This window comes from Ictidomys tridecemlineatus, chromosome 3 (assembly GCF_052094955.1).
Source record: "Ictidomys tridecemlineatus isolate mIctTri1 chromosome 3, mIctTri1.hap1, whole genome shotgun sequence".
Lineage (NCBI taxonomy): Eukaryota > Metazoa > Chordata > Mammalia > Rodentia > Sciuridae > Ictidomys > Ictidomys tridecemlineatus.
Window position 1 is genome coordinate 58,598,050 of NC_135479.1, and position 101,809 is coordinate 58,699,858.

Consider the following 101,809-nt stretch of genomic DNA (forward strand, 5'->3'; position numbering starts at 1 on the left):
TATCTGCATATTCATTAGTTCAATTATCTCCGGGGTGTAACCAGAAAGTCCAGAAGGAACTTTGTTACCGCAGCACCCCTGGTGTGGCTCAGTTAAAAACAATGGAGGTGTGGATGAATGACTAATGAGTGAGTAAATGGACAAATGCATCCTTTTCCCTCTATGTTTTTTAAATTAAAAAATGCTAAATGTTCTACCCATCATCCCAGCTTAATAGCACTGACTGGCTATCGAGAGTCAATGTTGCTAGTTGTTTTCCTTATATCTCTTCTGGTGCAGGGAAATCACATGAGCAGGCATCATTGTTGGGTATCGCAGTGGAGACAATAACTCTCATTTTCTCAGGGGTAGGTCCTCCATGAAAAAAAGTGATCTTGCAAGCTTTCTCCTCCCCAAAGTCCTTGCCTCTTGGAGGTCTGGTTTGATTTGACCTTAAAAAAATAAAGAAACATGACACTTATTTATCCTCAGGTATCCTGAAGCAATAACTTTTTACAATTTTCTTTTCCTTTCCTAACACCATGATATTGGATCAGACCCTTGCCTCACATTAAGACTGTGTAAATAACCTCCTTCCCATAAATCAGAAGATTTCAGATAGGAGGGAAGTTTAATAGCCGATCAATACCACACCCGCTTCTCTTAACTCGTCTGAGAAGAACAGTGAAGCCCAGAGCTATAAAGTGACTTTAGTGATGTCAGAATAAGTGGCTCTTGGCCCCCTGGCATGTCTCCGGTTCCACTCTGAGCTGCTTTTAGGTTGCCTGTCCTCCTTGGGGCTCACTCTCTCATCTCTTAAGGCCATTTTATAACCTGTCTATTTCCTATTTTATAAACAGAATAAGGCTTGTTCAAGAATATAGGAAATTGTACATTTTTAAACATCAGATTGGCGGTGGGTCTTGCAAAGCAAAAAGATTACATTTCCTATAAATTTGTTTCCACTCCATCCTGGCCGGCACAGGCCCCTTGTTCATATTTCTTGGCCATACCCACCACCCTGTGGAGCTGCAGGGTACTGCATACAGAGATCCAAGGGATCCTCTCAGCCACTGGGCTCCAGTTTGCTTAAAGATAGTTCCACAAATGGATTTTGATGCACGTTGTTTTCTGTATCTGTGAAAAGAGCTGTGTTAACCTGACTGGAGTAGGGTTATTACTGAGCTAATAAAGAAGATTAAAAAAAAATGCAAGACAAAGGAGAAATTCTGCTAAAATCTGTGATTATTCAGTTCCTCAAAAATACAGAGTAGAGGGAAGGATTTTAGAAAAGCTAATTGAGAACTGTTCTAAGAACTACTAACTAGTTATAAGAGACCCCTGTGGATCCCTGAAACTGCAAATAATATTGAATGATGTATCCACGGATTTTAACAACCTCAGCATACAATGCTTTCTTCCCTTATTGAGTTGAAAACTTTCATCTTTTCGCTGAAAGGAAGCACTTTATGGCTTCTCTCTTTGGCATATCCAACTTGGAAGCAGCACTGCTCTTGTGTTTTGGGTCTTTATTAAGTAAAATAAGAGCAACTTGAATACAAGCATTGTGATAGAGGGAACGTTGGTCCGATAACCAAGATGGCTACTAAGTGACTAACAGGAAGGTAGTATATACAGGGTGGATACGTTGAGCAAAGGGAGAATCTGTGCCCCTAGTAGGGGAGATACCCAGGGCATAAGGCAATGGCAGTTTGTGATGGGGCTGTGAGAAATAAACAGGATGGGGAGTAGATCCTCCGAGGATGAGCCAATTCCTCCACCCCTCCATGAGGGGTCAGTTCTCTCCACCACAGGCAGGCTGTGAATGCTGTGGCTCTAAGCATCCAGGCAATCAGCCAGTCGGTGCAGTGAGAGGTAGGCCAGGAAGCTGTGGGTGATCTTAGCTGGAGCAGGAGAACCATAGACTGACAAGGAGGTGAACGAGATGAGAGGGACCAAAAACGAAAACGTACCTTACACAAATAAGACCTTTACCCCTTTACAAGTTGAGAGCTCATAATTATGAAATATTTGCAGTAGGTCAGAGGGGGGATCATGGGGGAGAGTGAGGAAAGGACTAAATGGATAGAGAAGACTTTGTAAGGAGAGCACTATTTCCAGTCCTGCCCTCTTCCTGTCGAGTCAATTTCATTTGTCAGTGGAGACTGGGGTTTAACCACAAGCAAGAACTGGGGGAAGGCTGGAAATAGATGAGTGCTCAGATTGAGCAGCCTCATCATCCTGTGACTGACACAACAGTCACGGGGGCCTGGCCTTGTTCTAAATATCTCCCCAAAACTCAGGGCAGCACCCAAGAGCTCTTTTCCATTGGAATTCTGAGGCCAGAGCACATACCTATTGCACTTGACACTCCTCCAGCTGCAGGTACAAAATCAGGAACAAATACCGCTAAGCTCGAAGGATGGCTGTAAGGACCGCCAGAGATTTTTAGAAATAGCAGGTATTCTTTGTCTCAAAGCATACCTTCTCTCATTGTTTGGAGGCAGTCACAACTTTTCAGTATCTAAAGAGAAGTAGAAAAATTAGAGATGAACCAGATCTCGAATGCGATTGCTTTTTGGATAATAGGGAGTCTTGGATGCAGAGCTAGCCTAAGAGTTTAGGGAAGGGGGTGCCTGGAATGATTGGTCCAGAGGGATGCAGAGCTTCCTTCGGATGGGGAGATCTAACAGCGAGCCGTCTAGCCCAGAAAACTGAAATCTTAGCCATCCATACAACCAACTCTCCATGGTCAGCAGCTGAGGTTTCACAGGGAGAGGAGTTCGGTTTCAAGATAACAGGGCTGAAGTCTAGGACACCAGACAAGAACTGAAGGGAGAAAGCAGAGCATGAGCCCATATAAATATAATATTTAAATAGGATACTTGTCCCTAGTAAAATATTAGAAGCACAGATGTTTGCAACCATTCCATTTTAATGACCAGCTGTTGTCTGGGCTTCACTAGGATTTGACTTTGGATGCATTATTTATCTTCTCTGAACTTCAGTTGTTTCTTCTTCTTTAAACAGGGACCATGTGTGTTCACCTTGTGAGGTCGTGTATGCCATCTATGTGGTTAGACGTGTAACATGCACCTTGAATGAAACCAGTACAGGTACACAGGCTGTGGTTGGTGGGGGTCGTTATAGCTGCCGCTTGGAGAAATACTGAACTTTCTTAGGCCAAATATCTCCTGAAATTTGTCTGCAGTTTCGGAGCCTTCAGCTCTTTCTATTGGGTTCGAAATTTCTGAGCTGTTTCTCTGCTAAGAATAACTCCCTGGAGATTCTTTATGATTCTATGAGATTACATGCCTATCACTTGTCAGCATTCTCTGTACTTCACTGAGCAATTTCTCCTGCGAGGAAGAAATAAGGTTTTCAGATTCACCTGAACATGAAAAGAAAAGGGACCGGATCCCCAGGGAATCACCTAATTGGCGGCCCAGCCCCCACTGCAAACCCCCACAAAACTGTGGTCCATCTGCTCCAGCATCATCCTGAAACTGCTCCGGCAGGTCCCGTCCTACTTTAGGACACCTTTAGACAGAACATCTGTTTTAAAACAGAGATTATCTATTCTATTCCCAGGAGAAGGCTCCCTGGTTTTGTGATGAATAGGTTCTATTGTGTGTGCTTTTATACAGTACGTAGGAACACAGAGGGCTCCCTAGTTTTTGATGAATTAAATCCATGACATGCTTCGTTGTACATAATTGAGAAATATATAATTATATGTGTAGTTAACAAGCTATATGTCTCCCCAGCAGGGAAAGTTCTTAGAGGAAAAAAAAATGTATTTTCTCTATATTTCTGTATCTACATTGAAGTTTTTAAGTAAATGCTAAGGAAGTGAACGACTCTGTCACTTCCTTGCTGTGGAAATGGATGTCTGTTATACATTATTTTAAAGGGGGCATTTTAATATTTTTAAAAGGAAATAAAGTCATCAGTTTTCTATAACAAAGACAGAAAGATCTGATGTATCATCTTTAAGTGCTTTCTGAACAGGTCGCCAGTACCATACCCGTAAGAAAAATATTGATTAATTTGGATGGAAAAAGTATCTTAAAATCTCTGTAGTATCAGAAAAATAATACCATAAACAAAAATGAAAGATAAACAGCAATTGAACAAAAATCAGAGCAATATAAGAAAGCAGGCTGGTGAATTCTCTTTGTTTGTGAAACATTTGTACAAATCAATATAAAAAGGCGATAAGCAAATAGAATAAAGAGTAAGAAGCAAGAAGCTTACAGAAAAGAAGAAATGTAATGTCCGAGAAACATGAAAATAATCTATCTCACTAAAAATTAGAAAAATGGAAATATGCCAATATACAATTTTCACTCTTCAAACTGGCATTTTAAAATGTTGCTAATACCCCATACAGATTAGAGTGTTAATAAATAAGCACTCTTACACAGATGTGGTAGGATATAAATAAATTTGTGCAATTTCTTGGAGGGAACTATAACCGTATGGTTCAGGGTTTTTAAATACATATGCCCTTTAATCCAGAATTCTGCTGCTCACAATGTTACTTATAGATATATATTTTTAAATACCATCACATATGAAACATACTAGATTCTTCTTGAAAGTGTTTGTAAAAACAATGAGAGACTAAATTTGTTTCTTTTTTCATAGCTCATGTAAAATAAGCTAACGAGTTTAATAAAATCGAACCAGATTGTAGGCATGTCTTATGAAGAAAACTTGGAATTTGCTACATACTATGATCAAAAATTAATACTCTGATATTTTTTAATTAACTATATGGATGAAGAAGGAGTGGCATGTTAATTTCCCTATAAATGAAAACCACATTCCAAATTCTGAAAAATATGCTCTCACTATGACTCTTCATAAATGACAAACTCCTTTTGGTCACAGATGACTGAATTATGTCCCTCCTCCCCACCCTCCCAACCCTCCCACCCCTAAAATTCCAACATTTCATAGTCCTGCCCCTTTGTCCTCATTATACCCTATGTGCAAGTGCCCTCCGTCTCCCTGTCATCCAATTAAAATCCTGTTCTGTTCTTCAGAGAAAAACTCATACGCCACCTCGTCCATGGAAATCTCCCAGCCCTCACAGCACTGGACGGAGAAATTTCTTATTGAATTCATTTAATTTGCAACCGTCTGCCCTTGATTGACTGACAGTGGTTGACAACATTGTCTATGTCATTCTAGAATTCTCCAGAGCACCCAGCACTGCTTTGGACAGAGCGGGTGATGAATAAATGAAAACAAACAAGCAAAAAAAATTCTACTCTTGTCTCCACTGAGAATAGGAGGAAAAGTAATAAGAATGGAGAAATTGATACCAGTGGTTTGGTGGCACAATTGAAGTCTCTGGCAATTCTGGTAACTCACCCCTTCTGAAGAGGTCAGAATCCCCAATATGTAGGCTCAGCCAATTTCCTTGGTGTAAATTTTTTAAAACCATCACATATGAAACATACTAGATTTCAACTTGATTTCAAGTTCCCCAAGTGAAATCACAGAACTCAAAAGAGTTGGGAAGAGAGTTTACAGATCTCTTGAACCAGATGGATCCAGCACAAGGATTTTCATCTCCAAACTGAAATCCATAAATTGCACCATCATTTGAGTGATGAATCTTTATTTTCACACCCAGTAAGGTAACTTTGATGATCCACATTTTACATTTTTGTATTTTGAGATCAGGACATGTTTCTCTAACATATGGAACCTTGGCATATGGAATATTTGAAAATGAAGAAATTTGATAAAATGCCTGAAAGTTGGAAGGTCTCTGATCTCCTCCCTTCCATCCCCTCTGATGTTGATCAGAAAATCTAGGAAGGATTTTCTGACCTTCCCCAGAGGCAAGTCACAAGACCCTCATGGAAGAAGTGTCCTACCTATAACCACAGGAAAGGGACATCTTTATCTCCAAAGACAAAGAGTCTCATGCCCCTTTTGTCTATTTGATACTCTCCATCAAACCTATGGTTAAAAAAAAAAAAAAAACACTCTGGTTTAACTGTGTTTTTGAGTCTTCATTTCCTTATGAAGGTTCTCAAGCGATGTAAAACCCACGTTAAATAAATGTGAGTTCGTTTCCCTTGTTAATCTGTCTTTTGTCCTAGGGGGCCTTAACCAAAAACTTAGACGGGTAGAAGAGGAGAATATTTTTCTTTCCTACGCTATATAAACAGCAGTATTGCTGTCAGATTCTTTCCTTTGCTCTGTGTGCAGCTTCTTCCCATTTCTGGAACTGTTCTGAACCTCTTCAACCTCATCCTGTGGCTAGAAAAGAAACGAGAGACAGAAAGGGCCAGTGGATACCCAAACCTTCAAGTTTTTATTAATGTATAATGCCAGTTAACTATTTGCTAAAGTCTACATTTTGTTCCCTTCCACTTCTCCTGGGTCTGAGGTAGTTAGGAGCAAGCAAGAGAAGCCGGTGGAGGATTTGATACAGAAAGGAGAAAGGTACTTAGAGTGAGCTTGTTAAGTGATAATTTCTCTGTCATTTTCTTTTTGATGCTGAAGTGTGTGCCTAACAGAAAAGGGAACCGGCTTAGAGGCAATTTTTTTCTAACTATAAATTTCTCTCTACTACCTTTTCCAGTAAGTAGATATTCTTAATTCCATCCATGCTACCTACAGTGTCCATTTTCCTATGGTCACATTCATATCTTTTAACCAATTATTATTGCTCATTAAATTCTCAAGGAATGGAGCCCCAGGCTGCCCACCTCATTCTGATTGAGCAGTGGGTACTTAGAATCGATATTTATATTTTGAGAGTTCGCCCTTTTCAGGGATCCATGTTCAAGGCATCTGATAACAATATCTGTACAGGGCCCCAAACTTCTATAATTTTCTTTGAGGATGATCTTGGCATCCAGACTTAATGCTTATGACAGGTCCACATTTTTTTTTTTTTTTTTTTTTGAGTAAACCGATTGAAAAACCGAGAGAGCTTATTGGGAAGGGTCTTTAACCTAGCAGCAGCATTATCAATTTGCGCGCCTATCCACATTTCAGTCTTTGAGGGGGGAAAAAATACAGTTAAAAATGAGGTCAAGCTGGGATTTTTCAAGCTAAGTTAACCGCTTTAAAGGAGGGCATTTGAATCTTTGCCTTTCACTTGTGTGGAAAATGTGCCAGGGGCTAAACTTTGTTGTAAGATTGGCCCCCAACAAGCAAGACAGGAGAGCTGGGCTAGGAAAGTAGTGGGGGGAGGAGGAAGAAAGGGAGAAAAAAAATGTGGCTTCCTGTGGTTTTAGAAGGGTCACATCAGCCTTAGGAAGTAGGGACTTTGGGAGCAACTAAACATATGCAAATGGATGCAACTTTGCAGAGGGAATTTGTTAAGTTACTTCATTAGCACTGAGGCCAAGGGCCATCCAGAGCTAATGCAAAGTAGATCTGAGGGGCTCCTTTTGTTAGCTTCCAGGTCTGCAGGGCAGCGGGAGTGAAGGGGTGAAAAGGCGGACAGAGATGTCCTTGAAAGGAAGCAGAACCTGTAAGCTCTCCCAAGCCCTTTTTGGCTTGAATACCGGCTTTTGTCTCCTAAGGGCCATTGCTCTGCTCCCTGAAAGTCCAGTAATGAAGCACTTGATTAAGACCTCATTAAAAGTTCATTGACATTCATCATGACCAAGCCCTCAGAGCAGCCCAGAAAGATGGAGGAGGATGGGACCAGCAGAGATGCATACAACCGGTGGCTCAATACCCTTTTTGCCACTTCCCAGCTTTGTGTTCTGGGGTCAATGTCTTAACCTCTTGGGTTCCCACTTTTCTCATCTCTCAATAACTTCAATTGAATGCTGTGTGAGAACATGCTTTGAAAGGCTTAGTCATTCTGTCTGTCTCATTCTTACCTGCCAACCCTTTCCATCTTCATCTGGTTGTTACAGGCCCACCTGTCAAGGGCATGTATTTCTTGCATCACTGTGAAGCATCCTGAGACACGAAAGGCCTCTGAGAAACAGGTGATAAGGGAAAGCAAGAGCCTTCAGCTCTGAGAGGTGACCATCCATCAATTCACTGAGCTCCAGAAAAGAGAGAATGCAGGTGATTTGCTTCACTACACCCTTGAGCAGACACTACCCAAAAGACAGTCATAGACACTAGTGATAGGTAGGCTCTTTTTTGTCCAAATGCAAAGCTCCTGCTATCAGAACCAGATCCAAGCACAGCAGCAAATCCAAAAGTGTCCTATAGAACACTCTTTCTTCCAGATCTCTGACTTCCTTCCATTGGGGAAAAGCCATGGCTTTTAATGCTGTATTTTGTTTATAGATTCATAAAGGTTTGCTTCAGATCTTAAAAAGAAATTGAATGAGTCTTTGTTTTCTCTCTTTCCTACCAAGGGGACAGTACTTACATCTCTATCAATACCCAGTGCTTGTGTGACGTTTGGTGGTAGTGATTGTAGTTGTGACTGATGACAATGATTATTTGCTTAGCCAAACTTTAGTCAGCCTCCTGAAACGTCTATTATCTGTGTACTTACTTATAGAATCTGCTTTTAGCAAAGAACCTTGCTAAGTCAATTTAGCAAGGACATTTCACCTTCAATCTGATTGTCCACAATCTCTCATCACCATCACTATCTGATCAGATTTCTCATTCTCCATTGTCTTCCAAAGTAATAGGTGATCACCCTGGCCAGTCTTCATCAAGAATTCTGTTAGTTTGGTTTATCCAGAATCCCCTTATCCCTCATGCTTCCTTTAGAATTTCCTATACACTGACCCCCTTCATGCTCTATAGATTCCCAGTTTGCCCATGCTATACTTGGAATTGAGCCCAATCTCTCTTGACCACTGAAAATTCCTGCCATGGCGGTCCCTATACCTGTCACAATTGTTGTTAAAAGAAACTTCCTGACTGTACTTTAACAAGTGTCATTGAGTGATATATATATATATATATATATATATATATATATATATATATATATATGTTTTTTTAACACTAGAGAACAAAGTATCAGAAATAAATGATGCTGGTATTTTATTTTATTTTATTTATTTTTGTTTGTTTGTTTGCAAACTCCATTTTATTCTCTCTCTGTGCGTGTTTTAATTCACCAATCTGGTACAGGCAGTTAAAACTGGTTATTAATAATCAGAAGCTGCTGGTATAACATAGTTTTCATGAAACATTGTAAAATGGAGAATACACAATAATAATCTCTTTGAAAGCGATGGTTGCAAACGTTCGTGTTTCTAAGAAAATATAATTTTACATATATATGCATTTGAAGCCAGCTATACCTCTTCCATAAATTCAGACAATTGAAGGAGTGTGCAATCATGATACTTATTTAATGGAAAAAGTGAAAATAATTTTAATTATGAACAAATGCTTTTAAATATGGTCCTCTTAGGTTGGATAAAAATAAAGATATTTTTCCCTTACAACCACCTCAGTCAAAAAAAAAAAAAAAAGAGCTGAAAAGTTCATAAGTAGGATTATCATTACCAAGTATATTTAAACCAAATTCTTTAGGTACAAAGATGCTGACATTTTAATAATACTCATTCTTCCTTTCCCAAATTTAGAATGAATAAGATAAATTTTCTCCATGGGTCACAGGTCCAACTTGAAGTCTAAGGGTCTTGCTGGGAACATTTCACCATGGAGAAGTAAGGGAGATAAGGTCCAGAAAGCCTAGTGTCTTTCTACCATTTATCAATTAAGTTTGTCTTTCCTGACCCCTTGGGAGACATGGGAAGGGAGAGGACAGGAATCTTCTTTGAAAGCTGAAGAATCAAAAACAAGGGTCCTAAAAAATATGGGGAATTGAGAGAATGCCCAATTCAGTACCAAGGTACCACTTCCTTGCTAATAGGATCACAGTACTTCAAAATTCTATTTGCTATTATTTTATCTTGATAGCTTTGGATGATAGTCAGAGGTTAGATTGTTCTCATGTGTATAATTTGTCCTATCTTTTTAGGTTGCACTCAAGGCATGTGATGTCATGGTATGTGGTTTAACTCCTGTCTGTCCCACCAGAGCTGCCCTACATCTTCCCCACCTGCTCTCTGTCCCAGTTCGGTTACTTCATGGACCACATCACTGTACTCCATTGACCGATGACTTCTACGTGGGTTTGGCCAATGAGGAACTCAGGAAAATCCCCACAGCCCTTTTTTTCTGCAAAGTCAACAGAAGAGTCCTGGGAAACAATATCACAGCTCGTATCCAGGAAGTGACTTGTCCCCACTTGACCTTTCAAGCCTCGAGTTGGCAACAGGACTGTACTGCCGTTCTGCACCCTTCTCATACCTTTATACCTAATGTCAGTGTAACATCTGTTGCTTGATGGGAAGTTGACAACTGGCTAGCCTAACTTAGCAAAATGAACTGGAAAGTCTTCTATTTTTATCTATGCTCTGGGACGCATTAAATATTACAAGAATTTTCTATTCTTTGAAGGTCAAAGTACTAATCTCTAATGCCCTCTTGGTCTAGTATTTTAAGGATGAGACAGTTCTTTAACAAATGTTTAAAATTTTTCTCATGATGGTTTCTTTATTTAGGTTTCTTCTTCTTCGGTCAAGTGTAGTAACTGATATTTCCTAGAAAAAGCACTCATGTCCTTTATTATTTTTTCATTATTAACATGAAATTGTTTATGGAAAACTCTTTCACCGTTTTTATTCACTTAGAAGTTATCACCAGAATCATAAAAATTTGTATCATATCCCCCCAAAAAAGTATGTTAAAATAAAATGAAAACTAATTATGTTCTTACGCAATCATTCCAAGAGGCACAAGATTTTTTTTGTTATACTTGGCTGCTCAGAAACTATGTACTACTTTCTTATGTTTGGGGACATCTGTCTCATCTTAGTCAGAAATACACTTTCCCAGGCTCTCTTGTAGCTAGGACGGAGATATGTAACCTGAGATTCACCAATTTGATTTCTTTTCAAGAAACTTTGACACTTCGTGTGGCAGAGGTACAGACACCAATGGTAAGCTACTTCTGGTGCAGATGGTGATAATCACATTTAACTTTCAGAAGCTGCACTGGCTTTAAGGGTCAAAGTCAATGCCCAGCTTTAAGAAATAAGCAAAATTTCCTTTGCTCAGTTGTGGTAGTAATAGGATCTCTCTGGAAACTCTTATGGGGTTTAGAACTGGTCGTTGTTCCTGATTCCATCATCTTATTTTCTGCCCATCTTGAAGAATGGGTAGGGTACCTGATTGCTGTAGTCTGAATTGTCGACCTCCCAAAATTCCTGTGCTGAAGTTCTGACCCCCCTCTGTACCTCAGAATGCGACTGTGTTTGGAGATAGACCCTTTAAATAGACAATTGAGGAAAAAATTAGATCTGAAAGGTGGAGTGATACTCCAATCTGACTGGTATCATTTTAAGAGACAAAAAGGCAAGAAGAATATGAAAGGAGGAAAGACCCCTGTGTTTTGCCTTAATTCTCCTGTGGTTGGGTGCAGGACAATTAATACAACAGAGATGAACAGGAAAAATGCATACAGGTTTTATCAATTTCACATCAACTTGGGATCTCTACCAGAGAGTAAAGTCTGAAAAAAATGGTCAAAGCAAAATGTTATATACTTTATAGACAAAGAACAATAAATTTGTGAAGAATGACAGGACAAAGGGAATCTTGGGAGTAGGGCAATAAATTCTAAAAAAATCACTAAGAAATATTGAGCTATGCAAAACTAGTAAAAGATAGTGAGTATATTTACTCAGGTCCATTGCAGGCCTTAATTACCAGTCTCTAGTGGTATTTTCTCTCTGGTACAGGGAAGGTAGCCTGATTATAAGAATTTATGGCTAACTGCATGTAGGAAAAGCCAAGTTAGATGGTCTTTTCTGCAGCTAATTTTTTCAATGCCTCCAACTAGAAAAAAAATCAATATGCCAATCTGTCACAATTGAGTGTGGTACATCCTTAACCCCGTTAGATGTGTGCATATGCAGAAAACGCCAGGTGAGGCCAAAGCAGGAAGGTGCCAACTGCGTGCCAAGGACTGCCAACACCTTGATGTTGGACTTTTGGCCTCCAGAATTGTAAAGAAATAAATGTCTGTTCCTTAAGCCACCTACTCTGTGATATTGTGTAACGGTAGCTTTAGCAAGTTAATACACCGATAATGTCCCCTATATTTATTTCCTGCTTCAATTTGCCAAAATGGGCTTTGTTTGTTTGAAAGTAAGAACGCTGATTCTGCACATTATGTAATTTTAGGAATGCTCTGCACTGGTGATATGGCTAAGTGAGTTCCTACTGGACCATCTCTCCTGCAGGTGACAACTGTACACTATGAGCAAATTTTAGAAAATTGAGACTAAATTACAGATTTAAAAAAATTTTTAAATCAATATTTAAAAAATATTAAATTACTCCAATCACTTAAAGGCACTGGAGAGAGACCAAAAATAAGCCAATTCTGGAAGGGACTTGACTTTTGACAAATGGAAACAAAGAACTAGAAGCGTTTGAGGGGACAAGAACAGAAAAGTGAGAAGGGAAACTTGGAAAGGATGGAGCCCAAGAAGGGAATCCTAAATCCTGAGTACACGGTTGGATCGTTGGATCGAGTTTCTGGCTAATTCCCTAAGCACACATGTGTAGGACAGACTCCAAACAGCTTAGCTAAAGATAACTAAAATGAAATTTGAGTTGCTGCCAAAGAAACATAATTTGCAGCTTGGTCCAATCAAATGAAATGCCTCACAAACCCATATCAGTCCTCTGAAAAAGACCGTTTAAAAAGTTTAGCATCTCTACAATGTAAGATCTCCCCTCCCCCCATGTCCAGGATCTATTTCAAAACTATTTAACAGATGAAAATAGAGAAAAAGAAAAAGACGATGGGACCCATTCTCAAGAGGCAAAAGCAATCAACAGAGAGTTTAAGTTAGGATTTTAAACAATGGCCTTCCTATGCTTTAGGAACTAAATGAAAATATAATCACAATGAATGAGGAGATAGTAATTTTCGGTAGAAAAGAAAAATAATCCCAGTATGAAAATATCCAAACAGGAATTCCAGAACTAAAATATAGAATATAATATGTAATATATTTGAAATGATTATATCAATGTGTACATAAGAATATAGAGGTATATATAGGAGTCTAAAATAAGAAAAGAGAGGTAGTAGCTTCCGTAAAGAAAATGATATTCTCTTTCAGTCTGCTTTTGTTACCCAGAACCCAGGTGACAACATGCTGGCTTATGATCCTCAAAAGGTGATCATATACTTAATGAGATGCTATAGAAGTGGGGAAGGGCTGATAAATACATTGGCAAGATCTGTTGCTGCAGTTGCCTTATTTTATCAAGGTAGAACACTTTTTAAAGTGATCTTACTGTCACCACTACTTTATTTATAAAAAGAACTTTGTAAGTCACAAGGATATAGTTTCAGAATATGTGACAGTCCTGAAAAAAAGGGTTATTCAACAATTTGCCTTGACATATCAAAAGGGAGGAGGGGTGAGAGATCTATTTGAAGATTGTCAGTGTCATTCAAAATATGATTTGATGGTACTATATCACATGTAATTGTTTTCCAGATAAAGTCTTCCAGTTTATGATTTATATTTTATATCATGATTTATTTCAGTACTTGGTTTTCATTCACTTTTTTCTGTAAAAATCCATTGAGTGTAGGATTTTTTTTTAAACCAAACAAATTCCTAGTGTCATTTTGTTTGATTTAGAAGAGGCTGATTTAATTGACAAATCTCATTTCACTTAAATTTTAAACAGAATATGTTAACTGACAAGTCTCAGACAAAAAGAGCAAAACTTTTACTAAACTTTCCTACCTATGGGCTGGGAAGACAGCAGATGGTAGGAAAGACTCAGAAAATAAAGGCTGCTGAAATGGTCTAAAGATACTCCCAAATCAGTGGCTCTGTAACGTCACTCAGAGCCCTAGACACCCATCCATGTGAAGCCAAAGGGGTTTATTGCCTGGGTGAGAATTCTGATATAGACCAGCCACAGGGAGATATTTAGTACTCACTGATCTGGTGCGCTGAGGAAAGGTGACACCCAAGTTCTAACTTGGTCAGTGGAACATCTGAAATCCAAGCCTGCATCCTGAAATTTGGCCTGGCTATCGGGCTGGCTAATATAAATTAAGAGTCTAAGGCCTTCTGGCCCAGGAGTGCTTCAAGGTTTCCCCACATCAGCTTAACAGAACAGAGCACAGAATGCTACTTCAGCCACTGTTCGGCTTCATGATTTTTTAAATCACTTTTCCTTTTTAAAAATATACACATCTGGGGCTGGGGTTGTGGCTCAGAGGTAGCACACTCACCTAGCTAGCATGCACGAGGCACTGGGTTCCATCCTCAGCACCACATAAATGTAAAATACAGATATTGTATCCGCCTAAAACTTAAGAATAAACATTAAAAAAAATATACACATCTTTGCAGGTCAACAATTTTTAAATTGGGATGTGTCCATGATGGATTACATATTTAATGAATAATATATTTATTTTTCTTGAGAAACCTTTATTAAGTGAATGGCACACCAAACGTTAGAGCCATGGAAGCATTAAGGAATCGAGGTAATTCCACTAGTCAGCTTTGTATCACTATGACCAAAATACCTGGCAAGAATAATTAAGAGGAGGGACTGGGGTTGTACCCAGCACTTGTAAGACACTGGGTTCGATCCTCTGCACCACATAAAAATGAATAAAATAAAGGCATTGTGTCCATCTACAACTAAAAATATTTTTAAAAAAGAATAAGAGGAGAAAAAGTTTATTTGGAGCTCATGGTTTTAGAGGTCTGAATCTATGAATGATCTACTGACTCCATTTTTCTGGGCCTCAGGTGTGGGAGAACATCATATCATGGTGGAAAGGTTTGGTGAACAAAAGCTGCTCAGTTCATGACAGCCAGGTAGCAGAGAGAGTCAGAGAGGAGCCAGGGACAAGATATAGTCCAGGTCATACACCCAGTGACATACTCCCTCTAGCCACACCCGCCTTCCCACAATTACCAAGCAATAGCCCATTCAAATGATTAATCTCTCCAATGAATTCATCCAATGATGAACAGCTCTCATAATCTAATCCGTTCACCTCTGGACTTTCTTACCTCGCCTAGCAAGCATGTCAGCTTTTAGGGGAGAATTAAAGATCCAGACCATAATAGTAATGAACTCCCTCTACTTAAGCCAGATCATGCTACTTATTTATTCCTCAGAGTGAATCAGCTTCTCAGCTCACAGTCAACCGAGTTTAGGGACAGGAGCCTTTGCATAGAACAGAGAGGAGAGTCCTACAATTCCTAGCCGGAGTCTTGTCAAAATAAGTCTTCAGTCACCAATGGCCCAAAAGGTTCTCTGTTAATGCCTAGGTACTGTGAATGCAGGTTGAGGGCTCCAGTAGATGGGTAAGGTGCTAGGAGGGTTGCTAGAAGGACAGAGAAAAACAGGAAGTAAGGCACCTACTTAGCATGACCCAAGGCCAGCCCTGAATCCTGTTTCCTTTAGTGGTCTCTCCTTGACAGTCTCACTGAGTACATCTTAAGAACTTGGACTTAGAGCACCTCAAACATCTTCCATATAAAAGGCTGGCTGTCACTTATAAGTTTGCTTTTTGAAAGGGGGACAAAACATTCAATTCAGCATATTAACATCAAGTCCATCATTTTGTTGCTGTCTGGTTTTATTCTATAATGTGTCGATGACATACTTTGCTGCCGTTGACCATAGTTCATAGGATAATGTCCTGTTTGTTGTTTTTTTTTTTATCACCCGTGACTCTTATATTTACATAAATTGGCATAAAGATTACTTTAAATAATGACCTTTTATTTATTTCTTGATCATCACTGTTCTGTTGTGACATAAGAAGAACAAATTTTTATTGTCCCTCATTTCTCCACTAGTCTGCCTAAAGTAGACACTCCATGACTATTTATTGAATAGATTAAAAATGAAGATTGTGAACTTCAGAGATGACTGCGTGTGGTGTGTGTGTGTGTGTGTGTGTGTGTGTGTGTGTGTGTGTGTGTGGTGTGGTGTGGTGTGACTCATGCAGAGTCTCTCTGGGCAGTGAAAGCAGAATCCACGTTTTCTGAGGATCTGGCCAGAATATTTTGCCTGCTAATCATCAACTTTCAAGAGCCTCAACCTGCTGATCTTCCTGGCAAAAGATCAAAACCAGGCCAAGGTGAATAATTCCAGAATCAAATGGAGGAGGAAGTTAGTTCTTTCACAGCGTTGGGTACTCAGGGCCAAGTCCTAGGCTGGGGTCTAGCCTGTGACATAGATGATGAGAGTCAGATTACCAGTCTGATAAGAGGAGGGCAGAAGAAGTCTCCACTCTAGAGAGCCAAATCTCTTGATCTTCTGGGAGATAATACTTTTAATTTTCATCAGCACAAGACGATGTCCCAAACCAGAAGGGGTTTGCCTAATTCATCATGCTCCCAGGCCACACAATGGGACCCCTGACAAGCAGAACATTGGATGGTGAAAGAAATGGACATCGTGAATGCTCATGAATTGCAAATGCTTCTTCATTAAAGGATGCTGTCTTGCTTGGGACCATCTGCTTGATATAACGGGGCCTAGGTCCTCGGGCTAGAAACATCTGCCGCTTTAATAATTTTACCTCTTAATTAAAGCACAACCCAAAGCAAGCCCAACGTAGCCATGACCCCGGACATATCAGAGTTTAGCCATATAGACGGGATAAGGCATCCGCCTTCCTTCGGCTTGAATGGGAACACACAGGTGTACTGTTCACCCAATATATGTGCTCCCTACCGAGATAAAACAAATTTGGGTACATGAATCCTCTTTCCTATTGACTTGATGTACCATTTCAAAGACACTTTGTCTCCCGGTTTAATTGATCTTCCACTGGTATGGCCTCTTGACCAGTTGTCTTTAAGCTGCGCTACCCTGAGGCATCTTGATCAAGTAGTTAATGATCTATAAATAAACACTTTCATGCACTAAGGGAGAAGCTATTTAAAGGAACCCCCACTGCTAATCCTTTTGTACTCAAAGAATTCTTTTGTAATGCAAACAGACATCCTTTAATTGATGCATTTTGTAAGTTCAGATTTTTATATCAGTTTTCACATACATTAGCCAGGAAACAATATGTGGAAATGCTCCAATGCGTATACAGTAAAGCATTACATAAATAGTAGGTGACACCATTATTCCTCAATTGGGGATGCAACCACGTTATTTTGAACTTAGGTCAAATTATAAGCATGCCACAGAGATTCTGAGTATATAGCTACCTCCCCTCCCACCATCCTCCCCAACCCCATCAGCTCTCATTTCTCAAGAGCCTAAATGTTTATATTTCCTTTATTTTGTTTCTCATGTACTTTTTAACTTTCTCCTACTAGGTTCTGCCCTTGAAGAAGTTTCCAAAGTGATTAAGAAACAAGCCTCATCGTTTGCTTATTGTTGATTCATGCAACCAACATCACATATCATTCCCTGCCACTTGGAATACGGCCACATCAGGACAAGCTAGGACCTTGGCAGAGCTTTGCTCAAGGGGAGTCGAGACAAGTCGATACAGAGATACATAGAATATTCAATCCAATGTCAGTATTATCTATAAGCAGATTAAAGCAGAGGTTAAGGATGGAGAAGCTAATTAAATAGGCTGATTCACAGAACACTCTTCTTAGGAAATGGCACAAAGCAGAATAAAACATAGGAGTAAGGAATGGGAATATCCAAGTTCCATGTAAAAGAACAGCAAGCAGAGCAGCCTTGAGGTAGAAGAAGCCTGCTTGGTGTCTTGGGGGCCAAAGGGACAGAACAGAATTCATGAATGCAGGTCGTAGCAACTGAGGTATATAGGAGCCAAATCACAGGCTTGCTTCCTTGAAATCTGATTCCCACCGTGGCAGAGTCAGGAGATGGTGTCTCTATGTGGTCATTAGGTCATTAAGGGATTAATGCCTTTCTTGAGGCAGTGAGAGTGAGAGTTCTCACTCCAGCAGGACTGGATGAGTTACCCGAAGTGTGAGTTATTTGAAAGTGAGGTGGCCCTGTGTTTTGTCTCTTTTGTACATGTCTACTTACCCTTCAGTTTTCTGCCATGAATTGAAACAGCATGAGACCTTTGCTGGTGCCAGGTTCTTGGATTGTCTGGTCCCTAGAACTCTGAGCCAAACTCTTCTGGTCTCAGTTATTTTGTTATAGCAACAGAAAGTGAATTATGACAACCTCGGAAGCATGGTAAGGACTTAGTCACAGGAGGTTTTTGTGTAAGGTTTTTGTGTAAGAGCTCTAATCTCATTCCAAATGCTTTTTTTTTTTTTTTCCATGCTTCAATAGCCTAGGAAAGAGACAACTACTGTATTTTGTTCAACTCTCCTCTGGAGGAAAAGAATGAATGATTATGAAACCCAAGACAGCATTAACAGCCTCATCTTAGAGTGTCATAAGGACCCTAAAGGCCCTGAGAGATCACAGCCCAACATTTTCATAGGATAGTTGTAACTTGAATAAATTCTGGAGTTTTAATGTGGTTCCAGCTCAGGGAAAAGTGCAGCATCCAAGAGTCATTAAAAATTTGAATATTTACGTGAAGAATCATCAAGAGAGAATAAACGTACAATCCCATGTTTAAATCTCTCGCTTCCTCTATTTTCTCACAATCCATCACTGTTTTAAAGTTTCTTTTCTTACCCTTCTCTCAACTTCATCCCCAAAATGTCACAATGGTTTGAACCAGTTAGCTCAACTATTTTCTTTTTTCCAACGTCCCCCACTGATTCCTACCTAGAAGTCACCAGTACTTCTGTGCCCACCTGCCCGTTGTGCCAGTCCAGGATGTCCAAGGGACCCACAGCTCATATCAGACAGCCACCTTTGTGCAGCACTTCCTGGTGGGACAGCTCTGATCTCATTCCAAATGCTTTTTTTCATAAAAATATAGAGAATTTCTGGAATTCTTTCATTCCATCACACAAGTAAGATAAGATTTGTATGGGAGAAAAATAATCTCTTTCTCGGGATTAAAGTGAAATGAATTTACTTCCTCTAAGAATGGGTAGGAAGAGAATTTGATATCTTAGAGAGGGTGTTTGTTTGTCTTGAGATGGGGTGTCACTGTGCTGGCCTCAAACTCCTGGACTTAAGCAATCTCCCCACCTCAGCATCCCGAGTAGCTGGTCCTATAGGTGCATATGACACCACGCTTGGCTAGAGTAAGAAATTTGGGGTACACGATGAAAATGTTAGAACCTGCTCATACTTCACTGATTGCAGTAAACTGGTATAGTCCTTATGAAGGTCAATTTAACGATATTAGTTCAAGTGCTGGATCAACAGTGCAGTAATTCTAAGGTAGTATTTCTTATATATGTTAGATGTAGCAGCACCTAAGATGTGAAATTAAATATGGCAGCAAGATTTGCAGCAGTAAAGAACTCAGTGCAATAGGAGCCATTTTTTATTGAAGTCGAATCAAGTTCTCTTGCACCTGGGCTACTAATTCCAAACAGAGTGCTCTCAACTGAGATGAAGGAATTGGGTCAGTTTTAACTGTCTTCAGATGACAAATAGAGGCTTTGGAAAACTGATCTTTTTTTTTTTTTCCTTTGAAGGCAAAATTTGAGAAAATATAGTTGATTTTCTGTTAACTGCTTTGTAATTCATCCATATCACATAGCTTATCTGTTTGTTACGGGTTTATTTGTAGCTTTGAATAAGAAATTCAGGCATGGCACAAAATTCGAAGGGTATGAAAGGGCTCACATGCAAAGTAAGCATCCCTCCAATTATCCAAGTCCCCTATTGACATTTTTTTTCCAGAAATGTTCTCTGCATTTACAAATGATAGATGTTCAATGATAGACTGTGAAACTGATTTCCCTTTTCTTCACCAAAGAACATAATGATTCAAATATTATATTTAACATAATAGCATATTTTAGTTCCCTTCCCATGTCAATACAGAAAGAGCTTTATTTTCTTTCTCTTAGAGCTAAATAGTGGTGCCATTGTGTGGACAGAGTACAACTTATTTAACTAGTCTTCTATTAATAGACATATATATTGCTTTGACTTATTTGCTGCTGCTAGATTTAATTCCACATCATTTCTCATACATGCTACCTTATCTTGCACAGATCAAATAACTCTTCCTAATTTGGAAATACTGTACCAAGGGGATAGCATTTTTTAATTTTGGTAACTTTAATGAAATGGGCTTTAATAGGAATTACAGCAATTTACACTATTTCAGTGAAGTATGAGCAAGGAACAATATTTTTGTCCTGTTAAAAATTTCTTCACAGAAAGACAAGTTATCTTCTTAATCATACTTAAAGACGGTAAAATTAATTTCACTTTGAATATAGAAAGAGCTAATCATTTTGAAAAATCTACTTAATAAAATATTTACAGTTATAGGGAAGGTAGTAAATTTACTATCTTCTGATGGGGCTTAAGATACATGATCTTAAAATATAACTACAAGACAACAGAATATACCACCCCAACCCATTATTCTCTTTTGGCATATTGCTTATTTTGAGCTGATTCATTTGAGAAACCACAGACAGGAATAATTCTGGAAAAACTCCTCCTGACAAGGAAATTTACATCCAAAAGGAAGAAAAGGTGTCTATAATAGGAAGAACCCAGCTGTGAGACAACTTTTATCCTTAGAGAGACTTTTATTTACAAAACAAGGTCGTTTAAATTCATCATTCACTTCCTCTTCCTAATCTGTAGAAACCACACCCAGGAGCCTCACATATGTATTCTTTTCTTTAGCTTGGGAGTCTAGGTAAGCTTTAATTACCTGGCCCTTCTTTTGAGTCTTACATCTTTGTGAAACTCTTGTGCATATACATGTAATTAAATTTTTTCTCCCATTGATCTGTTTTATGATAATTTAATTCATGACCCAACCAGAAAACATAGAAGAGTGGAGAGAAAGCATTTTTCCTTGTTGTATACTACTTTCTATGGAACCCTCTCGTTCTGAGGTTTTTAAGAGATGACAGACATTAACAGATGGTATTATCATTTTGTAACTGAAACGAGCAGGACTGAAAATTTTTCAGAATATGCCACCCCAACCCATTATTCTCTTTTGGCATATTGTTGAAAACTGTAAGACCACATTTCCCAAAAAAAGCTCAACAAGCCTAAACACAAGACATCAAAACAAAACTCCAAGTCACATATATTATAATCACATTGAGCAAAACCAGTGTTACAGAAAAATCAGCTGGGCTGGACTCAGGTGGAGAGATATGTTACCTAGAGCTACACAGACAGAGTTGGACAGATGGATTTGTAGACAAAAAGATAATATCGTTAACGTACCGAAACTGTGAACTTAGTCCTTTTGAAAAGGAAAATCCACCCTTCAAAATAAAAAATAAAATGAAGACTCTTAAAGACGGAAAGAATTCATCTGTAGCCAACCTACGTGACAAGAAATGTCAAAGGAAAGACTTTGGTCAGGAAACAACAAGGCCATGTGAAAAACAGAGCTATAGAAAGATTTGGAAAAAAAAAAAAAAAAAAAACAGAAATTGTGACTAGGATATTTCTCTATAAAAGATAATGGCTTTTGTTGTCACAAAATGGTGTGGATGTCTCTGGCCACCTTCCTCCCCACTAAAACTATGGACTATGGAGACAACCCATCGGACAACCAAAGGAGGATCCTGACAGGTGGGAAGAGAAAGACTCGAGCTTGGTTGGCAGCCTAGAACTGGAGGAACGGAGTGGAGCCTGGCCCAGGAGACCTCCTACCCTGATCCCTTGGAGAAAGGCCATTTGGGCCCAGCATTTCCCCCTAAATGAAAAGGAAGCCCCAATAACCACATCAGGCCATTCTAGCAGATATAAAAAGGGAACTGATTAGAAACCTCCACCCCCAGCCATCAGCAGCCAGGGGAAGCCATTCTTCCCTGCTATCCTGGAGAACTCTCTTTCCCACCCCAGAGACAGTGCACAACCAGAGAGAAAAACAAATGTGCATAACAAGTTGCCCAGCTCAAGAAGCATCGACCTCCCACCCCAGACCTGAGACTCACCCTGCCCCCCCACCAACCAAGAGACCCCCAATGGCCAGGCATGGTCACAAAAGGGGATTCCCCCCACACACCAAGCACCTGGTCAGGAAGCCTTCTTTGTCTCATGGGTGCCAGGAGACCCTGTCCGGGGAAGCTCCAACCACCCCCTCAAGGGACCTGAGCAGGGACCAGCAGTAGCCATAGCATCAGCTAAACAGAGCAGAGCAAAATAAGCATCACACAGACTGTGGAAATTAAATTGTTACTGGACCCACAGTTCACAGAAATAGGTGGAGACTTAAGTGCTAAACCTTAAGTGTGACTTCCTGTTAAAAAAAAAAATGAAAAATTAGAGTTTTCTAATTTTATGTCCAGGATAATATGGAAAAAAAAAACTTCCTGTTATACCAACAACTAGAAAAATCACATATTAAATGAGAAAAGACAATTGGTACTAAGAAGGAGATAACTCAGAGGCTGGAATTATCTAAGAAAGATTTTCAAGAACCCATAGAAATGTTTCAGTAAGCAATTACAAATGCTTTTGAGTAAAAACAAGAAGAAAATCTCATTAATCAGAAATAGTGGAAAATGAAAAAAATATGGAATTATAGAGCTGAAAAATGTGCAATGACAGAAATAAAAACCCTGCTAATTGTTTCAGTAATGGAGTGGAGATGACAGAGGAGAGAATCATTCAACTTGAAGATGAAACAATAGAATTCACCCAATAAGAACAAGAGAGAGAAAATAGACTTCAAATATATTGAAAATGCGAACAAGAAGAACCTCAGATATCTGTGGAATAGTGCAAAAGTTCCAATATTTGTATCACTGGAATGCTGTAAGGAGAAAACAAAGATTAAAAAAAAAAAACTAAAAAACTCTTTGAAGAAAACAAAATGAATAAAAAATTCCCAGATGAGGAAGGAGATAGAGCAAATTATATTTGTGCATGGGTGAATATGGCATAATGAATCCTACTATTATGTGCAATCATATGGACCATAAATAAGTAAGTAAACAAATAAATTAATAAATAAGAAAATTTCCCAAATTTGACAAAAGGCATAGATTCAAAAAGCTAAGCAAACTACCAATAATATAAAAACAAAATAATCCATGCCAAATTATATTTTAATGAAACTCTCTTTTAAAAAATCAAAGAAAAAATAACGTGAAAACATCCAGAAAGAAAGAAAGCATCAACTACAGGAGAACACCAATTTGAGTTACAGTTGATTTCTCATCTGAAACCACAGGGGGCAGAAGGAAGTAGCCACATTACTCAAATGCTGAAAGAAGAGAGTTATCAGCCACAAATTCTGTATCTGGCAAAATTATCAGCAGTGAAGGGGAAATGAAGACATTCTCAGACAAAGGGAAATTTCAAAAAATTGTCCCTATAGGACCTTCACTTGTAAAATGGCTAAAGGGAATTTTGTAAACAGAAAGGAAATGATTAAAAAAAAATCTTGGATGACCAAAAACAAAGAAAAAACAATAATAAAAAATATGGGTCTATATAATATATTATCCTTCTCATCATGAGTTTTGTGAATCATTTTTTATGACTTGATCAAAAATTATAATATCATCTGATAACTCGAAATTTTTAAATGGTGAAAGGTATAAGGGAAATAGCTGGAAATAAAGTTTGCATATTTCAGTGGTAAAATGTTGACATCAGTAGGTTATAGTAAATCACATATGTACACTCTAATACCCAGAGAGACCCCTCAAAAAAAACTATACAAAGAGATACACTTAAAAAAGTAAAAGAGACAATAATACTATTTGTATTACAATTCAGAAAATCACAGAAGAACATTCTCAACTCTTTCCTTGAGACCAGCTGATATCAAAACTAGACATAAATTATAAGAAGACTATAGTCCAATGTTCCTCATGTACATAAACATAAAATACATAAAATGTTAACTAATCAAGTCCAACAGTACATAGCAAGGATAATACACTATAACCAAGTGGAGTTTATTCCAAGAGTGCAGGATAGGCTTAACGTTTGTAAATCCATCAATATAGTTCTTCAAATTAACAAATGATTTTAAAACAATAACAACAAAACCTCTTAGCCAGGCACGGTGGTACACACCTACAATCCCAGGGACTCCCAAGGCTAAGGCAGCAGAGTCACAAGTTGGTGGCCAAACTCAGCAACTTAGTGAGACCCTATCTCAAAATAAAAAGTAAGGAAAGACTGGGGATGAAGCTCAGTAGTACAGTGTCCCTGGGTTGAAAGAAAGAGAGAGAGAGAGAGAAAGCCAGCCCTTTAGCAAAACAGGAATAGAGGAAATTTTTTCAACCTGATAAAGAATTCCTGGGAAAGACATATAGGGAACTAGTCAACACTACTGTACTTAATGGTGAGAGACTGAATGCTTTCCTACCATGACAAAATAAGCCGAGGATGTATATACTCACCACTTCTATTCAACATTTTACTAGAGGGTCTAGCCATTACAATAAAATCAAAAAAGAAACAAAGGTATCAAGATTTGAAAAGAAATAAAGCAGCATTTATTCATAGATAACACCATGATCTAGTCAGAAAACCTGATGGAATCTAAAATAGAGCTACCATAATTAGCAAAGTGGCAGAATACAAGGTCAATAGGCAAAATTAAGTTATAATTTCATATACTAATGGAAATGCATACAAAATAAAAATTCAAAAATCAATGCTATTTATAATATCATCAAAAATATGAAATACTTAGGGATAGAAATATGTGTAAAAACTCTAAAATAAAAATTCAACACATTATCCAGAAAAAAATAAAAGACCTAGAGAGAGAGATCTTCCTTCATAGATCAGAAGGTTTGATTTTTATCAAGATATCAATTATCCCCGAATTGATCTCTAAGTCCAACTCAATATTAATCGAAATTCCCACAAAGTTTGTAGAACTTGCCAAGCTGATTTTAAATGTCATTTAATTCTAAATGTCACAAAAAACATGGAATAGCCAAAAGAATTTTGAAACAAAAGTACAAAGTTGGGTGGAGATTCCTAGTCTAAATTCAAGACTTATTATAAAGCTGTATTATTCAACTATATATTTTGCCTCAGGATAGACAAGTAGATCAAAATAACAGAATAACAAGACTAAAAACAGATCTGAACATAAATGAACAACTGATTTTTAACAAAGAAAGTTTTGAAGAGATGAGACTCTTTTCAACAAATGGTTCTGGGACAGTGAATATTCATATGCAAAACATACATGGGTTATGTACTTTGATTCATTCCTCATGCCTGAGACAATACCCAGACCAAAATAGATTATAAACCTAAGTGGAAAAATGAGAACTCCAGAAGAAAACACAGGAGAAGTTTTTTGTGACTTTGTACTTGGCAAAGATTTCTTAGATGCAAACAACAAAAAGGTAATCCATACAATTTTTTTTTTCAAATTTGGTAAACTTAATTTTACTAAAATGTAAAACTTTTGTTCTCTCAAATACACTACTACAAAAGTAGGAAGAAAAACCAGAGTGGGTTATGGAGTCACTATCCAATAAAGGTCTTCAATTGGGATATATAAATAAATCTCAAAATTTCATAATAAGAAAAAAAGTTAATTAAGAAATGAGAAAAAATGATCTGAAAAGGCAATTCACTAAAGATATTCTGGTTGCAGATAAGCATATCAACAACAACAAAAGATCTGACGTTATTAGTTAGTCGGGGATGAGAATTAAAATCACAGTGACATAATACCATACAATTATTAGAATGGCTAAAATTAAGACTAACCAAATACTGGCAAGGATATATAGGAACCGAAGCCTTTAGGCATTGCCGACAGCAATACTAAGTGGTACAACTGTTTCTGCAATCAGTGTGACAGTTTCCTAAAATGTCAAGCTTACATCTGCCATAGAATTCAACTATTTTATTCCTAAGTTTTTACCTAAGAGAAAAGGAAATGATGCTTCTGCAAAAACTTGTGTATTAATATTCAAAGCAGCTTTGTGATAGCTCCAAACTAGAAATGACCTTAAAATGCTTATTAACAGACAAGTAAATAAACATGTGATACTCTGACAATAGAATACTACTTGGTAATTAACTGGAAAAATCGACTCATACACTCAAAAAATTTATTTTCAAAAAATACAAAATGTAACAAACAAAATTAATTTCAAAAATATATTTTAACCCCATATATCAGAACTGTTTTCATTTAAACATATTTTTAAAAAACAAAATAATGTACTTAAGCGAATGCAAATTAATTATAACTAAATAAATTTAAATAGTCAACTCCGCAGACAGATGAGCCACTTTTCAGAATGGCTACGTGTGGCTAGTCGCCATGAGGGAAGAGTGCAGATCTAGACCATTTGAGACTGCTCTGAAGTTTCTCTGCCATCTGTATTTATGCACAAAACAGAGGTCAACTAATTCCTTCAAATATTTGTAACCCACCTACGACAGATGACTGAAGCTTCCTTATATAGCAACAAAAAGGGGGGCAGTCATCTCTTTTCTCCTCTCCGTGTCTTAACACTTCATTTTTAGAAAGATATTGCAAGTGGCATTTGGGGAACAGCTGGGTGTGTTCAATTGGTCCTAGTTCTTTGGACCCAACCTCCCTTACCATTGGAAATCTCTAAAGCTCCCTGAGAACAGTCTTTAAGTTTTGTAATTTCAGGTTCCCTCCACTCAGTCTGAAACATATGTTCTAATGTTTTATGCAGGCACCTTACAACCTCAGAGTGACCCTCCTACCTCCCATTCCAAGAAAGTTGTAAGAAAAAACAAAGAAAGAAAAAGAAAAAGAAAGAAAGAAAGAAAGAAAGAAAGAAAGAAAGAAAGAAAGAAAGAAAGAAAAAGAAAGAAAGAAAGAGAAGAAAAACAAGACCTCAACAACATTTCTTCTTGCAAAACCTGTTTTCATTCTCTTCATTACAAACCTCTGGTATGTTCTCCCACACAAAGGGCAGATTATGTAAGAGATTATGGGAAAAAAAGTGCAAGAGGAGAGGAAAAATAAAATTTTACAACAGCAAACTTTTCTTTGGTACAGTGAAAAGTGAGAGTAACTTTCCAAAGAAGTCAAATATCTAGAGACCAATTTAAGACTCGAGGACTAAAATCTGAAATTTGATATTTGCGGTTATGTTTATTTCTTTAGGTTGTATTTGACAAGTAGTTTTAAGATTGACATTGTTGTACACACATTTATTGGAGATCATTATCTCTCCTTTTCCCCCTAAATTAAAAAAAATATATATATAGTTTCTTGTGCCTTGAAGTGGAGAAAAATCATTATCATGGAAACCTAATTTGTTGTTCAGTCATGGAGGCCTGTGAGCCTTGTTTTCTTAGACATTTCCTTCCACAACAAAAATGAGATTCTTTGTCCACTCTCTACCATCCCCCTCCCTACAAGTCTCTTCCTATTCTACTCCCCTGGGGCTCTGGGAAGAACTGCACAGAATGGGCCCTTCTCAGTTCTTACTGATACTAGATGGCAGAAATAGGAATCCTGAACTAGCAAAGGAAAAGGGAGGAAGGAGGAATGATGGAAAACTAAGATATACATTATCTTTTTAATTCAAGTACATTTCTAAACAACTAAACCCACATGCTTCCCTGAGATTCCCTGTTGTTTTCCAGTTAGTGAATCTGGGCTTGTGAGCATACTCACAGGACCTCCATGATATGCTTTGCCTGAACTAAGTCCATGCTGAATCTCACTTGAATGTCCAGAATTCTTCTCCATCCTGCCAATTCCAACTGTTTCCCCCTCTGATTCCCACCACAGGTGATTGGGGACACTGTAATTAATTAACCTTCTGCTTCATAAGAAGCATGGGGACAACTTGATATTCCCCTGCCATTTGAGGAGCAAAAGAACAAGCATCTGACTCACATCTGGACAGAAAAAAAGGGTAAGATGTTATGGTCACAGAGGTGACTATCTAGAGAAAGGTAAAACTGTCCCATGAGCTTTGCAGGAGCCAGACATCAGAAAGGGGCTCTGCCTGAAATGTGATATGCAAGAATAATTTTTGGTTTTTGTTCTAGCAGAAATTTCACTCATTAGGAAAACTGCTGATATGCAAAATGTAAGCGAGCTATTTACATATATGCAGCATATGCTTGGAACAATCTTCTGGGCTCTCAGGTGTATGTATGAATCTGCTCCAAGGTGGAGCCTGTGGTAATAACAGGGGACAGACATATGTAAGTGGTGGGAAAACGAGGGTAAGGGAATAATCCTTTAAAATGAGTCCACTGTGCTGAACCCCACATGCTTTCTGACCTAGAGCTGCCTCCAAGGTCTTCACGGATTTTAATGGCAAGATAAATATGTTCCTAAAAACAGTCTATTAAAAAACAGGAAATAAAAAAGGAAACACCATTGTTGTAATTGTGGAAACAACGATGGGATTAATTTTATGAACACCAAGGACATTTTATCCCTAAGTCAGAGAAATCATTAAGAAGCCACTTTTGTTTTTTTGCTAGACAGGTCTCTGAATGTTCCAACCTTCATGGAACTATGTGAGGCCCAGAATGAGGTTTTCCTTTCAGTCCTTGTGAAGGATCAATCCTGTTCTCTCTGCTCCTCTGCGACTTCATCTGAAACAGCATGGTTAAAAAGACTTTGAGTGTAAGCAAACTTGCATTAAGTTTCCCGCCCCCTTAATGCTTCCCAGTCTGTGAATAACTATGTCTCTTAACTGCATATAAGTGCAGCAGGACCAACAGGCTCCAAAGATGAAAGGAAGAAATTCCGAACACCCTCAGGTGCTTCCTGGTCAATGACCAGCCACTAAAGCCAAGGATGGCACTCTGGGTCCTTCTGCCCTGGGATCTAGAGATAGAAACAGTAATTTGGTTCATTTCAGCCCCCCAAAAAAATATCTTGTACTTAGTGCAAAAGAATAGTTGGGGAAGGAGAAATTAAGAGAATGAATTTTATTCAAAATCTTCAGTTTGTGAGTTTCAAGTCAGGTAAGAAGAACAAGGGAGCAAATGATCCCTCCATGTTATTGGCCAAAGGGAATTTCCTGGCTCAAAATATCTTGAATCCCATAAATTGTAAATAGTGCCTTCTTGAATTATCTCTCAGTTGTGAAAAATCTAAACAGCTATAATTTCAACTGTTCAGACCCATATCACCTATCTGCATAGGTAATGAAAGTTTTTCCAATGCTTCAGGAGCTAAAATAATGAACGAACATTCATCTGCTTTTGGATGAAGAGGATGAACTTAGACGGTGCTACATGTCTCACAATAATACTCCAGATTTTGCTTCTGCTGTTTTTCATAATTTAGCAGAGCAATAGAATTATCCTGGGAAATACCTAATGGAGCCCAGAAGAACAAAAAAGTAGATGGAATCACTCTTCATTCAACACCACAATGGCCAGTTAGGAAATGTTTCTTGGCTGGAATTCGTCTGAAATGTGGACTCACCATATAATTCTCAGAGATTTAGGTTGTAACTAATTAGGAGGATGTCTCAAGGTGATTGCCAGACCCCTTCAACGCTTGAACCTACACACCTGGATAAGATGAATCCACATGTTGAAAATTTTATATTGTAAGTCTGTGATGTGTTAATAAAACTTAGGCATTTAAATTCTTACATTGCTTTTGTCTTCATTTGGAATTTCAAAAATTAAAAAAAAAGAGGACCAGTAAAATCCCCCAAATAATATCTCTTGAAATTCTAAACTTGAATATTTAAATTTTGGAATTCACAAACTACATCATGAGTGATGTAATCTAAAAGGCATTATCAATCATGTGAAATCAATAGATCCCATCCATGGTGAATTGTCTTGCAATTCACAGAAGTCACTTGCAAAGAGGTGCATGTGAAATGTCTCTTACAAAGAAGTGCAGGATGTGAAACTGCCAAATGTATAGAAAATGACTACTTCCACATAGTCATCAATAAACTAAATCGACATTTTTCTTATACTAAAGAGACTGAGCTCATACCACATTTTCAAGTTCAATACACACACACACACACACACACACACACACACACGGACACAGTCCAGCCATCTGAACAGGTTGAACATCAAAGTTAAGAATCAAGATTCATCAGCAATCCTCAGGAGTACTTTCTGTGGATTCCATGGGAAATTTGTAAGAAGGGGCCATATCTAAAAGTTCTTAAAAGAGAATAGAATATGTTCACAAATAAACTTTTTTTAAAGTGACCTAAGGATTTTATTGTTTTTCACATGTGACTAGAGATCCATGACTCTACTAAAACTCTGATTTCTGTTACAATCCCATTTAGAGAAGTGCTGTATCTCCCAGGGAGTGTAGCTTGGTCAAAGTTGGATTCACTATACTCATTGCAGTATTGTAGATAATCAACAAAAGCATGGTGAGTTTAAGCAAAATAAGAAAAATTACATTGAAATACTGCATGACCTCACTCATATGTATAACCTAAAAAAAATTAATAATAATCTCATAGAAATTATCAGAGCCCGGGGAGAGTGGGGAGGGAAAGGAATGAAGAGAGCTTGGTCTACAAGTGCAGCTTAGATGTAAGAATAAGCTCTGGTGCTTTTTTGCACAGTAGGGTGACTATAGTTAGCAACAATGCATCATATATTTTCATAGCTAGGATAGAGGATTTCAAGTGTTCCAGTAAATAAATGGTGAATATTTAAGCTGATAGACATACTAATTTGATCATTATACAATGTATGCATGTACCAAAACATCATTGTTCTCTCATAAATATGTCAAATTGTTATGCTGATAAAGTTGAATTTTAAATATGAAATACTGTTTTTAATCCTTCATAATTATCTTATGATATATTATGATTGTGTTGCCATTTTTTTAAAGATTTTTTTTTTAGTTGTCAATGAATGTTTTATTTTATTTGTTTATATGTGCTGCTGAGGATCAAACCCAGGGCCTCACACATGCCAGGTAAGTGCTCTACCCCCTGAGCCACAGCTCCAGCCCCATTTTAATAAATATTCTTCTGCAACAATTTTATTGGCTTCTTGATATTCCATTTTATAGATGCATCTTCATTTCTTTAAACATTTGCAATTATTTCTGTGTTTCCCTCTTTTAAACAAGTCTGAAATAAATAGTTTTGATTTAACTGAATCTTTCATGTGGTGTTGGTTTTTTCTTTAAAGTAAGATCTAAAGATAGAATTGCTAGTCAGAGGATATTTTCATATGTAATAATTTGGATATCTATGCACAAAATTTATCAATTGATGATCTATACTAATGTTTCTTTTCCAATTTAGTACCCAGAAATGTATCTTATTTTAATCTGTAATTTTTATATGTGTTTAGCAACAAATTATTAGAGATCAGAAGACAAGTTGGCAAAAAATAGTAACAAATTGAATGAAAACTGAAGGGAAAGGCAAAAAATAAAAATAAATAAAAATGCTAATAGATTAGAAAAACATGTGAAAATGGTAAATACAATATTTTTAGTAAAATAAGAGAAACAAACCATTACCCAAGATGAATAAAAAAAATGAGAAAATATAAACACGCAAAAATAGAAATAGGAAACATAGTATGGGGAATTTAGAAAAACTATTAGAAATGCTTGCCTAACTACCTGAAAATAAAATTGAAATTATGAAGAAAAGATAAAATTTCCTAGAAAATAAATTATCACAATAATTTAGGAGTTTGAATACTTAAAGAGGACACAAATTAGGGGACATATATTTAAGAGTACTATCCTTTGGTTGATAGGATAACTATCCAAGAGTGAGGAGTTTTAATTATAGGGTTGTATCAAATCCTCAATAAAAATAAGCAACACCTATATTATTCAATGTCCCCCAATTAATTTATAAATTGACTTTCTCTTTCAAAATGAAAAGTTAATTTTTGCTTTCAAAATAAAAAAGCTTTCCTGTATAATTCTTATAACATTAAAAACTTGTGTAGCTGAGAATTATCAGAAAAATCTGGATTAAAACAAAAACCAAACAAAAAACAAACAAACAACACATAATTTGAGAGCATTGGAAGATACTTGAGAATCCAGCAGTTCCAAGAGAAGAAAACCCGTTGAAAAGACCCCAACACTTCTTCCTGAATGTTCCTTCAAGGAATTTACCAACTAATAAACAGCAGATCAAGAGGTTGGATGGGGCTGTGGTTGTGGCTCAGTGGTAGGGTGCTCACCTAGCATGCGTGAGGCACTGGGTTCGATCCTCAGCACCACATACAAATAAAATGAAGATACAGTGTCTACCTAAAAGTAAAATAAATAAATAAGAGGTTTGAAAAACCTGTCCCAGAAGAATATGCATTTGGAAAAATAGGGCAGAAAAAATAAACAGAGTCTTACAAACCTAAAAGAGTTGGAGAGGCAAAATAAGAGTCAAAGCTACTAGGAAGTTAAGGGTACAAGATCCCAGAGAAAAGAGACATGCAAAGAAGCGATTCCTACCAGGCAGAGCAGCTATTTCTCTCAAGAGCATTCAGTGTTTTGTAAACAATGCACTCCCAGAGTCTGAGAGCAAAGCAGAAAGTAGCTTCGGAAAGTACAGTTTCTAATCAAAACTCCATTTCTGTAAATTCCTAAGATTGAAATATTTCTCAGAAGCGCTCAAGGACGGAAAATAAATGTCATCCGAACAATCCCCTGAGAAAGCACAAGATTTTGCAAGTGAAGAAATGTGTTAACTGTTCATGTCCAAGGTCCTGCTTTGTTTGATAGCGCTCAGAAGGATGAAGTATCTCATTCCTTTTTTAAAAAAAACTGACCGAAACCACAAAAATAAAAGATGTGTTATCTTTTTTTATACTGAAAGAACAGACTTAATGAGACATTTGGGAACAGCTGGAGCAGACATCTGTCTCCTCTTTACCATCTTTACTGCCATAAAATTAACCCATTTGAAGCATAAAATTTGTTGTTTCCTAGCACATTTACCTTTGCAAAAAGATGTGTAACCACCACTAAAGTTGATTTTAATAAAACATTTCCACCACCTCAAGAGGAAATGTCATGCCCTTTAGCTACTACAATCCTATGTCCCTACCCACCTCTTAGCCCTAACCAACCACTAATCTATTTTCTGTCTCTCTGTGGATTTCCTTGTTCTAGACTTTCCTATGAATGGAATCATATAATAAGTAGTTCTTTTTGACCAACTTTTTTTCACTAAGTATCCCATTCTCAAGGTTAATCCTTGCATGTAGCAATACATTGTTGCTTTTCATAGATAACAACAAGGCTATGACAATTGGGTTCATTCATCAGTTAATGGACATTTGGGCTGTTTCCACTTTGGAGCCAAAATGAATGGAGAGCTGCCATAAACATCTGTGTCCAAGTTTTTCTGTGGGCATTTGTGTTTGTTTCTTTTGGTTTACATCTGAGGATATCATATCTATGTTTAATCCTTTAAGGAATTGCCAGAATGTTTTGCAAAGGGGACGCCCCATTTATATATTCCCGTGAGTAATATATAAGAGCTCCCATTCTTCCACAATCTCACTAACATGTGTTCTCATCTGCATTTTGATTTTAACTAGCCTAGTGGGTGTGAAAGGATATCTCATTGTGGATTTGATATGCACTCCCTCTGATGAGTAGTAATGCTGAGCATCTTTTTATGTGCTTACGGGCCATTTGTATATCTTCCTTGGACAAGTGCTTAATCAAGTGGTCTGCCCATTTTTAAATTGGTTTGTCTTTTGATTATTGAGTTGTAAGCATTCATCACACAGTCTATACATAAGTCCCTTATTTGATCTGTAATTTGCAAATATCTTCTTCTATTTGGTAGATTGTCTTTTCACTTTATTCATGGTATCCTCCCCCACCCCCCACCCCATCCCCTTTTATCAATGCACTATAGGTATACATAGTAGTTGGGTTCATTTTGACAAAATCACACATAAATGGACTTTAATTTACTCCATTTCAGTCCCTGACTACCCCCAAACCCAGAATTTCATGGTATCCTTTAAAGCACAATTCTTTTTATTTTGATGAAATCCAATTTATTGATATTTTTCTCTTTTGTTGCTCATGCTTTTAGTGTTACATACAAGGATCCTTTGCCAAATCCAAAGTCAACAAGACTTATCCTTGTTTCCTTCTAAACTTTTTATGTCTTTATTCTTACATTTAGGTCTTTAGTCCATTTTGAATTAATTTTTGCATATGTGTTAGATAAGGGTCAGCTTCATAGTTTTGCATCTGTTGGATTTTGTCAAATACGTTTTCTGAGCCTATTTGAAACAATCATGTGATGTTTTGTTTTTTATTCTGTGAACATGATGTATCACACCTTTACTTTCAATCTATATCTTTGAGTCGTAAATGTGTCTCATATAGACAAAATCTACTTGATTCATGTTTTTTTTCTAAGTCCAGTCTGACAATCTTTGAATTTTGATTGCTTTATTATAATTATATTATAATTATTTAATATTATGGATATATTTGAATTTCAGTCTGTCATATTTTACTTTGCCCTACAATGCATTTCTCTCTTTTTTTTCTTTCTCTTTTCTTCTGACTCTGGCTCTTGACCTGAACACCTCTGCATGATCAGTGCACCAAGAATGTATGATTGATGTCACAATGGAGAGTCTCTGAGGAAAACAGGAAACCACCATTATCTTAAAAGGGGAAAGCTGGAGCAGGATGCTGGGCTCAGCAAAACCAAACTGGTGTAAGCGGATTTGGATGTCCTCTTGACCATCTTTGCCCTCCAAATTTCATTTTAATGCTTTTCCTTAGTACAGCTCCTTCCTTCTAACACCATGGCAGTTTACAATTTCTATGGCATCCCTAGAAGTAACAAAGATGGTCAAAGGAGGGGGTGATTAAACTCTCAGAGATACGGTGTCATCTTCCTGGAATAGTTATAAATATTCTGCTCACATTTCCTTCTTATTTTTGACTTTCAGCATTTTTTTTCTTTTGGTTTAAACTCAGGGGGTCTCAACCACTAAGCCATATCCCCAGCCCTTTTGCGTATTTTATTTAGAGACTGGGTCTCACTGAGTTGCTAGGTGCCTTGTTTTTGCTGAGGCTGGCTTTGAACTTGTGATCCTCCTGCCTCAGCCTCCCAAGAGCTGGGATGACAGGGGTGCACCTCCTTGCCTGGCTATGTTAGGATTTTTACCATGACGTGGTTTTTTGGTTTTTTTTTTTCCTACTTGCATTAACTACATTAGCCTGACCCTTCCTATTTTAAGAAGACATATGAACTACTTTTGCTTACTGGAGGTGGGGAGGATTGATCTGAGAGCTACACTCCTGTTCCTTCCTTCACTGGCCTCTGAATCAAGTCCTGCCTCTTTGGTCCAGTGTCATCTGGTGTGATCATTGGCTATGATCCCCAAGGTTAAAGAAACAGGGCCTTGGCTAGGTCACAATTTTACTTTCTCTCTCTCTCTCTCTCTCTCTCTCTCTCTCTTCCTCTGTTCCTTCTTTATTGCTTTCTTTTGCCATTCAAGGATTATTTTCTGATTAGCATTTTAAACTTTTTAATGGTTAGTGTGGAAAAAAATACTACCTTAATTTCAGTGATATGTAGAAATTAGTGCTATATAGTTCTATTTTCTTTCCCTCGTTTTTTTTTGTGATGTTATTGTTATTATACATAGTGCATCTATTAATGTCATAACCCAGTAATATATTGTTTAATTACTTTTCTATTGGAATTCATTGCTTTAGCCCAAAACAACTTTGCTCCCAAGGCTCCCTTTGTGTTATTATTGATCAATATAGCATAGACCTATTACCTTATATGCGATAGGCTCAATAATACATTACATACATGATATTTTATACACTTGATTTTAAAACCAGTTAAGAAATAAGAAAAATACCAGCGTTCTTTGTGGGTGTGTGTGTATGTGTTTTTTTTTTTTTTTGTGTGTGTGTGTGTGTGTGTGTGTGTGTGTGTGTGTGGTGGGGTATGATGGATTCAAGTTTCCCACTGGGGTCACTGGCTTTCAGCCCAACAAACTTCTCTGATTTTTTGTTTGTTTGTTTGTTTGTAAAATGGGCTTGCCAGAACAAATTTCTCAGTTTTTGTTTATCTGGGAGTGCGTTTGACCTTAGTTTTGAAAGAGCATTACTGGAGAGAGATTCTCGTACACTTGTTTTTTCTTTGTGTGTTTCAAATACACTGTCCAGCTACCTCTTGTCCTTCATCATTTCTTCTAGGAAATCAGCTGTCAATCTCATCGGGTTTCTTTGAAATTGAAGAGTCATTTTTCTCTCAGGGTTCATGAACTTAATGGTGTTTCTCTCTCCCTGTTCTTCAGGAAGAAGACACTATCTATCTCTCTTTATGTATATATAAATTTCCACAGTTTTAAGCACCTACTAGAGGTCTTGGAATGTATCACTCAAGGAGAAAGGGGACTACTGTATCTGTTGCTTGCTTTCTCTTTTTCCTTTTCATTCCCAGTGCATGGGTCATACTTTTCTGTTTCTCTGCATGGCTCATAAGTTTTTTTCTTTCTGCAGGAAACTGGATAGTCATATATAATGCATTCATTCTTGGATAAATCTTGAAGACTCTCATTTTTTGCTCATTTTTTTTCTCCTTGTTCTTCAGTTTATGTGCCATTTCAGTCCATCTATTTTCAAGTTCACTTATTCTTTCTTCTACTAGTTCATGTTTAACATTAAATACATTTGATGGTTTTTTTTTAAAAAAAAATTTAATTATACTTGCAACAACATAATTTGCATTTATTTTTAAATAAATTCTCTTATTTAAATTCTTTGTTCAATGCAACATTTATCATAATTCCTTTACTTCTTTTTCTTTTAGTTTTTGAACATGATTATAATGCCTGCTTGAAAGTCTTTTTCTGATAAATACAACATTATCATAGATAGCACAGGTCACCCTTATTCACAGTTTTGTTTCTTGCAGTTTGCTACTTACAGTCAACTGAACACTGAAAATATTAAATGAAAAATTAAAAAAATAAATAATTAAGTTTCAAATTAGGTGTCATCGTGAACAGTGAAATAAAATTTTGTACTGTCCTGCTCTGTCCCTCCTGGGAAACAAATAATATCTTTGTTCAGTGCATCCATCCTGTATATGCTACCCACATTTTAGTCATTTAGTAACCATTTTGATTGTTAATTCAATTGTCACAGCATCACAGTACCTGGGTTCAAGTAATCCCTATGTACTAATCCAACTACATCACAATGCCTGTGTCATTCACCTTACTTCATCTCAACCTGTAAGCATATCATCTCATATCATTAAAAGAAGAGTAAATATTGTATCATAAGATATTTTGAGAGAGACTAAATTTACATAATTTTTTGTAGTATATTATTATAAGTTCTCTACTTTAAGTTATTGTTGTTAATGTCATAATATGCCAACTTAAAAATTAAACTTTATATATATATATATATATACATATATATATATATGAAAAGATATACTATAAAGAGAATTCTTTATAGTAGGGGTCTTATAATGCATCACCCAGGATAAGAGGGATCTCTTTATCTGCTTCTTCCTACCTCCCAGTGCATGGGTCATTCTATTCTTTTCCTTTGCATGCCTCACAGTTTTTCCTTTTTAATAGGAAACTGAATATTTTACACTATATATATATATATATATATATATATATATATATATATATATGATAGCAACTTTGGGTTTGGGTTTTCCTACTCATGGATTTATTTTTGTTATTTTCCTGTTTGTTTACTAACTGGCTTGATTATTTTAATGAGTCTATTTCCTCCTTACAGACCACTGATAGCATTTCTCAGGCAGAGCTTTGGTATGTTCATAGTCACCCAGGATGATAGTGATTTTTGTAGGGTTCCTTTTCTCTCTTTCCCTGACTACTCATCAGTTATTAAATTCTGCTTATTGCAGAGTTGCTCAACTGTTTTCAACAATGCTGTGGGTAATAAATAGCTCTACCAACAAATCCAACCAAATTCTGACTCCTTTCAAATTATAGTTTCTGCAGTGTATGATTGTAGTTTAGACCCCAGGAGACCTCCTGCTTGTTCGATTTTAATTCAGACCCCAGGAGACAATTTCTATGGCTTGTATTATTCCCTGGTTCTCTCTTGCCAAGCAGCATGCCTAGAGTCAGCCTGTATCTTGGATTTCCTTCCCATTGTCTTTCACCATAACCTCCACTATCCTTGCAGAGTGCCTTAGACCTTGAACTTCTTCCCTCTGTTTAAATGAAGTCAGTTCCTTTGAAAGAGATTAGGAGCTAGCTGTTATGTCACCTATGTTTTTTCACTCAGGCGAAATCTGAGCCAAAGTTTAATGGGGGTGGGGAAAATAGCAAGCTTCTCTCAGGCACCCTGACTCTATTCGCTGCACACTTGGACAGGGGTGGGCGGCTGGTCTGGTTATCAGGTTATCTCTCCTGATTGAAATCCTCACCTCATAAACAGGGCAAGAGTAATCAGTGCTCCCATATCCTTAGTACAATGCACCCAAAGTACAGCCTCCATTCCAAAAATGGGGTTTAGACAGAAAAAGGAAGTGGCCGCCTCTCAAGTGCACTCATGGGGGCTTAGCCTCAGCAATAGGTAGGTAAGGGCAGAATGAAAAATGCTGAGTCCAGCTCCCCCTGGGAAGAAAGCCCTTTGGCTAGGAGCTGGGGATAGGGAGCCCTGGGTCACTGGCTGGAACGGCTGGATGGAGTTTCTATCACACTGAACTGGGAGGGAAGAAGGAGAGTAATCTTGATTCAAATAGCACCAAATTTCACAGGTGTTCTGGCACAGTTGTTTCTGTGTTTGCTGGTTTTATTTATTTTGTTTTGTGTATTTATTTATCTAGGTACCAGGGACTGGACCCAAGGGCACTAAGCCACATCCTCAGCCTTTTATTTATTTTATTTTTGAGTCGCTAAGTTGCTTAGGGTCTTACTAAGTTTCTGAGGCTGAATTTTGAACTTGCAATCAATCCTTCCACCTCTGCCTCCTGAGTGGCTGGGATTATGGGTAAGTACTTGTTGTGCTCAGTGGTATTTGCTATGTAAAATTTTTAAAAATTTTATTTTTATTTTTTAGTTTGTTCTAATTAGTTATGCATGACAGTAGAATGCATTTTGACACATCGGACATAAATGGAGCACAACTTCTCATTCCTCTGGCTGCAGAGTCATACCGGTGGTGTAGTCATACATGTATATAGGATAATAATGTCTGTCTTATTCCACCATCCTTCCCACCCTCACACCCCCTCCCTTCCCCTCACTCCCCTCTGCCCAATCCAAAGTTCTTTCATTCTTCCTACACCAACCCCTTATGAATCAGAGAAAACATTCAGCCTTTGGTTTAGGGGGATTGGCTTATTTCCTTTAGCATGATATTCTCCAGCTCCTGTAATTACCTGTAAATGCCATAATTGCATTCTTTAAGGTGGAGTAATAGTCCAGTGTGAATATGTACTACATTTTCTTTATCCATTCATCTGTTGAAGGGCATCTAGGTTGGTTCCATAGTTTATCTATTGTGATTTGTTGCTATTTGTCCTTAGGAATGTTATCAGAGAATTTAAATAGTCTTTTTCTTTTTTTTTCTCTGTTTTTGTTTAGTTTTGTTTTGTGTGTGTGTGTGTGTGTGTGTGTGTGTGTGTGTATTTAGTAATTTGTTTTTTAAAGTTTCCACCAGTTTCACTGGGCCATGGATGGGTGGGTGTTCATCTGTAATGCAGGATATTCTCTCTGGCCTCTTTTTTTTTCCTCAATTAATTTAGAGCCAGTGGTGAAGGAGAGAACAGCCCTAGATGACCAATCTGGTGCCAGGTTCTGCTCAGGGCAAATATTGCAAATATGTCCTGTAGCTCAGTAAATAGCTGAGAAAACTGGAGAACTTGCTATGATGTGAATACAATTTGAGTGTGTCTCTGGTGCCGCCCTGTTGGGGAGGCAAAGCTTCAAGTGGTACGGCCTGGTGGGAGGTGGTTGTTATTGGGGATGCTACGCTCAGGAGAGATCAATGCTGGTCTGTCTCAAAGACTAAATTAGCTCTAAAGAGAGTAGGTTTTAATACAAGTTCACCTCACACATTTGGCCCTTTCTACACGTGACCGTTTCCCTTTCTGCTTCTCTGCCACGATAGGAAGCAACCAAGGAGGCCCTTACCAGCCCTTCTGGGCCACCTGATCCTGGACTTTCAGCTTCCCAAACTGGAAGCTAAAATACATCTCTTTTCCTTAAAATATGTAGCCTCAGTTATTTTGTTTTCGCAACAGAAAACAGACTAGGAGATGACTACATAATACACACAGAACCATTGCCAGGAGCCTAAGCACCCAACAGCCTGCACTTTGTTATGAAAGCAGGGTTGGGGGCGCGGGAGCAGGTGGCCCTGCCCTCATCCAAGGCAGGATCCAGGATGGAAGCTTGTAGTGTGAGGGGTTGGGGCTGCTAGTGAGAAAGTGGTGGTGTAGGCACCTGGGTGTAGACAGGCCCCTACAGGAAGCCCTTTCCTCTGGGATTCTTGAAGCCTGTTCCAAGAAGTAGCAGGGAGCCATGTCCCAGGGGCTCCCTGAGCAGCCCAGTGGTGTGCCCCCCCTCGGCCAGCCTAAGCCCAGCAGAAAGCGGAGCAGAAGGGTCTTTTGCCTCTGTCACTTTGGATAGATGAGGATAAGAGGAAGATGACAGACAACAGGGGCTCCTCCATATCCTTCGAGGTGAAAATAAAATAACACATCCAAATATATTTATCAAACATTATTTTTGAATGGTGAAAATGGTGATCTATGTTCCAGGACTGGGGGATGCTACAAAATATATGTCAATTAGGCTACTTTTCTAGTATGTTCAGTGGTCCTTGGAAAGAATCCACTGAATATGATGGAACTTGGAGATTCCTGAGCAGAATATTGATATAGAAGCACTGAAGTTTGCCTTTGGATTACTATATAGGGAGGATGCCTTAAGAAAGCCCAGTTGAGTTATTCCCATTTTGGAAGCAGCTTGTATGCTGCAGTTGGATGGTTTAATACCCTTGCAGTGAGACAATGAAGGAAGCAATTAATGTGAAAATTGTGGCTATTACACATCAGCAGGGACTTATGGATAAGATTCTATAAAGAAAAAGTGCCATGAAAAATCTTCTAAACAATTTGATGACTCAACAGAATGTTAAAGTTTTTGAAGAGCTGGGTATCAACACCATGAAACAGCTCACTGGTTCATCAAACTTACTTGGGATGCCAGTAGACGTGGATGTACATATAGCTCTAAAATAAGCCTTCTTGGAAAACGTCTTTAAGACAGCTTTTGACAGAAACAGATGTCTGGTTTTCCAGGCAGAGAAAATATTTGAAGGCACTAAACTTCCTTGAAACTGAAAAAGGAGAGCCATTTGCATCAGTGTTCAGACTTCTAAGGTTACTGTGATTATCAGTGATCTGGCTTCTGCAAAGGTTATTGAATGAGATTCTCTAGAACCTTCAGAATAACCATCTTCTGTCCGTAAAAGACAAGACAGTGAAGTGAGATTATGTTTGGCTTCTTTTGATAGTAGTAGGAAACTAAAATGTAGTAGAGCAACTGATTTTCAAATACTTAACACTTGAAAAGGATCCAGAGCAACTGGTAATGAACTTGGACAGCAGGCTTCTGATGCTCCCTTTATATATCCGCAGTAAGTTCTCTTGTATATTGCCAGAAAAAAGAACTGAAACTAATCATTACCCAGGAAAATTAACAAACAAACAAACAAACAAACAACTGAGGATCCTAATCAGTTGGAAACAGTGGCATTTAGAAAACTTTTTAGGCCAGCTTTAACTTAATGGCCCTGCTGATATTCACTCCTAAGGTGGCCATATCAAAAGCCCTATGTCCTGTACAGAAAATACAGACTATAGTTCCTAGTCTTGTTGTAGTTCTGTGCATATGTGAAAAAGCATTTTAAAGCCAAGAAAGTATCTGACAAACATGTGTGTTATAAAGATGTCACCTCATGCTTTAATTAAGTGTTAGTAAAGAATTGCTGTGGGTAAATTTCATCTCTTTTTGCTACCAAATATAGATTTAATTTTTAGCTTAAAATTTGATGCTGCCTAATGTTGGTGAACTTCATTTATCCATCTTTAAACTTATTTTTATTTTTGCTAAAACAATCTAAAGAAATAATTTGAATGGCCAATTACAAATACTCTTTGACCTTAAAGCTAATTTTTTTTCAACTGCTCCTTTTGATTCCTCCATAATAGTCTAATTCCTTTTCAATCTCTATAGGTGTTTAATTATCAAATACTATTTTTGTGGTTTGAGGAGATAAAGCTTAGGAATGTTTTTTTAAAAAATAAGTATTTTCATGATTCTTTTTTAAAATATAATTTAGCTTTCCTAGAATTTTTAACAATAACAAAAAGCACTTCAGACCTTCAAATGAACTCAAGAGGGGAAAATCAGCTTCAATCTGACTATATTCTTTTGCCTTATATTGTTTTGTCTTTGACATTCTGTATACATTTATCGTTAGGTTATGAATCATTTATGTTCCAGATATTACAGTTTTAAAAGTTTTAATCATCTCTGATGTTTACAATTATTTATGTTCAAATTTTCATTGGGAATCCTGTTTCATACTTAAGCTCAGGACTTTAACCTCTGAATTGAATGTCTTTGAGTCATACATACCAATAGAAATTTCATAGAAAATGTAAATAAGGTTAGAGGATCTAATGTAGAAGCTGATAAGAACATTAATGTAGAAATAGAACTTATTTTTGTCAAAAACGAGATGTACACACGTTGTGATTTATATAGGTTGGCTTCTTGCGTTTATTGGTGTTTTGAAAATAGCTAATGTTCATTTTCTTTCAAAAGTAAGTACCTTAGTGGTTAACGGGTATTTTAGTATGCTTTTAAACATGGATATCATTTTTATGTATCTGTGCAAATAATAAAGGCCCATTTGGAAAAAGGAAAATGATGCATAATGGCATTTAGCATTCTATGTTTAGTTTCTTGGTGATATTTGCCATAACGGATTGTTTGCTACCTCTCAGAAACTAGACCACACTTAGACTAGGCTATAGTAGACAGGTTCCCAGGGGGGTGAAACTGTCTCAGGATGGGAGATCGTATCAGTCATGTCCAAGAGCACTGAGCACAGATAAGTTATTTCTACTCAAGTGTTTTTATTTGAACACTCCTTTGTTCTTGGTGGACCCCAAGAGTTACATGCAGAAAGTCAGGTGTATATATATAAAGTGGAGTTGGTGCAGTTTTTCTGGAGACTAAGCTGGCAATATCTACTAAATTAAAAAAAAATCCTTTTGCCTTGGCAACATCTTTATCAGGAATGTAACACTTGGACATACTTCAAAAATTCACCAATATTCGTTTATAAGGGTGTTCATTGAAACATTTTGATAATAATATAAAACAGGACACAACCAAAGTGCCTATCACTGGGAGCTGGTAAGGAAAGATTTGTGTAGTAAAATATTCTATAGAATTTTAAAAGAATGAGTTGAGGGTTCATTAAAAAAGAAAAAGGTATATGTCAATATAGAATGATTTCCAATTTTTATCAGAAAAGATGTAGAACGGTGTGAGCAGTATGATCATTTTTGTATAATTTTTTAAAGTATTTACATGGATGCATATGTATTGGACATTGTTTTTTTTTTCCTTTAAGAAATGATATTTTATGACCTTTGATATTTTATGGCCTTTGGCAAGACAATATGAGGTAGGAAATAGGCTTCAGATTTTATTCTCTGTAGAATTGTTAGAATGCTATATTCCTATTTGCAAATTACATCTTAAAAGTGCAACAGGGTAACCCAAGTGGGGAGATGTGGAGGACTTTTTTGCTTTAGTTTGAGACAGGATCTTGATCAGTTGCTCAGAGCCTCACTAAATTGCCGAGGCTGGCATTGATCTTTCCATCCTCCTGCATTGGCCCCAGGATTGACTGGGATTACAGGCCTGTGCTCCCTGGGCTACCTGTTAGGACAATAAAAGTTGACCAAAAAAATTGTGAGATTCAGCCCCCAAACCTGGAGCCAGATGATGTGGTTGCCTTTTTCCTATCTCAGCATGGTGTTAGGAGCTCAGTTGGCACTGACTAATGTTTTAATCCAGAAGTCTGGCCCCAGGTGGCCATAATTCAGACCTTTCATGGTATCCTACCTCAACATTAGGGATCTGAGCACAGATATATTGGGCCAGTTCTTTTTACGCCTCTGTGTTCCCCATGCAGGTCATCAGAAAACAGAGCACAGAAAGAGGGCAGAATAAAATGGAATTCAGACCATTTACAGCCTTCATCTCAGCTATAGTTCCCAGCTCTTCAATTAGCAGGCATTTGCACAGACATCTGAAGGCATCACGTGCTTCCCTTAGCCTATAAGACAGCTGTGATCATGGTGCTTAACACCACACTACAACCCCAGACACCATCTCAACCTTGAAGCTCTTTAGCCCACCCTGACGTGTATCTTGTTCCCATATGTAGGCCCCACAAAAACCAAGAGAGATCAGTGAGTTACTCTGATGTTTATTTTAATGCTTCTTAGTCCACACAGTTGGTATAAAATCAGAAAAAGCAGAGCAAAAAAAAAAAATAATAATAAAGGTCTGGAGTCTTAGCATCAGAAGGGCACCGTATATACATCTACAGTTGGTGGCCAATACGAATCATTGCCAGACAGTCCTTGGAGGCATAGAACACTCTAGACCCAGCCAAGCCCTGGGAATTCAAAGTCCCAAAGGTCTAGACATTTGTCCTGATGCTCCGACCGTAAGAAAAAAATGTGGGAGAGATGAAGACTTTTCAGATTTATTAATTATAGTAATGCCAGCAACCTAGCTAGGTACAAAAGCGGTTATAAACCATTTATATTACACAGAATTTTTTCAGGTCTCCATTTCTATTTTATGTCATAAAATTGTTAATTGAATTTCCAGTGAGTCGTTTAGATGATTAGTGATCATAAGGAATGGTAAATCCATAGCACCATTTCACAGGTCTGTTGTCACTGATTTCTCATTTATGCAGGCCACCAAGGTACTCCACCAGCAAGGGCAAGTATTCCAAAGCCACAGGCCGCATTTTGGCCAAGGGTTCCGGTCTGGGGCATTTGGTCTGTGCATGCTTAGAGCTTCACACAGAGGTTTAGGCAGTGAATGTTTCTGTTAAATGCACTGGGACACCCACAATATAAGGGCTTGGGGGCATTTGGGGCTCAAGCCCCACCCTTTGGCTTTCCGTGAGGTGGAGTGGGAGGGAGGTATCTTCTTTCAGATGAAAGGGAAGGGGCCAGATGTGAGTTACTTGATTTCTGGGCAAAACAAAAGATTGAAAACCAACAACAAAAATACTGCGCTCGATTATACGGTTAGGGTGTAAAGTTCCTTAGCTACTTTAAGGTTCAACACGAGGCTGATGGTCAACATAAAAAGCAAACAATACTATGTACATATATGTAAAAAGTGTTATAAATAGGTTTTATAAACCATAGATATTATATACATCTTTGATCAACAGCAATCCCGCCCCCCCTGTCAACTGTTTTCTGTTTGGTTTGGCTTGAGTTTGGGTTCTTTTGGCTAGCTTTTTATTTTATATTTTATTTTATTTTTCCTGTTTTCTGGTTTCCTTCCTCCCTTCCCTGTGTACGCTCAGAGCCTCAGACGGACTGTCAGGGCACATCATTCGCGTTTCCGTAAGATCACGTAGATGACTCCGCTGAGAAGAGCCAGCGGGAAAGCCACCCAGGCCAGGATGTAGGCAAAGCCGTAGGAGTAGTCAGAGTTCAGATGCCACTCGTAGTGCCTCACTGTGTAGATGGCCGCTGCACTCATCACGCACAGCCCTGGGAAAGAGGGACAGGCAGGTGAAGGAGAGTTTATGCTGGGACAACCCCTCTCCACCACCACCCCCCAACCCTGTGCAGGGAGACCATTTCTAACCCTGGAAGGAATCTGCTCCCAGGTTCAGAATCCAGAGGAGACAGCTGGATGAGATGGGAAAGAGCAAAACAGACTTATTCTCTGGTTCTAATCCAGGCTACTGAGGTCATGAAGGTCCTCTGCATATTTTCTATCTCATTTCTTTTTTTCTTTCACCGTTGTCAACTCCCAGGCCACAAGTGAACATGAGGGTTGCAAGAGAAACCTAAATGTCCCTTTCCAAGGGTGAATGGCCTGGAGGTTCCCAGAAATCTGTGAACCACCCGACAGTGGCATGATCTGAAGCCAATGGAAGGGAAATGACATGGTACCATTACTGGTGTCATGGCACGGCAAAGGCATTAATTTTCTTCAGACCTTTGGAGTCTACAGTCTCCTTAGCAGGGTTGCCCCATGAATGTGAGCTGGCTATGGTTACGGGCACTGCTGGGCAGACAAAGAAGAAGAAAAGGAGGTGAGGAGGAAATGAGGAAGGAGAAGACAATACAGGTGAGAAGCCATGTTACAAAGGGAGAAGATGATCAAGGACCAGCTCCATTTCACTTGGTGGCCCCAAGATTGGGCCTGTAGCCCAAACACAGATAAAAGGGCCAGTCAGGCCCTTTTTAAAAGGTAGCTCAGGCCAGCCCTCCTTGGCCTACCAATGCAGTTCTTTGGTATGGGAAGAAAGCCTCCACCTCTGGCCCCGGGCAGCAATCAGGATCAAACCCAGTGGTCCATGCCCACATGACAGGCAGCATCCCTCTGCAGGGAGGGGGTCTGGTGACATCAACGCCCCAGCCTGGAGCCGCACAAAGGCTCAACTGTTTCCTCCTGAAAACAGGGTCTTTGAGAAGCTCTGAGTGACTGTATTATAAATCCAGTATTCGTGTGGAATTCATGTGGTTCCAAAGCTCCCAAGGCCCCAGACCACCTACATCTAACCTCACTGCTATTTGGGCTACCATCTTACTGGACACTGCAACTTTGTTTAAACAAAGTGCAGAAGTGGGACTGTGTCACATTAACCATCCTGATAAGATTGCTGTTCTGCAGTTCAGAGGGGGGAAAAAATGCCCACACAAATTGACCCCCAGAAGGAGAGCCACACAATAGTCTTAAAAACTATTGTGGGATTGGGTCCAGGGCTGCCTGCTATGTACAGAAAGTTCAGGAAATTGCAAAGATGTATGTCAGATGGGTACTATAGCTGGTGGATTGCTAGTCAAGGAAAAGAGCAGTTTTGATTTGTGTTAAGGTCCAAGATCCTCAATTGTTTTGCTCTAATGCTCCCTGGCCCACCTCTACAAAGTGTTCATCCTTGTGTTCAAGAAATGATGAGGGCTGGGGAGGTAGCTCAGTAGTAGAACACTTGCCTCGTATGCACAAGGCCCTGGGTTTGATTCCCAGCACCAGGGGAAAAAAGAAAACATGGAAGTTGTCTCTTGAGTTATATGTGACTTACCTAACAAAAGCAGTTCTATAAGGAGGAAGGTATTAACAGAGAGCAAAAGGGCAAGAAAGTTGCTTATCTTGTGCATAGGGCTTCTGCATGGGGAATTACACCAGCCACTGGCATGAAAAAGTGCCTTGGTAGCCACATGGATTAGCTATGGACCAAAATCACTGACAGAGAAAAATATCAGGTTCTGTCCTTAAACAAGAGGGACAGAGAGAGGCAGGATGCCCAAGTGTAGCAACTAACTAGATGATTCAGTTTTTACCCTTCACCCTAATAGGAAGGAGTGAATCTAAGCTCAATTTCAATAAGCAATAAGCTTAGACACTTTCAAAGCCAATATGAAAATGCACAATTAGCGTTGTTAGGAGGAGATTGATGTTTAAGAGGATCTATTACTACTATTTCAAGGCTCTCTGCCCATTAGCAATAGATGAGTGTTCTGAAACAAAAACGGAATAAAACATGGACTCTGGCTGGGTACCCTCTGTCTGCAACCCTGGGTAATTAATGTCAGACAATAGTCATCCCCTGAGCCATACATTCCTCCTAATAAGTGATGTGACTCCCTGCTTTTCCAGCAACCAGTAGGTGGAGATGTGTCATCAAGGTCCCCAGGGACAAAAGAGGTGTCACAGATGAGCAACCTGTACATTGGCAGTGACTGGGACTCCTTAGGAGGGTCCCCAAGTCTGGGGACACAGGGCAGCTTTATGTGGCAGGACAAAGATCCTATTCAAATAGCATAAAAGTACTGGGCATTCAGCTCACAAGAGTCTCTACCTGTTTATGGCTGGCTGGCTCTGCAACAGCCACTTGAACATTCTCTATTAGGTCCTTTGGAAGAGAAGAAAGGTCTCAAGTCCCTTCAGCACACACAGACTTTGGAAAGAAGCCACCATGGAGATGAATATGGAGAAAACAACTAAGATAATTCTCCATACTTCCTTAGCATTTCCATTGCCCTGGGTCCAGTAAATGTGTAACGAGTGCCTACTGTATGCAGGCACTGTCCTAGATGCTAAGAATATCAAGATAAATGAGGTGAAGCCCTTACTTTAGGGGTATCTGTTCAGAAGACAGATATATCCATACATCCTTATGATATAATTTTAGAAGGAGAGAAATGTGCCAGATGCCCTGAGAGTACAGGTGGGCATGGAGTCCCCACTGTGGCACTGGAGGAGCCTCAGAAGGAGATGGTAATTGAGTTGGCCCTAAAGGATGTATAAGAGGTGGCCAGGTGAAGAGAGGTGGGAAGGGAATTCTAGGCAGAATTCCACTATTTAGCAAGAGTGAGGCTGAGAAGACAGAAACTATCAGCAGATGAGGATAACAGTATCCCATGTGAGGGAGGCTGGAGAGCTCACTGAGGGCCTCAGTGGCATGTTCAGGGAAACCCTGGAGGGAACATTCAGCATAGGAGAAATATGATCAGATGCATGTTTTAGAAAGATGACTCTAGCAGCAATGCAAAAATGGGTGTGGGGCAGGGACAAGGCAGATGGCCAGAAGGTACATTGAGGAAGCTTTTGCATGTTTGCCATGCTGTTCATGAGTAAAGAGCAAAGTACCTAGAGGGGTGCAGTATCTATGGGGGATGATGCAATGGCTTCACTCAGGAGTGGCCTGAATCTGGGTTGAGGGAGAGACAAGAGTTGAGCAGGACCATCCAGTGCATGAGCAAAGGCAGGTGGGAACAAAGGAATATTTTGGAAGCCCAAGGAATACAATTTCAAGGAGCGAATATTCAATATGGAATGTAATGGAGTGACCCTATATTAAAGACTTTACAGTATAAATACTTTACAGTATATTTTGATGACTCCTGCAGAGGCAGCTACAGAAACTAGAGTGAAGTTGACTAAGAAAGATAAGACCACCTGGTATTGGTGTGATGATGCTCTATCACTGAGCCACATCCCAGTCCAAATGCTCAATGTTCTATCAATCTGTCTACAATAAAAGAAACAAAATAGATGGAAAAGGTGAGACTCACTCCAGAGTCAAGTTCTGCCATCTTCTTTGTTTTTCTTAATCATAGTGATTACATATTTAATCTGAGTCAGATTCTGCCATATAAATACAGTTATCCAATCATCAAATTGTTACTCTCCTGTTACTATGTGCCCTGTGTGGTGCTAGTCTGTGGATCTAATTTTCTCTCTAGGTCCTGTATCTTATGTGAATTTCTTGATTTGTTTTTTTTTCACCATCTCATGTAATCCAACCCAACAGAGAAAAGGCAAGGATAATTACTATCTAGGAATAGGTGACTATAGGTTCTGAAAAGAAGAAAAACTACAAATATCACATATAGGATCAGGATACTCCTTCTCTATAAAAAGGGATTTAGAAGAATCTATAGCTTATGAATGGGATTAACTATCTGTGCGAAGATGTCCTAGAAGACCACATGCTATACCCATAGTTCTCAAACCTGGGGGCACATCTGAGTCACTCAGGGAATGGCCACACCCCAGAGCTATTGAATGAAAGTCTCCAAGGATGTGCATTGGTGTTGTTTGTTTGTTTCTTTGTCTTTTTTTTTTTTAAGTACCCCCAGCTGATTCCAATGTGCAGCTCTGATTGAAAAGCACTGAATCGGAAGGAGCTGCCTTTTGGTGTGCCTTCAGAAAGCACACACCTAAGAAATATGGAATCCAGGAAGATAGGTCTTAACTGTGAGGCTTGTGGCTCAGTGCAAACTAGAGAGGTGGTGATGTGGAAAACCAGGGAGACTGCTAACCCCACAAGAGCTGTCATCTAGAAGAGGGCAGAGAGGACTTCTAATCAGAAACCAGCCCCAGAAGCCCACCCACCTGCCACCTGCCTCTCCTGCAAGAGCGAGTGTAGTGTCCATAAAGATCACAGTGGGCCCTTCAAAGGGAAGCTATGCACATAATCCAGTCTCTTGAGAAACTCAGCAGAGTTCCTGGGAGTTTCCACTTAAAATGCCTCAGTGCTCTGAAGAGTCATCTGCCCTGCATGGAATCTACAGATTGTGGTAGGCGTGCTCTTAGATTTTGTCTCCCGTGATCATAAGACTCCTTTTTTTCTTTCCTCCCTCCCTCCCTCATTCCTTTTGTTCTCTTTCTCTCTCCTTATCCTTCTTCTCTTCCCTCCCTGCTGATTGTTTTAGCTTTTCTGACTTCTTCCTTGATTTCAAGCCATCATTCTCCAAGTTTGCACTAGTTCTTAACTCCAGCTATCCTACCCCTAATTTTCTCTCCTGTTACTATTTTCTTTTTTCCTTCCAGTACTGGGGATTGGACTAAGGGGTCTGCCACTGAGCAACATCCCCAGCCTTTTTAAAAAAATTTGAGACACAGTCTAGCTAAGTTGACCTTATAATCCCTCCTACTTCACCCTCCCCCTACTGTATCTGGCTCCAATTACTAACTTCTTAATAGGCCACGAGTTGGGGAACAACCTGACAAGGTTGACTTAGAATTGTCACAGCCTCAAGTAGATTCCCTAACTCTTAGTTCTCAGCTTTGGTGGGAAGACCCTAGAGCCATTTCAAATGCACATTCTAAGCATCCTTGGTTCCTAGGAGGCCAATATTCAGGTCATTTTGACTGGAGTTGGCAAGCAGGCACAGAACCTTCTTCAGATTTAAAAATTATAACTGCTATTTTAGTTTGATATTGCTTGCTTCAGATAACTTCCCACTTAAATGTGGACCACTCAACCGACAAACATAACTGAAAATTAGGTCTTGTGAGAGATAAGCAGCTAGATTGGAAGGGGATAAAGAAGAGACAAATCATGTGCTTTTAAATTCAGAGATATTTATGGCAGAGTTCTGAAACTCTTGCACTGAGTTCAGAGGGGGGAAGCAAAGCCGTGAAGCAAGGGTGGATTAGTAAAGTACTTTGGAAGACTGTAAAATCTCCAGACCTCAGAGTTGTTCAGCTGAACAGAAATACTTTAGCCCGCAGCGCAGTGACATGTGAAGGGTTCTTATCTCTGGACTTTTTGTTCTGGCCTAGCAGGATGTTGCTAAAAAGACACTGTTAGAGGGTTTAAAGTGGAAATATCTCAGTGCAAAGAATAAAGGTGGAAGTTCTGCCTATTCTGAGAAGCACTTCCACAGTAACTTAGTCCTCAGTTCAGTATTTTTTATTTGAAGAGTTCTGCTGGTGCCAGCTCTTATTCATCACAGACGCTTAGAAACTTTGGAATAATAAATGGTGCAGATGAATTGACTTTGCACCAGAAGTCAGTTTTTTAAAAAAAGATAATAAAAAGGCAGCGATTATGCCTTTGATTTTACGTTTCTGATAATTTGGGGTGGAAGAGGTACCTAACTAGAGGGGTATGGGAGGGGTTGTAACACTCGGCAGTCCCTGCAATGAGTGGGGTGACCTTCATGTACCCTTTCTTAGGTTCAGTTTATTCATCAGCGAAACAATAAGCTTCCATAAATTAAATTAAAAATAATAAAATGAAACTTCTGGTTCCTAAGTGTATTTTAATTGATACTGAGCTACAGATGCAATAGGTATGATCATTTCATTTGATATCCAGCTATGTCATCAGTGAGAAAAAAAAAAATGAAACCCTAGAAGGCATTAAACAGTTTTCTATATTATGTCTGGAAACAGACTCTTTGCTTTACATATACCTAGAAATGGTATCACATTGCAAAATTAGCCATTTCACAAAGCTGGTGATACTTGAGGAGTTGGCTTGGTACAATAAAACCAGGGCCAACAACAAAACAGTGTTTGGCTTTAAAATCCTGAGATCCTGAGTATTGAAATGTATTGAAGTGTTTGGTGAAAGGAGGGGGGCTTTTCAGTTTACTTTCTTGGGACTCTCTGGCTTCTAGGAAAGGTCATCGCATTCAACCTCAGGCTGTCTTTCTGTACCACCCTTTATGAGGCCTCACGTCTGCTGGTTAAACCACCAAGCCCATGTGCGCAGTTTCCAACCCTCCAGTCACTACTGAGCACAGGGTGACGAGAGAGCACCACGGGCTTTCTGACCATCAATAAAAACATGAGATGATTCGTCCTTTGCCTACGTAGAAAGTCATAAGTGAGTTAATCTCACAGCACCCAGACCTACTCTGGTAAATATGAAGGTCATGATTTATGAACTGGGACTATAGGATCTACCATGATATCTGCCTCTTTTATTTCTCTCCAATGCCCTGCAGACTCACTCCACTGGCAGTCAGCAGACGGAAAATAAGTCAATTGGAAGCGAGATGCTGGCCAGAATCTAGAGAAAATGTTGGAAGATGCCTCCACCTACAAAAGAAGCTTCTGTATACTGTGAAATAAGTGAATAACCTATTGACGACCATAAAGGGAGGAGAAGAAGGGGCAACTGCTATTTGAAGGTCCCATATTTAAACGATGGCATATTACATAGGGTTGCCCAAATGAAGACATGATAAGATGACAAGAAAAGAAATCAAAGTCTAGTGAAATCTAAGAACTGGAGAATAGAGGGTCAAAATGTGTCTGCATAATTTCATCCCTACTTACAGGTAGAAGACACATACCTGAGAGCTACCTTGCCAGTACTCAGCACATCAGGGCCATTTTCTGCACTGATGCAGAGATGATTTCTTAGAGTCTGATATCATCTACAGAAAGCAGCCCTCGAGACTGGGCTTGGCTCTACTATTACCCTCCCTATTGACCTTGGATGATGTGTCCAGATTGTAGCTTCTGGCTTGGTTGGGGAACTTCCTTCCAGAGCCACTAAGTCTTTTCAGGAGCACCTCAATCCATAGAGAAATGGGGGGTTCCCAAGTTCAAGGATACATATACACATACACAAACACACAAACACACACACACACACACACACACACACTGAACTTTATGATAATGCATTCAATGTTCAGACTCATGAATATCCATCATTCCAGGGCTACATGCTTGGACAGGCCCCGCTTCTACATGGACTTTACAACTTACCAGCAAGAATTTGGAAGACTCCAGTGATGTAAAACCGGCCTCCCTTGGTGAGGGTGAAGAGCTGGCAGAAGAACAGGAACAAGGACAGAACGCTGAAGATGACGGACAGGATCATGGTGGCCTGGACGGATTGCAGCCATTCTGGGGGAAGAAATACTTGGTTAGAAAAGGTGGACATGGCCAGAAAGAGGAGGACCTGCCATGAGGTATGTGACCCTGACTGCTCTTAGCAGAACTCAGACAATTTACTTTTGCACTTTAAAAAGACCTTCTTCATTTCATAGTTTTCTTTGGGAGAATATATATATATATATATATATATATATATATATATATTTTTTTTTTTTTTTTTCTTCTCCTTGTTTAACTTTGGACATTGTAGGGAAGGGCCATAAGAAAACTACAGTCTTGTTACTCGGAGTTAAAATCAATTTAAAACATACTGAATTTCCTTCCAGTGTTTCTGCCAAGTGTGTTACTGAGATATACAGATTATCACTGACTTATAACGACTCAACTTGTACTTTTTCGACATTATAATAGTGCAAAATTGATATACATTCAGTAAAATCTATACTTCTGATTTTGAATTTGGATCTTTTTCCTGGACTGGCAGTACACAGTTTGGTCCCTCCTTCACAATGCTGACAGGGGCCTCGAGCCACAGCTCCAAGTCAACCATCCAATCGTGAGCAGAAACAACCAACCAGTCTACAGTATTGCTAAACTGTGATGTTCTGAAGGTTAGGTATATTAAAAGCATTTTTGATGTATAATATTTTCAGCTCATGATGGGCTTATTGGGACATAACCTCATCATAAGTCAAGAAACATCTGCTTGTACATGTGTTAGAGGGCCTGAGCCCTACCCAATCATGGAATTCTTGCTTTCAGGGATCTTAAAGGGCTTATAGGAACCCCTAAAATGTTTCCCAAAAAGATGAGTTTAAACCACTGTTCACAATATCAGCATCTCCCAGAGAGGTCGTGGGGATGGTTGTTAGAGCCCAAACTAATTTTGTAGAAAGTTGAAAGAAATAATCCTGAAGATGACGGCTAGACTTTATATAGGGACAGAAACCTACTTGCTCGGCACAGCTGCATCTTTTTCTTGGGCAATGTTGATCATGGTTTTTAGCCTCAGCCCAGAGCACTTTGTGCCCAGTCAGATCACCAGATAGGTTCATGGGTTACATATCCTCATCTTTGTTGAACTCCCAACCTTTAATCAAACCTCTAAGCTTCCAGCTGAAATTCAAACAAGAAAATAGGTTCCCCCTGTGGTCTCTCCATTTCACAGTTTGCTGCAAATTAATGTCATTTCAGGAGGGAAGGGAGACAAGGAAATAACCTTAGTTCACAATAGCGGGAAGCTCATGGTATCCACCTAGATGGGCTGCATTAGGTCTTGCCCACCCTGGGTGGGAACTGGGTCAGGCCTTGCTCCTAATGGAAAAGATGATCTGAAGGAGGCAGGGTTTTATCTTCCCAGCTAATTGCAATGGTTTAAAAATGCATCCAGAAGTGCTTAAAACAATATTCAAAGCTAAGTAATCTAGATGGTTTATACAGGTTGTGCATCCCTGACCCCAAAATCCAAAATGCAAAAATGCTCTAAAACACAAGACTCTTTGAGCCAACATGATACCACAAGAGGAAAATTCTACACTGTGAAACTTTGTTTACTTCACAAAATTATTTATTTCATGCACAAACTTATTAAAGATATTATATAAAAATTACCTCAGACTATGTGTAAGATATATAATGAAATACATGAATTTGGTGTTTAGACTAGGGTTCCATTCACTAGATATCTCATTGTATATATGCAAGTACTCCAAAAATCTAAAAAAAAAAAAAAATCCTATCTGAAATAGTTTTGGTCCCATGTACTTCAGATAAGGGATACTAAACCTGTAATTATAATTAAATACAATTAAACCTGTTTTGAGCTCCAGTAGAATTTTAAAGAATTTTAAAGATGCTGATTAGGCTTCACATAAGATTTTTTTTTCCCCCCAGACTCAGACTAGAAGCATTTTAGAGTTAGAAGAAATCTGAGATCAACTAATCCAGCTCCTTTGCACTGAGAGAAATTTCCGGAGATGTTTTTGATGAGCCTAATTGCCACAGCCAAATCTGGGAGGCCCTTGGTTCCAATCTAGTACTCTCTCCCTCCAGTGTAAGAAACATATGCGTTCTCTCTCTCTCTCTCTCTCTCTCTCTCTCTCTCTCTCTCTCTCTCTCTCTCTCTCTCTCTCTCTTCTCTCCCTCTCTCTTCCCTTCTCTCCCTCTGTCTCTTTAGGTCAATTAAGACAAGAAGATGATATCTAATGGGTTGTGAGAGCCATCCTGATTTCATTTTAATGTAGCCTTAATCAAATGTTTATCTTTATCTAGCATCATGGTTCTTCCGGATAAGCACTATGCAGGAAAACTAATGTTGCCATAATATCATTTAAAAAATGTTATCTAGCACTCTGTTAGAAGCAGCTAAAAAGCTCAAAGTAATCTGAAACCCAAATCTGAAACGAAAACAGTGTGATTCACTCTGGCTGGGAAATGTCATGAAGGGCAAGCCTGGTGGAGAGGACAGTCTGGATCTCAGGATTTTTATTTTCCCTTCCCTTTCATCATCAGCATAAGCTATTACTGAGTCTCACAGAGAAAGAAAACTTAAAATCTTTATGTTAAATGTACACTAATAAGAAAAGTACCATAGATTTAATAATGTACCTAAGTCCTTGTTGAAACCTCTTTTGCCAATGCTTTGAACTCTAGTCTTCACCCAATTACAAACAAGTGATCTTTCCCTAAGCTGTTGCCCAGATAAGACTGGAATTAAGGAACCAAGGATGTTTTTATTCAATGAGCTTTTGTTGAATGTCTACTATCTTGGGCCAAGTCCACTGGTTGGCTCTCGGGGTACAAAGAAGGCAGTTTTCAACCATAAGCACAATAAATAAACATATAAATTAACATAGTAACTCCAACTATATCATCAGTTATAATATATGTGAAATAGATTCAACTTACTCATAAGAAAAGCAATATCACTTTGGATTTAAATCATTCTAGTCGTTTTCTGGTCTGAGAGATACACCTAAACAAATGGTAGTTGGCAACAAAACTATTTTAAAAAGAATCCCAGGCAAATGTTATCAAAAAGAAAGCAGATAAAGTAAAGATAACATCTGGAAAAAAGCAGAATTTAAGTTGAAAAAAATAACCAGAGAAATGATTCACAGATTTAGTTTACTTGATCTAAGATTGAAGAAATAATAACATACATACACATATAACAACCAGGCCTAGAAAAAATAGAAAGCAAAAAATTAAATATGAGAAGACATTGAGAAAACTGCAGAGAGGAAGATTTTAGCTCCTCCTTCAGGAAATAAATCAGAAGACTGAAAATAAGGAAGCTTCTGGATTATTCGTATAATAAGATCAGCAATTTCAATCCAATAGATATACAGAAAATTTGTGTCCAAATGACAAAGACTATAAATTATTTTCAAACACACATGGGACAATCTTACAAACTGACTATGTATTAGGCAACAAAAATAGCTCTCCAATCTCAAAAAAAAAAAAGCAGAAATGATTTAGGCACAACATATAACTAAAGGAATTTAGAAAATAAAAACACTAAAACTTGTAAAGATACCAATTTTATCCAATCTAGATGCCATTCTAATCAATATCCCAACTGGAATTTGATGAAGTGATTCAAAACTTCATCTAAAAGTCAATGAGCAATAAGAACCAAGAAAATTTCTGAACCAAGTACAAAAATAACAACTAAAACACAAACAACAACAACAAATGAAAAAAATCACAAAAACATACCCAAGGAGATAGCATGTGACCTACCAGATATCAGACATATCTATGTCGTGTCTATTATTTTGTATGATATATATTGAATATATAAAAAATTAACAAAATTATATCTTCATTGTAAGTAATTATTAAATTAATTCATATATTTTTATTTGTATTATCTGATCAAGTCTGAGCAATTCAAACAATGTAGTATTAGTCATGAAAGAAAACAGAATGGGACAGAATGATGATTGGGGAAGTATACATATAAATTCATTATGCAATAAACATAGCCTACAAATCATTAAGGAAAAAATACTACAGACAGTAAGTGATATTGGTTAGCCATTTGTGAAAATAAAATCGGATCTCTGCCTCATATTTAGAAAGTAAAGTTTTTAATGAAAAATTAAAAAGCCGTAAGATGTGTGATTGGCAAAGGGAAAATATGAATAGACAGGAAACATTAAAAGGTGCTCAACCTCACCAGGAACCAAAAGCAAACAAAACAAACAAACAAAACAAAACAAAACAACAAAAAAAAAACAAATGAAATCTATGAAGAATGTGATACCAATTTTTTATTCATCGGATTGTCAAAATTTTAAAAAAATTGATTATATCAACAGAGTAAATGTGTTATTAAGTACCTACATAGGGATAATAATAATAATAACATAATAATCCTTTTGTAATTAGAAATTTGGCAGGATATATATAAAATTCCCAATGCTTATAGCATAATGAGTCAACACCTTAATCACTACATTAAATACAGAAATGTTCGAATAAGTACATTCACGGTAGTATATCATTCTTATCAGGGAAAATATATTACAGTATATCTCCATGATATGGAATATTTTGCCACACTTAAAAATAAATCATGGTCTGGAAAATGAAGAGCCTTTGAAAAATTACAATATAATCAAAACAGTAAGGTGTATGTACACACAGTATATCGTTATGTCAGTACACACCAAAATCTATATATATGAATACATACATCTGTATACATGCTCATTTCCAAGAAAAAAGAAACAAAGGTATATCAAACTAATATCCCTGAGTCCCCCAGGAACTGCAATTGGAATAAAGAAGAGTTTGGTCAAGAAAACTTTCTAATTGATCTATGTCCTTTGATGTATTTTTAATAGGGAATATATTTTCATACAATATAGTCAGTCCTCCATGTACCTATAGCTCCACATATTAGATAAAAAAATGCAGATTGAAAATATTTGAAAACAAAATTGTGTTTGTACTGAACATAGACATCCATTTGCCATTACTCCCTAAATAATGGAGTGTAAGAACTACTTAATAGTATTTATGTTAGGTATTATAAACAATCTAATGATTATTTAAAGTACACATAGGTTATTTGCAAATACTACCTTGTTTTATATAAGAGGCTTGAGCATCTGAGGCTTTTTGTATGGAAGAATCCGAGAACAAAAACAACTATGAGTAGTATTTGAAAAGTTAAAACCAGGGCTGGGGTTGTAGCTCAGCAGTAGAGCACTTGCCTAGCACGTGCGAGGCCCTGGGTTCGATCCTCAGCACCACATATAAATAAATAAATAAATAAATAAATTAAAGGTATTGTGTCCAATTACAACTAAAAAATAAATTTTAAAAAAGTTAAAACCAATTTAAAAGATGATAAGTTAAAAAAGATGTGCAATCAGTAATAATATTTAGGCTTTCGAATTAAATATTCCTGGGATTCCTGGGCAGGGTTGAATTCCCACATACACAAAGAAAAGGGACTTCTTTCATCGAATGCCATCCATCAGAAGCTTCCAATGAACATCTTAACCTAGGAACATCTTCCCGTGTACTTCAAGTCATTACTAGATTATTTATAATATCTCATACAATTTAAATACTATTAAATAGTTCTTACACTCCATCGTGTAGGGAGTAAGGGCAAATGTATGTCCATGTTCAGTCAGTACAAACATAATTTTGTTTTCAAATATTTTCAATCTGCATTTTTTTTATCAGAACATGTGGGGCTATGGCTACGTGGAAGACTGACTGTATTGTACGGGCAGCAAAGGAAAACAGAGCCAAGCCCATTCCATCCCTGAAGGCTAGCTCAAGACTCAAGAGCTCTGTTGTCATTGTTCAAAGGGAAGCCTGCAAGGCCCTGAGGAGATTCCTAAGCTCAAATGACATTGCTCCCCAGCCAGAATCATTCTTCAGAACTGGAATGGACAGATGACCAGGGAGGTGGTAATGGAGAGCAGATATCACACACTCCGGAAAGGACAGGTGTTTGATCCCATCTGAGAAGAGGATGTGTAAAGCCAGACTCTACCCAGAAGACGTGTGCATGTACTGTGGTTAGAAAAGCGCAGGGAACAGCTCTGTTGCCTGGTTCTGCTGACCACCAGCTTAACTTGCCACTTACCTATTTTTGATCTTGATTCCTTTTCACCAACTTGAGGTACTAACATACAAACATTCAGAGGGTTGTTGTGATTATCAAACAAAAGAGTTGCTATAAGATTTCTCTTAAAGGATAGAGCAGGGCTAGGAGTGTAGCTCAGTAACAGAGTGCTTGTCTAGCTTGCATGAGACCCTGGCTTCCATGCTATCCTTCCATCTTCATCCCCATCATTGCAAAAAAAGAAAAAAAATATGTGCAAAATAGCTCCATTAAGGCCAATACTGAAGGGTAGTGTAAATAAGCATTTATGAATCATTAGGAAGTTCAGTTTCTGGCACATCTCCATCTGGGGAAGATGTGCCAAGCAATGTCATAATAGGGACACAGTATTTCACTTAAGCCAGATTATTAGTGCACCTACCAGAACTCTAATAAGTGTTTTGATACAACTTTGATAGCAATTCATATATACTCTCCAGATATCAGTACAGATGAGCAAACTCTCTGTAAAGAGTCAGTTGGCAAACATTTCAGATTTTGGAGGTCACAGGATTTCTGTAGCAACTTTGCAACTCTGCCGGCCTTTGTAGGACAAAATCAGCCATAGCCAGTATGTAAATCAAAGGGCATGGCCCATTCATCCAAAAAAAACCTTATTTACAAAATCAAGTAGTGGGCTACATTTGGACTGCAGGCTATAGTTTGCCAACCTGTGCTACAGCAAGACAACTCAGATATACAGAAAATGGTTGTTAGAGTTGAGAGAAATTAGATGTAAGGGAGAAAGTTGTTAATTGTGAATCCCTTTTACATAGTCAAACCCAATATAACGCCAGTCTCAAGGAGCAAACCCATGGATTTCTACACAAGCTCTTGTGCTGGGATACTCTATCCCACACAAAATGCAAGTCTGCAATTATTTAACATAGTCCATGTCGAGCACCTGCTGTCATTCTCTAGGCCTCACTCAGTGTGACAGGAATTTGTGGAACTGACAGTGCAGTATTCTAAGCCAATCTCCAACCTCGGTGTTGAGCACTAGAATTAAAAAGCCCTGCAGATCCCTGCAGACCTAGTGTTCCAAAGAGAGCATCAGGTACAGGGGCTGCTGGCAGCATTCTGATGCAGGCTGTGGCTGGACACTCACCAGCTGATAAGGGGAAGCCCGAGTTGCACAGTGACCAAAGTTCCCTTCAAGGTCAGATTCTTGCCACAGGAGCAGTTGAGCAATGAAGGAAATACACGTGCCCCCTCAGCTGTATTCTTAACTCGGGCCTACAATCTAGTGGGCCAAGGGCTCAGAAAACGTGAATTGTTCATCTGCACCTTACGTCATCAGCATGGTCAGCAGCCCTTTCTTACACCTGCTCCATCTCTACTCCCACTTCAGGAAACTCACAAAACTTTGTCTGACTCAAGAGAACAGGCTGTAGTGAAAGTGAAAGGAAGGATGATTGCAAGACACAGCATAAACTGGGAGGCCACGAGAAAGAGGTGTGAATCACAAAAGCAAACATGAATAACTCCCCTTTGTATAGTGCTGCACTGTTTTAAAATGCACATGAACCACCCCCAAGACCAAGACCCCTACCCCCAAACCTCCCAACCTACTACCATCACCAAAATCACCATTTTCCCTATTTCTCAGGATGAACATCATTCTAGAAATAGATGAGTTTCCAAGAGGCCCCCACCCTAAACAATGTGACCTTTGCCTTTACAGCTTACCCACCAGCTTGGCATGCCTGGAACCCAGTGTGGGTCCTGCCCCAGCGTTCAACAGACCAGCTGGTAACTATGAAATGGGGCTCAGCTCTCAGGCTTATCTTTGCCTGTGAGCCATGAAGAAATCAAATCAAATGGAAAAGCTACCCCTTGTTCCCAGAGCTCACAAAGACAATGAAGATCGCATGAGAGGCTCTTTCAACAGGTAATTATGAGCAGCGCATTAGCTACAATGGACATATATGGCTGGTGACTAATAAACACAAACCACTCAGTAGCTGAAAAGAAGCTTCATGTCAAGGTATTCCGGTTCAACTTGATACAGATTGAACATCGCTAATCTGAAAATCCAAAATGCTCCAAAATCTGAAACTTTTTGACTATCAACATGATACCACAAGTGGAAAATTCTACACCTGGCCAAATTTGACAGATTGCAGTCGCCATGCAGGTGCACTGAAAATATTAAATAAAATTACTTTTAGGCTATGTATATAAGATGAATATGAAACATAAATGAATTTCATGTTTAGAATTGAATACCTACTATCCTAAAGATATCTCATTGTGTACAAATATTCTAAAATCTGAAGGAAAAAAAATCAAAATCTGAAACACTTCTGGTCCTAAGCATCAACCTGTACAATTATTCAATTAAATGCACTCCTAATTAAGAGGCTCGGTGGCACACAAACTAGTTTCTTAGTCTAGTTTAGTGATTTGATACCCACATTCCTGTTCTGCTAACTAGTTCTTAGACTTGAAAAGGGAGTAACATGTAGCCCTGTGGTAGCAGAGTTTATCAGAGAATAGAAAGCTAAACTATAGAATCAGGAAAATCTGGGTAGGTTGTGCTTCTCAAACAATTGCTCTTAGAAGACTTATCCCATTAGTTGATATAAAAAGGGGGTTATCAGGTACATGATCAAATATATTAACCTTTCTTTGGACATTCACAGTGTACAATGTTTATTAAAGGTTATGAGAAGTCTTGCCATTAAAAAAAAATAAAATAAAAAATAAAGCCTGCTGGTGTGCAAGCCTATAATCTCAGCAACTCGGGAGGCTGAGGTAGGAGGATCACAAGTTCTAGCCCACGCTAGCAATTTAGCAAGACTCTGCCTCAAAATAAAAAGTAAAATAGGGCTGGGGATGTAGCTCATTGATAGAGTGTCCCTGGGTTAAGCCAGGGTACTATGGGGTGGGCAGGTGAGAGGATGGGGAGGACCCACGTAACTTTTGAAATTTCCTGTTTTCATGTTTATTTTACATGATTCACTGGGGAACCATTTCTCTTTAAAAACAGCCCAAGTACAAACACAGAATTTGGCCACAGTAGTGAACTACAGAGGGAAAGGGCACCTGTAAGTGCCTAATTGTGAGCTGCACAAGTGGAGAATGGAGAGGAGATACTTGGGTTGCTGTGAAGATCTTTGGGGTTTGAAAGAAATTCTCTGTATGAAAAAAAAAAATCAGAGACACCCCCCTGCCCCCGCTGCCCCGCCCAAGGCATACAGAAAGGCGGAGCATCCTGGAAATCTAGAGTGAAAAACGAGACAATCCCTACTGCAGTCACAGGAAGCCACCAGCTCTTCCCTAAGCCCAAAGCCCTTGCCTCCTGAAATTCTACCCAATTTCCAAGGCCCTGGTAGAAGAGCAACCAGTGATGTGGGAGGAACACCTTGAGAAGATGGCCTGCGATTGATTCTACCCAATTTCCAATTTCCCTGTTGGATCTTCCTATGCCACAATTGTATCCCAAATATGCACAGGGGCCCTGAAACAGTGCAAGAAAGGGCCCCTGACTCCAACTCCTACCTCAACTCCCACTCTACTAAGGAAACAAAGTATCTGCCTCAGGATATGCAGCTTGTTAGAGGTAGACCTACTTCATAACACAGGGCTCCTGATGTTTTCCACAACAGCACACGGTGAGTACCAGGCAGCTCAATGATATGCTTGAAATATACTGAATTAAATGATCCAACGGGCTTTTGTTAGATTTCTAATCCACAAAATGTGGAGCAAAAGGAGAGAGTATTGTGTGGCACAGGGAGAGAGGGGCCCCTCAGCTCTCCCTTCACAGGCTGTTGAACCAAACCAGTGACCAGACCTCAGAAGAGCAAGAAGAGGTCCGTACTTGCTACCTAGAGACCACATTTTATGCAGCGGGGATTCCAGCAGCATCTGACTAGCACCAGAGAAGACACTGAAAGAGGAAAGGAGGTATCAACAGAAGAGAAGTTAAAACTGTAGTCTAAATATTTAAGGGCTATTACACGGAGGACGAACCGCAGTCATCCTGGGCTGATCCAGCGGCCACTACAGAGGTTCAATCTCCTTGAGGATGAATAAATGAGACTTGGTAAACCCCAGTCTAGAATGTCAGGCCTCATGAAGACAACCAGTAGTGACTGGGCCAGTCGAGGAGGAGGCAGGCTTGGTCTAATGAGGGAGTTTCTTAACTGACAACATTTCAAAGCATCCCTCCCACATCACTCGTTGCTCCTCCTCAGTCTCTGCTTCTTCTCAGATGCCCCATTCCCCAGTCCCCCAGACTCATCTCCAGACCCTGCGTCCTTCCTTCTACTCCCTTCTGATCTGCTCCCCAAATAATGTCATCTAGCACAATGACATCAAATATTCTTTCATAGAGACTAACCACTCCCAAATATGAATCCCAGGCCAGACCTCCCCTCCCCACCAAGCTACAGATGTCTCAATCCAAGAGATTCTTTGCTGACAACTCCGATTGCCCAAACCTGAATACTGATTTCTATCTCCTCCTGAAACATTCTGCTCCTATCTCTTCTAGCTCAGTCCAAGACCCCCATTTCATACCTAGTTTCTCAGGTCCCAAACCTAAAAGTCATGACTAGTCACCTATCCTTAACCCCCTACATCTAACCTAGCAGCAAAACCTGTCATCAGCCCTGTCTCCTCCTCTCTACCTAGCAGGCCAAGCCACCACCTGCTTCCTGGGGTTCTTAACAAAGATTAAATATCTTTCCCTTAGAAGAATGCCTGGCACCTATGTGAGTATCATCATCTTCACCATCATCACCATCACCGTCATCAGTATCTCATTATCATCATCATTCCCAGCCTAGATCATTATCACGGGCTCATCAGTCCCCCGTTTCCATTTCTGCTTCTCCCCCCAAATTGTTTTTTTGATAAAACAACTGAAGTGAGCTTTTAAAACATAAATCAAATCTTGCTACTCTTTTGCTTCAAGTCTTTCAATAGTGTCCCAATGATCCTCCTCAATAAGACTGGAAGGTTCTAGATGTTCAGCCCAGTTCCCCTCTCCTGCCTCACCTCACCACCTTCCTCCAGCTACTGCACTCAGCCATACCAAACTCTTTCCTGCCACACAGCTCTTTCTATTTACGTGACTGGTCCTTCCCTGACAATCCACATCTAAATCTCTATGAAAGGAAGAGGCCTTCTGTGATTGGCTCCTTCCTCCCCAGAGATGACTCTCTATTTCACTCCACAGAGTATTTTCCACTTTCTATGAACATTTACTGATTATGTATTGCCTCTGTCCTCCAACTAACAGTGAGCGCCACAGAGCAGGGTCCTGGTCTTTCTCGTTCACCTCTGTATACCCAATTTATGGAACACAGTCTAGTACAAAAGATTAGCTTGATATATTTGAAGAATAAATGAGTGAATCTCATTGTTATCTCCTCAGAAATGAAAAGGGCTCTCTTGAAAAGCAGAAGGGTCCATATCCACCTTGTAGGGTGGACAAGTGGTAGGCATATTGCAGACAGCTGTCCTGCTCCAGTGGGTAAAAACCTAAAAATGCTGGGTCATTTGTTGTATGACAGAAGGCCTCATTCTAAAACCAAGATCTACCACCTTAGGCCACATCACTGCCAGTCCTTCCCTGTTCCTGAAACATAAAAAAAAAAAGTTCTAGTAAAATCCCAGGGATGTGACTGAAGTTTTTTTTTTGTTTTGATTTGGTTTTTGAGACAGGAATCTCACTATGTTGCTGAAGCTGGTCTCAAATTCTTCCTGACTCAAGCGATCCTCTCACCTCAAACTCATCACTGAAGTTTTGCAAAGCAAAGAATAACTATGAACTTGGGATTTTAACTCAAACACAGGCTCCAATAAGCATTCCACATTACTCCTAGATATTAGCATCCAAGAGAAAAATGAAGGGTTAAGATAACAGTATTTTAACACCACATCCCATATCTTATACTGCCCTTTCCCCTATAGGGCACACATCCCAGGACAGGGCCCTGTAAAATCAAGAACCATTCCTTGAGTAGAAATTATGGGTTGGCCCAGGGAGCCACAAAGATTTTAAATTGCAAAACATGAAGCCATAAATGCAGAGGGCCTCCTGTGTTTTCTAAAATCTGACCCAAAGCTGAGCCACAGATGAGGAAATGGTCTGGCATCCTTGCCAAAAGGACAGTGTCACCAAATGGAAAAGCAAGATACAGTCTGGGATCACTCTGAAGATGGAGACCAAGGAGAACAACAATGCTTCATACTGGGGGCTGCTGAGGCTTGTAGGATATTTTTTTCAATCCAAAGCATTGATCCAATGCTACCCACAATCTATTCAATGTCATGGATTTGTTGTTGGTGGTTAGGATGGAAAGAATAAATAAGTAATGGTTGTCTTCTCAGCTTGAGGCCCCCATCTCAGTACATACTTGGTAATGGAGCAGACCTGCCTATCGTCATTGGAAAATGAGGACTGCCTTTATAAACTGGAAGGGTAAAGGATGCTTTGAGGACAGATTCAAGAAGGGCCCAGTTATTCCCCTCATGCTTTGGACCTTGTCTTTAAAACTGAAAATGATTCCATATAAAGTTTGCAAGACAAGAGAGGCCTTCATAAATGAGCATAGGGCACAGCAGCCTGGTTTGATGAAAGACTACTTCTGCCTGGGCCCTGTCTCCGTGTGGTTCTCTGAATCTGATAAAGACCATGCCAAGGGACAGGGCAAGGCCAGCCTATGCACTTCTATCTCTCAGGTACCCAATTAGCCCATGACCTGATTCCAGTAATCTGCCCCACTCTGCTACATACCAGGTCCATGCAGGTAAAATAAAGCATGGAAGAAAGCTTATGTGGACTTGGAATTAATATTTAAATAAACTGGAGAATCAAAACAAAAAAGCATCAGATTATTTAATAGCAAGCTGATGTTTTGTCTATAGGCTCTGTGTCAGTAGATTTTAAACTTGCCCACAGAGACTTGGGGATGAGGATTGACACATCCTGTACTCAAACCAGAGCTTCCCAGATCTTATCAGTTTAAAAGCCTTGCAGCCTAGAAACTGGTATCTTCAACCTTTGCCCCTGTTGGCTTGTGTGGATGCTACAGCCCCCACCCATTGGGCCCTGTCTGCCTTTATCCAAGGTTCCATATGTTAAGGCACGCAGAATTTTTTTTTTATTACCTAGTAGTAATTTTCTAACATAAAATCCTGTTTGTAGCTATTTACCAATTGTCATCAATGAGGGAAATGTGAAAGGAGCAAAGTCACAGAACACAGCGGAAGAGACCCCATCATCTGGGATCATCGTATGATGATACATTGGTGCGATTCTATTTTGTAGGATTTCTGAAATATCCTGCCTTATGAATGTTGCTGGACTATTGCTACAGGTGGGGATAAAACAGGTCACTGAGAATTTAAAACAGTTCTAAATGTAATCAGAAAAATTGGAAATGCATCCACAGGCATCAAACTCCTTACTAGTGTCTGGAAGGACCTTCAAGACAACCTGCGATTCTACCCCTTTACTCTGTTCCCAGGACTCTGGCCTGCCTACCGCTCCTCTTCACCTAAGCCCAGCTCCTCCTCTCCCTGGTGATCTTGCACTTGATGGTCGGTCTCCCTATATGGAACCTCCCCCCAGATGTTCATAGAGCTGAGTCCCAGGCATTTATTTCAAGGAGTCATTCTTCAAAGATCCCTCCCTCCCCGCTGCAATCCCTCTTTAAAACATCACTTTATCTTGTTCTCTTTATAACTCCTGGAACTACTCCCAAAATGTCCATGTTTATTGACTGATTTGCCCACTGCCCTGTTAGCTCTTATTCATGCTGTGTCCTTGGTGTCTACAATAGCATCTGCCACATAATAGATGTGTAATGAATAGTTCTGAGGGAAAGAACAGAAAGAAAGGAGGGAGGGAAAGAGAAGATGATGATGAGATGTGAGAGGAGATTTAGGAGAAGCCAGAAGAGATGCACCAGGTGGAATCCTATGGGCCATGTTAAAGATTGCATCTGGAGAGAAAGACCAATGAAAGACCTCTGAAAGTCTTTTTTTTTTTTTAATTTCAGGAATACTATGATTAGATTTGTATTTTTAAACACATCACCCTGGCTTCAATATGAAAAATGAATCACAAAGAAACAAGAAAGGCTCAAGCCAGCTACTCCAAAGGCTGCCTCAGTGGCTCTCACAAATGAGACAAGAGACATCATTAAGCATAACAAGACTTTGCTCATGACTAGGAAGGTGGGAGACAAATAGAGAGAAGCTAAGATCCCATAGTTTTCAATATGGGTCAGTACAAGATTGGCATTGGTGTTGACAGAGCCCAGGATACATTAGCAATAGAATATCTGGAGAATGGTAAAATAATTCGGTCCTGCCCTGAAACTCAGAGGACCTGGGTGTGCTATTGTAAAAGAATATAAATGGGTATGTTGGGTGTGGTCAAGCCTCAAGGAGATTCATTTTAAGACAAGATTACAGGGAGGTACTTGCTTTTAAGTTTCTACAAATTGAGAAGCTATGCTCCCCACAAGGCTAAATTCTCAGGCTCCCTTCTAAATAAGTGTAGGTATGGTCATGTGACTAAATTTCAGTAAAAAGATAGAAACGAATGTGTGTGGTCTATCTAGAGCATTCCATTAAAAGGGAAAAGAATATATTCTGTCTTTCCTCCTTTGTCCACATTAATTCTAAGATCATGGATAAGATGGCTGGTACTCTAGCTGCCTTTTGGTCCATGAGAATAAGAACCAAGCACTCCCCACCATCACCCAAATGGCAAATAAAGTAGCTAAAGAGTACCTGGGTGTCTAACAAGTTCATGAAATCATCCTCGCTCTCTCAGGCTGCCTACTTTCAGACTTCATTTAAAAGAGAGAGAAATAAGTTCCATTGAAGCCACAGCCATTTGAAGATGTATCATCCTAAGCAGACAATTCTAATCCTAACCAGAACACTAGTCAACCAGTCTACCATATCCCATGCATTGCTTGTACTGCAAGGGAATATCCTCCCCCTTGCTGGTATTTACTTAAATCCTGCCCATCCTTTGGAGGGTGGATCAAATTCCACCTCCCACTGGAGATTTCCCTACCACTTCCTCCCCTGAACTCTGGTGCCGTCTGCCTGCCCCCACTTCTTATGCATCTGACCTTTGTGTCTTCACAGTGAGTGATTCAACTCTCCAAACTTATCCCCTGACACCTCATTGAGGCTTCATATCATCAAAGGCATGGTCCCCATGGTGTCCTCCTTCCTGCATGTATTCCTGAGACTTGCAAGGCTTTCAAATGAATATGCCTTCTGGGGAGTTTGGGGATTTTTGTTTGTTTGTTTATTTGGTTGTTTTTTGTTTACCTCTGCCTATAGGCCTTACAGGTAGAGAGACAGAAAGTAAATAAATAAATTTTAAAAAGAAGAAGAAGACTACCACATCCACAGGAAGAGTGGAAGGCAGTTAGTAAGAAACTCAGAAGCAGTTAGTAAGAAATTTAGAACTACTCCCATTTAAAGAGAGAGCTTGGGGGAAAGATCTGATACATCTCCATCAAATTCTATAGCACAAATGTTAGATTGCCTCAAAACACCAGGGGGCTCCTCCATTCAAAGCAAAGAGAGTCCCTTCATTAAAAAAAAAAAAAAAGCCACACAGGAAGATCACTTGATCCCAGAAGTTCAAGGCCAGCCTGGGCAATATAGCAACATCCCTGACTTTAAAAAAAAAAAAAAGAAGAAGAAGAAGAAGAAAAAGAAAAGAAAGAAAGAAAAGGAAGAAGAAGAAGTCATGTAAACCAAAGTATTTTCTCATTGCACATTTGCAACACAATCTTTGCAAATCAATATCAACAATTACTTTGAATCACTTAATAAGGTATGTTTCAAATAATCTAAAAACAAACACAAACAAGGTAAGTGATTTGTAATAGTAGCAGTTCACTGTCTGATGCTTTTAAAATTCTGTATTTTCCCACCTTATTCTTCTCAAAGCTAAACCCAATCAAAAAAGCAAAGGGGCCTCCCAGGATTCACTATGCACTGCTAAAGTTGTAATACAGGCCGGCACATCAGGAAGATGTCAGCAGAGATAATTACTATTGGAGAAGTTTAAACGGAAACTTCTAATTTAGAATTAGCCCAAGTGGAAACAAGCCCAGCTTGCTTAGGGGCATGTCCAGATTTCCTCAAAATGTCCTTATTGTGAGAACCAAGAAAGCAAATGTGGAGGATAATGGACATTCTCGGGTGTACGTGGAAAGGCACTGAGTGGATATGGAACTAACACTCAGGACTTACTTCACAGTCATTGTAAGTGAATCCAAGATGTTGGCACACAAGGAACAAGTTAAGAGATAAGAAATTTCCTGTTTTAACTAATGACAGTGCCTCTTTGAGATCTTCTAGCACCATGTGACAGCTATTTACAACTTCGGCAGGCACTTAAAGCAGGTCAGCCACAGGCTACACTGCAGTATCGCGCTCCTTCCTGCAGACAGTTTGCAGCACAATTTAGCAGTTCCTGGGCCTCCTCTTTCTGCTGAAACTCAGCCGGGCTTTAACACGCCTGCCAAAAGTTCCCCCTTCCGGGCCTAAGAGTACAGGATTCCATGCCAACCCCACGTGGCTGGATGCCACTTGGGGACAGCGCCTGTGGACACAGAGACCAGAGCCTCAGAAAGCCTGTGGCTCAGTTGCCACTTGTGGCCACTAGGTGTCAATAACGAGTAAGAAGACTCCTGTCCTGAGTTGTCAGGGAACTTGGGCCAGACCCTGAACTGGAAGAAACCGGATGCTGTGGCTTTAGGGACAAGCAGCACTATCATCACATTCTTAGGCATTCATGAATTCAGGCATTCATTTTCTTATTAGCCAACCTACCATGCAAACTCACCATACAACCTCTAGGATGGCTTTAATTCCATGTTTCTCACACACTCAGAGAAAAGACATACTGCTCACTTCAATGGGACTAGGGTCTTTTACCCTGTCCCCTCCCCCAGGAAGGTGGAAACATAAAGTACAGTTTTCAACTCTTTGTCTACCCTCCCCATGTAAGGTTTTAAAGGAGTATGTCAGCAGCATCTATTTATATCGAGGATCAAGGCACTTGGTTTATAACATGTTTCGGGACTACTGGGTACAGAGTCCATGGGAGGGAAAGTCTAGCAAAGAAATCAGATGGTGCAAAGCTAGTACCAAGTGCCATTTCACTGCCTGCTTTATTGAGCTGGATCTAAACTGATTTCTCTTATCAGATGCAGCAACTTCAACATAAATATTGGATCTATGAGTAGTTGCTACAGCATTTAAAATTGTACTTTATTGGCCTTTCAAACCCAGGAAAGTTCTGTTCTATGTATAACTACTTGCTTCTCCAGGATGAGGACGCTTCCTTTGGAACTCAAGACTATGTCAAACCAGGCCCACCAGTGTTTCAAAACCAACTACTATAACCTTACCCAGCAACCAAACAACACATTTTATTCGCCTCTGCCTCTGTGTATCTCGAAACACAAGATTCCTATTAAGCATTCACCCTGCTCTGAGTTCTTGGGAAATCTAGTGGGTGCTTCCCCAATAACTGTCCTCTTAACTTGATCCTAAGGAAGCCTGGCTTCAAATAACTCATAGGCAAAGATGCTGTGCTCAAGAGGAGAAATGCAATCTTCTGGATAAAGGACTGTCAGGCTCAGCTTTGGGTTTTGCAGACAGCTTCAAGTCCCTAGCTTGCAACAAAGGAAACACTCCAAGGTTTTGATACTAGGTGGCACCATGGAGGCCCAAGACCTCGGAAGTCACTTTGTAATGAGGGAACCCAAAGCGGGTCCAGTCATCCTCAGGACAGCCTGCTGTCACTCCAGCAGAAGAGGCAAGGCATTTCTGAATACAGACAGTCACCAAACCAAAGACACCCTTTAAATCACGTTCCCAGTGGAATCTGCTAAAGGTCTGGCTATGACACCACCTTTATTGCTTACCTGTATCCCAATTTCTTGACTCACAAATAGCATTACACTAAATGATCAGGAGGAAACTCAAGGGCATTTCTCTAGGCAGAGAGAATCCCAATGGTACCCAGGATCTTAGTTTCCTGAGTGAGGCGACTGCCCCTTTCCTTCCACTTTGGATTCATGGCTGGATCACATTCCACCCACCCCAGCAATCACTTTTTAGCTGATGTTTTTCAAGAACAGGTGTTTCCAGGTCTAAATTGAGAAACAGACGCCAAAGGACAAGCTTGTGGAGCAAAAAGCCAGTCTCACCATTAGCTGACGAGGAGAAACAGTGCTGGATATTTCCTGAAGAAGATGTGCTACAGTTCTGCCAGAGATCTGTCGCATGTCCATTGCCCACGATCCATTGCTAGAAAGAATCAAACATCCTGAATCAAAGGAGGTAATGAGGAGTAAACGGAATGACAGGAAGCAGTCCGAGGGACGGCAAAGAGCAGCCCTATCCATCTGGCTGCCTGGCCTGTTGCTGCCCTCCCCAGTATTATACTGGTCAAGTTCACAGTTATGATCAGAAAATAAGAGGGGTGACAGTCTAGTACAGACATCATGCACTTTTCAAATAGAAAAGTAACACACACACACATACACACACAAAAATTTATGTGCAGAGGTGAGTAGTACAGAAGAAGGAGCTATGATGTCGTCCCAACACAACTTCATTCAACCATCTTTACCTTCTTCATGTCCTGGGTATCATTCCCCAAATGATTCCACCCCCTCTCTAAGCCTGTTTCTTACAATTCCTATCAATTTGACAAGACTATCATCACACATAATTAAGGTCTTATAAAGATGCCTGTAAGTGATAAATCAATTCACAAATTTCTAACATAATTATTTCTCAAAAGGCTTAGAAAATCATGGGTACAGCTTGCCTTACATTAAGACGTTAAAGTCACAGGCATGTAACTACCCGAGTTGCTGCTCATCTTCACAGGCAAGTGAAAAAGTATTAAAATCTAATATGTCTGATGGTTTTGTAACAAGTTATTCTGCTGATCTGTTCACATCAGTGGAAGCTTGACAAACATCCATAAAGCAGATGTGGAACTTGCAAACATTTTCCCGAAAAGCCAATTTTAACCTTCTAACTTCAAGTGGTGTTTTATAAAGTAAGCCACCCATCTGACCTACGGTTAGGATAAAAATTTTTCTTAAATGCTCCACTTACTTCCTCTAGAAGGTTGCATCAAGAAAAAAAATTGCTAAACAGTCTTATCAAATGAAGCCTGCTGGACAGTGGATGGGCCTTGAAATTATTTTGTTATAAATAGAAGCCTAAGCGGCTAACCTAGTCCAGCGATTGCTTGTTTTCTACCCCAGAATCTGCTCGGGTTTTCTCAAAACAACTGAAAGGAGGCAGACTGCCAGAAACGAAAAGAAAAAGAGGGGGGAAAAATCGCTCTGGGACATCTGAGACTTCTAGTTGTCTGCAAAAACCAACCCCCCTCTGAACCGGGAGGGGTCCTGGCTGGGAATCAAGGTGAGGAACTGCCCGCCACCCCGGGAGTCTCCCCTGCCCGCTGGTCACTCACGCTGACGATCGTGGAGACGAACAGCAACACTAGCACAGCGACGTGGAGGACAATGATTCCCAGCAACAGGAGGAGCATTCTGGCAAGTTCTGCTCAGCGGAGTTCCTGCCTGCACAGAGAGAGAGAGAGAGAGAGAGAGAGCCCAAACTGGATGAGAGGCCGAACGCACTGGTCGGCCAGAGGCGCGGGCAGCGGAGCGAGGGAGGAGCGCGCCGAGGGAGGATCCCAGAGCTAGCGGAATGCCTGGCACTGAGCGCCGCTGCCCGCCTGCCCGCGCGCACCGCTGCCAAGAGGGGGCGGCAGCCGACCGTAAGATCCCCGCCCAGCCGGCAGCTGGGCCCGCCTGCAACCGAACATCTTTTGCATTTGGAACAAAACAAGCGGTGTGCGCGTCTCAATCACCCCGGGAGGAGTTTCTAGAATGACTGGTCCACCGGAGGCCTCCAAGCGTCCCGGAAGCCTCCCAGGGACATCCTGACTCGGGAAAGGGGAGAGACCGCGCTTTCCTAAACACGGATTTGGATGGGGATACCCCCTCTAGGGTAGAAGTAGGGATAAGGGAAAAGTTAGCTCCAGATTTATGATAGGCCTGGAGTCACCAGAAGCCAATTAGGAGGGAGAGCACAGCAGAAAGGATGGTTTCCCAGACCCCAAAGTTCTCGGCAGTCCGTTGGTCTCCAACTTTCCACCCAGTTTTGCCAGTGTCAGGGAGCCGTCCTAGCCTCAGCTCCGCCTGGCGTTAGATCTATTGGAGACTCTGGAGAGACAGCGCAGAGCCGGGGAGTGTGGAAAGGAAAGAATGGCTCGGGAGGGTTGCCCAGACCCGGAGCTTTCCGCCTTTAGTGCGCTTTCCCCGGGCAGCTCCTGAGGGAGGGGGACATTCTGCTCCCGGGCTAGCCCCTGTGATCCCCAGGGTGTGGGGGGGATCTAGTCTGCGCCCCAGGCACTTAGAACCCCAGCGCGGACCCGGTCCAGTCTGGGCGGGGCGGGGGAATCATGAGCCCAGGAGCTTGATCTCAGGGGTGTAGATGTCTGGCGGGAAGGAAAGACAGACGGTAAAGACTTGATTGGAATCCCAGAAGAATTCCAATTGGTTAGAGGTGGCAGTACGAACATCTTCCATCCGATTTTGTGAGCTCCTAGACTCTCATTTACAGACTTTAAGGTTGGGGTGACCTGTTAGAAGGCTTGTGTCTCTGAGGACCAGTTAATGACAGAGTCTTGTGCCAGAGAGGCATTTCAGTATTTTGAAAGTACCCCCAAATCCCTGAAGCCTCCGTTTCACTCCACAAGCCACACATCCAAAGAAACCCTGAAAAGCACAGAAGAAATAACCGAGGCTTTCTGATGTCTTTCGGAAGGGTTAAAATTAAATGTGATGCTTCCTAGTGCCCAGGAGCAAGAAGAGGATGCTCGGGCATGTGGCATGAACCTGGAGGACCACAGGGGTCTATAATCCTGGAATGTCTACTCTAGGGAATGTTTTACCAATGCGTCCTGGAATCCACCCCTCTCCAGCGAGTCTTCCTGCGCCGCCCTTAAGTAGCCTCTATCCAGACACCACCACCACCACACCCCGCGCCTGGTACGGGGGTCTACAGACCAGAAAGGCACTCCTCCTGGTCCCCTTCCCAGGTAGGAAGGAAATGAGACAGACAGAGGTCTGGAAGCTCCTGACAGACAGTTCAGGGACCGGGCCAGAGTCGGTGCCTGCTCTCAGCCTTCAGGCAAACTCCCGACAGAAGATGCCCACGTTTCTCCCCATCTCCTCGCTTTCTCCACCACATTACTTACAGCCCAAAGGAATAGTTGTCTTGGATCAGAGCGGTCTCGGTACAGACTTGAGTCGTATGCTCTGTTGCTGGCGTCCCCAAAGACAGCTGTGCTGCGGGGCTGCGGGCTCGAAGCAAGGGGGCAGTGGGAGGCTCCTGGCTTTCCCCTTTAACCGGAACAACGCCCTGTTTGCGTCGCGGCACCAGGGTGTGTCTCTGGGTCAGCGTGTGCGGGAGGGCGGGATTCAGGGAGGAGAGCTGGCAGGAGGGAGTAAGGGAGGGCAGGCGGGGGACAGTTATTTGGCCTTTAATGCGCCTGGGGGGGGGGCGGGGAAGCCGATCTCTGCAAAATCTAGGCGACTTTTACTGGAGACTAGAAGCGGCTGAACTTTTCTCACCTCCCACCTCTCCTTGACTCGGCCGTGCTCATGGAAACTTATAACTTGGCCCCTCGGCCCCCTCAGTCCACGTAGGAAAAGCCAGCCAGATGTCGCCCCAAGGGTGTCCAACGCGGGGCTTCGGGGCGCCCTGGCGCCAACTGAGCGCACGCGTGGGCTGAGGCCAAATTCTTCTCCTCCGTGTAGCAGTGAACCTGCGCTTAGACGCTGCCGGAAGACTTCCCTCTCTCGACATTCCCCCGCCACACTGGTCCCCTCTGTGTCTGCATCTAGGAAGTGTGCTGACTTCTAAGATTCCAGGAGACCAATCTAGAGGACCCTGCTTGGAGGAAAATTAGCGGGAGGAAGAAGAACCAGCTTGACTATGGGACAGTACATTGGGATCCCGCTGCTCCCAGCCTAGGCAAAACCAGACTACCAACGAATAAGTTCCAGGCGAAGTTTGCCTGAGGCAGTCTGGCTTGGCTCCCATCCTTGGCCGGCGTCCTGGGTCCTGGCCACGGGGTGTGAGGGAAGCGGCCATTTGAGGTGGGGGAAAGGCAGCCAGGGAAATCAGCTGATGCATAGCCGCCTGAGTGTGGCCCGCCCAGCTCTATGGAGAGAGTGGCTAGCACTTCTTGGCTTTGTGCAGGTGCGCCCATCTAAGATGCTTTCCAGCCGGCCAGCCCTGGTGCACCAAACAGGGAGCCAGAATGTGGCTGATAAATGTCTTCGCGTGCTAATAATGCAGCAGTTTACACCACATTCTCCCTACCTGGGTCATGAGGCCTCATCACCCTAAATGGCTCAAAGAATTCCAGATTATTTTGTCATTTGAAAGTAGCTGTTATTTTAACTAATCTTATATTCTTACTCTTTAAGCAAAAATAAATGCAATTTTTTTCAGTGGTTTAAAAAAAACCTTTTCAGATTAAAAAAAGACTTGTAAAAACTTTTATTCAATTCCCATTAAATGCCAGATGCTGGCATATAGGGTCCTTGGGAAGCAGTGTGGTACATTGGATAGGCACTCTGGCTCTGGACTTGGACAAACCTGATCACCCACCCACCCACTTACTTCTGTTGTGAATCTGGGCAATTTCTGAAGTTCACTTCAGTTTTATTGTTTATAAAGAGGGCTTTCAGTTCAGTGTCAGTTTTCTTGTTTGCAAAGACAGTTAATACTGCCTGTTTCAAAAAGTTTTTTGATGATAATTAAAGGAGAGCACATGTATCAAACAGTCAGCATAGTTATCTAGAATAAAATAAGGACCTAGACCCCAAATTGTCACCACTATTATTATAATATCTCATTTAACCCTCACACTGACCCTTTTCAAGGCACACCAAACCACCACGACTCTAAAATAGCTTATAAAGCCATTGCATGAGAGTGCATATGCAAGTGGAATGACTAGATAAATGGAAGTATTTTTTTCTACTTCGTGGGTCATTTTATAAGCCAGATTTGCCCTAGAAATTATTGCCTAGTTTTGTGCTATTCTGCCTTTTATTTATATGACAAGTATTTATGTACTACTACCTATCCAGTACTATTCTAAATGCTTTACAAATATTAGCAATATTTAACTCAGGATTTTCTTTCCTATCCTTTCTGTTTTTTTAAGTAAACTTTTTAATAAATTATACATCTAGAAAAGTTCATGCATTATAAATGCACAACAGCTTGCTTCTTCCTTTCTTTTGAACCCAATATTTTCATCAATAACTACTTGAGTCACAGCCACACCTTAAGCTTCCAAACTGGTGAACCCATCCATCTCTTACAGCCTCTTGCTTCCTGCCTGGTTCCCAGTAGCAGAGAAGAAATGCTGCTCAATACAGCGCCAACCAGGCCACACCCAGGACCTAGCCAGCTACAGGTAGAGGGGTTTTCCTAACCTACTTGCCAAGATGACTTGCCTGCTGTTTCTCATCAGGGAAAAAGCATCTAGCCCTCTTTCTATCTTCAGTCTGGATACGGTAGGTTTCCTAGATCCTCTTAGATGATTCTCCTACCTCCCCAGCTAGAGTATATCTATCTATCTATCTATCTATCTATCTATATATCCAGCTCTGAACCAAAATTTGTAAAAAAAAATCCTCTGATTCTCCAGTCAATTCCAGCACAAATGTGCTGTCTTCATTGAAGTTACTTCCTTTTAAATTTGCAGGGGTTAGGGAATCAGGTAACTCTCTGTAAACAAACACACCACCCAGAGGAACAATTTGCCAATAAAACTCACCAGACCAAACAGCGTAACCCCTTCCTCCACGCAGATTTCTTTGCAGTCAAATGCAAAGGATAGCGAGGCAAGGCCCTCCCCACTGGGCAGCCAGTGACCCACAGACAGATTAAGCCCCACTGCCTTCAACCAGGTTCCTGGAGATGTTCCCTGCAACTGAACTCAGACCAAGCGTCTTTCCAGTTTATTCAGGGGCTGGTCCAATGCTGGGATATGTCATGGTGGCCTGAGAAGCTCTCAGTCTCTACAATTTAAAGAGACAGTGTCCAGCTTTATGTACCTTCTAGAACAGCCTGATCCCCAGAGGCTCTGCAGGGAATGGAGAAGCCTGCAGTCAACTGAGACAAGGTACGCCTGAAACCCGGGAGCGATGGCTGTTCTTCCTGGGAGTGCCAGCCAGCATCCTAGCAGAGAAGTTCAGACAATTCTTAGCACCTTCCCCCAACACCCAGAGAATTCTGCAGGGATGAAATCTACTCTGTGAGGGTCCCCGTGTGTCGTGTTATATGTGCACAGTTAAGTTTCATTTCAAATCAACAACATCCTTTTAAGCACTCCAACGTGGCACAGATGACTTCTCAGAGTTATCACCCCAGGGAGGCAAATGTCTCAAAATCACCAAATCAGGTTATTTGCTCAGTTGGCAAAGATCTCTGCTACCTGCCCCACCCCAATATACCACACTGGCAGTGTATTAGAATAAAGCTCAGAGAAATGGCTCTTCCAGCTCTGTCTTTAATGAGCCCTCCACAAGTAATTATTAAATGTTGACTTTCATAAGCTAATTCAATTCAAGTAAACAAACCTCTACAGAAAACATTCTGACCTGTCAGGCAGGGTAGGCTGAAAGAGCAATTGGATAGCCACAAAAAGTTGGCAAACAAAGGCACGATCTTCTTTTTTAGCTTCTCACTCTTTCAGGCTCTCAAAAAGCGTTCCCATCTAGGCTTCTCTGACCACGGGTGAGAGCAGCTTAGTAAAAGAATAAGCAAAGCTCCTAGGTGGGTGCTCTAAGACAAAGGGTTGTGGTTCCATTGAACAAATTTCATGGAATTCTGGCAATTTCCCATCTCTTATGTCAGGGATCCCCAATTTGGAGCTACCCATAGAATCTGGGGAGATCCTTGTCTGCTAGGCTCCTTAATCTTCTAGAAGTGAGTCTCAAAGGCCCTGTTCAATTATTCTGCTCACAGCCAGCCTCTTTCCAGTCCAAATGAAACAATTTCACTTTTTTTTTTTTTTTTTTACCATTTCTTAAGTCATCTTTATTTTTTGCAACGTGGTTCCAGCCCTGATTGCTCTTTGGAACCACCCAAGGACTCCACCAATGACCTAGCCTAGACCTGTGCCCAGAGATACTGCTGTTGGTGGTCAGGGAAGGGGTTCAATGTGGGTAATTTGTAAGGTTCTTCTTCCCCAGAATGTTTCGTTGTCCAGCCAGGTTGTTGGGAGTTAGCATGTCCCTGTTTTCCTTCCAGTTCCCTTCTGCGGTGGGACCCAAATTGAGGTAAGGATCAGTGTGGGCTGCAGTGTTTCGCAAGTTGAGGTTTAGCCTTGCCCAAAAAAACAGGGTGTGTGTGTGTGTGTGTGTGTGTGTGTGTGTGTGTGTGTGTGTGCGCGCGCGCGCACGCGAGCGCACAAGAGAGAGAGAGAGAGAGAAAGAGAGAGAAGGGAACACTCCTCAATCCTCCTGTACAGAGCACGTGGGAGCCAAGGAGCATGGTTTTTCCAACCTCTCTAGAAATTCATCCCCATGATTCAACCTGAACATTGTATGATGGAGGCTGCTGCCCTTTGGGCCAGGACCAAACATGGACACATCTGAGAAGACCATTCCTCATCCAAGAGCTAAGAATTTGGAAGAAGAGTGTTGGGTGAGGTGAGGGCTGATGCTATGGATTTTGCTTCTAACTGAATAGAACTGTTCCAATCAGCCAGCAGCCCCCCCCACTCCTCCACCCCACCCTCCCACCTCTTTGAGCTTCTCTTTCCAGAACCTGCTTTCCATACCCTTTTTCTCTCCTCTATCCCTAGCAGACAAACCCTAAAAGTCCTTCTGGGTTGGGTTCTCTCCCCCACACTTCCATGGAGCCAAATAAGAAAAATACCTTTCTGGTCTTCTCTCCCCTGTTTCAAGTAGCCCTCTTCTCAGCTGGATGGTACACCTATCCTGACATCTACCTTGAGTAATGCGTCTGCAGGGCCATGGAGAATATTCCTCTGGGCCACTTTCCTTATGTAATGATCACATAGAACAGTCATCCAATCAATCACATTTATCATTAATATTTTCTCCCTTTCACACATAGGGAAAATTAGAATTATAAAACTTCCCTGGGGAAACATAGGTTAAGTCAGATTGGTTAATTCTAATACTTGTACTTTTCTGCTGCAGTAACAACACATTATCCATAAGTTATTGATTAAAATACTAAGAATAGACCATATTTATTTGGTGCCCATTAAGAGTCAGTCACCAACCTGAACAATTCAATGAATCAAATAATTGAATCCTTACTTTATGGAATTGACATCACTATCAAATGCTTTTATAAAAAGGGGAAACTGAGGCACAGCAAGACCTTGAGGAACGTTCTCAAGACACTGCTACAGTGCCCATGCTGTCTTGCATCCTACATCGCTCCTACCTGTGTCCAGCACATCTAGCTTCTTTCGCTGTGTTTTTCCATAGATGCTAAAATTTAATTTTCTTATTTCATGAAAGATACTGACATAGGGTACCTATTTAGGTAGTCATATATCCTTTGCCATTAAAAGGCAAGAATATATCCCAGAACATCCACTGACTACACCATTCCTTAAATGACATCTTTCAAATTCACAACTTCATCTTGGGATAAATTGCATCTTTAGCCTCTTCGTCTGTGGGAGAGAGAAAGCACAGAATCACATGGGTGCCACTTTCCAGCATCCTGACTCTTCTGGTCAACAAAATCATACCTTCCTGTGGGAAGGACGATTCACATATGGGTGCAACACCAGCAACCGGGGAAAAATCTGCTTGTGGGAAACAGTTGATGTCATTAAGACTGTCACTGTCATCCATGCAGAGAGGACCCCCAAGCCAACTCCAGAGAAGGAGGAAGTCCTTTCTGCACTTTGTAGTCAGTGAAATACTGTTGCATATAGTATCTCATGGGATGAGGAATCACTATAACCATTTTCTACATGAAGAAGTGGGGCTTGAGAAATTTACCAGGTTATCTCCAGGGACCAGCAAGTGAAGGCCAAGGAGGAACTTGAAATCAGATCCTCAGTTCCCTACGCTGTGATTTTTCCATTCTGTGGACTCCTCCAAGAGCAAACTAGAAACGAATCTGAATTGGGCAGTCATCCAGGCGATGAAGTGGTCGTCGAAGCATCTATCACACCAGGTTCTCCATGTATCTGGACAGTGTTTACGCTCCAGTTGAAGCCTTTCCTGTTTCACTGAAGCCAGCAGCCTGCGTGGGAGTTCTTGGCTGGACCTGGATGCAGCTGGTCTGAAAGGGTCCTCAAAAGTCAGGTTTCTCCCTCATTTGGATGCATCTAGGCTTCTCTGACCACGGGTGAGAGCAGCTTAGTAAAAGAGTAAGCAAATCAGGGAGGCAGAAAGCAAAGAAGGCAGGAAAAGAGGAAGGAAGGGGGAGAGGGGAAGAATGAAGAGGAGGAGAAGGGAGAAAGAAAGGAACAGAAGGAGCTAGTTTGATTTCCATGACAGACCCCTCTATAAATAGATAAGTTTGAAATTATACATTATGTCATTTCTAAGTCCCGATAAACAAAGACAGGCAGAAAGCAACATCCAGACACACAAAGTGGCACAGGCCGTTCCCTCGCTGGCATATTTAAAATTCACAACTTCATCTCGGGATAAAGTGCATCTTTAGTCTCTTCACCTGTGGGAGAGGGAAAGCACAGAATGATTATGTCCCAGCACTGAAACCCTTAAACAAGTACAAAGTACAAAGAACTCTTTGTTCCTCAATGCATTGTTGCTTAGGGAAGCTGGATTCCAGAGATGCAAGTGGAGGGGGGAGAACACAGTCTTTTCTCTCACATCTCTTGAGCTAGCGGAGGAAGGATGGAGCATTTTACATTTAAGCAGGAGAGGGTGAGGAATGGATTTGTATTTGGGAAAGCAGGCTCTGAAACCTTTTCTAAAACTCTTTACTGCCAAGTGACAGTCTTCTGCTCTAGCAGAGGTGGAAAAGCTGAGTCACATATTGCCACATAAGGTTGGCAAGGAGAGGAATAGGAATGAATGGATTTCCTGGGCCCCTGCAAACCAGGATACTACTACTAGGAAGGCAGCTGGAGCTTTGATGTCCTCGTTGAGAAAGGTAGATGGGAAAGTCTAACATAACGCAAGGGAATGCTTGATTCAGACATACCAAGAAATGGGGCATTCCACTCCAGTAAGAAGAACAGCATGAACACAAATGGTCCTAGATGAGAATCTGGGAGGTCAGCCCCATTATTATCCCCATGATGTGTGTTCTGTGTGATCCTCTGGCTTGAGGATCAGCAGCTGCACTTAGAATGAACTTGAGGGCAGATGTTTTCTTCATCTTCAAGTCTCCAAACTAGTTCTCAAGTGTGAAACCTCAGCTCAAGCATGGAAGGTCACTGGCAAAGGTCAAATCCTTTTGAGAGGTTCAAAGAAAAACTGGGCAAAGCTTCAAGCATGCTTCCTCTTCATTGTTAAAGACTAGGAAATATCTAATCCAGAGGACTTCAGTGCTGAGCTTGGGCCTCCTGGGGTAATTGTTTTAAAATTTTGGGCTCAGAAACTAAAGTTTTAGAAATGTACCTTAAAATAGTCACGGATATGCAAAAAAATTGGCTGTAAAGATATTATTGAAACCTTTTATAATGAAGAAAAATGTGAATGTCCTAAATCTCAAACTCTAGAGGAATGAATAGGTAGATTTTAGTGTCGTCATGAGATGAAATACTATGTAAGTCTTGAAAATAATGTGGAGGAAATATATTTAATAAAATGAGGATACATTCATGATGCACACATATTGCACTTATCGTTTTCTGGGGCACTTGCTATGGGCCAGAAATTGTGCTAAACCTCTCATTTAATACCTACAATAATCCCACAGTGAAAGAGCTATGACCTTCTAAGACGCCCACAAAGCTGGTAAATGGCGGAACCAAAATGTGAATTTTGGTCATCGGAAGCGAGACACCATATTCTTAACCACTCAACTCTCTCAGATGTATAATCTCAGATTTCTATTGTGTTAATAATAAAAGCAAAACCCGAACGATTTCAAAGTTGGAGGAACCAATGAAATTGCGTTCTTTTAACACTACACATTGTGGTTTGGATCTTAAGGGTCCCCCAAAGACCATATGCTAAAAGGCTTAGCATTCAGCCTTTGGCACAATAGGGAGGCGATGGACCCTTTAGGAGGTGAGGCCTGGTGGAAGCAAGTTAAGTTGCTGGGGGCATGTCACTTCCTTTCTCTGTTTATTTCCTGAATTCCATAAAGTCAAAAGCTTTCCTGCACCATGTGCTTCCCACCACAATGCTCTGCCTCACCTCCAGCCCAAAAAGCAATGGAGCCAGCCCACCATGGACTGAAATTCCTGAAATCATGAGCCAAAATAAATCTTTCGTCCTTATAAGTTACCTCTCTCATGTATTTTGTCATAGCATTGGAAGACTGACTAATACACTGTTTCCAAGTTCTGATATAGGATGGGTAAAACAAATTTGAATGGAGTTGAACATATAATGGGAATAATTGGGATGAATAATCATGCATCTCAGGCCTCCATTACAACAAATCTGTGACTTTCTGGCTTAAGAGGAGGAGGTACACACTGGGTCCACTCCAAGGAGTGGCCAGGAGGGCCACCGGCAAGTGCCCTACTTCATCTTTTGCACGGCCTCCACAGGAGTCTCACATCCAGGCACGGAGGGAGGATGACACTATGGAAGTAAGTTGTGTGTCTCACAATGTGGATGGTAAAACGCAAGCATTTATATAGACTTAGAGTTTGATAATCTTATTCTGTCCTTTTAAAATCATATCTGGATGCTCCAAAGAAAAGAAGTGACCTAGATCTTCCTTTATCTCGAGGGACTTTTAATGTGCCAAAAGTTTATTGGTTTAGGTATGTGGTTTTTGAAGATTAGAATCCTTATTACCCATAGCAAAATCATGATTGACATGTGGTTCAGATAAGTAAAAGTACCCTGAAAACTATGGTCAGTTTAACCAAGGGAAAAAGCCCTGTGTGGTACAAATGGTCCATCATCTACTACTGTATCATTTTATTTTTCAGAATCAATCTCTCTCTCTCTCTCTTTCTCTCTCTCTCTCTCTCTCTCTCTCTCTCTCTCTCTCTCTCTCTATCTCTCATCTCTTTCTTTCTTCCTCTCTGTCTTCTTTCACCCGCTCCCCTGTCGCATTTCCCAGCCTCACAGTATGCACCCATAGTAAATAACATTAATATCTGAGTTCCACTACCTTGTGAGAGTCTCAATGATTGGGAGAAGCTCAGGACCTTTTTTAATTTTTCATCTCACCAAGGTATTTTCACAAGTCTTCCTCCAGGGAAGACTTCTTTTAGTGTCTCACCCTTATACACTTCAGACACTTGATATGCAGTTATGCCTTGGCGATTCCCTAGAAGGAGACTGGACTACAAAGCCTTTCCTAAACGTACTGAGCCTTGGAAACTTTGTTCCCAGGTTATTACCAAGAAACTTGGGTTCCATGGACATCCCTGCTGGCTTCCGTGGCCTTCTTCCCTGACTTCCTAGTCTTCATCGAGGTAGGAAATAAGACTGTTGTCATCTCAGAAAAGGAAAAGGCATATTTGAAGGCAGGAGGTGTTGACTAAGGACTCTGGGCCAGCTAACGTTCCCCAGACAGGGAACAGAAAAAACACCAGTCGTGGCCAACATGGAGTAGAAATCCCCAAGAGATTTGTTGCTGTGATCCCCCAGGGGTGAGGAGTTGGGTAGATGTGGTCTGAGGTCACACAGTGCTCCAAGATAGAGCCACATTGTTCCCCCATGGCTGCTCGGGCTCTCTTGTCATATTTTGGAGAAGAACACAGTGTTTTGACTCCGGGAGTAGCCTTTCCATGGTCTTTGGAAGAGTTCCCTGGGACCCAGTTAAGGTGTTATATAAATGAGCCCAAGATGGACTCTGCATATTGAATTGTTTGTTTCTTTCACTACAGGCGGAGACTTATTAGCTCAAAAGTCGAATGCTGTCAGATTCAAATGTTTTATACTTCTAGTTATTGTTAAAGGAATTGCAAAACAGAAACCCCATATTTTTAGACCTGTAGAACTTATTTATTTAAAGTACCCCGTGAAACCTCAACCCATATCTTCTACCCATGGATAAGACAGAGCCTCGTGGTTATAAGGACTCCAGTGGCTACAGCCCTTCAGAGTTCTCGGACTCAGAGAACTGCGGAGTGGCATCCATGCCACCTAGGCATGGAGGCCCCCCTCTCTGACATTCTCTCCCCCAGGTATTCCTTTCACTAAGCAAGTCAGTGAGACCCTGTCTCTACATAAAATACAAAACAAGGCTGTGGATGTGGCTCAGTGGTGGAATGCCCCCTGAGTTCAGTCCCTGGTACCGCCCCCACCCCCCAAAAATGTTGTTGTGTTTTACTGCCCCTTGTTGTCACATTGTTTCCTCTACTAGTCCCCAAAGTCCCTTGAATGACCCTCCACATATAGCCAGAAAGAGATGAATGCAGAGAAATATTGGAACTGGAACTGGAACTGGGGCACAGAAAAATCAGTGATGCTCCAAGTGTTCTTGCATGCAAAGAGGGACATGAAGGAAATCATTTATCCTCTAGAGGAAAAGAAGCATCCTGGTGGTGACGTGCCACAGGCTCCCCCCAGCTTCCTCAAATAACCCAGCTGAAGGATTTCTTCCACAGAACCCAGGGAGAAAGTGATTGACAGGGATTGCCAATTACAGACCTCCTCAGCTGAAAGCCTCTGAGAAAAGGCCTTCATACCATCAAGCTAAGAGGGAGGACCCCAAATGAGGCGGAATGCACGAGCTACTCAGCTATGGTGCTGAGGCTAATAATCAGCTGTTACACAAACCTGTGTGTAAGCCTGGTGGTCGTCCACGAGCGTACTACACAGACAGTGGAAGACGTGTGCTTCCACTTTGGGGACTGAGGGAGCCATTTTTCATTCTACAATTTCAGGACCCAGTTTTCAACCCTTCTCCTTTCCATACATGCTGTGTGAATGCCTTAACAGCTTCACTCTGCAGCATCAGTTCCTGGTCTCTACAAGCGGGTTTTTAAATCAAGGAAACAAAAGCCATGCAGTTTCCCTTACTAAGGTCACTGGACTGTGCTGACTTCTTCCATGAGGCAAGAGTAAACAGAAGATGACTAAGTGTATTTGGCATCCAAAGCCATCCTCAGGCAGAACCAAACTCGGGGAGAAATGTATGCTGACCATCTTAATCTCATCTCTGGGAAGAGAAGGGAAACTGAAGCCTCTTTTTAATATAATATTCACTCGATAGATACTTACCGAGTGAGGACCATAGGCCAGGAGTCACTTCAATCTTATGCAGAAATAGCCACAAATACTTCCTGGTCTCATATGCATGGCCCCTTGCAATGTAACTTTTCTGTCATCTCCATAAAGACATGGAGTCTCTCCCTCCATTCTTTGAATCTGGACCTGGCCATGCTTTGGCCAGTGTGATATTAACAATGTAACATAGTAGAGGCTATAAAAGCACTTACTCCTTGGGATCTGCTCTCTTGATGATGGGGACTTTTCCACCATCATCTGAACAAGCCCATGGAAGTTTCTGGATATTATTGGTAGGCAACATTTAGAGAGATCCCAAACAGTCCAGCCATCAAAGCTCAGGCTCTAGACATGAACCACCCAGACACACAAACTAAGAGCCCAGCCTGGGCAAGAAGAGTTGCCAAAGAAAGCCCATCCATCCCTTAAAATTAAGAGATCAATAATTCACTGCTTTAAATCAATGAATTTAGGGTGGTTTGTTACACAGCCAAAGCTAGATGATACATTCATGTTCTTAGAACTATGGTTAGATACCAATCATTATATTTAGAAAAGGACTCGATGCCATCTGTGGCAGAGACAATGACCCCAGCCACAGCAAATTAACTTCCACTTGCTTCTGCATTTCTAGGATCTGAAAACATTGATTTAATAGTTGGCTTAGTAGAATCTCCAAAATAGCACAGTGCAAATCCAGAGAGACTGAGAAGATTCCTAAGGTTCTGTGGGAATTGCTTGACTCAGGAGACTCAGGCATTTTCTGAGACTTTTATGGTTCTGGGTAGAATCAGTCCTATAAGTCTGAAAAGAGTCCTAAGGACTTTGGAGAATTCTAAGTTGCACTGTAAAGCAGGCCTTCTCAAACTAACGGTGGTGAGGTCTTATGTTGGCTTGTTCTTTATTTCTATTCACCATGATCTACAGGTCATGGGAGATAGACTTGCCCACTGACTGTGCATTTGGATGCCCTTGGAACATCACATTGCAATAAAATTGTCTAAATTCTTACTCTCTTCATCTACATGTATCTCATGGCAGGCGAGTAATAGTCTACAAACTAGCATGGTTTTGCTGTGCAGCCTACACTTTGAGTAACTTTGCTATAGGGTACTCTGAGATCAGCCTTACAGATATGCAGTCCCAGGCCTGGTACCATGAATTCCCATCTATGTCACGAGTTTGACTATTAACACTTTTCTTTGAACACTTATCCAAGTGGTGTTTCTTCCATCCCCAGTGCAAGGCCTATGGAAAATCAAATATCAGGAAATCTTTTATGAAGAACAGAACTTTTCTTTAGGAAGGGTGCTAAATTACAAAAATAAGAACTCTCCACACTTAGCATCTTATTGGCTGGGGGAAAAAATAGTTGGAATAGAAAGCATTATTCTACAACCAGGTGTGAGTTTTTGGCAGCATTGATTCAATGGATGCTGATTCTTCCCTTAAAACTTCTTCAAGGACCACTGGGTGCAGTTGGAAATAGCTGCAGGAACATCTCACCTTGCTGTCTGTGCTGCAGTTGAGTATTTTACCAAAACTGTATTGCATTCTGAGGGTTCCATAGAACAAGTTCAGTATTTGTCAGGGGAAAGTCCAAGGGAGATTTCATAATAGATATATAAAAGAATTCTAAAGGAACGGAGAAGTCCTGCAGTAAGAACAAAATAAAAACCTATCTACAGCCTGCTTATTAGCCTATTAGCATTCTTTTCTCTTGAAATCCAAAATGGGTGATAGATGGGTTGCTACCTGGCATTTCTGACATATAAATAGCACAATCTATTGTATCTGGGTTGCCTTTTATTTGTCTGTTTTCTGTATTTCTGGTTTCTCCATTGGGCAAAAGCACCATGATCTCGGGTACTCTTCCTTTTCACTGGGCCTGGAAGAACGGCCTTGCATAGAGGATGGTGAGAAGAAGGGCTGTTTTTCCATCAACGTAGCGGTGATCCAAGAATACATCATCAACAATCACAAGCATATCCATGGAGTGACATTTGAGAAGCAGGCCTCTCAGTAACTCAGAGATTTGGGGATTTGCTGTGAAGGAGATGGGATTCCAGATGCATGCATGAATTCTAGGCTCAAGGAAGCTAAGTCAAAGGAATCAGGATTGTCCCATATTGTTCCTGTGGGCAATTGTCCAGGAGTGCCATGAGGATGAAGTTTGGCCAAACAAGCTCTTTACTTTGGTGACCTATGTCCCTGTTAATTCTTCCAAAAATCTATGGAGATGAGAACTGACTACTGACTGTCAAATAAAGTTATAAAACACCATTTCAGATTCATAGCAGATATTCTGAAATGGTTGTACAATAAAAGTAATGATAGCTGGGCACAGTGGCTATAATCCCAGCGGCTCAGGATGCTCAGGTAGGAGTATCGTGAGTTCAAAGCCATCCTCAGCAATGGCAAGGCACTACGCAACTCAGTGAGATCATGTCTCTAAATAATAGTGGTGATTATCAAAATAGGGCTAGGGATGTGGCTCAGTGGCCAAGTGGCCCTGAGTTCAATCCCCGGTTCTCATCCCACCACCAAAAAAGGTCAATGTTAAACTTATAATTCTGAGCAGAAGGTAAGTGGCCCAGCATGTCCCAGGCATGAATCTTTCACCAAATGTTTTGCTTTGTTTTGTTTTTCCGCTTGCGCTCTCACAACACAAAACCGTAAATCTGATTGTAATCCTGTTGCCTGACGAGGCAGGGAACCTGTGACAGGTTGTTCTTCACGCAGAGGTAGTTACTGACAGACGGGAAGGGGGTACCTCAGGCTCTCTTAGCTGAGCCTAGCTAGACTGGAAGTTAGTATTTTAATCAGCTTTTTCACTGCTGTGACCAAAAGTCCCAACAAGAACAATTTTAGTGGAGGAAAAGTTTATTTAGAGATCAAAGTTTCAGAGGTCCCAGCTTCATTGCTCTGGGTCCAAAATGAGGCAGAACATTATGGGAGAAGAGGAAAGCAGGTCAAGACATGGCATCACGGAGCAAAGAGACCCAACTCACTAGGGACAACATATATACCTCAAAGGCATGTCCCCAGTGACCTACCTCTTCCAGCCACAGTTAATCTCTATCAGGGGATTAATGCACTGATCATGTTAAGGTTCTCATAATCCAATCATTTCACCTCTAAACTCTCTTGCAGTTTCTTACAGCTGAGCTTTTGGGGAACACCTCACACCCAAACCATAATAGAGAGGTAAAGATTCTTGAGTCCCTTTATGTTCCCAGTTCAAGCTCACAAGTTCTTTACAACAAACCTCCTTTCTCTTCACCTCTTGCTATTTTTCACAATCCCTAGTTCACACATCAAAGGTTTTTTTTTTTTGATACTTCTCGAAGTCATAGTTGGAGATTCATTTATTTAGGTTACAAGTGTTAAAATAGGCATAGTTTTATCAGAAAATTCCTAGTGGTGGCGGATGAAAGAAGTTCCCTAGAGGAGGACCCCAGGGATCAGAGAGAAGGACAAGAGATGAAGAGAGAGAATTGTAGAAGGAGGCAGTTCCCTGGGATAGTGCAGGCTGCTGCTGGGGCAATCTGGTAGGTCAGGGGATACCAGGAGGCAGCTGGTGCTTGGATGAGGGGGTACCAAGAATAAGCAGAAAAAAGACAAGCTAAAGGCAGTTAATGGGCACAGAATGTCCCAGATCCTAAATGCTTATTGCAGTTTCTTAGGTACCTTCACAGTAACCTTATAATCCCAAATTAATGAAGTCTCAGAGAAATTCAATGAGATACCCAAAGTCATGCAGTTATTATAGGCTTATAAAGAACTACTACTATATGGATCCCCCAACAAAATCACTTTTTTTTTTACCACTAATGATCCGATTTTAGAAATACTTTATTTTTTTTCCCTCAACTCTTTTTAATGCTTAAAGTGGACAATGTTGGTACGTCAACCAAATACTGTCAAATCCCATCTTAGCATTTCTTTTTTTTTTTAAAGAGAGAGAGAGATACAGAGAATTTTTAAAAAATTCTTTCTTTTTTTTTTTAGTTTTTCGGCAGACACATCTTTGTTTGTATGTGGTGCCTGAGGATCGAATCCCGGGCCGCACGGATGCCAGGAGGGCGCGCTACCGCTTGAGCCACATCCCCAGCCCCCACCTTAGCATTTCTGTGTGCCTGCTCCTCACCCTGCCCCCCCCATCACTGGGCTTCCAACGACCTTTACCTATCTTTCTCCTTTGAAGGGCTGCCCTGCTGGACCACTGTATCTACCAGCAGGAGAAACTAGAAATGCCTGGGAGCTCACCTGTCATCCTGCTATACCGACCCTGACCCCTAATCAGAACTTCAAGTTGAGGATAATAAAGTCCTTTGCTTTGGGTTGGGGCAATTCTTAAATGTAACTTACCCTCCAGTGTCCCCTATGGGATCAGGATTAAAAAAAAAAAAAAACTTCTGCAGGATTTGTCCTGAGCTCATGTCTTTGTTTGGCTTCTCTGGCTCAGCTTCTACTTTACCAGACTTCCCTGGGGGCAGTTGATCGATAGATCACTCCGGAATTCTCTCCTTACTGCCTCCTCCTGGGGAAACTGATCCAAGGCAACACCTCACATCTTCTTGGAGGAAGTTGAAAAGGAAAGAGGAGAAGAGAAGGGAGAGAAGCTGAAAAGTGGGAACAATACATTCACGTTGGATTACCCTTCGTTGGTTGTGGCTTCATGAAACATTAGCTTCAAGTTTCTGAGACATTTGTTTCCATACCACTGCTTAATAAAATCATTGCTATTATGTCTAAAATTACAAAGATAATTTGACATTTACAGTTTCCAAAATACTTAAATAAACTGGAGGGATCTCAGAGGTTGAAAACCGACAGCTGATAAACTCAGCTCACACACGTGTTTGGTCTCTATAGTACGGGGCCACTGTGGCTTCAAATTGAATTCATTATCAGCATTTTGAACTTGGAGTCACAAGAAGATCTCTATTTCTGACTTCTCCTGAAAAGTTGGGAGATTTGATTTGGCAATGCCAAGCCTACATCACTCTATGGCAGTAATTATGTGAAACTGAGTAATGACTTATGATTAAATAATGTATTAGTCAAGATAGAATGGGGTCTACTAAAACGGCAAATAAAATCCCAAACCATAGTGGCTTGATCCAGTGAAAGATTATTCTCATTCACTCCAAGTCCAGTTAGAGTTGGTGAAGACTATACTCCAAGTGGTGACTCAGGCAATCAGGATGCCTCCTTGTGACCCATCCTATCAACACGGAGCATCCAAGGCAGTTGGAAAGGAAAGAAAGGTTGAAGGAGATAATGTTGGCTCTTAATCATCTGCACTATATTTTTTTCTCTTCAGATTTAATTGGCAAAAATTACTCCAGTGGACCCAAAAGCAGGTAGGGAGATGTAGGAGAGCACACATTACCTAATGAACATTTTCTCTGCACCCATGGCTGTGTGTTCTCTGTTTTACCAAGAATCCACAGGTAAAAACAGAGAATTGCCTCCCAGATACCAACATTCAGTTGTTGTTTATTAGCTTACACAGCCCTCTTCACTCATTATGTTACTCCAGGTTAAAAGTATCAGTAGGAAGTTAGGGAGTCTCTGGATCCATAAGAATACCACTCCCTGCCTTCAAGACCTGACCCTCGGGTAGGCCTCCCAGTCCTTCCAGCCATCAGAGAAAAATCTCCATCCACTGACCCAAAGATGCCCTTTACCAAGCAGAGGTGACACCCAGTTATTCCCAGAGGTCAGACCAATCGAGGGCATCTCTACTTTCCCCAAGCCCTCTTAAGCACTGAGTATAGTCCCCTCTAACTCCTTTTAGATGCCTTTTCCTGAGTCTCAAGTTGTTTTTGCTTTCTCACACATATGTGCTGATCAGTTCTCTGCAGATTTCCTGAGCTCACTTGTCCACTCTCTCCCTTATCTTGTACTCTAGTCCTGTGAACCCTAGCTGCCTCCCACTCCCCAGACTCTCAGCTCTTTCTCCTCAACTCAGGGAGTTCCCTGGGCTCTTCCCAAATTCCTCTTCGCTGAGCCATGGGCTGGAAACCTCAGCATTGAAAGAAGAAGGGGCTCTCACAACTATTTATTTATTTCTCATTGCTCAGGAATCACTGTTCTTTGTTGTCAGATGCCCAGCGTCTCGAATGCTGTCATCCTATTTACTTTGTCTGGTGTTTGTTTGCTTGTTTGTTGTCATTTCTGGCCAGAGAATAAATCATGTCCCTAATACTCAGTCCTGGGCAGAAATAGAAATCTCCTTGGTTTTTTTTTTTTTTTTTTTGACCCATGTTTTGCAAACAAGTGAGGGTCTTTCTCAACGCTTGACAGGATTAGCACATGATTTATCCCCTAAGCATCTGATCCAAGACCTCCTCCTTTGCAAATCTCCTGTCATCTACCACCTCCCACTGTGCACTGTACACAGAAGAGAATCTTCCTATTCATGAGGGATGCTTTCTGAGCATGTCATGATTTCCCATATTGGTCTCCACCCATGCATTATATATATTTTTTCTCTCAAAATGTTTATTTTCTGGGTAAGAACAACTGCTCCCTCCAAAGATTTTTAATTTCTCCTCACTTCCGTCATGATCCATTGAAGATGGCTTCTGTCTCAAGGTGGTTTTTCACAACAATACTGAGATAGCATTATAGCACATGCGGTGGCCGCCATGGAGAACCAAGCGTCTCTGAGATACGGGTGTTATGAGAAGCCAGATGAGCCCCTCAATTGTTTGGTGACTTGTCCCTGCTTGTTACTCTCAAGCCCCTACATTTCATGCTGTGCCTCAGCAAAATGAAAATCACTGTGTGTCACAGATCTGGGAGACTGTTCACAGACTGCTGACACCATGAATAAAAAAATCCAGTTGTTATGGGCATAATTATGCTTTGCTGCATAATTCTTTATTGGATTACTCCCAGTAGGATGTAAGCCTGTGGAAGACCAGGTCTTGTCTTACCATTTTTATATTCCTATGCCTTATTATACTTGTGGTCATAAAATATATATTTGTTGATTGAATGAATTAATGAAAATATAATTGGAAAAACATACAAATCTCCAGACTTCTATGTGTTAATAGAATGCCTACACTGTGTTGACCCTGTGTTTAAGTGCACCACACTTTAGCAGTTAAACATTGCTTTGAATTTTTTTTTTTTTTTTGATGGGGAGGAGTTACCAGGGATTGAACTCAGGGACACTCAACCACGGAACCATATTCCTAGCCCTATTTTGTATTTTATTTAGAGACAGGGTCTCACTGAGTTGCTTAGCACCTCACTTTGGCTAAGGCTGGCTTTGAACTTGGAGTCCTCCTGGGTCAGCCTCCCAAGCCATTGGGATGACAGGCATGTGCCATCGTGCCCAGCTGCTTTGAACTTCTTGACAGCTCACTTACTTTTATTATTTCAAACTTTCCAATCTAAGAAGTCATTGAGTGTCCATTCTGTCATTTAGACTTCAAGACAGGATTTAGGGGGGGAAAAAGGAAGAAGAATGTGGTACTGTGATATCAGAGAATGTCTCCAGAATACCTCGTACATTGATAAGCACTTCTTGAAAAGACTCTTAGGTTATTCTTCTTATCTCCATCACCTCTGATGCTTCCTGAATGCTTTTTATATGCAGGGACTCTGAGGGTTTTCCTAGGACAAAGCAAAGTCCCTTTTGTTTTTTCAATTTGATTAATAATTTGGAGGCCACACATCTTTCTTTTATTTCATTTTAGTAAGTCTTTTTATCGGTGCATTATAATTACACATGATAGCTGCTTTGCCATTACAAATTTGTACAGATCCATAACATAATTTGGTCTTTTCATTCTGTTTTCCATCCCTCCTCCCTCCTTTGATCCTATCCCTCTATTCTACTGGTTTTCTATTTTCATGAGATTTCTCTTATTTCCCCCCCTTTTTTTCTCTTTATCTTTCATGCATGAGATAAAGCATATGACCCTTGATTTTTTGAGTTTGGCTTATTTTGCTTGACATAATAGTTTCAAGTTCCATCCATTTTCCTGTAGATGACATAATTTCATTATTCTTTTTTTTTTTAAGTACCATTAACTTTCCCTCCCCCTCCCTGACCTCATTATTCTTTATGGCTGAGTAAAACTCCACTATATACATATATCACATTTTCTTTATCTATTCATCCACTGACAGACTACCTAGGCTGATTTTATAGTTTGGCCATTGTGTATTGTTCTGCATTAAAATGGGCAGGCATCTATCACTGTAGCATGCTGACTTTAATTATTTTGTATTAACACCAAGGAGTGGCATACCTGGGTCATATGGTTCCATTCCTGGTCTTTAGAGGAGACTTCATACTGATTTCCATAATGGTTATACTAATTTACAATTCCACCAACAGTATATAAGTGTTCCTCCCCTCCTACATTCTTACCAACATTTATTATTATTTGTAATCTTGATGACTGACATACTGACTCGTGTGAGATAAATCTCCATGTAGCTTTGTTTTGTACTTCTCTGATTGCTAGAGATGGTTGAACATTTTTTCATATATTTGTTGGCCATTTGCATTTCTTCTTTTGAGAAGCAGGAAAACACATCTTTCCTATTATTTTAGACATCAGGAAAATGAGATTCAGAGACTAGAGAAACTTGCCAAAGACCCTTAGCAAACCTGACTGCAGCTGGGCCCTCCTCATGAGCATAATGCAGTTCCACGAGCTCAGTCTAAAACTAGCTTTCTTAGTGGATTGCTTTTATCTCAGAAGGATAAACACTTCATGGTGTTTGGTTACTAGAACAGTGGATCTAACACTTGACCGGCCGCTGCCTGCAACAGGATCCAGATTTTATGTGAGTTATTTGAAGGCCTCTGATGAAGTCCGAGTATAGAGTCACATTCCAAGCATCTAAGGGACTGAGCTATGTTTATCCAGACCTGGCAATTCCTGTGTGAAAAACTATTTTCCTGGAGCACCCTGGAGGGCTTAGTCTTTGCCAGAGAATGTTCTTACAGTGTTTCTCTGGAGTCAGAGGAAAGCACTCGCCCAACTCTGTACGTGCAGATGACGAGAGCAGCTGTCTGTTCTGCTGCTCACAGGCAGGTCACAGGGATGAGGGAACACACAGTTTTCATCCAAACTCTTATAAACACCCCCATTTGTTGTACAGCCTTCTGAGCAAGTGCATGGCGACACTATGACCATATGGATTTCCTGATCATCAGACTGGTTTATGGACAAGCCTTTCTATATAGCTTAGGGATGCTACTGCTGTCTTGCTACAAATTCCAGCCACAGGCTGCCTACATGTGAGTCCATGGATCTATGACAAAATGACAGCAGCTGCCATGTAGGACTTCCCCTCTGGAGCCAAAAGGCAGCAGGGGAATTGAATGGCATTGATCCCTGGACAGACCGCCCCCTTTTTTTTTTAATGGTTAGGGTCTCAAAAAATAAGTATAACTTACAGGCTTTAATTTAATTTGTATTCCATTTTGCTGTCTTCCAACTTTTATGAAAGATTATTTTTTGTTTGTTTGCCTTTGTTTTTGGTAACAGGGGATTGAACTCAGGGGCACTTAACCACTGAGCCACATCCCCAGCCCTATTTTGTATTTCATTTAGAAACAGGGTCTCACTGAGTTGTTTTAGCACCTCACCATTGCTGAGACTGGCTTTCAGAACCTCCTGTCTCAGCCTCCCAAGCGGCTGAGGTTACAGGCGTGTGCCACCGTGCCCGGCTATGAAAGCCTATTTAAATCCATTCTCCAAACAACACCAAAGAAGGACCTTTTTTTTTTTTTTCACATATCCCATACTAGTTTGCCAAGGCTGCCATAGCAAAGTACCACAGTCTCGGTAGCTCCAACAACAAAAATTAGTTTTCTCATAATTCTGGAGCCTAGAGTCCAAGATCAAGGCATAGTTGATTGGATTTTTCTTAGGTCCTTCTCCTTGGCTTGTAGATAACTGTCTTTGTCTTCTGGGTTCCAATCTCTAATTATCAAGATGCCATTCAGATAGGATCAAAGCCCACCCATATGACCTCAATTCAGATGAATCTTAATCACCTCTTTAAAAGGATCTGTCTCCAAGTACAGTCACATTCTGAGGGGCAGGGGCTAGGATTTCAACACATGAATTTGGGGACAACAAAATTCAGCCTAGAACATACCCCTACACGGGTCAGTGTGTTGGGCCTTGGTGATTCATAAAAGGGTTACAAGGGAAGGAAGATTCGGGTGAAGAAAATGGCAGCTTTGAGTCTGAACTCCCCCCTCCTGGCAAAGAGATTTTTCTTCCAGAATAGCTTTGGATTTCTGGTTTCCTCTTTACTCATAGGAATCACATCTATTTGCAGTCTCTCTGTGGGCCAAACACACTTTTGGCCAAACCTTATCCCACCCACCACTAAATCAGTTGCCCACTCCCCATACTCCCTTCCTCCTTCCCCAGACCCACACACCACATTGTCTTCCCAAAGTACAGCTCAGGCCCTTAATGTATCCTCAAGGACTTGTATGTCAGGTTCAAATGACTCCACCCTATGGTCCCAATAGTCTTCCCAGTCATGTCTTTCTCCACCAATCCCTGTTCCCTGAAACCTTCATTCCAGGCAACTAGAAAACTCACCAGAAATTCTAAGGCTACCATGGAAGGAGAATCTCTCTGGGAAAGGGACCAGACTTAAAACCTGCCATTTTGTTCTTGCAAATCTTCCTTCCCTTGGGATCCCTCAGTAACTGCCAAGGCTCCACGAGCCCCCTGGCATGTGCAAGGCTGTGTTATGGGATGAATTGTATGGTACCAGAATGTATGTATTGAGGACCTAACTCCCAGTCCCTCCCTTTTGATATCTTTACTCATGCTATTCCCTTTATCCTTTCCGACTGTCTTAATCCACCCAATTCACTGGTGTCCTTTAAAATTCTACCTCCTGAATTAATCTTTATCTGATTAAAAATGAATAAATAAAAAGAGTGCACACTCATTCACTTGGGCTTACACTTGCTCTTGCTCATATCTTCTCTCCCCCCCCTCACTCCTGACCCCATTTATCTTTTTCCAGTGGTGCTTATCTACCAAATCTTCCATGAACTTCTTCCCATGACCTCTTGAGCCCAAGGGTAGCACTGTTTCCTCTTCATACTACTATGAAATGCCTTCTGCATTATCTGGCCTTGCCTTCAACACAAGTTTAATTCATTAATTTTAATTGTGCTAAAAAACACAGGACATGAAATTTACTATCTTAACCATTTTAAGGATACATTTCAGTGGAATTAAGTACATTCCCATTGCTTGTTTGTTTATGTGTGTATTTGGGGGTAGCAGAGATTGAACCCAGGGGCATTTAACCACTGAGCCATATTCCCAGCCCTTTTTATTTTGAGACAAGGTCTCACTAAGTTGCTTAGGGCCTCACTAAATTGCTGGGGATGGCTTTGAACCTGTGATCCTCCTGCCTTAGCCTCCCAAGCCACTGGAATTACAAGCATGTGCTACCACACCAGATAGGTTCCCACTGTTATGCAACTATCACCACCATCCATTCCCAGAACACCCTTCATCATACAAAACTGAAACTCTGTACCCATTGAACAATAATCCCTCATTACTTCCCCCTCCAGACCCTGGAGACCACCTTTCTACATTCTGTCTCTATGGATTTGGTTATTCTAGGTCCCTCACTTAAGTAAAACTATGCAGCATTTGTCCTTTTATATCTTGCTGACCTCACAAAACGTTATGTCATCCAGGCTCATCTCTGTTTAGCATGTATTATGATTTCCTTCTTTCTTAAAGCTGAACAAAATTTCATTGCATAATTGCATAATATATATTATATTACATATATATTTATAATATATATATTATAAAATTGCATAAATAAGTTGTTAAACTATATGTTTTATATCAATGATCTGCAAATATTTTCTCCCAGTCCACAGGTTGTCTTTTCACCCGGTTGATGGTATCCTTGGATATGAAGAAGTTTCTAATTTCTATGGAGTTCCATTTATCTAGCTTTTTCTCCTGTTGCCTGTGAGTTGGTGCCTCTTCTACATGAGCCCTATCATCATATTCAACTAACTCTTTATTGCCACCCTAATCTTTTGAATCATTTCATACTAATGTCTACTAGAAGCAATGTGTTTCTCTCTATTTTTTTTCATAATTTGGCCCATAGAGAAGTGGATTTTTCTTTCTCCTTGCTTCTAGTGGAATATTAAAGAGAACATATTTATTCTTTCTTGCTTGATCCCCTGCCAGGTCCTTCCCAGGAGAGGAACAGGGATCATCTGACTTGAAATATATGTGGTTTGAAGGGGTCACTGTGCCAAAGCCAGTGCACTTGTGCCACAATCTCTTTCTGGTGGCTTCTTAAAACAGTTATCTACCATTTTGCAAGAGTGCCAGTAACGTTCGGGAATCCTCTTAATGCCCAATCTCTCTCCCTCTATTTATTGGCACCTGAGAATGTGGGTCCCCAGATTCCAAATCTGGGGTAGTGACCAGAAAGGAAAACACCCCATCTTGTGTTAAACCTGAGAAGTCTTCTGGAATTCAGATATAATCTGAGGTTTGCATTGATATATCAGGGCTCTTAATTGGTCTACCCAATAATTCGATGAAAAGGAAGCATGAAAATGAAAATATTTCTTTGTCGCTCAATAAGACTTGTGTATGTATTCCAGCAGGAGAAAACTCTATTCATGCTGGAGAAATTGATTAAAAGTCAGATGGGGAAACAAGGTCACTTTAATAATTGGGAGAGCTCTTGCATAAAGGAGAAAATACCTTAGTTGAGTGTATTAAGAGTGACATTGTCTGATAGCATGGAAGGAAAAAAAAAATCAAGTCGTCTGGAGATTCCAAATTTTTACCTTTTTGGATAATTTCTCATTTTCTGAGAATCAAAGATAAGGTCCTATGCATTATCACTCTTTAGGGATACAGAGTTCTGATTTTTTTTTCACAAGTCACTCAAATATAGGATCTTCAAGGCATGTGAGTTATCTCCCATTTAAATACTTTACTCAGAAATATTATAAACTTAATTTCTCAGTAAATCACCTTCATAATCCATCAATGGGAAAACATTTCTTGTTGAAGATTATAGAAGATGAAATATATTTTAAAATCTATTTTTATCAAATATGTCCATTGGGTTCAATGAAACCTACCTTAACTCATTTATTACTCAACTTTATTTTTTTTTGGTAGATTATTTTTTTCTGTGTGTATGTTTTAAATTTTTTCTCCTTATTTTGTTGTTGCTATTCTGCTGTATACATTTTCAGTTTACAAAAAAGAATTGATGACTCAAAAAGTGGTTTGTTAAAGAGTAAGAATGTAATGAAAATAGTAATATAAACATCACAGCTCTAAATAACAGCATAAATATAAATAGGAAAGAGGACTCCAGTTCAAATATAGACCATGAAACTACATGGACTAGAACAGATGATAGCCAAATATGTTTCTTACAAACAGCCCAAACTGAGGAGATGAATGGGAATTTTGATTGGACTAACCAGAGCAATCAGGCAAGATTGGACTTCCCTGGACCAAGGCATTTGCTTCTGCTTTTGCAATGATGTCTGATTAGAAACTTTTATTAAATAAGATTGTGATGATTACGCATCATTTAAAAAAATATTTATTTTTTATCTTTTAGGTGAACACAATATCTTTATTTTTTTATTTTTATGTGGTGCTGAGGATCGAACCTGGGTCCTGTCCGTGCTAGGCGAGTGCTCTACCGCTGAGCCACAATCCCAGCCCTTATGCATCATTTTTCATTTAACCTTTTAAATAAACCCATTGAGATTTTTTTCAATCTTAGACAAAGTGCAAGATATTGTTTTTCCAGCTATTTTTATCCAAGAAGTCTAAAACACATAAACAACATTCAAAGCTTTCTCCAAAGCATAAACATCTTTGGGTCAAAATATTTCCCCAAAGTCTTATAAACCCAATCTTATAGTTTTTGATGTTTATGCTTAGAAAGGGAACAAAATAAGCTTGCCGAAGTCACTGGTACTGTTCACTACCTACTTCCAGATCTTCGCCCTCGGTATACATCATAGAATTCCACTGTTCTGCTACCTATGATATAAGGTGTGACCACATGACCTGCTTCAGTCAGAAAATGAGAGTGGAAGAGCCAGTATGTGATTCATCATGGTTTATTCCCCCTGCTTCCATGACAACTTGGTACTGTTCTAGTAATGACTGGTCCACCAGCCTGGGTCCCAGAGTAAGGAAGACATATAGCAGAACTTTCAGCTGACAATCTCTGGACATGAAATTAAAATTTTGAGGGAAGTGGAAATTGTTATTGCAGCATAACTTAGCCCAACCTGAGGGGTACACAGTGACTGATAAAATTCTTTAATCATTAGACATAAGTTGGGTGATGGAGAAAATCAATATCATGTAAATTGCATATAATGATCAATGTCTTGCAGTGGGGAAGGAGTTAGGGATTGTGTGTCACTTTGGCTTATGGTTAGATTAAGCCACTTTCTCAGTCAATTAGTGCTGTTACAACAGAATATCACAGACTGGGAAATTTATAATGAACAAAATTTTATGTGGCTCACAATTTTGTAAGATAAGAAGCATAACTCTGGAGTCTGGTAATGACTTTTTTTTGCTATATTATCCCATGGCAGAAGGCAGAAAGGCAAGAAAGAGCACCAGACAGGGTATGGCCTGCTTTTAAAACAAACCCACTTTCCTGGTAACAGCCACTCTTAAGATAACAAACCACTCTTAAGATAATGACACTAAACCATTCATGAGGGCAGAACCCCCACAACCCCATATCTTCTTAAAGGTGCTACCTCGCAACACTAATGCATTGTAAGTTTCCAACACATGAACTGTGGGGGCACATTCCAACCACAGAAACCACTGGGGTAGCAACTTCTGAATTTATTCTTGGAATAAAAATGATATAAATTGAAAAAAAAGAGGCTGGTGACATTTTCTGTTGGAAATTTATGCTGCAGGAGAAGAGGGCCAATTTTTGTTAACAATTATTGTGTGAGTCATGGGGAAGACTGGAAAATGTGTGCTGGAGTCAGGGCACATTGAGGAAGGGCAGTGCTAATTCACTATTGGAATATAGGAAAGCTATTGATTTTTGCCTATTGATCTTGTATCCTCCTTTCCTGAAATTGTTTACCAGCTCTAGAGGTCTTCTGGTGGAATTATCTATGTGTAGAATCATGTCATCAACCAATAGATAATTTGACTTTTTTTCTTATTTGTATCCTTATAATTAATTTCCTTCTCTTGCCTGATTGCTCTGGTTAGAGTTTTAAAGACGATGTTGAATGGGGAGGGGGGGGGAACTGAACATTCTTGTCTTGTTCCTGATTTTAGAGAAAATGTTTTTTGGTTTTTCTCCACTCAGTATGATGTTGGCTTTGGGTCAGGGTAACACAAGTCAAAACTACATTGAGATTTCATCTCACTCCAGTTAAAATGGCAATCATCGAGGATATAAATTAAAATAGATGCTGGCAAGGATGTGGAGTAAAGTGTACATTCATACATTGTTTATGGGACTGCAAATTAGTACAACCACTTTGGAAAGCAGTATGGAGATTCCTCAAAAGACTAGCAATGGAAATATCATATGACCAAGCTATCCCATTCCTGGGTATTTATCCAAAAGAACTAAAATAAGCACACTACAGTGATACATTCATTCAACTTTCATAGCAGCGCAATTCACAAAACCAGCCCAGGTGCCTGTAAACAATGAACAGATA

At 40.3% G+C, this 101,809-nt stretch overlaps 1 protein-coding gene, 2 long non-coding RNA genes and 1 pseudogene across 4 annotated transcripts; 2 read left to right on the forward strand and 2 right to left on the reverse strand.

The window, feature by feature from the left end:
* Positions 1 to 27,138: 27,138 nt before the first annotated feature.
* On the reverse strand, positions 27,139 to 32,596 carry LOC144376177 (uncharacterized). The gene is made up of 2 exons (XR_013436342.1): positions 32,468 to 32,596; positions 27,139 to 28,629 (listed from the first exon to the last, which is right to left on the reverse strand). It is a non-coding gene; the product is annotated as an uncharacterized LOC144376177 (long non-coding RNA).
* Positions 32,597 to 38,349: 5,753 nt separating this feature from the next.
* Positions 38,350 to 62,335, forward strand: LOC144364772 (uncharacterized). Its single transcript, XR_013436341.1, has 5 exons — positions 38,350 to 38,590; positions 38,844 to 39,007; positions 52,557 to 52,742; positions 53,280 to 53,534; positions 61,281 to 62,335. It is a non-coding gene; the product is annotated as an uncharacterized LOC144364772 (long non-coding RNA).
* On the forward strand, positions 40,720 to 41,594 carry LOC101972435 (germ cell-less protein-like 1; annotated as a pseudogene).
* On the reverse strand, positions 44,521 to 75,058 carry Pmp22 (peripheral myelin protein 22). 2 transcript variants are annotated; one of them, XM_005338858.4, is made up of 5 exons: positions 74,892 to 75,058; positions 73,098 to 73,206; positions 71,812 to 71,911; positions 53,329 to 53,469; positions 44,521 to 45,854 (listed from the first exon to the last, which is right to left on the reverse strand). In XM_005338858.4, exons 2-5 carry the CDS (start codon positions 73,173 to 73,175, stop codon positions 45,691 to 45,693), a joined length of 483 nt encoding a protein of 160 aa, XP_005338915.1. In that variant the 5' UTR covers positions 73,176 to 73,206; positions 74,892 to 75,058; the 3' UTR covers positions 44,521 to 45,690. The 2 variants fall into 2 exon arrangements, with proteins under 2 accessions (XP_005338915.1, XP_040125497.1); XM_040269563.2 differs by lacking the exon at positions 74,892 to 75,058 and having other exon boundaries at positions 73,098 to 73,343.
* Positions 75,059 to 101,809: the final 26,751 nt, after the last annotated feature.

Coding starts and splice junctions, on each gene's coding strand:
- Pmp22 (XM_005338858.4), bottom strand. CDS start 73,175: ATGCTCCTCCTGTTGCTGGGAATCATTGTCCTCCACGTCGCTGTGCTA. Junction 71,912..73,097: donor TCGTCTCCACGATCGTCAGC/GTGAGTGACCAG, acceptor GATTCTTTCTAG/CAATGGATCGTGGGCAATGG. Junction 45,855..53,328: donor AGTCTTCCAAATTCTTGCTG/GTAAGTTGTAAA, acceptor CCTCTTTCCCAG/GGCTGTGCGTGATGAGTGCA.